Source organism: Myodes glareolus, chromosome 8, assembly GCF_982192425.1.
Source record: "Myodes glareolus chromosome 8, mMyoGla1.1, whole genome shotgun sequence".
In the NCBI taxonomy this organism is placed as follows: domain Eukaryota; kingdom Metazoa; phylum Chordata; class Mammalia; order Rodentia; family Cricetidae; genus Myodes; species Myodes glareolus.
This window is the reverse complement of record NC_142033.1, coordinates 107382611-107503065: the sequence shown is the minus strand read 5'-3', so window position 1 is coordinate 107503065 and position 120455 is coordinate 107382611. Positions and strand designations below refer to the sequence as shown.

General features: G+C 55.3%; 6 protein-coding genes and 1 long non-coding RNA gene across 21 annotated transcripts; 3 read left to right on the top strand and 4 right to left on the bottom strand.

Moving 5' to 3' along the window:
- Positions 1 to 328: 328 nt before the first annotated feature.
- Gna15 (G protein subunit alpha 15) lies at positions 329 to 19911 on the bottom strand. Of its 3 annotated transcripts, none has more exons than XM_048428602.3 (7): positions 19767 to 19911; positions 11258 to 11442; positions 8925 to 9079; positions 8345 to 8473; positions 6132 to 6261; positions 4887 to 5040; positions 329 to 1294 (listed from the first exon to the last, which is right to left on the bottom strand). In XM_048428602.3, exons 1-7 carry the CDS (start codon positions 19909 to 19911, stop codon positions 1068 to 1070), a joined length of 1125 nt encoding a protein of 374 aa, XP_048284559.1. In that variant the 3' UTR covers positions 329 to 1067. The 3 variants fall into 3 exon arrangements, with proteins under 3 accessions (XP_048284559.1, XP_048284560.1, XP_048284561.1); XM_048428603.3 differs by having other exon boundaries at positions 8925 to 9076; XM_048428604.3 differs by lacking the exon at positions 19767 to 19911 and adding an exon at positions 16877 to 17019.
- Positions 19796 to 21812, top strand: LOC148121250 (uncharacterized). Its single transcript, XR_015738624.1, has 2 exons — positions 19796 to 19935; positions 21624 to 21812. It is a non-coding gene; the product is annotated as an uncharacterized LOC148121250 (long non-coding RNA).
- Positions 21813 to 24834: 3022 nt separating this feature from the next.
- Positions 24835 to 40907, bottom strand: Gna11 (G protein subunit alpha 11). Its single transcript, XM_085692431.2, has 7 exons — positions 40628 to 40907; positions 30605 to 30789; positions 28943 to 29097; positions 28128 to 28256; positions 27218 to 27347; positions 26987 to 27140; positions 24835 to 26911 (listed from the first exon to the last, which is right to left on the bottom strand). The coding sequence occupies exons 1-7, from the start codon at positions 40761 to 40763 to the stop codon at positions 26721 to 26723; spliced, it is 1080 nt and encodes a 359-aa protein (XP_085548557.1). The 5' UTR covers positions 40764 to 40907; the 3' UTR covers positions 24835 to 26720.
- Positions 40908 to 51283: 10376 nt separating this feature from the next.
- On the top strand, positions 51284 to 58112 carry Tle5 (TLE family member 5, transcriptional modulator). The gene is made up of 7 exons (XM_087909319.1): positions 51284 to 51446; positions 52977 to 53074; positions 55627 to 55690; positions 56179 to 56223; positions 56415 to 56477; positions 56775 to 56849; positions 57170 to 58112. Exons 1-7 carry the CDS (start codon positions 51420 to 51422, stop codon positions 57389 to 57391), a joined length of 594 nt encoding a protein of 197 aa, XP_087765445.1. The 5' UTR covers positions 51284 to 51419; the 3' UTR covers positions 57392 to 58112.
- A 7780-nt stretch (positions 58113 to 65892) lies between these two features.
- Tle2 (TLE family member 2, transcriptional corepressor) lies at positions 65893 to 81347 on the top strand. 9 transcript variants are annotated; one of them, XM_087909311.1, is made up of 21 exons: positions 65893 to 65926; positions 66718 to 66831; positions 66951 to 67048; positions 67447 to 67510; positions 67811 to 67855; positions 69769 to 69831; positions 72278 to 72352; positions 72456 to 72639; positions 72835 to 72854; positions 73432 to 73542; positions 74254 to 74298; positions 74601 to 74750; positions 76507 to 76645; positions 77166 to 77326; positions 78120 to 78190; positions 78326 to 78575; positions 78702 to 78949; positions 79026 to 79173; positions 79704 to 79854; positions 80229 to 80305; positions 81122 to 81347. In XM_087909311.1, exons 2-21 carry the CDS (start codon positions 66808 to 66810, stop codon positions 81227 to 81229), a joined length of 2232 nt encoding a protein of 743 aa, XP_087765437.1. In that variant the 5' UTR covers positions 65893 to 65926; positions 66718 to 66807; the 3' UTR covers positions 81230 to 81347. The 9 variants fall into 9 exon arrangements, with proteins under 9 accessions (XP_087765437.1, XP_087765439.1, XP_087765441.1 ...); XM_087909313.1 differs by lacking the exon at positions 65893 to 65926 and adding an exon at positions 66344 to 66456 and having other exon boundaries at positions 72278 to 72319; XM_087909315.1 differs by lacking the exon at positions 65893 to 65926 and adding an exon at positions 66344 to 66456 and having other exon boundaries at positions 72459 to 72639; positions 77166 to 77290.
- Positions 81348 to 81882: 535 nt separating this feature from the next.
- On the bottom strand, positions 81883 to 91684 carry Tle6 (TLE family member 6, subcortical maternal complex member). 2 transcript variants are annotated; one of them, XM_087909307.1, is made up of 19 exons: positions 91564 to 91684; positions 91251 to 91279; positions 90950 to 91028; positions 89715 to 89776; positions 89328 to 89373; positions 88897 to 88938; positions 88718 to 88735; positions 87097 to 87159; positions 86761 to 87010; positions 86637 to 86653; positions 86398 to 86479; positions 86245 to 86324; positions 86130 to 86167; positions 85273 to 85531; positions 84938 to 85185; positions 83719 to 83860; positions 82793 to 82946; positions 82180 to 82256; positions 81883 to 82099 (listed from the first exon to the last, which is right to left on the bottom strand). In XM_087909307.1, the coding sequence occupies exons 3-19, from the start codon at positions 90992 to 90994 to the stop codon at positions 81995 to 81997; spliced, it is 1728 nt and encodes a 575-aa protein (XP_087765433.1). In that variant the 5' UTR covers positions 90995 to 91028; positions 91251 to 91279; positions 91564 to 91684; the 3' UTR covers positions 81883 to 81994. The 2 variants fall into 2 exon arrangements, with proteins under 2 accessions (XP_087765433.1, XP_087765434.1); XM_087909308.1 differs by lacking the exon at positions 88718 to 88735.
- A 21239-nt stretch (positions 91685 to 112923) lies between these two features.
- On the bottom strand, positions 112924 to 117921 carry Sirt6 (sirtuin 6). Of its 4 annotated transcripts, none has more exons than XM_085692418.2 (8): positions 117770 to 117921; positions 116961 to 117088; positions 116281 to 116463; positions 115469 to 115528; positions 114451 to 114546; positions 114298 to 114378; positions 113755 to 113878; positions 112924 to 113672 (listed from the first exon to the last, which is right to left on the bottom strand). In XM_085692418.2, the coding sequence occupies exons 1-8, from the start codon at positions 117800 to 117802 to the stop codon at positions 113406 to 113408; spliced, it is 972 nt and encodes a 323-aa protein (XP_085548544.1). In that variant the 5' UTR covers positions 117803 to 117921; the 3' UTR covers positions 112924 to 113405. The 4 variants fall into 4 exon arrangements, with proteins under 4 accessions (XP_085548544.1, XP_048284565.1, XP_085548545.1 ...); XM_048428608.3 differs by having other exon boundaries at positions 117750 to 117910; XM_085692419.2 differs by lacking the exon at positions 117770 to 117921 and adding an exon at positions 117346 to 117488.
- Between the last annotated feature and the right edge of the window lie 2534 nt (positions 117922 to 120455).

The following is a 120455-nucleotide window of genomic DNA, read 5'->3' as shown; positions in this document are numbered from 1 at the left end:
GTCTCTCGTTGAATCCGGGGCTGCCAGCTCCCACTGTCCCCAGCTCCCTGGTGCATGACAGGATTGCACCACGGTGCTGGCTCCTAGGAGGATTCTGGGGATTCGAATTCTGGTCTCCTCACTTCAGCACTTTACCCACTGAGCCATCCACCTGCCCCCACCCCCCCAGCCTCTGACCCAGATTTGAAGTTATCTGGGTTCGATGTCCCCTGACTTGCTCACGGAGGGGACGCTGGGGATGCCAAGGACAAGAAAGCTCCAATCCTCCTGCCTCGGCATTCCGGCCGCCGCTGCTGGGGACAGTATTTCTTTACTCCTCATTTCTCGCTTTTTGGTTGTTAATTACATTTATTTCTTTGTGTGGGTGGATGTGTCCCCACCATGCACGCCTGCAGGGCTGGGGGACAGCTCTGCGCCTCGGTCCCTATGTCCACCGAGCGGGTTTGGGGACCTGACTCCGGTTGTCAGACTTGGCCACAAGCGTCTTCTCCAGCTGAGGCATCTCGGACTCCAGTTTCCTCTTTCGTCAGAGGTCCTGGAGTGCGTTGAGTAGTGTCGTGGGCTGGGGTTTGGGGACGGAGGGCTCCTCACAGCTGCGGATAACGGTCTTTGGCTGGCGCCTACCTCAGTACACGAGTTGGTAGACAGCAAGCAGAACTTCCGCTCTTCCCCCACCCATCCCCGTACCCTAGGGTGAGGATCTTACGGGAGGATGTGGACAGGGACCCTGGGGAGTCACAGGCCCACAGACTGGCTCTCTCTAGTCTTGTCTGGTTTTTGACGCAGAGTCTTTTACTAGGTAGCCCTGGTGGTCCCGGAATTCGCAGACATCCTCCTGCCTCTGCTTCCCGAGTGCTAGGGTTAACGACCCGACTCCTGTCCTTTCCTTAATAACTAGAAGGAGGGCGAGGGAAGGAACTGCAGACGTTTGGGGCCTGGACTTGCGTGGGGAGCAGCGACACCGGGAGCCCTCGCCCCGCAGTTTCCCAAGCGTCCACCAGGGGGCGCCCTGTCCCCGCCACGACCGCGCCCCGCGGGACATCCCGTAAACTGAGGCTAGGAGCTGGTCACAGTAGGTTGATCTCGTCCAGGTACCGGGCCAGCACCGAATCCCGCACGTCCTTGAACACGCTGCGGACGCTGTGCGTATCCGTGGCGCAGGTGAAGTGTGCAAAGAGACGGCGCGCACGGGACCCCTTCCTGCCGCCATCGTGGGGCTCAGCGCAGCCTGCGTACACGCGCGCGTACATGTCCATGATGAAGCGCTTGGCGGCCTCTGCGTCACGCGGGGGACCTGCGGAGAGGAGTGGGGTCTGTTCGGCTCCTGTGTGTGGCCCAGACTGGCCCCAAACCCCCATGTGGCCCAGGCTGGTCCCGAACCTCCTATGTGACTCAGACTAGCCTAGAACCCCCTATGTGGCCCAGACTGATCCCGAACCTCCTATGTGACTCAGACTAGCCTAGAAACTCCTACGTGGCCCAGGCTGGCCTGAACTCCCTATGTGACCCAGGCTGACCCCGAATCCCCTATGTGGCCCAGGCTGGCCCCAACCCTCAGTGAGGCCCAGGCTGGCCTTCAGGTCACTCTGTAGCCTTGGCTGGCTTTGAACTCCTAACAGTCTTGCCTCCACCTTCCCAGTGCTGGGATGATGGGCAAGCAGCCTCAGGCCCGGTTTGTGCGCTGCTGGGGGCTGAACCTGTGACCCCTATGGGGCATCGGGGAGAGTCGGACCAGCTCTGCCAAAGATGGACAGGAGCCATCTTTGCCATCCCAGCCAATGAGAATGAGGAGTAACCTGTGAGAGACTTGAGGCAGGGCAAAGGTGGGGCAGGGCCTTCGGCACTCATGCTGGGAAAGTGTCCAGAGACCTGAGTCTGGGAAATGCAGAGGTCACATGGTGCAGGTGGGGGACGACTCCGGGTGCAAACAGCGTGGGTTCGAATCTGGCTTCCAGGGCAAAGGAGAGGGCTCTGGGGAGAAGACTGCTTGCTGCCAAGCATGAGGACCAGAGATCGAAGCCCAGCAATCAGGTAAGATGCAGAGTGTGACTGTGTGTCGCGCCGTGTATGTGGCCATGGGTACGGAGGCAGAAGGCGGCCTCCGCGGTAGCTCTTTTCTGAGACAAGGTTTCCCCGAACTTGGCGCTCACCTATTGACCTTGGCCTTCTGTCCCGAGAGACCCAGGGTCCTCCCATCTCTGTGCAGCACCTAGCTATTTATGTTGCTGGGAATTTGAACTCGCCCATAACCTACTGAGCCAGGGAACTGTCTCCAGGATCAGTTTTCAATGTTTTGTTTCCCCTGACAAACAGGGTTTCTCTGTGTACCCCTGGTTATCCTGGAGCTCGCTTTGCAGATAAAGCTGGCCTTGAACTCAGAGGTCCGCCTGCCTCTGCCTCCTGAGTGCTGGGTTTAATGGCGTGCGCCACCACTGCCCTGCTGGGGTCTTCCACTTGCTGGACAAGCACCCTGCCATCGAGCTACGTCCTAGGGCTATTTCAGTCTAAGCAAATAACTGAGAAAATTGTCACAGAAAGCAAAACCCAGAGAAATGCCAGCGGTGGATAGGTTTCAAGAATCTGTCTGTGGTATACGAACGAGACCGGTCCCAGCTGGGGAACCCTGCTGTGAGGATGAGGCTGTCCTTTGTTGGAGGAGGCGTGTCCTCGTTGAAGGGGGTGGGTCTTCCTTGGAGGAGGCGTGGCCGTTTTGTAGGAGGCTGGCCAAGTTGGAGAAGGTGTGTCACCGGTTTTGAGAGTTCAGAAGCCCCGCCCCTAGTCTCATTCACTCTGGACCTGCTGCCTGCAGATCGGGGTGTAAAGGTCTCAGTTTCCGCTCCAGCATCATGCCTGTCTGTTTCCTGGCATGATCGTGGACAAATGCTCCAAAAGTGTCAACAAGCCAGGGATACAATGCTTCCTTTATAAGAGTTGTCATGGTCATTGTGTCTCTTCACAGTGACTAAGACGTCTATGCTGAAAAGTCTTTCCGAAGCACCCGCGTTCTTCCGGACTCTCTCGGCCTGGGCAGATGAGGCTGGAGGGGCTGGTGAGGGGTCGGAACACTCAGCCTTGAGGACTATGACAGCCGGGCGGGGGGTGACAGAGCCAGTGGTCAAATCCTGGCCTCAGAGCTCACCGAAGTTGGAGTTGAGTGACCTTTGACCTGGGGTCAAGCATGGACGCAGCCTGGACCACGACTGAGAACCTTATCTGCTCCGCCCGATTCGGAGTGGGCGTTTCATGCTTGCCAATTTCAGCAGGCAGGGAACTCACTTCTGCTGGTATAGGGCCCTGGGTACAGGAAGCCACAGAACCTGACTCCCAGACAGCAGGAACCGCCTCCTCCTGCCCTCCACGGTTAGGGTTAGGTAGAGCAGCTTCCTCTCTTCTTGAACCTAGGTTTGCCCAATCCACTGTGACTTGACATAGATATCCCTGAGCCTTGATCAAGGTAGGCAGCCTCCCCTGGGCAAACATCTGGCCACCCAGAATCAGCCGAACACTGAAGGCGATAAGGGAGGATGGGGGGAAAGCTGACTCCCCAGTGTACACAGCCCAGGACTCCTTGGGGGCTCTCTGATCCCAGCCATGAGGCAGTGAACACAAATCTATAACATTAGTCTGGGAGGGGTGGTGCACACTCAGGAGGCAGAGGTGGGAATCAGAGGTACAGACCAGCCTGGTCTATAGAGGTGAAGGCCAGTCAGAGCTACACAGTGAAACCCTGTCTCAAAAAAGAAAGAGAGAAAGAAAACCAAATTCCTGACCTGAAGATCTTGAGTAAGGCGGATGCTTGGGTGGTTTCTCCCAACAAAGCAGGTCCTTCCAGCTCTCTCTAACTTCCCCACTCTCCAAACCCCCACCCCTTCCAGGAAGGGTCAGAGGGAGGGCAATCAGCCCTACTTCCCACCAGCTGCTGCTTTGGGCATGCCTTGCTAGGTAGAAGATGAGTTTCCGATATTGTTTACGTGTGTCATACATATCTGATTAATATGCATCCTAACGAAGACCTTGGTGACACATGCCTGTAGGCCCAGCACTCCAGAGGCAGAGGCAAGGGGAATCTCTGAATTCCAGGAGAGCCAGGGTTACAGAGAGAAACCTTGTCTCAGGAAACAAAAGAAAAGAAAAAAGAAAAATTACACAAATAAGAAACATATTGGATATTACTGAAAGAGGGTTGATGGACCCCATGAAAACTACAGCACAGGACAGAGGTGGGGATCAGCAGTCCAGCCATTGCCTAGAATCCCCAGTAAGGGGCTGGGGTGTGGTCAGGGTGGAGCCCCGCCTAGAATCCCCAGTGAGGGGCTGGGGGCGTGGTCAGGGTGGAGCCCCGCCTAGAATCCCCAGTGAGGGGCTGGGGGCGTGGTCAGGGTGGAGCCCCGCCTAGAATCCCCAGTGGGGCTGGGGAGTGGTGAGGGTGGAGCCCCGCCTAGAATCCCCAGTGAGGGGGCTGGGGGCGTGGTCATGGGTAGAGTCACTGACTACCATGTCCCCATCAGCATGAAAACAAATAGTTCTTTTTTTTTTTCTTGTTTTCCGAGACGAGACGCGGTTTCTCTGCGTAACTCTGGCTGTCCTGGAACTCATTCTATAGACCAGGCTGGCTGACACACAAGGATCCGCCTGCCTCTGCCTCCTGAGTGCTGGGATTAAGGGTGTGCGGCCCCCGTCATTCGTCTGCTAAGGGGTCACCTGACTCTCCATTCCACAGAGAGAGAAACTGAGGCTCATAAACTACCAGAAGCAGCTTAGCTGGTAACCCATGTCCCTTTTCTCTTTGAAACTTCTGATGACTCTGGATAAGGGCCCAGCCTTGAGTCTCCCCGCAGAGCTGCTTTGGGGAGGTGGAGGGTGTAGCATGTTCTAGGACAACTCACCCTGGAAGCTGGGGAAATATGTGGCCAGGTGTGAGGTGTGGATCTTCTCCTCCAGGATGTCTGTCTTGTTGAGGAAGAGGATGACTGAGGTGCTCTTGAACCAGGGCAGTTCTAGAATTGTGCTGAACAGTGCCAGGCTCTCCTTCATGCGGTTCTGTGGGGACAGAGGCAGGCGGTGGCCCCAGAAGGATGCCCTCGCCCACCAGGCAACGAAGACTTGGTGTCTCTGAGTGTAAAGGGCTGAACCTAAGTACCCTGTTACCTAACATTCTGAGTTGAGGGCACCCTTCCCAACATGACATCTGATTGGACCGCTAGCGTGAAAATACCTGAGAAGGACTTCTCGGGTGTGATTGGCCAAGGGGAAGAAGCCACAAGTCACCAGAGAGCCATTGAATTCAATGACAGGTGTCCTCACATAGGGGACTCTGTCTGAAAACGGAGGCACACAGGAGGCTGAGCTCCTGAGCCAAGGACACCAGACACTGAGAGGAACCTGGGTCTGGGAGCGTGGCAGCCCTTTCCACACCATGGTCTCATGCTCCCATCTCCCAGAACTAGATAAGAACTGGATGTCTGCATTTTAGGTCACCTGAGCTGTTCTGTTTGATCACAGTGGCCTCAAGACCTTAGTATATCCTGTGTGGCTGCTGAAGAAGCCAAGGCCCATTAATTCAGCATTAAGGAGGATGAGCTGGGAGGACTGGGAGTGAGAGCCAAGCCTGTGTGTGAAGGTGTGTGTGTGTGTGTGTGTGTGTGTGCGCGTGCGCGCACGTGTGTGTGTGTGTGTGTGTGTGTGTGTGAGAGAGAGAGAGAGAGAGAGAGAGAGAGAGAGAGAGAGAGAGAGACATGGGGGAAGCAGAGGGAGGGGTACATTGAGCCATCCTTGCAATGGAGACACTGAACCATTCTCCCAGAAGATGGTTTCCATGTCGAGCCACACAGGGCCCATCCATCAGCAGGACTGGGGTCCACGGTGACCCACAGAGGTTTTATCCCCTTGTGTGACTTAGGGTATAATGCCACCTGGCCACAGCTGCCCATCCTTGCATAGGTGTGGCAGTCGGTAAATCTGGCAGGGTCAGCAGAGGTTGGGAGACCTGTGTGTGCTGAGGTAGCTTTAGGGACCAGGTCCCACATGGACCAGAGCAAAAGGTGAAGGGTTAAGGGGCTCTTGCCCAGGCTTCCTGTAGGGCTTCCCGCCCAGATGGGGGGGGGCTGACCCCCAAAGGCACCATGCCTCACCTCCTGATCGTTCTCCTCCAAGCACTGGTCGTACTCGCTCAAGGAAGCCAGGTAGATGAGGGCTATGACGTTCTCAAAACAGTGGATCCATTTCTTACGCTCCGACTTCTGGCCACCAACATCCACGATGCTACAGAGAAACAAAGAAACCCCACTATTGAGAGGTCGTGTGACCTAGTCCCTGCTCACCAGCATCGTAGACTCAGCCTCACCAGAGTCACGAGAACGGTGTGGCCTGCTGTATGCCTGTCACACTGTGCTCATGAAGCTGAGGCAGGAGGATTGCTGTAAGTGTGAGGGTGGCCTACAGAGTGAGTCTAAGGCCAGCCTGAACTACAGAATGAGGTCCACCGCATATATATATGGAGAGAGAGAGAGAGAGAGAGAGTAGAAAGCTCAGGCTAGGGAGTCAGCCCCATGGCGAAACCGCTTGTTAGGCGAGCAATGGGTGTGATTTTGGATTTCCAGCGTGCATCTGTAATCACCAATGGGAAGAGAGGCTGAGAGAAGAGGATGCTGGGACTGGCTGGGTAGCTGAGCTTTAGGCTCCTCGGGAGACCCTGTCTGCCAAGGTAAGGTGAGAACGAGTGAGAAACCTGATCCCAACCTCTGGCCTCACACACACACGCATGTGCACACACACACACACACACACACAAATTGCAGAAAGTTCTTCCTTGGAATAGGCCTGCGTGTTCTCTATGACACAGGTACTTGGGGGCAGGAGGGACAGCTCAGCGGTTAGCACACTGGCTGTCCCTGCAGAGGACCCAGGTTTCCCAGCACCCACAGGGCAGTGGCAGCTCACAATTGGAGTCTGTGGTGCCCCCTTTCGGCCTCTGTGGGCACTGCACTCACGTGCAGAATTCCTGCTGGCCTCCACATGCACACATAATTAAAAATGTGATTATTCGGTACTAGGAATGTGTGAGACAGAAGAATCTTGAGTTGTGGGTCCAAGGGATGACACTGTCTGGACTCTGCCTTTAGCACAGGTGCCGGCCGAAGGCTGTGGCTCTGGTCACGCCTCCTCAGACTTGGTTTTCGCAGCAGAAGAATGGGCCACTGTATCCTCTGCTGATTCCCAGAATGGATGTGACTCCTCTGTAACTCAGGAGGGCACACCCTCTCTTATAAAACCACAACAGAAGCGGGGACCATCACCCCTTCCTGTGGCTTCTCAGAAACTGGGTCACTGATGTAGATCTGACTGTCGATGGCAGACATACTATGACACTAACAGAGTCCTCAGAGAAAGGAGGACACAGAGGGGGAAACTGAGGCAGGCTCAGCACTTGGAGTTGAGAGGGTTCCTTCATCTACAAATCTGAAATTTTAGTCACAGGTCTCAAAGACCCACAATCACCTTTCCAGAATAAGTAGTGTCCCTCAAAGGTGGCACACCTCAGCACTGAGGAGGCAGAGTAGAAGGAGCTCTGAGCTTGAGACTAGCCTAAAAATACAGAGAGGACCTGCCTCTAAACACACACACACACACACACACACACACACACACGAGAGAGAGAGAGAGACAGAGAGAGAGAGAGAGAGAGAAATACATACACATGTTCTCACAGACACACACACTCATACACATGCACATATGAATTCTCACACACAGAGACACGGACAAACACACAGACACACAACTGGGAACATGCAGACAGATAGCAACAGACTTCTGACATCACTTCTGTAAACTGCACCCAGGTCACTGGGAGCCACCAGATCATTTGTGAGTTTCTATGCCAGACTAAGAATGCTGGATCATCCCTCAAAGAAAGATCACAAGTTAGCTCTGGTTCCCATGTGTTGCCAAGTTGGGCATCAGCTCTCAGCAATCACAGAACTCCCACCCATGCACCCATCCACCCATCCATCCACCCACCCATCCACCCATGCACCCATTCATCCACCCACCCATCCATCCATCCACCCATCCATCCATCCACCCACCCATCCACCCATCCACCCACCCACCCACCCACCCACCCACCCATCCATTCACCCACCCATCCGTCCATCCGTCTGTCCGTCCATCCACCCATCTATCCATCCACCCACCCACCCATCCGTCCATCCATCCTCCCATCCATCTGTCCACCCACCCATCCATCCATCTATCCATCCATTCATCCCTCAAGGCGCCAGCTTCTTTGTTCCTCCCACACGAGGATCCCACCCCCAAAGCCAGGCCTCTGCTGGGTGCTAACCGCAACTTGGTTTTCTGCACAGAGAAGCAATACTCGTTGATGCCTGTGGTGGGCATGCGACTGCGCAACACGTCCTGCGCCGTAGGGATGTAGCTGTCCTCGGAGATGCGCTCCAGACGTGACAGGTAGCTGTGGAAATAGACCCATGAGACTGAGCCTTGCCACGGGCAGCTGACGCCAAGACGCAGCTGGGGCAGGAGACCCCTGAAAGCCCCAGCCGGTGTTTCCTCCATCAACACCTTGGATGTCACATGCTGCCTAAGGCTCCGGGAGGACACTGAGCCGACGGGGTCAGGCATCTGCGCTGGCCATTTCTTGGAAAGTTCAGAGTGCTGGGCGGAGTCAGACAGCTGCCACTCACCCTCTCTCTAATCTCTCCCCTCCGTGAACCCACCCACCCTGGTCCCTTCCCATTCTGGTTACACATCCTGAGAATCTACCCCAAGCCCGGGCACCCCCTCGCAGACCCCTTCCCTCCCTGGCCTGTCCCTTCCGCGACCACACCCCATGCCACGCTCCCGTGACCCCTCCCCCGCAGCTACACCTTCCACGGTCCCCCGCCCACAGGCCCCAGACTCACTACATCGCGGAGTCCAGCAGGTGGAATTCACGCCTGCGCTCGTAGCAGGCGCGGATGCCCGCATCGCGCCACAGATACTGCATGGCCACTGCGTATGGCTTCCCAAAAGTGGTCACTTTGTAGGGGTCCTGGGTCATCACCAGGTTGGCGTGCTGCTGTGGAGGGACAGGTGAGAGGTTCGGGCAGCCTGTGACAGCTGCAGGCCCCCAAACCCATAAAACATATTCCCTCTCCCCTTTTTCCACCTTCGTGCTGGTCTGACCCAGCCTCACGCCCAGCATCCCTTCGTCCACTGGCCCACACAAGGAGAGGCAGTAGTAATGAAGACCTTTCCGTTCTTCAGGGTCCCTATACCAGTGTCCCTCCCCAGAGCTCTGTTGCCTCACGCAGGGCTACTCCAAGGACTAGTCTGACCCAAGATGGGCCAGGGGAGTCAAAGGATAATAGGGTTCCTGTGAAATGAGACACTGTAATTGTCGCCATTTTAAACAGAGAAAAAAAAAAGCATGGGTCCCCCAGGATAGGCAGGCATCACCAGCCCCTTCCGCTGGGCCCTGCTGCCCCTTCTCAAGCCCCAGAAGCCTCCGTTCGCTGTCCCAGACACTGGCCTCGTTCACACTCCCACAATACACTCTACGCACTTGAGCCTGTGTTCACACTCACGGATTCACACGCAGGGGCTTGCATTTGCCTGCATGGTGCATGAGGACACCATGTCATGTCTATGACGTGTGAACAAGGCCCGAGGCCCTTTTTCTCCAGACTTCGCGGATCCTGCTGGGCAGAGGGACCCTGAAGGAAAGTCCCATGTGCCTCTGCAGGGCCCAAGCCCCCACCTTCCAGGGCGGGAGCGTGGAGGGTGAGGGGGTAAGGGGATCATCCTGGCTGGGCCTCTGAACTGTTTCTACCTGCCCTGGAGGGAAAGGGGTCACAAGCCCTCGCCTGAGTCCCCAGCCACTCCCTGGTACCTGGTGTATGCAACTCGGCCTTAGATGTGGCCAAGTTTAGAAGAGACTGGAGTCTAGGGGCTGAGGACTAAGGAGAGGGGCCCTATCCCTGCTGGATGAGGCTTTCTTGGGCCTGCTGGAGGGGGTACCCACACCCCTTTAACGCTTCCTGCTCTGTAAGGTGACCCAGGAAACTGTTCCCAAGTGAACTCTCACGCTGGGTGCCCCAGCCTTGGCACCTTAGGACCTTAGGATGGCGAGGGAGTTGTTCATGTTGCCACCTGGCGGTGTGTGGGGGATTTAACAGTCATAGTCGCGAGGCTGTCCCTGGACTGGGGAGCTTGTGGGTGACCCTGAGTGATGGTGAGAGATGCTCCCTTCCCCGAGGGCCTGTCAGAAAGGTTGTAGCTGCCTGTGAGCTGTACCCTGTATCCCCAGAATTCACATGGTGGAGCTGGGACCCCAGGACCCCAGCATGCCACGGAGAGGGAGCCCTGAAAGTGATGTCATCACAGCCAAAGAGTCCAGAGAGTTGACTCAGCACAAACATGACCTGAAATCCATTCCAGAGTCTGTGGAAGAAGCCAGGCCTGGCAGCCTGTGCTGGTGACCCCAGTGCCTCCAACTTCCAACAGGGTCTGTACATATACCCATTAAAAACAACGGAATCAAGCCGGGCAGTGGCGCACACCTTTAATCACAGCACTTGGGAGGCAGAGACGGGGGAGCTCTGTGAGTTCAAGGCCAACCTGGACTACAGAGCTGCCAAGGGTACAAAGAGAAACCATCTCAACACCCTCCTCCCATACACCCCCAAATTAAGGAAGTGGAGAGGAACCGAAGGACTCACTGAGGTCACCCTCTGGCTCGCACAAATGTCTGCACACACATATGACCACCCCACACACGGGTGCACAAATGTCTGCACACACATATGACCACCCCACACACGGGTGCACACTTTTTTTAAAAAAAAAATCAATAAAATTGGGGGTGTCGTTGACACATTGTGAAGCCACAATGTGCCCAGCCATTCTACACCAGCCAATAAATAGATCAGATTCAGGGCTGGGACTACAGCTTGGTGGTTGGTGGTTCATAACTAACTCCAGTCCAGGAAGTCAGTGCCCTCTTCTGGCCTCTGCAGGAACCACACTCACATGCACAGACCCATAATTAAAAATAGATTTTTAAAAATCAAAAAAAAAAAAAAAAAACAAACCAAAAAACCCCCAAACCAAAGAAATCAACTGCCTTAGTAAACTCATTTCGGCATCAAAGTGGACGTGACCAAACTGTTCTTTGGATGTTCCTGGGATACCAGACCAGGAAATGCTTTTCATCCGCCTCTAAAAATGCCCCACAGCCCTGGGTCTTTGTGCTCACCTTGCTGTCAGGCCTGCTGTAGGGGATCTGTAGCCGGTCCATGGCGTCGATCATGGCCTGCATGGAGACGAAGATGTTCTGGTAGACGAGTGGCCGGAAGGCCCTGCGGTCGTCCTCCGAGTAGCCAGCGCCATGGATGATGCGCATCTGCTTGATGAAGGTGCTTTTCCCGCTCTCCCCAGGTCCTGGGGACAATGAGCATGCTCAGAGGTAGGGGCCCACGGAGTCCGAGGCGCCCACACGCGCCCCTGTGGAGCCCACACAAGAGCCCACACGGAGTCCACTGTGCCCACACGGAGCCTGCAGCGTCCATACGGAGTCTCCAGCGCCCACACGGTGCTCATGCCACGGGAAGCTACTCAGTGTGGACCAGGGTCTTAGTTATTCCTAGTTACTCTTCAGACACAGGGCAAAGCCTCTGTGGTGGCAGGAGTGGAGGTGCCTGCCCACATCCCACCCAGTGATGCCCTCTATCTGTGGGGTCTTCACCCTCAGTTTACCCTCATCTACGCAACACACCCGCCCCCCAGGCACGGTCCGAGGCTAAACTAATCTGGATTGGTCCTTACACTTGGGGGTTGGCTTGTCTCCTAGGTGACTCCACACCAGTCAAACTGACCATCAGCATGAAGCAGAGTGTGTTCCTCTCCTAGCTGGGTTTCTACTGTGATAGACGCCATGACCAAAAAGCAAGCTGGGGTCCAGCAGAGGTGGCGCACACCTTCAATCCCAGCACTCGGGAGGCAGAGACAGGCGGACCTCTGTGAGTTCGAGGCCAGCCTGGTCTACGTATCATGTCATACCTCCCTATTCACAGCGTTGTTTGGGCTGAGTTCGGCACTGGATGGAACACAGTGACTCACTCAATCAGCTCAGGCGGGTCAGAACCCACAGCTGAGCATACTCCTGGCTACCAATAAAGTTTTATCAGAACCTGGCCTATGGATTCGCGTTTGTGCTGAAAGGGCAGAGATAAGAACCAGACTTCATAAACCGTCCTGCCAAGAGGGAGGAGTGGGGCAAGGGGGAGGCTTCCACCCTACCCAACCTCAGCCAGGTCCAGCTGCGGTGGAATCACTTAACTGTGTTTATAAGAGTCTGCTTTTGCTACATCCATTTCAGAAAGAGCAACATTTTAGAACAATTCTTTTCTGTTCAGTTAGTTTTGGTTTTTTATGGCAGGGTTTCTTTGTGTAGCTCTGACTGTCCTAAAATTTGCTCCATAGATCAGACTGGCCTTGAACTCATAGAAATCCACCTGCCTCTACCTCCGGAGTGCTGGGTCAAAGGCGTGTGCCTCCACTGTCTGGCTTAGGACAGTCCTTTCAGATTTATTTCTTTTATCTTTTGTGTATGGGTGTGCTCCCTGCATGTGTGTCTGTGTACCAAGAGTGCAAAGCCTGCACTATTCCAGAAGGGCATTAGGACCCCGGGAATTGGAGTTGCAGACAGTTGTGAGCCACCAAGTGAGAAGTGGATGCTGGGACTTGAACCTGGGTCTTCTGCAAGAGCAGTCAGTGCTGGTAACTGCTGAGTCATCTCTCCAGCACCGTGTGTGCGTGTGTGCGTGCGTGAGTGAGCACGTGCGTGTGAGCGACCAAGTGAGAGAGAAGGAGAGAGAGAGAGAGAGCAAGAGCGAGAGAATGGGCATGTGCACTCTGTGTAGCCAGGTCTAGTGATCACAATCCTCCTGCCTCACTCAGCTTTGCAAGTGCCGGGGTGATAGGCATGCAACACCAGGTCCAGAAGGAAGATAAACTTCAGTGAGTGAATAGAAAACACGTGGCCGAGCAAGCGGGGGTCAGGGCAGTCACAGATGAAGCCACGGCTCTCCTGATTGGTCCATAATGATTATATTAAAGTCTTCCCTTTGGGGTCTAGACACAGACCTCACCTCCCTGTTGTGAGCCTACGAGCATCCCCTGCCCTGAGGCGGTGCCCATCTTATCTACAAAAGGGTCCAAACCACTGGGGGAGTCGGAGCCAAGGGGTTGGCCCCAGGTTGTCACCGGTCCATCCCCTGGGGACATTGTCCACAGCATTTCCAAGGAAGGGAAGTGGGACCAACTGCAAGAGACTCCCCAGAATGAGGGTCCGGGGCTCACGCAGGAGGAAGTGGGAAAAGTTACAAGAACAGAAACAGGAACAGGCTGGCACCGCAAGCCCAGGGCTCACCTGCCCTGCATGTGGCCCTGGGTTCCATTCCCAACACCGCATAAACCTGGCACGGAGGTCACGCCAGTACTCATAGATGGGGGCAGGCGAGGAGAGCTCAGGACCACTTTCTGCTACGCAGTGAGTTTAAGCCCACCCTGAGTTACATGAGATACTGACTAAGAAAAAAGAAAGTGGGGTGGGGGGAGGCCAATGTGACTGAGTCTGTGTAGACCTGCTAAGGATAGGAGGCTCAGTGGAGGAGGAGGTAGCTAGTGCCTCTGTCTACAGATCTGAGGGTCATGTGGACGACTCGGGCTCCTCTCTGAGATTCAAGTTTCCCAAGGTGTTCAGTCTATTAGACAGATAAGTCAAGAAAATCTGTTATTAATGGTATTTTCAGGAAGACAGGCAATGCTGTGAGGGATGGAGAAAGTTGTGTTAGCTGCCTGAGATACAGTCTGGACACTGGAGGTGGGGTATCCCCCAGAACCTCCTGTGCCCTCGGCAAAGGTCCCACCCCTGACCACGCCCCCAGTCCCTCATTGGGGGATTCTGGGCGGGGCTCCACCCTGACCACACCCTCAGCCTCTCATTGGTGATTCTAGGTGAAAGTTACTCCTCCTAACCACGCCCCCAGCCCCATTTACTTTTCAGAGGGTCTCGTTAAATTCCTACACTAGCCTAGAACTCACAAACGTCGTTCAGCATTCCAAGAAGCCTGGCCCCCAAGCGTGTGCCAGGGGTTGCGCTGACCCCTGTGCTCTAAGGCGCCCATATCCCTGTGCTCGGCTAGAGCAGTGATGATAACATGCTCTCTGCTCCCTCTGTCAGTCTCTTGAGATCCCAGCCGAGAGACTTGTGTGTCTGCGCAGTCGTCACAGGTGACCAGCATTTACACCATTTCCAAGAAGATACAAAGAATCAGAGAGGTGACAGCATCCGTCTAGGCCTTGGACCAGGATCCCCAGGGCCCCGCTAGCACAACAGTCCGTGTGGTGTCAGCGTTCACCACTGATGCCTATGAGGTTTCCAGGGATGCCGGGGGCAGCGGGAGAGCAGAGGACAGGAGACATGACCTGTGACCTCCTAGTCACTCCTACATTCTCACATCCTGCATCTGTCTGAAGGGCAGAGAATAGTTAAAGGTCATACCCGCACACTTTATCGTAGTTCAGCGACCTGAGTTTTTTGGTTTTTGATTTGTGTGTGTGTGTTTTAAACAGGGTTTCCCTGTAGCTTTGGAGGCTGTCCTGGAACTTGCTCTGTAGACCAGGCTGGCCTCGAACTCACAGAGATCTGCCTGCCTGCGCCTCCCGAGCGCTGGAATTAAAGGTGTGCGCCACCATGGCCCATCTGACCTGATCTGAGTCTCTCTCTCTCTCTCTCTCTCTCTCTCTCGCTCTCGCTCTCGCTCTCGCTCTCGCTCTCTCTCCTGCATGTTAGCTGATGTGCTAACCGCTGAACCCCAGGGATATGACCACTCTTCCACAGGGACATATGGTGGCCGCCACTCCAGATATGGGCACAGGAGGAATGGTACTTTGAAGTCACCCTGGGCAATATGACAAATAAAAAAAAAAAAAAGAGCAGTTGGGGCAGGGAGCTGGGGAGACGGCTCAGAGGTTAGAGCACTGGCTGCCCCTGCAGAGGACCCAGGTTTGATCCCACCACCCACATGGCTACAACCCCGTAACTCCAGCTCCAGAATTTCTGACTCCGATTCCTGGCTCCTTCAGGTATTGACCACACATTGTGCAGACAGACATGCAGATAAACACCCAGACATTAGAAACAAAACAACAACAACAACAACAACAACACCACAAAAGTCCTCTTTTGGGAACCTATTTCCAACACTGTGTTGCCTTGCCCAACCTAAATACAAAGAGAGTAGCTTAGTCCTACCTCAACTGGATAAGCCATGCTTTGTTGACACCCATGGGAGGCCTGCCTCTTTCTGAAGAGAAACCGAGAAGTGGATTGGTGGGGGAGGGGAGAGACAGTGGGGAGGGAACCAGAGAAGAGGGAGAGAACAAGGAGGGGAAACTGTGATCAGGATGTAAAATAAATTAAAAAAAATAATTTAAAAAAAAGAAAGCAAAGTTGTGGTGCACGCTTTTAATCCCAGCACAAGGGAGGCAGAGGCAGGTGGATCTCTGTGAGTTCAAGTTCAGTCTGGTGTACAAAGTGAATTCCAGGACAGCCAGGGCTGTTACAGACAAGCCCCGTCTAGAAAAGAAAGAAAGGAAGAAAGAAAGAAAGAAAGAAAGAAAGAAAGAAAGAAAGAAAGAGAGAAAGAAAGAAAGAGAGAAAGAAAGAAAGAGAGAGAAAGAGAGAGAGAGAGAGAGAAAGAAGGAAAGAAAGAAAGAAAGAAAGAAAGAAAGAGAAAGAAAAAAAAACAGAAAAAGACTGAGGTGCTTTTCTCAGGACACCATGAACAAGACACATGCTACTGGCGTATTCTTTGTACAGTGACAAACTCTATGTTATGTGACTGAATTTTACCTCGATGAAAATAAATTTTGTTGGCCAGGCAGTGTTGGCTCAGACCTTTAACCCCAGCAGAGGCAGACGAACCTCTGTGAGTTCGAGGCCAGCCTGGGCTACAGAGTGAGTTCCAGGACAGGCTCCAAAGCTGCAGAGAAAGCCTGCCTCGAAGAACCAAAAACAAACAAAAACAAACAAACAAACAAAACCAAATCAATTAAAACAATAGAGCAGGGCCAGCTATGTGGGACACGCCCGTACGCCTAGCAGTCTGGGAGTTAGGTTCAAATATAGGGGGGTCTGTTTTAGTTGCTGGTCAGCCAGAGCTACCCAGTGGCCACAATAATCGCAATAGTAGGACCGGGTGCTTTTCTCGGTGAATCGTTTGTTGCTCAGTCTTGAGGATCTAAAACTGAAGTCCCAATGCTGGGGAGGCAGAGATGGGGTGGGGTGGGGTGGGGGCGGGATCCTGAGACTGTTGACTGGCACCTAGGGAACCCATGAGCCTCCGGGTCAGTGAAGACCGAAGTAGACTGTGGCCTCCACGCACAGGACAGAAACACCCATGAGTCCCCCACACCAGGACTCAGGAGCGGCCTGTGACATTGTCACTGTTGAAGCACTGAGTACACGGAGGCAGGTGCAGTTCTGGGGTACGAATGTGGTCGCTCATCTCTTTCCAGAGACCTCCATAGTGGGTTGTGGCTGTGGCAAAGCTCTCTCCTCCTGGCCAGACTACTCAACCCAGATAGGAAGTATCTGCGCCCTTCTGGAGTTGGCAGGAGGAAGTGGAACTAGGCTGGGGACAACAATGTGCGGGTAGTCGGGCCAAATGTAGGTGGCCGGAGGACCCAGCATCAACTCACACCCTAGGAAACGGGGCTCCTGGGGACACAGCTACCACATCTGGGTATGGCTCAGGTAAGCTGCAGACCCCAGATAAACATGGACACCTCCCCATGCCTGTCTCCTTACTCGTCATTTGTGATCGAGGTTCTTCAGTCCTTGACAGAAGCTCACGAGGTCCCCAAGACTGAGACCGTAGGCTGTGTGGTTTCAGGTAAGTTGCTTCACTTCTCTGAACTTGCTCGGCGAAGGTGACTTTCTTGCCTTAATTCTGACTTTTTGTTTTTGGTCACATGCTAGCTGCCTCATTCTTGGCACAGACATACCCCTCTCCACCCCTAGCCAGCTTCCTCAAAACCCCTGGCCGCTCCAGGAAAGCAATCATATGTTTTTGGCTTCAATTCCTGTTTTCAAACAGGACTGAGAAGCAACCACCAAGTAGATGGGATGAAGAAGGTCTGCAGCACAGATCTATGGAACTATGTCACAGATCACCAGGCTGACCCGCCACCGGGAGCAGGAAGCCAGGGGATGCAAAGAGCTGAACAAAGGTTGCAGTGTGTCCTTAACAGACTGTCAGGGCAGTCTGCTGCACGCCTTTAATCGCAGCACTTGGGAGGCAGAGGGAGGCGGATCTCTGTGAGTTCGAGGCCAGCCTGGTCTACAAGAGCTAGTTCCAGGACAGGCTCCAAAGCCACAGAGAAACCCTGTCTCAGAAAGTAAAAAATAAAATAAAATAAACCAAACAACAACAAATAAACAAACAAAAAAATCAGACTGTCAGGGAAAGGATGGGGAGGACTAGGGGGATTCTATCTTGAAGATGGACTCACCTACCCACCCACCCATCCACCCACCCATCCATCCACCCACCCACCCACCCACTCACCCATCCATCCTTCACTGTGTTTACTGAACTCTCCTGTATGTGGTCTCATTGTGCTGTGCACTGGGAATGCAGGAGTGAAGAAGACAGACTCAGTCCCCACCCTGTTGTCTACTATGTGGTTAGAGACACAATCAGGTAAGCAAGTAGAGGACTTTGAATACATATCTGGATGATAAGAACAAAGGAGAGTGGCTGGGCTGTCTAAGAAGCCTGTTGTCCCAAGAGTCAAGCCTTTGGTTCAGACTCTCGTGGAGCAGAGAACCTGGCCACACAATGTCCAGGGTCCAGAGGCTGAGAGCTCACATGAAGCTCATGCAAAGGCCCCATGGTGGAGCCAGTGATGCTGAGACAGCCCAGAAATACTGCTGAAGTGACAAGCCACGGGCTTGATGGATCAAGGGAGAACAAGAAAGAGAAGCGACCAATACGAAGCAGATTCAGTCAACAATGCAAACTCAGGAAGAACGAATCAGGCAATGTGGTGTTCTTAAATGTTCTCCATTTCCCTTTCCAGTACTGGAGGAAAGGATCCAAGTGCTCCCCCAAAAAACGCACCCCAGTCCTCACTGGGAATTCTAGGCGGGGCTCCACCCTGACCAGGCCCCCAGCCCCTCACTGAGGATTCTGGGCGGGGCTCCACCCTGACCACGCCCCCAGCCCCTCACTGAGGATTCTGGGCGGGGCTCCACCCTGACCACGCCCCCAGCCCCTCAACGGAGATTCTAGGTGGGCCTCCACCCCTGAGCAGTGCAATACAGAATACATTCCTACGATGTTTCAGGCACATAATGGGAAGAGTTGTCTCATGGAATGTGGAAATCAGGGGTCTATTTGGGGGAGTCTCTTTTCTCCTTCTGTCTGTGTAATCCAGACTTTGAACACGGATTTCACCAAGCCCCTCTCCCTTCTGAGCCCTCTCACCTTCCTCGAGAAACCACATCTTTTATTCAGAGCCTTCTGGGCTCAGATGGATTCTTAGCAAAGTGACCGAACATTTAAAGATGTGACAGGGTGTCAGGATGACCAAGTGGTGTAAGCCAAGAGCCAAAGGTCATTCTCCGTGTGGAGCCAGGAAGCAAAGCCTGGGTGGAACCTGACGAGGGAGAGCCACAGGGGCTCCTGTTTGAGGGTGAAGCTGGCTGTAGTGTGGCTTTATGACGTACCAGAATTAAAGAAGGAGAATTCCCTTTTAGAAACAGGAACTCAATGGCACTTATTGAGAACAGACCGTTTCATCTGCTATGGACATTGTCTTGTTCCTCACTGAAGATGTCATTCTTTGCTGATATTATTATTATTATTATTACTATTATTACTATTATTACTATTATTATTATTATTATTAAGACTGTGTCTCATTATTTAGCTCCGGGTGGCTTTGAACTCATGGCTGTCTTGGTGTTTCAGTCAACCAAGTGCCAGGATCACAGTTGTGTACCGCCATGTCTGGCTTTTTATTTTTCAAAACAGGGTGTCATGTAACCCAGGCTAGCCTCAAACTCCTCTATCGCTCTCCCGGTCCTCTTGCCCCCACCTCGAGAGCTGGGCAGCAGATGGTGCATGTCCCAACAGCTGGCTCATGTGGCCCTGGGATGGAAACCAGGGTCTCCCCAAGGCTCCGGGACTGTGCTGTGGGCTGAGCCCCAGGCCCTGCTCCGCCCCTCCCTGTTTTTTGAGACTCTGTCTCACTAGGCCCAGGCTGACCCCCTAATTCACAATCCTCCTGCCTTAGCATCCCGAGTACTAGGGTGATAGGCCCAAAGCCCATTGGACAGTTCAGAAGCTGGGGTTGGTGAATGAATGAATGATCCACCCCGTCAGTCCACCGATACTCATCAGCCCAGAATCAAGCCCTCGGTGGCCATAACCTGTTGATGGGTGCCTTGGAGCCCTGGCTCAGGCAGCCCGAGAAAGAGCTGGCCCCTCCCTAGGCCAGGCTGGCCTGCCGCTCACCTTCATTCCCTTCCTTTGATACACGCGGGAGCAGTGCCTGCCTGGGCCACCTCCCCACAACCCAGTGCCGCTCAGCTTTGACGCCTTGCTCTTCCCATCCAGAAAACGGGTCTGCTAGAGGGCTAGCGAGCGAGTGAGCCTCCCCTTACAGGCATCCCCTGTGCCTCCCACACTCACCCAGCAGCAGGAGTTTCAGTTCCCCGCGTTCCTGTTTTTTCTGTTCCAACAAAATCTTGTTGATCTCTTGGTCGATTCTGGCAGCCGTCTTCTCCTCGTCAGTCAGACACCAGGGACAGCAGCCCCAGGTCAGGGACCGGGCCATGGCGAACGACTCACCAGCCACCAGGTGACATTGCCCCTCGGGGCCCACACAGCCGCAGAGGGTGGAGTGGATGTGGGAGTCACTTCAGGGACCCCCGATGTCTTTGCCTAGGGCTCGTGGGAGCCCAGGCAAGGCCTGCGAGAGGCCTGGGTGCAGGGAGCAGGGCGGGGACCTGAGTGCCGGCTCCCGCCCCCTCCAACCTGCCCAGACCTGGCCCTGCCCGCCCGACAGGTCGGTGGCAGAAGCTCTGGCGGATGCGGAGGGAGGGGTGGCCGCCGCCCGCAGAGCCCAGGCCTCCTTCCTCCTTCCCAAGGAGGGTGGCCTCGCTCCCCCCACATCCCCTCCTCCGCCCCGGGCCTCTGACGCTGCTGGCCCCAGCCGGCCCCCTTCTCTGGGCCCAAGTAGGAAGCGACCAGAGGGCACAGCTATTGCTCAGGGCTGATTTCAGAACCTGAGGCTGAGGGAAGTTTTGTGCTTCTGTGTCTGCCTGGGCTGCAGCTCCCTTCCCTCAGCACATACACACCATTTTTATAGTTAAAGAAACTGAGGCACAGAGTGAAGGCAAGGCTTGTCCCGGAAGAGAAGGAGAGACAGAATAGCTCATGCCTGGCCCCTTGGGTCCTGGGGAGATGACTGAGTGAGAGAGGGGCTGACGTTCGCATCTATGGAGCACCTACTGTATACCAGAAAGACTTTCATTTTGCTCCATATGGGACAAAACAGAACATTTTTGTAAACTTGGGGGTGACGGCAAGATGTTTCAGGGGGTGAGGGAGCCTGCACTGGGGCTCAGACCATGGGAGGGGAGAACAGATTCTGCAGGTTGCTCTTTGACCTCCTCCTAAAACCAAAACCAAACAAAATAATAAAACTCTCGGGGTGACACAGACATGACAAATTCTAAGACCAAAGTAAAGTGGAGAGAGAGGTTGAAAGGCCGGGGGTGGGGGGTGGCTTTAAGCACGGTTTCAGGAGAGGATCACGGTGACAGAGTTGAGTCCCTGGACCCCAGACTTCTGGGACTAAAATTTCTAGACCATTCTGCTTCGGATGTCCTGATACACACCCCATCAGAGCAGCCATGGCGCTCCTTGAGTTGCCTCTATTGAAACATTGGTGATGTTCAGAGAGGTCTGTGACACCCCCAGAACACACAGGAACACCCCAGGTCTGCGGCAGGCGGTTGACAAGCCCACGCCTGCCCCACGCTGGCTGACTTTCGGTTGACTGTTGAGTCAAACTGTGGCAGCTGGGGAGCTTGATAGGGGCTGGGCTGGGTCACCAAGGCCAGTGAGAGCTGTCCTGCCCACTGATGGCTGGGACTTGCTCTGGGGGTGGGGGTGGGGTGGGGTGGGGTAACGTGGCGGGGGGGGGGTGTCAGAAAGAGCCTGGTCTTGCAGAAACCGGAGAGACAGTGCCCTGCCTGGCTCTTTGGGGATTAGACACCAGGTCCTCGGGACACTCCAGTACCCTCTGTGGAGGTTCCTGCAGGTGGATCCCGGGCCAGCCTGTGCTACACAGCAAGAGCCTGTCTCAGACTTTTGTGGGATCAACTCCCTGACAAACTCAAGTTAGTCACTTCCCTTACCTCTGCAGAAACGCTGTAGCTATCAACAGGGGCGTTTCCTTCATTTCTTTGTGAAGTAATAGGCTTTTTTCTCAAATTTTAAAATTACATTTGTTTATTTGCTGTGTGTGTTTTTATATGCCAGGATACAGGTGTGGAGGTCCCAGGACACCTTGTGAGGGTCACTTCTGTCCTTCCAGCACCCGGTTCCAAGGATCAGACTCAGGTGGTCAGACTTGGCCACAAGCTCCATTACCCTACCTCTGAGCTACCTCGCAGTCTGACATTTTTCCTTAAAAATATAAATAAGTAAATAAAAAATAATAATAAAGGGCCTGGTAGGTGCACGTCTTTAATCCCAGCACTCGGGAGGCAGAGGCAGGTGGATCTCTGTGAGTTCGAGGCCAGCCTGGTCTACAGAGCGAGTTCCAGGACAGCCAGAGTACACAGAGAAACCCTGTCTGGAGAAAGAAAGTTGCTCACAAGTCTCTTTGGTGTGCGTGGACACTTCGCCGGCATGCGCACCTGTAACTTCAGAGATCAGAAGAGGGCATTGGGTCCTCTGGAATTCGGAAGTCACAGGTGTGGGTACTGGGATTGAAACCCAGTTCTCTGGGAGAGCAGTCTGTGCTCAGGGCCGCTCCCTCCACCCTCGACCGACCGCATGACTGGTGCTGAGCAGACGTCCTATCCTGACGTTCCTCCCTGTGTCCCTGAATGGCATCCGGCAGGCCGTACAGCTGCACTCGAACTCGGGAAGGTCCTCCTTGCCTGCCGCCTGGTTGCGGACATCGTCTGGCGACATCTGCTGGACGCTTGAGGAATTCCAGGCACCTGTACGGCCGACATGGACAAGCAAGCATGCTTTCACCTCCGCGGCCACCTCGTCCAATCTCACCTCCATCCGGTCCCCACCTGGCCCCGACAGCCATGCCCATGCCCCCCGCAGCAGTCACCCGAGTCCCACAGGCCTGCCCGCCCAGGCCTCTCTCCTCCCTCTGCTCCAGCCACACAGGCCTCCATACTCCAGTATGCTAAACTCCACACTGTCCTCGGGCCTTTGCACGGCCATATCCCCCGCCCCGGGGTCTTTGCACGCTGTGTCCCCAGCCCCGGGACCTTTGCATGGGCCCCATCTTCACTGGGACCACTTTTCTCTAATAACAACATGGTTCTTTTGCCTCCTGGGACCCACTCATGTACCACAACGTCCTGACTTCTCCGTGGCTGTGATAAACAGTGTGACCAAAAGCAATTTATGGGTGAACGTTTATTTCATTTGACTTATGGTTCCAGAGGGTTCCAGTCCATCATGGTGGTGGGGGATGACAGGACAGCAGGTGGCTAGGGCCAGAAGCTGGCTGGTCACATTCATCACACACTAGGAGAACACAGAGGGCAAGCCCCCTCACTTCCCAGGCCGCACCTTCTAAAGGCCATACTCTCTCTGAATAGCCCTGGGCAGGTACCTGAGCTCATAGGGGCCTTTCTCAGTCAAACCACTACAGCTACCTTCCCAGAAAAATCTTTCCTGGGGCCAGCAAGAGTTTAGTCGAACAGGGCAGTGGTGGCGCACACCTTTAATCCCAGCACTCGGGAGGCAGAGGCAAGCGGATCTCTGTGAGTTTGAGGCCAGTCTGGTCTGCAGAGTGAGTTCCAGGACAGGCTCCAAAGCTAATGGGAAACCCTGTTTCAAAAAACAAACAAACAAATAAATGAAAAGTTCAGCCAACAAAGGAGATTGCCACTAAACCTGAAGATGTTGTTTCGGTTCCCAGAACCTCTTGCAAACTGTCCTTTGCCCTCCACCAGTCCCGTGGTAGTCCTGGGTAGTTTCACGTCAACTTCACCCAAGCTAGAGTCGTCAGAGGAAAGAGTCTCCGTGAAGAAACGGCCTCCGTGAGATCCAGCTGTAGGCAGAGGCCCAGCCCACTGTGAATGTTTCCTTTCACTGGGCTGGGGTCCTGGGTTCTATAGAAAGACCGAGGAAGCCATGTGGAGCAAGCCAGTAAGCAGCACCCTCCTTGGCCTCTGCATCAGTTCCTGCCTCCAGGTTCCTGCCCTGCTTGAGTACCTGTCCTGGTTTCCTTTGATGAACAGCAATGTGGAAGTTTAAGCCAAATAAACCCTTTCCTCCCCAGCTAGCTTTTTGGTCATGGTGTTTTATTGCAGCAATTGTGACCCTAAGACACTCTGTAACTGAAAAGGAATTTTTTTTCTGAATGACTGGTGTAACAGGAACCCATCTCACACTCTGCCTGGACACCACACCCCCCCCCCCAGTGAAAACAGTGTGTGTCATCATTGGAACGGCGCTGCTGGGCACACAGGACCCTGAGGTCGCCTGAGTGGGAGAGGAGCCTGGGACCTTCTGGCACAGTTGGTGGGGCCGTGACAGGGCAGACACCACAGTGGGGAAACAGCCGAAGGGGCCTGTTAGCCGACTCCCAGCGGCCGAGAGCCAGAAGTCGTCCTACACAGGTGGTGAGACACACGACATGACCCACCCTGCAGATGGAAGGGATACTACTCAGGTGTGAAGGAAAAAGGCCTTCAGAACCGTGCTCCAGCGTGGGTGGCCCACACCCACACAGGGACAGGAGTGGGGAGGGTGGGTGCCAGAGGCTGGGAGTGCTGATGGAGGACGGAACAGAACTTCAGACAGCGATTGGGAAGTTCTGGAAGACGCTGGGGACAGCTGTAAGGATGAACTTCACGCCACTCAACACTTTAACTTCTGTTCCCGCGTCTGTGGAGGCCACCAGTGTCATGGTTTCTGAGACAGACGTTCTGAGCCGCAGCTCATGGACTGGCTGCCAGAAAGCTCCTGGGATCTGTCTGCCCCACAGATGCGCCCCACTATGCCCAGCCCAGCATGACAGGATTGAACTCAGGTCCTCCTATTTGGGTGGCAAGCACCCTCCTCACTCAGCCGTCTCCCAAAGGCATTTTCTTTTCTTTTTAAGAAATGGCGACAGCACACACCTTTAATCCCAGCATTTGGGAGGCAAAGGCATCTCAGTGAGTTCAAGGCCAGTCTGGTCTACCCAGAAAGTTCCAGGACAGCCAGGGCTGTCACACAGAGAAACCCTGTCTCAATCGCTTGTCCAGCATCCCACAGCAGAGGCTGGGCGGACTTTCCTCCCTGGCAAGGTCCTGGCAGTGGCTCTTCATCAGGTCCCTTCTTCATTCCTGCTCAGCGTCTCCATGTGAGCAGTGCAGGAGGCATGAGCAGTGGTGTGAATGACACCCCTCATGGCGGAGGGTGACACTGGGTGACACCCACAGGTGCCTTCTGGAGAGGTTTGCTCTGCCCCCAGCCCCTACCTTTAACAATAACCCCAAAGGAGCCAGAGTTTAGGAACAAAATTTATTCCGCTTTAAAACAGAATCCAAGAGAAAGATATGAAAAGGCGGCTTCTGCGAGACCTTCTGGGTTACGGGGTCACGGCCCCGATCCGCTGTGGCACCCTGGCGTCCAGCCCTGGTGGCCAAGGGCCTGCAGGAGCCTGGTGCCGAGCTGGGTGCCTGAGTCTCCCCCAACTCACGAGGAACATGCTTCGCAAAGGACGAGGGTAAACAGTGTTCTGAGTGCTCTCCTAAACCAGGGCTGTGCAATAATATACAAGGGCGCAGCAGCCACAACGACGTCAGCATGTCCCCTGCAGTCGGGCTGCCCCTTGGCGAGGGCTAGGTTGGCTGTGGGGAGGCTGGGTCCCCAAAGGCCCTGGCGTACTTGGCACACTGCCTGAGAAGGGCTAACACTTTGCTGGCTTGGGGAGGCCCAGCCCTCACACCTGTACAGTCCCAAGTCCTCTTCCTGCTGTGCAGCAGGTGCCCTACTCTTTGGGGACCGGGACCTCCCAAGAGCTGTGTGGCCAGGATGACCCTGCCATCCACGCAGCCCTGTTGTGGTTGGGATGGCACAAGACTGGACCCTCAGCTGGAGACAGGAGAGGAGCCCAGCATGAGAAGGTGGGGAATCCACGGGCTGGAGGCCAGGAATGTGGGTGCTTGTCACAGCCACCTGTCCATATCCTGGGACTCTGTCGTGTCCACTGGTCCCTTGTTCCCTTCTGCCTGGAACAGCAATTGTGGACACCTGCCCAGATTGGCGTGTGTCTGCGTGGACACTCTGGGGCCTGGAGTCCAGCATGTCAGGCAGGACAAAGGCATGGCCAGATAACCAAGCCCAGAATGCACGTGCAAAAGTAAAGAAATCTGACAGACAGACAGACATTGTAGTGTATATGAGCAACAGGGGGCCGCCTGTGTCCTCTCTGGTCATGGCCAGCACCTCCTGGATGCTGGCCCTTGGGCTTGGGAAGCACCAGGCATGGTGCAGTGACTGGGGCCGGGGACCAAGGCGTGGGGCGAGGCTACTGCCCATATCTGGGGACGGACCTGAGAATATTCGGAAGAGGCCCCTGTGCATCCTGCTGTCACGGAGCCACACAGGTGGCGCCTCCAGCTGCCCAGCGCCCCCACCGTCCGCTACACACAGCCCCTTGGGGTCCCCAGGATCTTGCTGGCCAGGCCATTGGGGAGTGGATCTCAGGGACTCAATGTCCCTGAAGGCTCTGCCGCAGGACTGGCCCTGTCTGAGGCAGGGGGACACACAGAAGTGACAGCCACTCAGAGCAGGGGACCTGCAGTGTGTCACCTGCCCTGCCAAGACAGAGTGCAGGAGAGTATTTCTCTTTTCTTCAAAAATAAAAACAAAACAAAAAACGGTTAGGCACTTCCCAGGGTGGGCACAGGTGCCGCCCACCCCCACTTCTTGGAGTCTGGGGAGCAGATGGTGCAGGTTGTGAGTACACACGGGATATCAATAACTTAGAAAAGGGAAACTCTGTGGTCCCCAAGCCTCCAGTCCAGCCTTCCTGGAGGAGGACTCGAACTCGGGACCATGGGCTTGGGCTGCAGTGTCCCTGACCTTGATCACCTTGTGGCCGTAGGGGACTCTTTGGGAGGGCCCACTGCTGCTCATCATCATCATCATCATCTCTCTCTCTCTCTCTCTCTCTCTCTCTCTCTCTCTCTCTCTCCCTAGGAAAAAAAAAAAAAAAAAAAACTCCAGCCACAAGGAGTCAAGGCCAGAAAGAGGCTGCCCTGCCCTTGAGGATGGGTGACGGGGACAGGAAGTGAGAGGGAAAAGAGGCCCCGGCCCCGGTGCACCCAGGCCCGTGGTTTGGGTCACGGGATGCGGAGGGAGCTGGCCCTGGTGGTGGCCACGCCCTGGTCACACCAGGTTGTACTCCTTCAGGTTCAGCTGCAGGATGGTGTCCTTCACGGCGGCAAACACGAAGCGGATGTTCTCAGTGTCGGTGGCACAGGTGAAGTGTGAGTAGATGATCTTGTCGCTGTCGGGGTTCAGGTCCACAAACATCTTCAGGATGAACTCACGTGCGGCTTGTGCGTCCCGCTGCGGCCCTGCAGGGAAAGGGGCGAGGGCGAGGTCAGCGGCAGTCAGGCCTTGGGGACAGTGGGGACAAGGGCAGTGCTCACCGTCGAACTCGGGGAAGTAGTCCACCAGGTGCGAGTGCAGGATCTTGTCTTCTAGAAGGTCCTTCTTGTTGAGGAAGAGGATGACAGACGAGTTCTGGAACCAGGGGTAAGTGATGATGGTACGGAACAGCGCCTTGCTCTCCTCCATGCGGTTCTGTGGGCCGCACACACGGTGAGCAAGCTACCCATGCCTGGCCCCCTCCTGGCCCCCATGAGCGTCCCCAGTGTCACCTCGTTGTCTGACTCCACTAGGACCTGGTCATACTCGCTCAGGGCCACCAAGAACATGATGGACGTCACATTCTCGAAGCAATGGATCCACTTCCTGCGTTCTGACCTCTGCCCGCCCACGTCCACCATCCTAAAGGGAGACCACATGACAACTCAGCTCCTGGGTGCTGCCTGCAGCCCATGCCCATTCCTAAAGGATGGCCAGGCAGGCGTCCGTGTAGATGTTCAAGTCCCTCACCCAGAGCCTGGGTGACTTTTGGACCTCTGTACGGCTCAGAACCACACAGCTCTGCACAAGCTGGGACAGACATCATTTCCCCAGCGTTTGTGTTGGTGGCTCTGGCCGAGCTCAAGGAGGGTGACAGCCTCTACCCATGGACTTTACCTGCTGGTGGTATGGGAACCACAGGGCTGCCCATCTGGCCACACCTGGCCAGGACTCAAGGTTGCTGGCCATGCAGTCCCCAAGGGTGCACCATTGGCCTCTGCCCTCACTGGAGTGTCCGTGGCAGTCTAAGATGGACACCTGGCTGTGGGGGCATGTGCCTAGGAGGGGGCACCACAGGGAAGGAAGGACATGGTGCACTCTCGCCCTGGGCAGGGCCTTAGGCGGGAACACATCTCTGCCCCGATGTCATGGCACCATCAGGGGTTGTACAAAAAGGCAGGGAAAGTGAGCTGCACACACAGCAGAGGCAGAGACAAACACAACATGCCCGCAGGTCAAGGGAGATGACTAGGGCAACTGTGGCCTAAGCCATCCTGACCCCGTCTGACCCCTGAGTCTGTGGTGCACAGGCTCGCTGGGGTCCCAGGGCAGGGTCCTGCCAGGCTCTCCCAGCAGGGGCTGCCTCAGGGCCTTCTCCATACACCCGCCAGCCCATACGCCTCACAGCACCCCGGCCGTCACCTGAAGATGATGTTCTCCAGGTCAAACGGGTACTCGATGATGCCCGTGGTGGGCACGCGCACCCGCAGCACATCCTGTTGGGTGGGCAGGTAGCCCACGGTGGCGATACGGTCCACGTCCGTCAAGTAGCTGCAGTGGAGGGGTATGTGCTCAGGAGCTGCTGGGGACAGTGGCTCAGATCCCACACCCACAAGAGACAGGAACTTGGTATTGTGTTGCAGACACAAACTGGGGACTGGAGGGGCCAGCGGCCTGATACACTGCCGGGCCCTACTGGCCCTAACAAAAGCACACTGCCTCCATGGGCCCAGGGATACGAGTGTCCCAAACAGAAAATGATCTCAGGAAGGGACTTGGTGTCACTGCCCAGGACAGCTGGAATGGGGTCCACAGCACAGGGGACACCTCATAAAGCTCAACTCAGGGTCAGAGTGGCTGTGGGTTTAGAACAGGCAAGCCAGTCAGGGACAGCCGCTGGTGACACTCACTGCTGACCTGGGAGCCTATGTGACAACCATCAGACTAGACCCTCCTGAGCTGTGACTGCCCCTGAACATGCTCAGCCAGTGAAGCTATGGGGACATGGTAAGAGGCTGCAAGGAGGGTGGCCTACGGGACCCGCTGAGAGGCCTGAGCGCAAGGAGAATCAGTAGAGGTTGGGTCAGCCTTAAACTGTGTGCTCCCACACATCTGGACGGTGGAGCAGAGAGCTGGCCAACCCTGTGCGCGATGAGGCTATGGACAGGCCACATGAGCCACCCCCATCCTATGGCTCCTGGGGCCTAGGGTTAGCCATGCATGTCAGCCCCACTCACTACTTAGCCGAGTCAGACAGCTGGAACTCCCGCCTGCGATCGTAACACTCCTGGACCCCAGGGTCACTCCACAGCGTCTTGATGGCATTCACGTACTGGTGGTCGAAGGTGGTGACTTTCTCTACATCCACCTCCCGGATCAGGAGTGCATTGGCCTGACGGAGGGAGGGCAGGCCATGAACTCTGGGGGGCCCTGGCCAAGCAGGGAGCCTGCAGAGTTGGCAGAGCAGTTAGGGGAGCTGCAGCTGGGGTTCACAAGGCTTAGGCCTCCTGGAGGCAACAGACCCAGCAAACCCAGCAGCAACCGGGGAGAGCGCCTCACAACCCGTGTTTCCTGGTCATGCCAACTAAGCTGTGATCCACTGTGTGGGTGGAGGGAAGGACTGGGGAGACGATGAATCTGCATTTCCCTTTCTGCATGCCTTTGTTTTCTGAAACAAGGTCACGTGGTCCAGGCTGACCTTGAGCTCATCCCACACACTCTAGAATGGCAGATGAGTACACCTGGGTTATTGGTATGTATGTGAGTGCGTGTGTGCGTATACACATGTAACCCAGGGCTTCATGTCCTCCAGACGAGCCTCTAACCACAAGAACCCAGCCAAAACCCTGAACCTGCTCCTGGGAAGCCCAGAAAGGGGACTTCAGATTGGGGCTGCACCCTTCTTTGTGAGGTACTAAGAGGTGCAGCTGCAGAGTGAGCAGTGGCTCCCTGCCCCGCGGCTCTGAAGCTGTTCTCTCTAGGCCGCATATGCTGGGCCCAAATGTTAGGAACTTGTGCTGCAGCTGTTCCAGCCCCTTCCACAGCCCCAGGCCATAGGAGCCAGTGAAACACACCACCAGCCCCCAAGGGCTGACTGTGGGGTGGAGCATACTCTTCCCAAGGTGGCTCTACACTGCTCACACAGCACCTACCAGGCTAGGCTGCCTGGGCCTCACTGAATCCTGGGGGGAAACATCTGCCCATCTGCCTGTCCTTAAGTGGGAAGAACCCCAACCATGACAGTGACTGCCCTGACCCTCGTGTAGGGTAGGAAGCTTTCAGAGCCCTGTTTGTGGGAAGAGCCAGAAGGGAGTGCTCACCACAGCCCTGGGCTACGGTTCCCTCCCTGCACTAGAGAACCTCCTGGACAACCATAGTCAAGAGGCTGTAGAGACACCGGTGTCGGGCAAGGTGCCCACACATATCCAGAGCCACAGGACCCTAACTAAACACCACGGGCTCTGCAGGTCCCCATGATCTGACTGGAGGCTCTTCTGGCAATACCTGGCCCTTGGGAGACAGAGGCAGAGGGATGGCAAATTGCAGACCGACTTGAACTACTAAGGAAGATCTTGTTTCTAAAGCACCAGGGTTGGGGGCCTGGCTCAGTGTGACTTCAGACCCAACAGGCTCCAACCGATTTCAAGATAAAATAAGCCAGGCATGGTGGCTCACACTTTCCAGCACTCAGGAGACACAGGCAGGCAGATCTCTAAGTTTGAGGCCAGTCTGGTCTACAGAATAAGTTCCAGGACAGTCGGGGCTACAGAGAAACCCTGCCTCAGGGGGGAGAAAAGGTACAGAGGGCATGGGTCTCCAGGTAGCAGGTAAATGATGGATGACAGCCTAACCAGCCCCCATTTTCTAGGCCTCGCCCCCACTCCGGCCCCACCCCTCACCTTGTTCTGCTCATACTTGTAGAGGATCTTGAGCGTCTCCATGGCGCGCACCATGGCCTGCATGGCGGTGAAGATGTTCTGGTACACCAGCTTGGTGAAGCCACGCTTGTCCTCTTCCGAGTAGCCGGCACCATGGATGATGCGCATCTGCTTGATGAAGGTGCTCTTCCCGCTCTCCCCAGTGCCTGCAGAAGGCATTTCTCACCACACGCTCCCCGCCTTCCAAAGCCACGCCCACTTCCCCTCCAGATGTTCTCCCAATCCTGAGGGATCATGCTCCCACCTGAGAACACCAGGCACTCCCCACTTCCTCAGGAGCATGGGGTGCCTGCTCACCAGCTGCTGCCGACAGGGACGCCATGAACTCGTCCCCGGGCCCTTCCATGGCCTAAGGCCCAGCAGCACCTGGGGCCTCGCCACCAGTTCCCCCCCCCCATGACAGAAGGTCCCCCAGGTCAGTGTTAATCCCCACTGACCCCCTGCAGCCAAGGAGCAAGGCTCATATGGTCAGCACCAGGGGTGCTCACTTGGTCACCCCAACCATGCTCTCAGCACGGACCCCACCCGCACCTCCTAGACCTGAAGGTATGCTGGACGCTTAGCCCCTGCAGGAAACGCCCAGAGCTGGCCCCAGAAAGGCTGCTGGCCTCAGGCAGAGGCCCTGGGGACAGCTGCTGTGCAGCTGCAGAGTGGGCAGTGGCTCCCTGCCCTGCGGCTCTGAAGTTGTTCTCTCTAGGCCGCATATGCTGGGCCCAAATGTTAGGAACTTGTGCTGCAGCTGTCCCAGCCTCTGGGTGGGGGTGCCTGCAGCCTTGCTTGCTCCTCAGATGCTTCACCTAGAGCTCAACTCCCCAAACTCAGCAATACCCTCCCCAGGCCAGCCAGGGCTACACTGTGTGAAGCTGTGGTGTACGTGCATGTTTACACACACTCGCACCTGTATGCACAGCTGTGTGAGCACACACATGAGCGTGCACGCAAAGGTCAAGGCAGACACATGCATGAGGTCCTGGATGGGAAGGAAGCGAAAGGAAAAGATAAAAGGAGGCAGAGAGCTGTGCCGGTACAATGAAGCTGTGTCAGCACGAGGACCCTCATGGGCGCCCAAACCCATGAGACACCTGGAGGTGAGGGTGTCTCATCCGCCTGTAACCCCAGTGCTTGGGGCGCACAGGCGTCCCTGGTAAACTAGCTTCGGCTCAAGTGGGACTGGTCGGTGAAGTACAGGAGAGATGGAGGAAGACACTCGGCACTACCCTCTGGGCTCCACATTCATATGCACATGTGCACCTGTGGGGACACACATGCCAAGTAAATTACAGGTGTAAAATAAGGACAGAGCTGTAACTCACAGACAGAGCTCCCATAGAATCCCCCAGTGAGGGGCTGGGGGCGTGGTCAGGGTGGAGCCCTGCCTAGAATCCTCAGTGAGGGGCTGGGGGCGTGGTCAGAGTGGAGCCCTGCCTAGAATCCCCCAGTGAGGGGCTGGGGGCATGGTCAGGGTGGAGCCCCGCCTAGAATCCTCAGTGAGGGGCTGGGGGCGAGGTCAGGGTGGAGCCCCGCCTAGAATCCTCAGTGAGGGGCTGGGGGCGAGGTCAGGGTGGAGCCCCGCCTAGAATCCCACAGTGAGGTGCTAGTGTTGGAGTGGGCCTGTGTGAGGTCCTGAGCTTCACCCCTAACACTGAATACATACAAAAAACTACTGCAAACCCATCGCCCAATGGTTCTCAGGGTCGTGACCCCTTTAAGGGTCAAATGGCCCTTTTACAGGGGTCACCTAAGTCCAACAGAAAATACAGATATTTACATTATGATCAATAACAGTAGCAAAATAACAATTATGAAATGGCAGCAAAGTAATTTTATGGTCGGGGTCCTCAGACCTATGTTAAAAGGTCACGGCACCAGGAAGGCTGGTACATTAGCAGCTGTGTGAGAGTTCTCACCCATGCAGGAACAGCCCAGGGCAAATGCCTCAACAGAAAGGCCCTGCTCCCCCACAGCAATGATGGGGCACAGATGCTATCAAGTACCCTGGTTTAATTAAAGGATCACAAAAGCTTATCAGGGACTTGGGAGGTGGTGGAGCACACCTTTAAGCCAGAGGTCAGGAGGCAGAGACAGAAGGTCTCTGAGTTCCAGGCCAGTCTGGACAGCATCATGGCCTCAGCTGGCACCAGTTCCAGCAGAGCTCTCCAGGAACACAGTGAACGCCCACTTGTTCATGCATTCACTGCAGACTCCCAGGCTCTCACACGCACACAGATATGTGAACTCCTGCTCTTGGGCAGGGAAAACAGCAGTGCAACCCAGGCTGGCTGCATGAAGTCCTTACCACAAACTGAGCCAGTGACAGGGTCTTCAACAGAGGGAAAGCAAGGGGGCAAGCTGCAAGGGACCATGTGGAAGACCGAGTATTCCCACTACATGGAACGCCTTAGAGCCTCTGTCCCTTCTGGAGTTGCAGATTCTAAACATTAAGACCCAAGGCTTGGCTGGGTAGTGGTGACACATGCCTTTAATCCCAGCACTCGGGAGGCAGAGGCAGGAGGATCTCTGTGAGGCCAGCCTGGTCTACAGTGTGAGTTCCGGGATAGCCAGGGCTACACAGAGAAACCCTGTCTTGAAATTCACCCCCCAACAAAACAAAACAAAAACCAAAAAACAACTACAACAACAAAAACAAAACAAAAAAAATCCAAGGGTCAACAGACAACTTCTTGTTCTTGTGGAGGACCTTGGTTGGTTTTCCAACACCCATGTTGCTCAGCTGTAACCCCAGATCTTGGGATCTGTCTCCCTCTTGTGTCCACCACAGGTACTGCACACATGTGAAAAAACAACTTTTTATGCTCTTAGGACTCAGACCCACAGAAACACAAGGGTGTCCATCGCTTTCGTCACTGTGCCCTCGCCAGCAACCAGTAGATCCCAGTGTCCTGCCCTGGGCCCACTGAGCTTGGCCTAACACATTACCCAAGGAGGCCACACGCAAGCAGGCAGCTGCCAAAAGATGACATGCCACTATACCAGGTGGAAAAAGGCCACTGTAATGATGGGCCCAGACAAAAGAGGGCCACCACAGAATCCAAGTCCAGCAGGAACTCAGGCTGCTGGACAGCAAGCTAGGCCTGGCTGGGTCCAAGCTTCAGCCCACCCTGTGGTACCTGGTTACAAACTAACAGCATGTGCCAGGGTCAAGGGCACAGCTGGGACCAGTACCCGGGAAGAGCCACTCCACTGTGTGGCTTCACTAATGGCCATGTCTCTGGGAGCCAACTTCACCGTCATGTCCTGTCACCCACCCCCACATCCAAGAGTGGGGTACATCCCCCATTCAGCATCCCCCATTCAGCAGACCCAAGTCATACTTGGGACCACACACAACAGCCAGTGTCCATGGTCATGGACGGGGTGGCATTGAGGAGTCCTGGGGGCTGGTATCCCTCCTCCTAGCTGAGAGTCAGCTAGCTCTCCCCACAAGCACCCCATGCCTTCCTGCCCAGGGCAGAGTCAGGTTCACCTGTTGACTAGCAGCAGGTGTGAGATCACAAGCAAGGGCAGAGGAATGCCCGGTCGGCACCTTTCCCTGGGGAAGCTGCATGTGGTGTCAGTGAGAGTTCTGACACCTCGGAGCCCACAGACAGCAGCACTTTTTACATACATCCCGAAAAGACCAGGATGAAGCCATTGAATTCACATAGCCTGTGGTCCTCAGCAGGCTCGTGCTGGGGTGGTTTGATACTGGGGGTCCCCAGTCATCCTCCTGTACCTGCTGACACCAGGCCTGCTGTATCCATCTGAAGACTAAGGTGACCACACAGCATGCACCCAGCAGAGCCCAGAAAGGCTGGTCACAGCCAGACCTGTTCAAACAGGCCACTTAGACCTCCCCAGTGGGAAGAGAAGAGATGGAGGGACTGAGCCTCCACCCTTGGAGAAAGGCAGGAGAAGGGAGAAGATGCTGTAAGGGAGGGATAGACAGACAGATGAAGGAGTGAGGGATGGATGGGTGAAGGGTGGGAGAAGGGGGTTGGAGCATGCAGACACTGGCTGTGGTACCCATTCCCTGGCACAGTGTTCACATATGCTCACAGTCCCAGCATCAGAGTCACCTCACAGAGGCTGCCAGCTGGTGTTGGCACCAAAGACTGAGAGGTGGGAAGAGCAGGCGGGAATGCCCCTCACATCCTGGGTGACGCTGGAACATGCGGAGCCACATGTTTGTCATCTCCCCATGGAGGCCCTCAGTAACCCAGTGAGTCAACCTGGAGTCAGGTGAGGAAGTGCAGCCCCATGCAAGCTACAGCAGCACCCACAGGCTCAGGCCCCGCCCACAGGCTCAGCCAGGACCTATCGCTGAGACCTACTTGAGGGAACTGAGTCACAGAACAGTTAAGTGGCCTGATGTCACAGTCACTGCATGACAGGCCCGAACACTGCTGCATGTTGTGGCTTTAAGGCTTGGTTCCTGTCCTGTCTCATGACAGTGCCCTGGGTAGTGAAAATCACAGCTGTAAGGGTGACGCCTGCCACCAACAGTCGCGGGCCACATGCACCAGTCTCTGAACTCATTGCTGCGATCTTATCTCTGGGCTGGTGGCAAAGTCTCCCAGGGGCCCCAGTGTGTGGGCACCGATGGCCACACCAGTGGCTGATAGTGAAGGTTCATGTTCTCTACTGCACAGCTGCCCAGCATGAGCACCCCACAACCAGCAGGAACCACTCTTGGACATGCCCCTGCCCTAGGCCTCCACATGTCCCCAGGCACTAGTACCAGGTCCATTAACCATAGTGAACACTTGCTGACAGCAGCTGTCTTGACTACACGTTGGAAGGCTTTCTTTACTTGGCTTTCTTTTTTCAGACAGGGTCTCACTATGTAGCCCAGGCTGGCCTAGAACTCACAGATCTGCCAGCCTCTGCCTCTTCAGTGGTGGGATCAAAGACGTGCCTGGCACCCAGGGAGTCTAAAGGTATGGCCTCCCAGCTTTACGCCTCTGGAGGGAATGCATGGAACAGCAAACCTGCACTGTGGGTTGGAAGCGTGAAACCAGCCTGGGCTACAGAATGGGCCCCAGGTCTCAGGAAAAATCAGGGCTGTGGCTGCAGCTGAGTGGTGGAGTGCCTACCGGGCACATGTGAGGCCCCAGGCCCCATCCCCACAAGGGTTTCCCTGCAAATACCTCCTGATGCCCATCAGCCTCCTGTCTCCAAACAGGGCCAAGTCAGCCACCCTGTGCCCACCACATGGCCCTTCAGGACACCCTGTGGGCTCAAACTTCAGTGCTCTGGCAAAGGGGCAGAGCTGGACTGTCCAGTGTGCCAGCTGTCACATCCTCAAGTCCAGACCCTGCCCCTGCCCCTGCCCCTGCCCGAGGGCGCTGTGCTGTCCTCAGCAGCTGCAGCGAAGTCAACTGTGGACAGGCTCAAGGCAGGGGCCCACCGCTGACCGTGTGGAGCCTCTCAGGATGGCCATGACGCAACAGCACCGTGTTCCCCAGAGTGACCACATCCTGTCACACAGCCACCCTCGGACCTTGTGGTGACCCAGAAGCCAGTGTGCTCAGTCCCCTGCAAAGGTGGGTATGGGGGCCAGCGGCACCCCAGCCTGGGTGGACACAATGCAGAGAAAACCTGCACCAGGCAGCCTGGCACTCTGAGCAGCACAGACCCTGGGGACACTGTTGTGGGTGTACCTGGCTCCCCGCAGTAAGTGCCACGCTGCCTCATACTGAATCCCACAGCACTTCTATCAGGCAGGGACAATGCTCCCACTTGATAGATGAGGAAACTGAGGCCAGGATACCCAAAGAAAACTCGTGATCTCAACCAAGGCACACCCCCACATGAGGCAGCTTGAAGGACCCTGTGCACCTTGAGTAGCGGATTCCAATGACCAAGCGGTCCACTCCATAGGAACAGCAAAGCCCACGGGTGTCGGGGCCATGTATGAAGCAGACAGCAAACACATCATGGGAACAGTGGTAGCCTGGACAGCGCGCTGGTCCCGGACGCCATCCCAGAAGCATGTTGAGGACACTGGGGGAGCTCCTGGCACAGTGGGTGGAAGCAGGAATGGCTATCCAGTGTCCTGCAGGGATTGGGGTGCCCCACAGGGAACAGGGAGAGCATCTCTAAGAGAGGCCTATGTGTGGTGATGCAGGCACCAAGGAAACGGGAAAAAAAGTCCCAACAATGACAAACGGCTATGGTCAGCAGTGGCTGGATGCGGTGTCCCCCAGCTCTCAACCCGCCTACCCCAGGGAAACTGAGGCACAGACCTGCACACACAGCTACACAGTGCTGCGGGGATGGTGAACAGTGAGGCCCACCCACTGCCTGGGGTCCAGGGAGATTGCAGTCCAGCTCCTGTAGACACCTCAACTCTGCTCTGAGCCTTGGTGATTGTGGGGGGCCAGCTACACCTGAACCCAGAAGTCTCCAGCAGAGCAGCACACATCTCCAGCCTGCTATCCCTACAATGACACCCTGGTTGGCTTCCTCCTGGGGACATAAAGAGTCTCTGAAGAAACCCAGTCAGTGGGTGACAGAGTGGACAGCTGGTCCAGGGCTGAGCTACCTCTCTCTCTGCGTTCACCATGCTCCCAGGGCCACAGCCTGTCCCCAGCAGAGCCATCAGTGCTGTGGTCCTAGCTGGAGCAGGTGGCCCCTGAGTAGAGAGGCAAGCTGTGCTTCTCACAGGCAGTGGGCCGCAGCACAGGCCACTGCAGACATCTTAAGGAACTGTTGGTACAGGGTTGAGCGGGCCACCACTGCCCCGGTCACCTTTGACTCGGGCTAGGTCTCATCACAAAGTGGGGACACCTTAGAGATACAACGTGTACCCTCTTCTGGAGACAGGGTCTCATGTAGCCCAGGCTTGTCTCAAACTCCCTATGTAACCTAAGAGTTCCTGATGTGTCTTTACCTCTCAGGCCTGTGCCCCACCATCTGCTCTGTGTGGTGCAGGGGATGGAGTGTGTCTTGTGAGTCTTGCTGGGAATAAGTTCAAGGACCCCAGGGGGAGGGGCGGCACATCCTGGCCTCCTGAGGAGTGGCCTGAAGCCACCAGGATCTTGGGACAGGAGCAACAAGTAGGGAGCCAGCTGAGGCCTCCTTCCCAGGGCGGGAGGCCAGCCCAGCCCTTGGGCCACCCCCGCCGGATCCCCGGCCTTTGGCCGCCCAGCCCGCGGCTCAGGACAGGAAGCTGGGAGCCAACCGCCTGCTTTATTTAGAAAGCTGGGCCCAGCCCTGCCCAGCCTCAGGGACAGGGATTTCCAAGCGAGACCTCTGGGTGGCTGGCTCCCCAGTGGCAGGACTGCTCTGTCCCAGCCTGGAGTCACACAGGGAAGCAGAGGCCCCAAGGCTCAGCAGAGTCTGAGGACCATGGGGACCTCAGAACAGTGGCGACATGAGTGGAAATGGACGCCTTGCTTGCTAGAAGGGCCTCTCCGGTCAGTCCCGTGCACATCAGTGGTCACCACTAGAACCACCTGGAGTGTCACAGGAAAAGCCGGGAGTGTAGCACCACGCAATGGGAGGTGTGCAGTCAGCCCTGTGTGGCTTCACTCCTGAGAACTTGCTCTGGTCACCAGTCAGTATTGCAAGTTGTTATTTTACACCAGACACCACCATGCATGACTGAGCGGGGGTTCTAAGCCTGGGGACACTAAGCGATGTACAGAGATGCAGCTCACTACCCTGCAGCGCCCAGGACGCCCACCGCAAGAACAAGACAGGACACTGGGCAGTCACCTCTCTGCCTGGCTGAACAATCTCCCCAGGCCACATGTGGACTGGCAGGGTGTGACGGGACACACCAGTGAACAAAACCCATTCCCAGACAGTTCCCCACAGGTGCACAGTCAGAGTGAGGGCGGCAGCTTCAAGCCTGGGGGAGAAGGCCAGAATCCAGTCCAGAGGTGGGGATCCTGCCTGCTCTGGAGGTCAGACAGACCCTGGCAGCAGGGCCACAGGTCCCCCGCAGACAGCTGCTATGGGATGAGGGACAGTGTCATGAGCACGATGCCTGTAGGATGGCAGAGCAGGTCCCACAGGCAGACTCCCTGCCCTGCTCACAGAAACCCTCCAATGGCTGGGACCAAAGGCTGCTCGGATGGCCACTTTTCTGAGCTCCCAGAGCCAAGGTCATGGCCACCTCCTCTGGGAAGCCCTCCCAGCAAGGTACTGATCAACACCAAATGTTCACGCCTGTCCTACCCAGGAACACTGTCCTCTTCTACTCCGTCTCTGTGCAGCAGCCTCTAGACACTTCTGTGAAAAGGGTGTGCACAGGGGGGCACCAAGAACAAGTCTGTAGGGTAAAGGGATTGTACCACGTGCAGGTCAACGCGAAGACCCTCACTCAGCTGCCGGCCTGTTCAGCCAGGTCAGAGCACAGGACCAGGGAGCACCCCTGAATTCGAGGGGACTTCAAGGCCAGCGCTGGGGAAGGGGGAGAGCTGGGGTGACACACCACTGGGCTCGGTCACTTTATGTCACCACTGTCCCCAAGAGAAAACAGCTGACTCTCTGCAGAGGTTAGCTAGAGCCACACTCTACCCCCCCAAATGGCTACCCTGAGGCCACTGTTGTTCGCCATGGGCCTGTCCTCTCCTTACCCCTCCCTTCCTGGAAGGCAGCTTTGAGGGAATTCCAACATGCTGGGGGAAGTAACTGAGGCTCCTCTACCCTAGAGCACACAGGCCACAGCAACAGGAGACAGTGTGCCCCCTACCTGTACCCTCCCAAGTAAGAATGCCAGTACCACTGCTCCCACCTCCTACTCAAAGGCTCCAGACAGCCCCTTCCTCAGGTTCTCCAAGGCCACCTCTTGCCCTGGGCCTCAGGGCCTCAGTTCCTGGACTGCGGCTTGGCTTGGAGGAGCTGGGAGGGGTGGTGGGGCTCCCCAGTCTGTCTGTTTTGTAAACCTCCGCAGGGCCCAGGCCACCTTGCCCTCATTTGGGGCTCTTATTTGGGGTAACAACAAGGGGACAGCTGGGCCTGGGCTCCCTGGCTCCCAGCAACAGGTGGGCCTTGAGGAGTCAGAACCCCAGTGAGCAGGAGACGCTCAATGAGCTTCTCTGGGGTAGGCGGCAGTGAGGAGAGGACAAGACTGGACCCTAGAGGGACGGGCAGGGAGGCTGCAAGGCTGACTGTTAGGACAACCCACCGGGTTCGGGTGAACAGAAGCCCAAAGAAGGAGAGCCACCCACTCTCCTGCACCCAGCTCCAATGTGGAGGAATTCAGAGATCTACAGAATAGGGAGGGAGGCAGGGGAGTAGTCATGAAAGGAACCAGACTAGAGCACAGCAGGACTTTTTGGGGGTCTAGTCCTTGGAGGCAGAGAAGAGGGTGCAACCAAGTGGGAACTATCCTGGGGAGTCTGGAAGCCCAAGGGGTGTCATGAGGGCAGGGCAGCCTACAGGGTTCACCCTGAGGATATGTGGGGAGAGGGGAGAGCAGACCGGTGGGTGCAGCAGGGCCAGAGGCCAGCGCCTTGCAAGAATTCTCAGGAGAGAGAGAAAGCAAGTCCCCAAGTGTGCTGAGGACCGACGTGGCCAGGAGATGCAGAAACCTGCCTCCTCGGATATCAGAGGCAGGAGGATGACCCCGAAGGAATTGAAATCTGAGCAACAGGCAGGCTGGCCACAAAGGGTCGCACAGGCTGAGCCCCGGGGACGGCACGCCGGAGACTGGCCACCGCAGGCCCAGGCCACCTGCACAGCGCAGGGTGCAGCAATCCCGGAAGGGCTGATTGCTGCGGGGCAGCGCTGACCAGTTGCTCGGGGGACACCCGGGGTGGCCCGGCCGGCCTTGGGCAGCGGGCCGGGGTCGGGAGGTGGTGGTCGCGTGGGGCTGTCACTTAGCGCTGCTGGCGCTGCAGGGTCGTCCGAGACCGGAGACCTCGGCGGGTGCGGGCGCACTGCGCGCGCGGGGACCCCCGGCAGGGCCCGGATGCCCCGGTCGCCCACCCGGCCCCCGTGACAGAGGTCCCACGGCACGGGGACGCGGCTCACCGAGCAGCAGCAGCTTGAGCTCGCGCCGGGCATCGCGCTTGTCCCGCCGCAGTTGCTTCTCGATCTCAGCGTTGATGCGCTTCGACTCCTTCACCTCGTCGCTCAGGCAACACGCCATCATGGACTCCAGAGTCATCGTCGCGGTCCCCCGGCCGCCGCCGGCCCGGCCCTGCCTCGTCCCGGTCCCTCAAGGCCCGGCCCGGCCCCAGAGGTGAGTCCGCCGTCCGCGCCGCGCAGCGCAGCCGCCACCGCCGCCACCAGCAGCCGCCGCCACCGAGCGCCGGCGCCCGACGACCTGAAGGGCTGCCACGGGCCCCGCGACGGGCAGGCGGCGCGGCCAATGGGAGGGGCCGCACGGCTGCGCGCGCGCCGCAGGGACAGGGCTGGAGCACCGGCTAGGGGCGGGGCCTCGCCTCTCGGGGGCGGGGTCTGGACGGTGCGGCGCAGGCGCGCGTGCGGTTGCGCCGACGTGGGAAGGAGCGGAGCGCTCGGCCGCTGGGCGCGAGCGCCGAGGATTGTGGGAATGGGGAAGACTCGCCAGCCCGAGCTCGGTTACTCTCGGGAAGGGGCTTTACGAGGTTCCTCTAGAAAGGCCCTGCTCGGCTGCACTCGGCTGCACTCGGCTGCTCTCGGCTCCTGTCGGCTCGGGGTAGGGGGGTGCGGCTCGGCCGTGGTCGGCTCCTGTCCCGAGCGCGGGGCCGGGAACAGAGATCGAAGTTCGAAACCGGCTTGAGCGCCCGCAGCGGCCTTCGCTGCGTGAGAATGTGCGGAAATGCGCTGACCTGGTTCTCCCGCCCGTTCTTAAGCAGGCCTACTGAGTGCCGGTCAGAAATGCATGCCCGGCTGGGCGGTGGTGGTGCACAATTTTAATCCCAGCACTTGGGAGGCAGAGGCAAGCAGATCTCTGTGAGTTCGAGGCCAGCCTGGTCTACAAGAGCTAGTTCTGGAACAGGCTCCAAAGCTACAGAGAAACTCTGTTTCAAAAAAAAAAAAAAAAAGTACATGAGCGGAGTGTTTTTCAATATTCAACGTATGCCAAGCGTGGATGCTGTACCTGCTGTATACCAGACATTGGCACAGCACCTACTTCTACTAGGTGTATATGCATTGCCTGTATATAACAGACATTATAGAGCACTTCCTGTCGACCAGGCATTAGCATCACCCTGCTAACTGCCAGGTGAGGTATAAGCATTAGGTCTGCCTACTGTATACCAAGCACTGTATATGCTGCCTGGGGCTGGAGCGGAGCCAGTTCCCTAAGCATGGACGGACTAACTCACAGACCTGGGAAGTGTTTTTTCTCCTTCCAGAAAGACTCGAGTACACAGTCAGGGCTCTACGTTTGGGATGTTAGTAAAAGAGACCAAGAACTCAAAAGCCAGGTGCTCCCTGGGGTGTGGGGTTGTCCCTGGCCAGGGACACTGATCTCGGCCTTGAGATAAGGGGCCAGAGGGTCAAAGTCCCCTTTTACTAGCTGACTGCAGGTGTGGGGAGATCACTCCCCGAAACTCTCTGTCGGGCCCAACCCCACCTCAGGTGTTCACAGTCCAGACAATGGGCTCCTGGTGGCCCAGGGAGGTCAAAGTAAGTCTTGCAGTTCACAGTGCAGCGGCTCAACCTGGGCATCCTGAACGCTGGGTGACAGACATGCGCCATCAGACCCGGTCAATTTTACTTATTATTTTCTTTATATGCAGTAGTGTGAGGGTGTCAGGTGCCCTGGAACTGGATTATAGTTGTGAGCTGCGATGTGGTTGCTGGAAAATGAACCCAGGTCCTCTGGGAGAGCAACCAGGGCTCTTAACCGCTGACCCATCTCTCCAGTCCCTCACTTTTATTTTTGTGTGCATATATGGCTCCCCTTTCTTTCCGTTCCTCCCCCGCTCCCCCACAGGGTTTCTCTGTGTGGCCCTGACTGCCCTGGAACTCACTCCATAGACCAGGATAACATCGAATTCAGAGGTCTGCCTGCCTCTGCCTCTTGAGTGCTGGGATTAAAGGTGTGCACTACCATCACCTGGCACCTTTTCTTACATTAATTTGCTTTTATTTTATGTGCATTGATGCTTTACCTGCATTCATGTCTACGTGAGGGTGTCGGGTCCCCAGAGCTGGAGTCACAGGTGGTTGTGAGCCCATGTGGGTGCTGGGAACCGAACCTGGGTCCTCTGCAGGGGCAGCAGGTGTGCTAACCACTGTACCCCTGTAATGTCACCCCTCTCCCACAGGGACATATGTGTCACCAAACCAGATACGGGCACAGGAGGTCACCCTGTGCAAATTAAGCAGAAATTAAGAAGAAGAAAAATTTAGCGCCCAGGGCAGGGGTGTAGAGCACCGGCTGCTCCTGCAGAGGACCTGGCTTCAATCCCAGCACACACATGGTTACAACCCTGTAGCTTCAGCTCCTGGACTTCTGAGTTGGATTTCTGGTCCCTTTCTCCCCACCCCTACCCCAACTCTGCTCTGTTTGGGGTTCATGAGTCAGGGATCATCACTTGGGAAATTGTCTTCAAGAAAGGGTCCCAGGGGCTGGAGGGGGGTGCTCAGCCAGTGAGAACGCTCGCTATACAAACATGAGGACCTGAGTTCAAATCCAGAACCCTCAAATGGCACTGAGTGACAGCCTAGCAGACGTGGGTCACCACGTGGCCTCTGCAGCTCCAGTCTCCACGTAGCTGCGCTTGGGCGAGCCCATCTGCAACCATGAGAGTGCCAAACAGCGGGAGCAGATGGACACAGGGACAGACAGACTGAGGTTCTGTAACCCAGGCTGACCTGGAACTCACAGCAATCCTCCTGCCTAAGCCTCTAGCAGGCTGGGCTGAGGAATGGGCTTCCATCGTTGTGCTCAGTGCTGTGGGACCTTTTAGGAACGGGAACCAGGCTAACTCCATGATGGTGACACCCTGAGCCCCCACATGTGTGTGTAGGGGGGCACCCAGCACCAGTAAAGAATCCAAAAAGTACCAAGCATGGTAGCTCCAGTCTTTAATCCTAGCACTCGGGAGGCAGACACAGACAGATCTCCGTGAGTTCAAACCCACCTGGTGGCTCATGCCTTTAATCCCAACACTCGGGAGGCAGAGACAGGTGGATCTCTGTGAGTTCGCGACCAACCTGGTCTACAAGAGCTAGTTCCAGAACAGGATCCAAAGCTACAGAGAAACCCTGCATCAAAAACACAACAAAACAAAAACAAGCAAACAAAAAAATCCACGAAAAACAAAATGAAACCCAGCCTGGTCTACAAAGCCAGTTCCAGGACAGCCTGGCTGCACAGAGAAACCCTGTCTCAAAAAACCAAATGAATAAATAAATTAAATTGAAGAATTCAAAAAGTGGGGCCCTATGGTGCATGCCTGTCAGTCTAGGCCCTGGAAGGCAGGAGTATGACGGGGCTAGCCTGCCGAGCAGGAGAAGACTAGAAGTCACCCTATGGCCTTAAAGAGCCTGGGTTTCAAATTCAAGAGCACTGGGGGCAATCGAGGGAAATGAAGACCTGAGGCCCTGGAGCCAAAGTCCAGGCCACCACACCGGGTCCCCGCTCCCTCCTCCTGGCCCTGCCCTTGGACCCAGGATGGAGGGTTTATGGAACCCACGTGGGCCGGGGACAAGGCTAGGGACAAGGCCGCTCCCTGCCTTCGAGCTCAGACAAAGGCGAGGAGGCCTGGGGGAGCTCACAGGACACTGGGTGGAGACCAGGGCTCTTGCACAGTCTGGAGATTGTTGCCCGGCGCTGAGTGACACATCCCTGCAGAGCCACCTCTGCCTCTTGTGACACACAGAGCTGTCCGCTGCCTGAATTAAAACATCTTTATTTCTCTCTCTCTCTCTCTTTTTTTTTATTTCCCCAAGCCAGGGTTTCTCTGTGTAGCTTTGGAGCCTGTCCTGGAATTTGCTTTGTAGACCAGGCTGGCCTCGAGCTCACAGAGATCCACTTGCCTCTGTCCTCTGAGTGCTGGCCTATTTTGAACTTTTATTTATTTTAATTTTATGTGCATTGGTGTTTTGCGTTGGGTCCCCTAGAACTAGAGTTACAGACAGGTGTGAGCTGCTGTGTGGGAGCTGGGGATTGAACCCAGGTCCTCTGCTTTTACCTGCTGAGCTATGTCACCAGCCCCTTTAAAAAAATACCTTAAGACGAGATCTTACTATGCAGCAGAGGCTGGCCTGGAACTCACAACAATCTCTGCCTCCTGTATGTCGTGGTGACAGTCCTGTGGAGGGCTTTCCAGTCGGGAGTGACAACCCGGGGCTGCCCGTCTCTGAGCTGTGTGCAAGTGTGTACCCCACCCCAGCAGAAAGAGTGACTACAGTGCCAGTCACCAGCGACATCTGCAGGAGACAGGGCCTGACCACACGAGGTCTCAGATTCCATCCCCAGCGCCCATGAGCACATGGACCAGGCATAGCACACATTTGTCACTTGGAGGCAGACAAGTGAGGAGTAATTGGAGGTCATCTTCAGTACACAGTGAGTTGGGGGTCAGCCAGAGCCACATGAGACCCAATCTCAGGAGATGAATAGAGTGGGAACAAAACTCCTCTGTGATAGGTTATGGGGTCTTTCATAAAACCTTCACCTAGGATCCCTCAGTGAGGGGCTGGGGGCGTGGTCAGGGTGGTGCCCCGCCTAGAATCCCCCAGTGAGGGACTGAGAGCGTGGTCAGGAAAGGGGTCGGGTCAACCCCTCAGTGCAGACCCCAGAATGTAGCTGTCACTGGAGGAGCTGCCGACATGAACTGGGTGTGGAGGCGGAGACTCAGCTCAGCACCCTGCAGAGTCCAAGTTACTCCACTGGGGAGAAACTAGTGCAGTGTCTGCATCACCCAGGGGAACCCCTGCCCTAGCCTTCTGGTCCATGCTGCATTAGTCTTGAAGTACCCTGGTGGAGGCTGAGCTCGCCAAACCCGGAAATGACGTCACCACCCTCCGGCCTGGGATGAGCTGCAGTCAATTCTGGGGCGCCACCGCCCTCATGTGGACGGTTCTGGAACTGCCACCTTCTGAATCTGGCATTTTATCAACTTTGATGTTAAATAAAAATTGGGTGTGGTCCTGACCACGGGCTCCGGGTCCCTGGGTGCTGGGATATCACCCGTGTCCGCATACCATCTCAGTCACGGGGGAAAAGGGTCTTATGATGCTAAGCAGGGCATTCTCTGGGAATTATGGCCTCTGGGCCCAGTGTTAAGAGTTAATGCACCTGAGGAGCTGGCTAGCTCAGGACTGAGAAGTGGGTCGGCCTCACACCCACACCCACATCATAGATAAAGAGGCCAGAGAAGACAGTGATACGGTGGGACCAGGGCAAGAGGTGACCGTCCCTACACAGGTGGACTTCTGGCCATCACACGTTCTCGGTAGCTCAGTGCCAGCACTTGGAGACAGTTCTCAGAGGCCGGCTTCAGTTTGAATCTTGTTCTTCCCAGGAAACTGCATCCATAGAGCGCTGTATTGACCTCTTTCTGAGCCCCTCCGAGGGCCGCAGCTTCCTACTCGGAGAATGCTCACCTCCAGATTACAGAACTCACCCATGCTCGGCCCCTGGTCATTCGGGACACTGGGTATCCCAGGGGCGGGCGGGGCTGCACTCTCTCTGTACTCACCCGGCAGAATCAGGGAAGCAAAGATGCGCTCTGGCCCCTTTTTATTTATTTATTTTAGCGTTTTGAATTCTTTTATTTTTCCCCACTTCTTAGAGACAGGACTTCTCGTGTGTGGCCTAGGATGCCTAGGATGGCTTCCAGCTCAGGGACCCAGCTGTCTCTGCCTCCCGAGTGCTGGGATTAAATGTGTGCACCAACACTGACCAGGTGAAAGATTTATTTGTTTATTATGGGTACAGTGTTCTGCCTGCATGTCTGCCTGCACACCAGAAGAGGGCACCAGATCTCATTACAGATGGCTGTGAACCACCATGTGGGTGCTGGGAATTGAACTCAAGACCTCTGGAAGAGCAGTCAGTGCTCCTAGCCATCTCTCCAGTCCCAGATTTATTTTTATTTCATGTGTGTGTTGCCTGCAAATGTCTGTGCACGTGTGTGTAGTACCCATGGAGGCTAGAAGGGGCCATTAGGTCCCCGGGATTGTAACCTGTGCGTGCAGTAACCTCAGAGACCAAAATGGGCGGTTAGGTCCTCAGAACTGGAGCCACAGGCGGTTTGGGCCCCATGGTGGTTCTGGGAACCAAACTTGGGTCCTCTGTAGGGGCAGCCAGCGAGCTAACCACTGAGCTTCTCTGCACCCAGAGTGCAGCAAGGGCTGGCCTGGGATCCTCCTGTGTTCTCACACCTCCGCACCTTGGAACAGCACTTGTGCCACCGCACCAAGTCACGTGTGGCCTCGAACCCGGGTCCTCCTGCAACATGTAAGCCCTCTCCCACATGATCTCCCAGCTGCAACACTTCTGTTTCTTGAGACAGGGTCTCATGGAGTCCAGACTTCAAACTCAAATCAGTAGCCCAGATTGGACTCCCGAGCCCTCTTCCTCGGTCTCCTGTGGGCCACCCCACAAACAGAAGCCCGGAGAGGGACATCTTGGGGACCAGGAAAGGCCAAGGGGAGTAGCCCAAGCCTCTCTATTCCCCCAACCTAAGTGTCCCTGCAGACACACTCAGCTTCAGAATTACACCAATGGTCCCCAGGGAGTCTGGGCAAGGCCTCAAACACCCCAGGTGACTCCCTGATCTGAGGTGTCCTCCTCGCGGGTGTGTCTGGTGCCTGATCCTGAGCAGAGAGAAATCACCGATGCAACGCCACTGCCCCTGAGGAGACTGGGGGAGGGGCTTCCAGTCCACTGTCCCCCCCCCCCACACTCATGGCTAGGCCACAAGCTCCTTAATAAACCAGGTATGATGGCTCGCACCTGTCCTCCCAGCACTCTGGAGATAGAGGCAGGGCAATGGATGTTCAAGGTCAGCCTCAGCTACAGAAGGAGTTGGGGTTCAGCTTGGGCTACCTGTGACCCTGTGTCAAAAAGAAATTAAAAACAAAATAAAACCAAGTCGTTTGGGAGTTGGGCCCTGTCCTAGGTTTTGGAGCAGGAATAGGACAAAAGGAACAAATACCTAGATGTACAGAGCACCAATAGGTGGTGGGGCAGAGGTCACAGCCGCCATTGGGTGCTGGGGGAACAGGACCCCGAGGGAGGCCTGCGAGGGTGCAGTCTGGCTTGTGTGTGTGTGGTCGGTTCTTTTGTTGTTTGCAGCGTGGGAGACGGCAGGGCCTGTGCTCACCCAGAGGCCAGCACCACACCTCAGCCTGTAGGTGTTTGACGTCGGGACTCATGTCAATGTGAAGCACAGTCTGGCTTCACATTCCCTAAGTAGCTGAGAATGTCCAGGGACTTCTGGTGCCTCTGTCTTCCATGACATGACGGGCGTCTATCACCGCTTTACCCGGCTCTAAAAGGGAGGAAACGTAACATTAAGTCCTAAGACTACAGCCTGTCCACATACCCAGATCTGACTCGCCTGGAGGACAGAGGAATTGCCCAGGGCTTCTGCACAGGCCCTGGGGAGCACTGGCGGGGGTGGGGCGGGAGGACTCAGGTCTCAAGCCTGTGGGTGCCTTCTCAGCTTTAAGGTCATTGGCAGTCAGGGCTCAGTAAACACTCAAGAGGAAACAAATGAACAGAGGAGCCCCTCTCCCATTCCCTCCCATCCCTACTCCCACCTGGGGCAAGGAGGCCTTGCTTAGGTTAGTGCGCCGGCCTCACTAACTGGACACTTGTTCCTCACACAGCCCCGTGCTCCTTTGTGTCCAGCGGGGAGGACCCCGAGGGTGCAGTGCTGCAGACTAAGTATGGGGTGGGGGATGGGCATCAAGGAGCCCAGACTCCCCCAGTCTGGCCTGAGCTGCTGTGTTTTGGGTTGGTAGCTCGAAGCCCTTGTTCTGAGATGTTTTTAGACAAGGCTCTTTTGGGAGGGTCTCATGTAGCCCAGGCTGGCCTCAGACTAACTGCTCATCCCCCTGCCTCTGCTGCTTGCTTCCCATAGTGTGTGGTGAGCACTCACTTAAGAACCCAGGCCTTAGCTGGGGTGCCGGTGACATGGTGACATCCGGGACTGAGGTGGAAGGCAGGTGCAGCAGTCAGTGTGGCAGGACCCAGGACATACAGACGATTCCCTTGGCATCCCAGTGCCTCTCGGGCTCAGCTCCAGCCAGTGTCTCAGAGTCACCTGCCACCCTCCAAAAGGACCAACACAATGGAACCTGAGTCTACATGCCCCCGCCACCTGCCCTTTCTGTGCCTCCAGCCCTTCACTCCCTTGGCGACACCGGTGGCTCCTTCCAGCTCAAGAGTTTACACCAGAGCCTGGTGCAGACAGAGGACCTGGACAGACAGCTCAGCGGTTAGCACACTGGTGGCCCCTGCAGAGGACCTGGGTTTGATTCCCAGTACTACCAAGCTGCTCAAACTGCCTGTGACTCTGGTTCTGGGAACCCAACGCCCTCTTCCAGCCTCTGCCAGCACAGTCCCCTCCCGACCGCTGTGGGTACTGAATACACACATGGGGTGTGCAGACATATACTCTGGGATGTACAAAATCAATAAAAACCAGAGAAACCCTGTCTCAGAAAAATAAAAATCAAGAACCTGTTGAGGTACCAATAAAAACCAGAAATAGGAGCGCCCTGACCCAGGCCTTCCATCCCAGGTTTTGTGGGACCGAGGCAGAAGAACCCCAAGTCCCAAGACAGACAGCCTGAGTTACTTAGACCCAGTAATCCAGTCTCAAAATGGAGAGTAAAAAAGGTAGATTGGGGCCTGGCTCAGGGCAGAAATCCCCAATGTGTCACACAGATCCAGACTGGCAGGAGAACACCCTCGGACTCCCCGGTCAATCAATTAATGTCAGTGGATATGTCAACTCGTGCATTCAACACAGTCTAACTGCAACGTTGTCCTTCCCGGCATGCTTTAGAACGTTGTTCATCTAGTTATTAATTAATTAATTACTTTGCTTATTGTATTTTTGAGGCAGGGTCTCCCTATGTACCTTTCTGAGCTGAGATTAAAGGTCCTGAGTTTGTCACCTTTCCCTGGCTAATGGAAGGAAGGAGGGAGGGAGGGCGGGAGGGAGCAGAAAGAAAGGAAGGAGGAAAGGAGGAAGGAGGAAGGAAGGAAGGAGGGAGGGAGGAAGGGAGGGAGGGAGGAAAGAGGAAGGGAGGAAGCAAAAACAACTTGCAAGCATGCAAGAAGAAGCCTCGGGGTGCTGGTGGGTCCTCAGCAGCCTGCCGTGATCTGTGTCAGGCTGTGTTGGTCTCCTCGGCCCCCACAGTGCGTGGCTTTGCGGTTTGTATCATCCTTGTGGTTGGGAAGGGCAGGGTGGGGATGTGACCACACAGAGCCAGCCACTGCCATGAAACTTGACTTTCTAGGACTTGAAGATGCTGGCCTGGTTGGAATCAGAAGGTGCCACCAGGAAACAGGGTCTGTCTGTCCCAGTGTGGGACAGGAGGACGGCCACAGGGAAAGCGGGCCTGGTACAGGAGGATCAGGAATTCAGGGTTACCCTCTGCTGCGGATTTCCAGGCCAGCCTGGCTACGTGAGACCATAGTCTCATAAAATGAGACAATGTCACACTCAACAGTGGAACCTTCACAGAAGCCCTGTCGTGAGCAGGGTCTGGGCCGTGGCCCCCAGGGCCTTGTCCTTGTCCTCTATGGTTCAGCTGCTTCCCCACCTCCCAACTCCCCACTGGGGTTCAGCATCACAGTGCACCAGGCCTTGCTGGCCACTTGTTTCTCCTCCAGCTTTTTGGCCACCTGAACAGAACAGTTGATGACATTTGTCCGTCTGTCTCAGGTATGTGACAGGATCTTGCTTTACACCTCAGGCTGGCTTGAAATTGTGGGAACCCCCCTGCCCCAGCTTGCTATGGAATGCTGGGATAACGGATCTTAGCTCAGGGAACTAGTTTCTTTTTATATATTTATTTATGTTTCATTTTTTTATTATTTTTGAGAAAGGACTCATGTAGCCCTGGCTGTCCTGGAACTCACAAAGATTCCCCTGCCTCTGCCACCCCAGTGCTGGGATTAAAGGCCTGACCACCAGCAGCTCCTGTGGAACTCTTTAACTTTTTGTTGTTTTGAGATAGGGGCTCGTGCAGCCCAGACTGTGCAGGAACTCGACGTGGAGATGGGGCTGGTGTCCACCTTCCTCTGCATTGGGGTAATGCCTTGCACCACCACTCAAAGCCTGTTTTACTTTTTGTTGTTTTGAGATCCAATCTCAGGTAGCCCAGGTTGGCCAGGAACTCTTGATCCTTCGGCCTCCACCCCCCAGTCAGTGCATGACAAGCTGGGCACCCATTTGTGGGACTGGTGTCAGTCACCATGCTGCCCAGTGTGCCCCCCAACCGTGCCAACCTTTACCACTCCAGAGAGATCAAGACACACCGTAGGCGCTCCATAAATGCACCTTGGCGCCTGGGCGCCCAGGCTGTGGGTCTGGGGGCTGGGGGCTGGGGCGGGACAGGAACGGGACACTGAGGCAGGCCTCGGGCCGGGGCCGCGGCGGGGGCGGGGCGCGCGGGGCCAAGGTCACGGGTGGGGCGTCCGGGCCTGCGCAGTGCCGGGCGCGGCAGGTGGAGCGGGAGCCCGGGCGGCACCGCGTCGCCATTACACAATAGCGCGGGCGGCGCGGGCGGGCGGCGGGCGGCGCAGGAGGCGGGACGCGGGGCCCCGGAGCTGCCGATCGGGGACAAAGCGCGGCCGCCCGGCGCCCCCCGAGCCGCCCGAGCCGGGGCGCAGCCCGCGCCCCCCGCGACTGACATGATGTTTCCGCAAAGCCGGCACTCGGTAAGGGGGACCCCGCGCGCTGCACCCCGGAGCTCGCCCTGCACCCCCAGCTCGGCTCACTGCACCCCCGTAGCTCGGATCCCGCCTGTCTCCCCGCCCAGGGCCTGTCCCAGGGGCTCCTTACGCGCCTCCAGCTCCCAGAGGCCTGTCCCTCAGTCCTGGGGGGTCTGTCCCCAGGGTCCTTGCACCCCCATAATCCAGGCCGTGCGCACCCCACCGGCCCAGCACTGCATCCTTCAGCCCGGATCCCTGAACTTGAATCCCGGCCCCGAGACCCCCTACCCTCTGTCCATCCCGACTCCAGGGTCCCGTTCCCCCCCACCGTCAGGCTCCGGACCAGTCTGTCTCCCAGCCCAGGGCCCCGCACCCCACTCCAGCCGCATCAGGCCTGTCTCCCAGCCCTGGGGCACAGGCCCTGCAGCACCCCAAGCCCAGGCGGCGCATGTCCTCCAGCCTGAGACCTTGCACGCCCAACTCTGGGCTCTGCACCCCCCAGGCCCAGCTCGCTAATGACTCCAGACCGGCCTGCCCCCAAGTCCAAGGCCCTGCACTTCCTTCCACCTCAGATCTGTCCTGTCCCTAAGTCTGCTGCCCAGCACCCCCGAATTCAGGCCCCGCATCCCCCGCCTCTCCCTTCAGCCCGGTCGGGCCTGGCGTCACCATCCGGGCCCAGCGCCACCCCCCAGCCTGGCCGGCCCTGCGTTCTTCAGCAGCAGGCCCCGCATCCCAGAGGCCTGCCTCCTCCCAGCCCCCATCGTGCCAACACCAGGGTGCGTGGGACCCTGCACCCCTATAACGCCCAGTGTGTGCCTGCCCCTGTCCGGAGCCCGAGCCCCCCCTCCACGTCTGCTCCCTCCAGCTGCAGGCGCCCCCCCCATCCAAGCCCGGCCCGTCTTGCCTCCCACCCTAGCTCCCAGTGGCTCTGCACCCCGTTCCCTGCTTCCAGTCTTGCTCTCCCAGACGCTTACTTTGCTTCCCAAATCCGAGAATCTTACACCCTAACTCTTGGCCCAGTGTCCTCAGATGCCGGCCCAGTACATCCCCTCACCCCAGGGACACCCCTCTGTCCGTGTCCCCCCCCCCCCCCCAGCTACAGACTCCCTCTCTGACTCCCAGCCCTGTCTTCTTCCCATGGCTTTGGCTGGGGCCTGGAGGGACCCCTGGGGTGGGGCAGATTTTGGGGTCTCCTCCTGGAATAGCACACCCGAGGAAACAGGTGTGATGGGTACCCCCAGGAAATGGTGGGGCAGTAGCAAGGTTCATCTTCCAAGCTGGCTTTGAGGGCAGGCCTGTGCCCTGCTTAACATAGAGGGGCTTCCCGGGGACTCCTTGGGGCAGCCGGAGGACAGAGGTGTACCCCTCCCCATGGGTGCCTGTGGCCCCAAATGACCCGCGCTAAAAGCACCCCATTGCCTGCGGGCCTCCCTGCCCCCTCCTGGCTCCCTCAGAGAGGACCTGCAGAGCGCAGCCCAGGAAGTGGGGCGTGGGCGGGGCACTCACCCTCCCACACTCCCACCCCGCATCCTGCAGGGCTCCTCCCACCTCCCCCAGCAGCTCAAGTTCACCACCTCGGACTCCTGCGACCGCATCAAAGATGAGTTCCAGTTACTGCAAGCACAGTACCACAGGTGAGCCGGGCTGGGGCCGCACCCTTGGAAGAGGGGGCTCGTCCAGAACCTGGAGGAAGGCTGGTGGGGGTTGAGGCCAGCCTGGGCTACATACCAAACCAGCAGCCCCATAGTGTGGAGGAGGAAACTGAGGCACACACGGTTCATGGCTTCAGAGACCCTGTCAGCAGTGATCTCACTGTAACACGGGCCCTGTGGAGCCCACACAGCCCACCTCACCCCTTTCTCCAGTTGTGGGGCGGGGAGCTTGTTGGTGTCCCCCACACCCTCCAGCTGGCTGGCTCCCACAAATCCTCTTCCTGCTTCTCATATGTGAAACTGATCACCCTGAAACCCAGAGAGGTCCGCATTTTCCAAGGGTTTGCACAGCACAGAAGCAGCCTGAGGCTGGGGAGTGGCTCAGGGTCCCCATTTTACTCCATAACCCAACGGTGATTGGGCATGGGGGTTCCAGACCTGACATTCCAGCCCTCAGACACATGGGCAGCAGGATGGAGGTGTTCTGGGCTAGGCTGAGGTATAGAGCAAACCTCTGTCTCAGAAAACAAATAATAGTAACAACCACATAATAATAATAGTAGTAATAATAATAATATTAATAAACTTTGAAAGACCTTTAGATTTTTTTCATGAAAAAGAGGAAATCTCAGATTTTGTGAAATTTTTTTAATTTATATTTTTACTTTTTGGTATTTATTTTGAGACAGGGTCTCATGTAACCCAGGCTTTCCCCAGCTGCCTTTGTAGCCAAAGATGACCTTGAGCTAATAGTAGACAGGCAAGTAGGGCTTCCTGTGCTGGGCCAGCGGGCTACCCATTGAGCCTCCCCCATAGCACCCACCCCCGTGGTTCTGGTCCCCACTTGTGTCTGTGGCCCCATCCCCCTTGGGGAACCTGGCTGACCTCGTCAAGATCCACAGGCTGCTATGTGCTGTCCCCCCCACCCCCAGGGGGATGGATGGGGGGGATGGATGTTCTCTCTGAGCTGCCTTGTGCTCTGTAATGGGCCAGGGTTCCCAGCTGTGTGGGGTGGTGGGTGAAGGGGCTCCCACTTGGGAGCGACATCCACACTTTGAGAATAAGTTCCCTGGGAATAGTTTCTGTGTCGGTCCCCCCACTATCCCCCCTTTCCCCTTGGTGCTCATGGCTGAGCCACGCCCAGCTTGAACTTACTATTATTTATTCGTGTGTGTGTGCGCGTGCGTGCGTGTGTGTGTGTGTCCACCACATGACAGCAGTGTCCCTATTGGTCTCTCGAGCTCCTGTATCTCCCCCAGTCCTCACCTCGTGGGAGGACATGACACAAGCCTGGGTTTTCCCAGCCTGACTCTGGGATTCGAACTGGGATCCTTGTGTTTGAGCTGCAGTCGCTTGACCCGCTAAGCCCTGCTGGGACCCAGTCACCTCAATACTCAGTCATTTTGTGAGAACGGTTGGCTGTGAGACCAGGCTAGACTAGTTGGGGACCCAGCCAGGGTGGGATCCTGGCTCCAAGACAGCCTGAGACGTCCTCCTGCGGCTGCTTTTATTTTATATATTTTTTGCCTTTTCTTTTTCTTTTTTTTTGTTTTGTTTTGTTTTGTTTTTTGAGACGGGGTCTCTCTACACAGCCCTGGAACTTGCTCTGTAGACCAGTCTGACCGCGAGCTAGGAGATTCTCCTGCTTCTGCTTCGCAAGTGCAGGATATTTTAATTTTCAGATAGGGTAGAATTCGTGGCTACCCTCCTGGTCACTCTCTCACGTTCCAAAGTGTTGTTTTGTTTTGCTTTTTTTGCTTGTTTCTTTTCTGGATTTAAAAAGAAATATTTCTTATTACATTTATGGGGGGGTGTCACGGTACAGTGTGAAGGTCAGAGGACAGTTTAGGGGATGTCACTTCCCTCCTTCCTCAGCGAGCCCCAGACCCTTTGACCCCACTGGCCCCTCACCATCCTGGCTGTAACTGGGGCCCAGAGAAGTAGAGCAGGTGACCCAGAATGGAGCCAGGGAGATGGCAGGGCTGGTGCGAAGGCTCCTGAAGCCAGGATCCCTTGGGGGCCTCTTCCGCTGTCCCCCTCAATCCTAGGCCCCCTCAGTCTCTTCATTTGTCTGTGTGTGAAGAAAGTTCTTAGTTAGGTTACTGCTCAGCTGTGTGACCTTGAACTGCTCACTCACCCTCTCTGGGCACCCACTGAGTCACCTGTGAAGATGGAAGCCAAGTTATGCAGACCTCATCCGTTGGCCACAGAGGCACCTCTGCCTTGGTGGTTGTTATTTTGTGGAGATTGCTCTCATAGTTTCACAGTAGGGTAAACTGAGGCAACCCTGCCTGCCCAGGATTGCAGAAAACCTAGGGGTGACCTTAAATGTAGCCAGATGTGGTGCAGGCCTGCTGCCCGGCATGCAGGGAGCTAAGGCAGGGGAATCAGGAGTTCAGGGTCATCCTCAGCTCCACAGTGAGCAAGCCTGGGCTACATGAGACCCTGTCTCAAAAACACAAACCAAAAAGTTTTCAGTTTGACCCTCCAGAAGGCGGGCTGAGGGGACCTGAGCTACTCTTGTGTGTCCTCAGCCTCAAGCTGGAGTGTGACAAGCTGGCCAGCGAAAAATCAGAGATGCAGCGGCATTATGTCATGGTAAAGTCCCCTGAGGGACCCGGGGGTCCGGGCGGGTGACCCCAGACTCCCCACACAGCGCAGGTGCCTGCTACCGAGTCCCCGTGGCCGAGGGTGGCCTGGCCGCCAGCCCGGGTAGTGGCTGAGGTGCCAAACTACTGACTTGCATCCTGGGCCTGCCAGGACCCTGCTGTCCTTGGCTGCAGCTGGAGGAGGCGGCGTGGAAGTCAGCCACAGCCAGCCAGCCTGCCGGAAGCAACTGGGGAGCCATCACCAGTCCCCTCCCTTCAGGCTATCCGGATAGGCATCCCTTAACCCTTCCATGGCCAGAGCCCTCCTAACCCCGTGGGACCTGTAGATCCTTGCAGGGAAGGTTGGGGGGTCTTAGGGCTTTGTGACAGGGGTCGTGAAGAACAACTAGAAACTCAGTGGATGGGAGGGCACAAGGAATGCTGGGATGTGTGGAGTGAGCCCTTGGTCCGTGACATGCCTCCTTCCCCACCCTGCAGTACTATGAGATGTCCTATGGCTTGAACATCGAGATGCATAAACAGGTAAGCCTCAGTTTCCCTCATCACCTCAGCGCCCAGTGACTTCCAGACTGAGAACCCCCAGAGGCGGACCCAGCACCCCCACATCTTAGCCCTTCTGGGTGGGCCTGGCTGGCCCCCAGGCATGGCCTCAGCCCCGTCCCCACCCCCTCCAAGTGTCCCCCAGGTACTGAGGGAAATTATGTGTGTTCCAGGCTGAAATCGTGAAGAGGCTGAATGGGATTTGCGCCCAGGTTCTGCCCTATTTGTCACAGGAGGTAAGCAAGCCGCCATGGGGGGGGGCATAAAGGGGGACCCGGGTGGAGGGAGGGCAGATGATGGGGGACCCAGGAGGGCAGCTTTCAGAGAAAATTCCCCGAGCTGGACTCCTCGCCATGGCCACCCCACATCCTCCCATGGTCCCCGAGTACCTAGGGCATGGCTTCCCTGTGCATTCCAGCGGCTGTCCGCTGCACAGAAGCCCCACCCCCATTTCTTTACGCCAGTCTCTTTCTCAATTGATTGTCCCTTTGCGTGAGGGAACAGTCACTGCCCCCTCCCCCTGTCTGTTCCAGCATCAGCAACAGGTCCTGGGAGCCATCGAGAGAGCCAAGCAGGTCACGGCTCCTGAGCTGAACTCCATCATCCGAGTAAGTCAGAGCACCTGGGTGAGCAGGGGACAGTGACTCAGGTGGGCAGATGGCCCAGACAGCCAGGTGACAGGTGACCCGTGTGACAGGATGACAGGAGGTGGGGGGTTCGGGCGGGCAGGTGACTGGCAGATGACCTGGATAGGCAGGAGACCGGCGACAGGGACACAGATGGACACCTGACTCAGATGGGCAGGTAGCTGACAGTGATGAGGACCTATGTAGGGTCCCTCAGTAATTCAGGTGACTGACCGGTGTCCTGGGTGGGCAGATGACCCGGATGAACCTGGGATGACCCCGTCCCCCCCTCACCCCTGCAGCAGCAGCTCCAGGCTCACCAGCTGTCCCAGCTGCAGGCGCTGGCCCTGCCCCTGACACCGCTGCCCGTGGGGCTCCAACCGCCATCACTCCCTGCAGTCAGCGCGGGCACCGGCCTGCTGTCCCTCTCGGCTCTGGGCTCTCAGGCACACCTCTCTAAGGAGGACAAGAATGGACATGATGGGGACACCCACCAGGAGGATGACGGCGAGAAGTCGGATTAGCTCCCGGGGAGGGGGGAGGGGGGAGGGGACACAGGGGAGACAGGCACAGAGAGGGAGCGGTGTTCCGAGGGCCACACAGCACAGAGCTCGGTCGCTACCCAAGCTTCCACCCCCAGTCCTGGTTCCAGCCTGCTTGCCCTGCACCCTGGGCCTAGGGGACCTCAGAGGGACACCCCAGGTTACAGAGGGCAGCAAGAAATCCCCCACCTGCGACATTTATCTGGGTCACCGCCACCAGTCTTGGCCCAGAATGTACACAATGCAACTCTAGCTGCCCCTTTCCGCCCTGAGTCCTCCCCGTCCCCCATCTCTGCTTCCCCACACTGTACACTTGCTAGGTCCAGACACCCCCCCCCCAACTCACCCAGTCCAGTTCCCTCGCCCACGAAGGAGGGGAACAGAGGAAGTGACATGAAGGCTTGGGACTGCAGCGGGGGCGGGCACCCACAAACTTCCCTTCTCCCCTTCCCCAAATAAACATGAGGGTTCTGAATTTGGTTTGTTTATTATTCCTTTTTTTGCCCCAGTATTCTATAGCTTGTCTTCTAAGAAAGGGGATTTAAAGAAAGAAAAAGAGGAAAGAGTTAAAAGACCGAAGCGCCACGCGTGTATGTGTATATAGTTAGCTTTGGTGTGTCGTCCTGGTCTCCCCACGAAGGGAGATTGCTGTACTGAGGGTGGGGTCTAGCTGTGCCTTTAAAATAAAAACATGAAAAGGTTGGCCGCTGTGTCCCTGCCTCTGTCTTGTGGGGTGGGGACCCCCTTTCCTCTGGACAGGTGAGCAGAGTTGGCTGTGGCAATCCCGGCGGTGGGGACTTCGCTGAGCCCTGCTAGGCTGTCTGTGGGAAGGCCCTGGCATGAATCTCTACTTGTTTTTATTTTTTTAATAGTTACTGGTTTCTTAGGCGTTTTGTCTGCTCAGACATTGTGCAGAAGTCTGTTCTCCACCATGTGGGCCTGGGAATCGAACTCGGAATGTCAGGCTTCGCTGCAGTCGCCTTTACTCATGGAGCCGTCTCAGCGACCCTGTTTTTGTTGGACTAGCTTGTTTGTTGTGTTTTGAGGCACGGTCTCTGTAACCCGTGCCCTAGAACTCCTCGCAGAGACCCTTCTGCCTCTGTGCCACCGGGCCCTGACCACCTTTGTGTTTTGAGGTGGGCTCTTGCTAGAGCCCAGGCCTAAGGACCATAAGGCCTGGGGTTCACCCTGGATTCTGGGATGCTGTGCCCACTTGGGTTCTTCAGCCAGAGTCTGCTCCTGGGAAGATCAGTCTGAGGGGCCCAGGTGATAGCTGTCACTTTCCCCCCAGGGTTCCTGTGGGGGGGCTCCTGCCAGCAGCTGGGCTGTGGGTGGAGGGACCCCAGGGAGAGCTAGTCTGACCTTGGGTAATTCCTCTGCTGATGGTCTGGTCACCCAATGAAGGGGGTCAAGGGAGGAGGATGGGATGGGGAGAGGGTAAGACTTCCAGCTCCTCATGCCCAGTGAGGACCAGTGACCTCTCCAGGTGCCTCACTGGGGATTTGGCTGGGTCTGTAAAGTCCCACAGGAGACCTTCTCCCACTCTGTCCCCATCCACTCTGTTCTGGGGTCAGCCTCTGGCTAGGGGACTCTTGGGGTTGTAGGTCCCCACCCCAGGTCCTAGTCCCTGAGGCTCTGTGGAGGCTGAGGCCCAGGTCCAATGGGACCCGACCCTGTCGCCAGCAAGGAGTAGACTCCAGGCAGTGACTGTCCCCTCCACCCAATCTGAGATTCATCCTGGCAGGGGGGAGGGGTGGGGGCTGGAGAGATGGCTCAGAGGTTAAGAGCATTGCCTGGTCTTCCAAAGGTCCTGAGTTCAAATCCCGGCAACCACATGGTGGCTCACAACTATCTGTAATGAGGTCTGGTGCCCTCTTCTGGCCTGCAGACATACATGCAGACAGAATATTGTATACATAATAATAAATAAAAAAAGATTCATTCTGGTGTGAAGATGGTGAAATTCCTGTTGTGCCGACGGGGAAACTGAGGCCCACTGAAGTGCAGGAAATCATACAAGGCTACAGAAAGATACTAGGTTCCCTCTGCGTTGGGAGACCATGGCAGCACCAGGGGAGGCCAGGGTAGTACCCCCAAAACAGCAGGACATTAAAGCACCAAGGCTTGCTGGGTATCACAGAGAAAGGCCCAGAGACGGCAGACTGCAAGCAACTGGATCAGGTCAGTTAAGTGTGTGCATGGAAATCTATCTTTTTTCCTTCCTTCCTTCCTTCCTTCCTTCCTTCCTTCCTTCCTTCCTTCCTTCCTTCCTCCCTCCCTCCCTCCCTCCCTCCCTCCCTCCCTCCCTCCCTCCCTCCCTTCCTTCTTCCTTCCTTTCTTTTGTTTTGAGACAGGGTTTCTCTGTGTAGCCCTGGTTGTTCTGAAACTCACTCTGTAGACCAGGCTGACCTCAAACTCACAGAGATCCGCCTGCCTCTGCCTTCCGAGTGCTGGGATTGAAGGTGTACGCCACCACCTCCTGGCAGAAACCCATCTTTTAAAGAGCTGTTTAGCGTATGAGGAGAAAATGGGGTTGACAGTAGTGACATGGAAAAGGGGAAACTGAGAAGTGGGGACAGCCAGACTAAGTGGTGGATAGGGAGCGGCCACCTCCTCCTCTCACTGTCTTCCTCCTGCTGTGTCTGACCCTCAGCAGGACTCACTGGGTGGCAGCATTTGGTCACCTAGGCACCATGGTGTCTCCAGGGTCCAGAGCGTCTCCTGCTGATGCTCAGGGCTTGAGAATAGGGCTCAGAATCTCAGAGAATCGGGTCCTCATGTGGTGTCGATGGGGGAAGTACAAGATCCTGGGGCGAAGATGGACGGACCAGGATAAGGAGGGAAACTGAGGCTGGACTCTATAGAGAGAGCCTCATGTTGTTGCTGACTCTTGGGGTCCTCCTGCAGCTCTGGCTCTGATTTGCACCCCCCTTCTCGGTTCCCACAGGCTGTGAAGCTCTTTATCCTTTGCTGTTCCTGCTGGGTTCCGCCTCTTCCCACGCGTCCCCTCCCTTCCCTTCCCCTCCCTTCCCCTCCCCTCCCCTCCCCTCCCCTGCTGTCGGTTGCTCTACCGCCTGGCCCCCTGGGCCCAGCAGCTGGCTGCCAGCCAAGCCCCAGACAACCTTGACCGCCTCCCGCAGCAGCCACCCCACCTCCCCTCCCCTCCTCCTCTCCTCCCCTTCTCCCCTCTCCTCCTCCCACCTCCTGTTCACCCTCCCCTCCCCTCCTCCTACCCTTCCATTTCTCTTCCTCCTCCTCACCTCCTCTTTCCAGCTCTCCTTCCATGGCTGCAGGGCCTGCTGGGTGGCACTCTCTCCTCTGCTCTGCCTAATGTTAGGGAAGAGACGGGGCAAGTGGCCTGTATTTGACACCGCGGTGGCCCCCAACTTTGGATCATGCAAAGAGTGGACCTCACTTTGCTGTTTGGCCCCAGACAGGGTCTCTAGTCTTCTCTGGGCCCAGCGACCCTCAAGTCTGACCGTCCTGCAACCCAGGAGGATGAAGGAAGGCCAAGGCCCAGTAGGTGCAATAGGGGTGACTTCCTGCCCAGCATGGGCCAGGCCCAGGGTTCATCCCCAGAACCAGAAAGAAGACCCCTCAGAAAATCCGAAAACACTCAAAACCGACTAAACCAATCCCTACCCCGTAGCCATGTTCTTTATTAGACACCTACAACTGCCGCGGGAACCCACAAAATGGGGGTGCGGGCAGGAAGGTAAGAAAGCATGGTGGATTTCACAGTGGCAGGAGAAGCCCTGACCAAGAGGTGACCACCTAGGGCCTGATCTCCACCCCGACCACGCCCCCAGACCATCCCTGGCAAAGTCCTGTCCTGTAGCAGGTGCAAGGGCCCTGAGGTTCCCCTATGGGTAATTATCAGCCTCCTGCCACACAGAGTTGAGCAGTTTGGGAGAATTTCTGGAGATGATAGGAAGCTATGGAAGGTTCTGGACCTGAGGGGGAACGTTTAGATGGGATTCACATGTAAGCGGGTGATCACAAGTGTTGGGGAAATGAAGTCACAGTCTCTCTGTGAGTATAGGTGGCTACAAATGGCCCTTTATTGTGGCAGGTGGAGCATGGTCACATTGGTTAAGCATTTGTTTTGTTTTGTTTTGTTTGTTGCTTGGTTTTTAAAGCCAGGGTTTCTCTGTGTAGCCCTGGCTGTCCCGGGACTCACTCTGTAGCCCAGGCTGGCCTCAAACTCAGAGATCCTTCTGCCTCTGCCTCCTGAGTGCTGGGGTTAAAGGCGTGCGCAAGAGGCACACGCCATCACTGCCCTGCCCTGCAGTTAAGCATTTTCTAATCTCACTGTAAGTCGTTTTTTGGGATCTCCAGGTTAGGGAGGAGGCCTGGAGTGGGGTCCACTTGGTGCAGTGTTCAGGTTCACAAACCACCTTTGTCCACTAGCGGCTCAGTTATTGCCTAACAAGATGGGGCTTCTTCCAACCTCTGTCGACCCGGTGCCTCCTGGGACACCCAGCTGCACCCCACCCTCCCTTAACTCCCCCAGGTGCGACAGCCAGGGGACCCACAAGAAAGGTCAGAGGTCAGAACTCCCCATTTTAATTTGACCAACGTTTAATTAGGGAGTTTTCTAATGAGGCAACTCCTATGCTCTCTGAAGAACCCCAGCATAAAACACCCATATCTAGGAAGCCTTGGGAATTTTCTAAGCAGCTTTGTCACCCCAGACTCAGTTTTCCCGGGGCTTCTGCCCTCTGCAGAGTCCTGTCATTAGCCCAGTCCAGGCTGCCTCGGGGGCATCTCTCTGGCAAAATCATGTACTACGTTTGGGGAAGGGGGTGACTTCCCCCCGCCCCCGTGTTCTTAGGGAGAAAATGATTGTGTGTGTGTGTGTGTGTGTGTGTGTTCGCGCGCGCGCGTGGTTTTTCTTTTTAGCCTGTCAAGCCTGGCCGGGAACTGGGGCTCAGAGGTCACCGGCGAGCCCTGGGCCAGCAGGAGGGGGTCGGCCTGGCTGGTGGCCCAGTGGCTCAGCTGGGGGCGCGGGGAGGGGGAGGTTGGCGCTGTCGGGAGCCAAAGGCTTTGGCCTCCCTGAGGGAGCCGCTTTCCCGGCCCGGGTCGGATCAATGGGCTGTAATTATACCGCGCCGGGCCGGGAGCCGGCGGGGAGGGAGCGGGAGCTGGCAGGCGGGAGCGGCAGGCGGGGGCGCGGGCTGCAGGGACCCACGTTACTTTGATTGACAGTCCGAGCGCGATGAAGCGCGCGGGCGCTGCTGGGATACGTAGTTTTTCCCAACACAGAACGCTTCCTCACCTTGCTCCTCAAATCTCGGCTCTGATAAACTGAGGCATGCCCAGCGCGTCCAACCTCCCATCTCCCTGTAAGCCCATTCCACCACCACCCGTGATTTGGTAGGTTAGACGAAAGAACCCCGGGACGCGAGCCGAGATTAAAAAACAACGAACTAACGTCAGCCATTCCCTAGACGTCCAAGGTGCTCTCGGTATTCTTTGCCTCAGTTTACCTATGTCTAAAGCAGGCCCGAGGGCGCGTTGTCTTCCAAGCCTGGCAAGGTAACCAATGAGTCGCGGGACTTATTTTTTTAATATAGAATGTTTTGAGACAGTAACCCACGTAGGTGTTCACCTCGCAACCATCCTCCTGCCTCAGCTTCTCGAGTGCTGGGACAGCAGGAATCCGCCACCAAGGCTGGCTAAAGGGGCTTTTTTTATTTTTAAAGGGGGATTCACGATTCTCAGGGACCACCACGCGAGTCCTGCTCTCTCTCCGGGCGGGTTGGGGGGGGGGAGCTTGGTGGGAGCCACGCGCCCCAGTCCAACGGGAGCTTTCCTATTGGCCCAGCCCAGCCCATCGCCTCCTGCTATTGGCTGCCGGGAACGTGACACTCATTGGCCAGTGCTCCAAATGACGCCAGAGACCCATGTGGGCGCTGCGGGAGCCCAATGGCTGGCGTGTCCGGCCAACCGCGGCAGAGATAGGCCGGTCCCCCGGCTGCGGGGCGGCCAGTCTGATTTAAGGTGGACCGAGCAGTCCCAGTCCGGGCTCCCAGTCTCGGCTTTCCCCTCTTTACTTTTGGAGAGACGACAAGGCAGGGGGTCACTGCGAGCCTTTGAGCCCCACTTTGCAAAGGGGGGGTACTCGGGGACCAGGCAGACTTGATACTCTGCGGTGCTCCCCACTTCCCGGTGTGATGGGATTCAATCCTGAGGGATCGCAACTCCCACGGAGGCGCGGAGTCTGTGGCTTCCCAGAACGTACAGTCGCGGGACAGTGGTTCCCTCCTCCTGGAAGTCCCCTCGGGTCCCAAGGTGGCCTTGGGCTCACCTTTAGCTGACATTAGGGGGAGGGGATTCCTGGAAGCCCCAGAGAAAGTCCGGGAGCCAGAACTCAAATTAAGTCACAAGGGATTGGGAGTCTAGAGCAGGGAGGCTGCAAGGGTGTGACCTACAGGCGCTCGGCTAGGAGCTCGGAGGGACCGAGTCCTTGGTAGTAGGGAGCCGCGGCACCTTGTACCGGATTAGTATACCGAGGCTGAGGGTCATTAGAAGGAAGGGTGTTGTGTGGGGGTGGGGGCTTAAAGGACTCCCGTGTAAACGTGGTGACACGCACCTGCGATCTCGACTCTTCAGGGTAGGCTGAGACCAGCCTGGGCTACCAATAACAAACAGGCTTGATCTGGGGAGATGGTGAGGTTTGGCAAAGACGCAGGGAAAGGAGGTACTGGGGTCCCAGGCCATCTGGCGACTGGACACGGGGTGGGGAACGCGATGTTTTCTCAAACTTCCTAGCAGTGTGCCCGGGATTTCTGGTGTGTTCCTTGGTCTCACGCCGTCGCCCGCTTTAGTTTTGAGCCCGGCCCTGAGGGGTAGGGGGGGTGGCTTGGTCCCGCCAGTTTAGGGAGGCACACGCCACGGGGACAGAACAACCTGCAAGGAAAAATGATTAGTAAGGAGCAAACCAGTCCGGCAGAAACCAGGACTGAGGATCAGGATGATGTGTTCCAAAGCAGCAGGTACTAGGTTCTCAATCTGTGGGTCTACTACCAGAAAGCAGAGATGGCTGGCTACATTACAATTCACAAGAGTAGCAATATTACAGTCATGAAGTAGCAATGAGATAGTTTTATGGTTGGGGGGTCACCACAGCATGAGGAACTGTATTAAAGTGTCTCAGCATCAGGAAGGTTGAGAGCCACTGAGCTAGGAGATGCTTCAGGGGACCCCGGAACAGAATCGCAGTGGAGAATCTGAGTGGTTGGAACGGTGCGGGGGAGGGGGGGGGCGGATTGGGGGGAATGTTCCACCGTCGAAGAAACTGTGCACTGTACAGAATCTTCCCTGGGGGCGGGGTGCTGGACTAGGCCTGGGACTTTGGAGAGCATGGTGGTCCCAGATATTGAGGGTGCTCCACCCCTGACTACACCCCCCAGCCCCTTACTGGGGGGATTCTAGACGGGGCTCTACCCTGACCACACCCCTAGCCCCTCACTGGGGAATTCTAGGCGGGGCTTCATCCTGACCACGCCCCTCATAAGGGATTCTAGGCTGGGCTCCTCCCTGACCACGCCCCCAGCCCCTACCTGGGGGATTCTAGGCAGGGCTCCAGGGAGTTACTGAACACTCAAACTCTGAGTGCTATCCCCCTGGGTCTTTTTTCCAGTCACTTCCTGCCCCCCCCCCACGGAATTTTTAAGGTTCCATCTACAGTGTCAACCTCACTGAGCCCACACATGTGGCACCAGTGGTTCCTGTTTGGTCATCTCCAACATTGCTTGTCTAAATTCTTGCTTTGCACATGCTGCTCCTGACCTGAGCTGTGACATTGGCTGGTTGTAGCTCATCTCCAAGTCTGATCAGAGAGGGTGGCAATCTGTCCTTCTATCCTGGAAACCCTGGATCTCAGCTGATATCCTTCCTCTGCAGAGTCTCATAAACACCTTTGTCCCCTGTAGTTGGCTTGCTGCCCACAGAGGTCCAACCTTTGCTATGATGATCGTGGCTGCCTGTTGTTTCCCAGTGTATAGTTGTCCACAGTAGCATCAGGCATATGTTTATTGACTGACTTAATGATGGACAGAAATCAGAGGTTTCTTCTCTGTGAAATGGGGTAAGAGCTCTCTTGTTCTGCCAGAGTTGGAAACCAGAAATGGTCCCTGGGAGGGTTTCCCAGGTGGCTTTCTCAGCTCTGGGAACACAACACACTTAAGCTTGATGTCAGAGCTGAGCCTGTTGTCCCAGCTACAGTAGGGACCAAGGCATGAGGATTCCAAGTCCACGTTTTTTTTGCAGGAGCAGCAGAGCAAGATCTCATCTCCAAAAGTAAAAGGAGGTCTGTGGGCAAGGTTTGGAGCCTAGAATCCCCCAGTGAGGGGCTGTGGGCGTGGTCGGGGGTGGAGCCCCCCCCAAGATGTTTTAGTGTTCAGGTTTGGTTCCCACAGCTGAGGTTCTATGTACTAATTTGAGTTGTCTGGTCCCTTAGGCGTCCGGTCTGATAGAGGAAGCCACCCAGTGGGCTGGTGGTGGCCCCAACATGTAAGTCAGGCTGTCTGGTCTTTCACCCCTGATGCTCAGAGAGGCCCCTCCTGAGGTCCCCACAGCGGGGTAGCATTGGCTGGCGAGCATAGCCAGAATCTGCACTTTCTGGGATCCCTGTGTGACTCTGCTTCGCTTTTGGGGGTGTTGATCCATTATGGGGCACTGTGTCACTGACTCAGAGAAGCCACTTGCAGCCCCCAGGGCTCCTGGAACGCGCAAGGAAAATTTTTTTTTCTAACTTGTTTTTCTCCTTCATTCTTTTTTTTTTCTTTCGCGTGGGGGTGGGGTGGGAACACTAGGTTATAACTCAAGCCTCAGTTTCCCCAGCGGGTCTGGGAACCAAGAAAGCAGACCGGTGCTACCTTAAGGCGGGTCCCGCCCGCGGCTCCCAGCCTAGTCCCGCGGAGGGAGGCGGCTCCGCAGCCACAGCGGCCACTGGCCACCAGCGCCGACCCCGGGCGGCCACCGACCTGCGGCGTGGGCTGCAGCTGTCCTCGGGCTGGACGACCGGGGCGCGCTGGCGGGAGGTGGGGCGCAGCGCGGGGTCCGGGTCCCCTGCCCCCGGCATGCTCTCCCTGGCTGCTCTTTCTTTGCGTGAAAATCCCTCCCCCAGCTCCGGCTTCTCTCCCAGCTTCTCCAGCCTCAGTCCCGCCGCATTTCAGCTCTAGCTTAGCACCCCAAATTCTGCCCCCTGCTCCGCCCCGCACCCAACATTCTACCCTCGCTCCACCTCGCATCCCACATTCTACTCCCAACCTCAGCTTTGAACCCTAAATTTCTCTTCCCAGCTCCACCTCTACACCCCAGCTTTCCTCTTGCCACATCCCCAAGCCTCCACGAAGCTGGGGGGCCCTTTCTCCCACCCGTTCATCAGCAGGATGTACCCCCAGGGAAGGCACCCGGTGAGTACCAAGACCCTCCTTTCTGGCTGCAGGAGGGGAGGACGAGGAAGGGATCCCTGCCTCCTGATTCCCCGGAACTCACCCCCCACCCCCGTGTCCTTACTCTCTGTCCCCCTCAGACTCCATTGCAGTCCGGCCAGCCTTTTAAGTTCTCAGTCCTAGAAATCTGTGACCGAATCAAAGAGGAATTCCAGTTTCTCCAAGCTCAATACCACAGGTGAGGAGGGACAGCTCTGGGCACTGGGATCCGCCTCCCCCCCTTCCCCTCCCCCCGCAGCGGGGGTGGGTGGGTGGTGGGTGGAGAGGACGACGGCTCATGAAGGGGGCGTGGTCTCTAGGGCAAGGGGCGGGGCTCACTGGGTCTACAGGAGGGCTTCCTGGTGGAGGTGGTGTTCCCAAGGTGCGGTGTATGGGTTCTGGGAAAGCCTTCCTTGAGGAAGGGTTTGATCTCATCCAGGAGGGTAGGCCTGGACCTGGGCAGTTTCTAAAGACGTGGCAGGAGAGAGGCGGGGGGGGGGGGGGGGGGGCAGGCAGCCCCTACCTGTCACTGTGAAAACTGACCCACGTGGGGTGTGGCGAGACAATCCCCCTTTTTTTGTCCAATCTTCCTGCCAGCCTCAAGCTGGAGTGTGAAAAGCTGGCCAGCGAGAAGACAGAGATGCAAAGGCATTACGTGATGGTAGGGGTCCTCGCCCTTGCTGTCCCCACCCTCGTGTTTTCCCTAAAGAAGGTAGTCTGGGGTCTGGGGTATCAGGCGCTATTTCTATGGGTGCCTCCGGTCCCCTGTCTTGGGGACTGCCTGCTTGTCACTGCTGTCTGAGCCCAATTGTGACCCGCCTTCTGGGCTCCCTGTCTGGGTCCCAATGAGGTTCAGGGTTTCCATATTTTGCCCTGATACTCCTACCCCTGAGGCCGGGTTAAGACTGTGTCCCCGGGGTGGGACTGACTGTCCACACTGGCCTTGCTGTCTTCTTTGCAGTACTACGAGATGTCTTATGGCCTGAACATTGAGATGCATAAACAGGTGACTGTTCCGGGGACAGGGGTCTGTGGGAAGGGACAGAGCACTTCCTTGGGGGCAGAGGTCATCTTTGAACATCTCTGGAGGCCTCAGAGGGCCGTCCCAAGGCCAGGGGAAGAGATCTTAATCTTGTAACAAAAAGTATTCTCAGCATCTAGAGACAGTGGCCTGAGCAGGAACAGCAGAGGAATGGAGTGTCCCCAAGGAGGAGGGCCTGGGCTGTAGGCCAAGGAAGTCCTGGAGACGACTTCCCTTCCAGCAGGGACTCCATTGCAGAGCCAAATTTCTGCAATTGCATGATAGACCCCCAGGAGCATGTGATGGATCCTGGGAACCTGTGATGGATTTTGGGAGCCTGTGACGGACCCTGGGAATCTGTGATGGATCCCAGGAGACTTTGGTGGACCCTGGGAATCTGTGATGGATCCTGGGAACCTGTGATGGATTTTGGGAGCCTGTGACGGACCCTGGGAATCTGTGGTGGATTCTTGGAGCCTGTAATGGACCCTGGGAGCCTGTGGTGGATCCCGGGAGTCTGTGATGGACCCTGGTAATCTGTGGTGGACCCCTGGAGCCCGTGAGCTTGTGATGATGGACCCCTGGAGTCTGTTGGTGTTCTCTGTGTGACCCTAATGAGAGTGTCCTGGAGGGCTGGAATGGCTGTGTCTCTAGGTGCTTGACCTGCTGCCGGGGCTCAGCCTGGTCCTGTGCTTCAGAGACAGACCATAGGGTTTTGTGTCTGTCTCTGAAGAGATGGATTCCTAGGCTGTGAGGTCCTGAGACTCTTCCTATCTAGAATTGTAAATGTGGGTCTAGGTTCTGAGACGGCCCTTGGGGTTCTGAGGTAGAGTTCAAAGTTCTGAGCTAGCCCCGAAGGTTCTGAGGTAGCCTTGAAGGTTCTGAGCTAGCCCTGAAGGTTCTAGCTAGCCCTGAAGGTTCTAGCTAGTCCTGAAGGTTCTGAGCTAGCCCTGAAGGTTCTGAGCTAGTCCTGAAGGTTCTGAGCTAGCCCTGAAGGTTCTGAGCTAGCCCTGAAGCTTCTAGCTAGCCCTGAAGGTTCTGAGATAGCCCTGAAGGTTCTGAGCTAGCCCTGAAGCTTCTAGCTAGCCCTAAAGGTTTTGAGCTAGCCCTGAAGGTTCTAGCTAGCCCTGAAGGTTCTGAGCTAGCCCTGAAGGTTCTAGCTAGCCTTGAAGGTTTTGAGCTAGCCCTGAAGGTTCTAGCTAGCCCTGAAGGTTCTGAGCTAGCCCTGAAGGTTCTAGCTAGCCTTGAAGGTTCTCAGGGCTCAGAGTGCTGAGACAGGGCTCTAGGTTGTAAGGTTTGACCCCATGAGTTCCTCAGGCTCCAGCGAGTGGTGTTGGGGTTTTAGGATGGGCTTTACATTGTGGAAATTAATCCCAGAGGTGAATAGCCTATGCTGGTTTCCTAGAGTGGCCAGTGGTCTTGTGGGTTCTGAGGGCTCAGAGACCTCTAGATGAATGGAGTCATAGCCTCTTGACCTAAGATTCCACGGCGGAGCCCTACACTGGGCTCTTAGACGTGGAAGCCTAGGAGTGGGAGGGTTTGGAGGGCCGATCTGCGAATGTTACTGGTTTCTGTTGGTCTAGTGCTGATCACCTGGTCCCTGATGTGGGATCAGAGGCAACCATAGAACACCCCCAAAGACTCAAGGAGAGCTGGAACATGCCAGCTGGGCACTCCCACCCTTCACGCAGCTTCTCTGAGTGTCTTGGGGTACCCGAGCTCAGACAGTCTCCACAGTGCCTGGGGACTTGTCCTTCTAAGTGCCGTATCTCTGAGGGCTTCACGAGGGCAGAGGAAGGGGGAGCAGGAGGTCAGACAGCTTACCAAATGCTCAGGACCGTGGGTGTTGGGGTGGTGGGGATGGTCGTCCCCTCCAATCCTATCCATCTTGTCACTAGGCTGAGATCGTGAAGCGGCTCAGTGCAATCTGTGCCCAGATGGTCCCGTTCCTCACACAGGAGGTGAGTGAGCCTGTGCAGAGGGTGGGGAAGGGACAGGGTGGGTGTCCCTGGCCCTGGAGAAATGAAGGCCACACGACTGGCGGTGTGGACCAGGGAATTCTGCTCTTCATGTTTCTGCATGCGTGTGCATGGGGAGGCTGGAGGTCGACCTTGGTGTCCTTCCCAAGGCGCCATTCATCTTCACGTGCTTTTATTACAATTTTATATATTTATTTAATTTTATATGTCTGGGCATCATGTGTATGCAGTACCCGCAGAGTCCCCTGGAGATGAAGTCATAGAAGGTTGTGAACGGTCAGTGGGTGCTGGGCACCGAACCCTGCTCCTCTGCAGGAGCAGCTTGTGTTGTTAGCTACTGGGCCAACCCGATATTTATTTTGGGGAGGGGATTCATGGGCCATGGCACACATGTGGAAGTCAGAGGCCAGCTTGCAGGAGTGGGTCCTCTCTTTACACCTTGGGGTTTTCAAGATTGAACTAAGGTCGTAGGGCTTGACCCCAGTCATCTTCATGTGATGAACCATCCCCCCACCCAACAGACACAGACTCTGACTGGCCTGGAAATCTGCTGAGTAGAGGTTGCTGTTGACTCAGTGAGCCGCAGGGTCTTCTTGTCCCCTCACTGTGCTGGAATTACAGGCACGCACTACATGCCTGGATTTTCACGGGGGTTCTTGGAGAATTGAACTCAGGCCCTCATGGTTGCTTGACAAGCGCTTTACTGACCGAGCCATTTTCCTAACCCTAGCTCTCTGCTCTGAATGGTTAGCTAGGGCGAGCCATTTTCCTAACCCTAGCTCTCTGCTCTGAATGGTTAGCTAGGGGTGCACCTGTACCTCCCTGCTCACAGACCTGCACTGTGTGACCTTTGGCAGGGTACGCGCCTCTCTGTGCCTACCTCCTGAGGAAGGATGCTAAAAAGAAATCCCACATTAGCTCAGAATTGAGTATAATAAAGGGTTATTTATTTAGGGGTGGACTCACAGATCACAGTCCTCTGCACGAACGGGAAACAGGAGCCAGAAGAGAGAGGTTGACATCGGCATTTATAGGATAAGAGGCCACACCCAAGTTACTCGGGGCGGGTAACTTAAAGGCTGCTGGCTGAAGGAGTTCCTACAGCAGCCTCCTGCTTAGGGTATCCTGAGGGTTAGGTGAGCAACTATGGGGCTAATCCTTACAGAACGATGCTTGGTGAGATGAACCACACACAGGATACACCGCAGGTTCCCACTCCCGAGTTAGTAGATCCAGGGCCAGGGAGTGGGGTGGTGGGTGAGTGGGGTCTGGGGAGAGACCTGGGACACCACTTCAAAGTGGGGAGTTGGCAAGTTCTGGAGACGAATGGCGGGAAGGCCGCACAGTAACAAGAATGAGCTTCGTGCCGCTGAGCCGTGCTTGGAGTGGTTCAGAGTAGTGAATTTTGTTAGGTGTTTTTAGTACAGTGATGCTGAAAACAGAGTCAGGGCTGACAGGGGACCTGTGTAAACAGCTCCTGGAGTTACCAGAAAGCTCTGTGGCCTGTGTGAGCGATTCCTCGGCCCCGCTGACCACAGGGCCTTGGTCTGGAGATGTTCCTTCAGAGACATGAGAATGGGGATCACTTCGGTGTAGGCACCCCGGGTGCCCCATGCAGCATCCCCGCTTTCCTCTGTGGGAGCTGCTGCCCCTTTCCTGAGGGCGAGCAAAGATCTCCTCACACAAGTACGGCCGGGGACCTGGGTTCCACCCCGTGTCCGTGTGGGCTCGCCAGCCATGAGTGCTCAAATTTAGTGAATTCCTCCATATTTAATGTTGCAGTGCTGGGGAGGAACATGCTGGGTGGGTCTGCTGCTGAAATTCAGGACCAGCCCAAGCTGCCAACTCTGGGGTGGGTGCTTGGCAACAGGTGTTGTGTGCATGGGTACTAGTTCTCTGTCATCAGGGTACTGGTCCAGTCGGCCCGGCCCAACTCTGATCAGCTAAGGTGCATTCCTGGTTTTGTTTTGTTTTGTTTTGTATCACAAAGGAAGGAAGCCAGGATGATTCCCGCCATCTCAGCACTTAGGAGGTCGAGGCTGGAGGATTGCTGGGAGTTTGAGACCTGACTAAATTGGTTATGAGACTGAAAATAGCCAGAGAAGGGGCCAGGAAGGTAGCTCAGCAAGTAGAGAGCTCGCCACACAAGCATGAAAACTGAGTTCAAATCCCCAACACCAGGCATGGCAGCCAGTGCCAGGTATGGAGGGGACCCTGGGCTGTGAGACCTGGGATCTAAACAAGATGGAAGACAGCCAATACCCACCTCTTCCCCTCATGTGCAGAGAGACAGAGACAAAGAGACACAGGCTGAGACATACACAGACAGACAGAGAGACAAAGATAGAGGCATAGAGAGACAGACAGAGACAGAGAAAGCCTGGGCCAAGGCCCAAGGCAGCCCGCTCAGCGTCCCCTCCACCCGCAGCATCAGCAGCAGGTTCTCCAGGCTGTGGACCGAGCCAAGCAGGTGACCGTGGGGGAACTGAACAGCCTCCTGGGGGTGAGTCACCCAAGCCCACCACCTCAGGGACACCCCCTCACTCCCCCTCCGCACACCCCAGTCCCCACTCCCTGCCCCCTCTGGCCATCCTCTCCCCCTTCAGCAGCAGAATCAGCTCCAGCCGCTGTCTCACGCCACCCCTGCACCTCTCACCCCACGCCCAGCTGGCTTGGTGGGCACTGGGGCTTCGGGGCTGCTGGCCCTGTCTGGGGCGCTGGCTGCGCAGGCCCAGCTGGCAGCTGCAGCCAAGGAAGAACGCGTGGGTGTGGACGCCGAGGGGTCCAGAGGTGAGTGGGGGTGGCCCTGGCTGATACTGGCAGGGACTGTGAGGGGGAGGGTAACGGATAGTAGGGGTTTCAGCCATGGGGTTCAAGTCTTGTCCTGGGCATCCCCTGGAAGGGTTCTGAGTTAGGAAGGAACTGTTCCATGCACCACCGGGTCCAGTACCTAATTCTGTGTGTTTTCTCTCGGCTTCCGTCCAGTGGACAGAGCTGCAAGCAGGGTGAGTTCACTTGGGCTGGCAGTGGTGGCTGTGGCGAGTATGGGGTGTTAGGGCAGCGGGAACCCAGGGTCTCACTGTATAGTTCCAGCTGACCTCGAGCTCACAGAGATACTCCTGCCTCTGACTCTTGGTTTCTGGAGATAGAATTGTACACCACCAAGCCTGCTCTGGTTTGTTTAATTTGAGGCATGGTTTTGCCCACACTGCTCTGAACTCATGACAATTCTGCCTCAGTCTCTCAAGTTCTGCTACAATGGGTGTGCCTCAGAAAAACGGGCTGGGGTCCTCATGCAGATGCACTCCTTGCTTGGCACAGGCTTTGTGGGAAGGTTCACATCCCCCATTCTCAAGGGGTTAGCTGTGAGTGGTGGGTTATAAGTCACACTGTAATGTGTTTTCATGGGACTCAGTTTCCCCATCTGTACAGAACCAAAGAATTTAGCACTGATGCTGAAGTAGGGTAGAGTCCACACCTAGAATCCCCCAGTGAGGGGCACTCTGTCAGTACTGGCTGGACAAGAATGTAGTCTGAGAACCACCTCAAGCCCGCCCTTTACCTCTTCCTGTTTCCCTGCAGAGTGCTTCCCCTTCGCCCCCTGAGAGTCTGGTGGAAGAGGAGAATTCTAGCAGCCGAGGTGGCAATGGGAAGCAGCAGAGAACAGAAGATAAGGATCTTTCGGGGCCTTATGTGAGTTCTAGAGAGAGATGCAGAAACTGGTGTGAAAAGAGATGGACCCAGACTTGCCCCTGAGCAGAGCCTTGGGAACTGTGTCCAGGATGCTCACTCTACAGCCTTCTGTAGCTTCCCATTGCTTGCGGAGCACCTGCCAATCAAAAGACACTGTTCTTTGTAGGCTTCACTGCTAAGTGTAGCCAATGAGACAAGCAGCCATTTTGATATAGTTCCACTGTGAGCTGAACTGCCAGTATTGCTCAGAGGTAGAGCACCTGCTGAGAATCCTCCAGTGGGGGAATGGGGGCGTGGTTTAGGAACAGAGGGCTTCTAGGAGACCCTAGGCATCACCCTCAGCAGCTCAGGGACTAGTGAGCTTGGGAGGGAAGCCAGAGACAGTGGTTCTGTAGAATTCGGTTCAGATTGCACCCTTGGCTCCTCCCTGTGTATCCAAATGTGATCTGTCCTGCTCTCTGGGTCAGGAAAGGCTTTTTTAGGATCTGGGAATGAAGTTGGAGCTTGGTGTCCCTCCAGAGGGAGCCGGAGAGGTTATAGCGCAGAGGTACCGAGGTCGAAGGGGTCTCCCTGGACGAGCATGCCGTGGTCAAGGCTCCCTGAAGGCAGTGAGACTATGTGTAGGGGAGGTGGTGGGTCAGAGGTGTGGTGTGGAGGCAGGGGCATGACGGGCTGTGTGTCCCTGTTGTGTCCCCCCCCCCCCGCCCCCAGGAAAGTGATGAAGACAAGAGTGACTATAACTTGGTGGTGGATGAGGTGAGATGTTGGGGCTGGGCAAGAAAGGGGGATGGGAAGGAGGGCGAGAGTTCCCTTCTGTCTCAGGCGAGGTCAGACAGGGGACACGTGGGCAGACGGTTTGCGGGACTCGGACGCCTGCTACAGCGCAGGTGGGGACCCTGAAGCCCACAGTGGAGGTGGGCCACTCATTTCCTTGATTTCAGCCTCCCCAGAAGTGAGGCCCAGCCCGTATCTCCCGTGGACGGTGGGGGTACATGGCCGCTGTGGGCGTCTTTTCCTGTTTACCCATTCCCCTCTCAATGTCACCGTCTCGAATTCAGGACCAACCCTCAGAGCCACCCAGCCCTGCAACCACCCCCTGTGGAAAGACGCCCGTCTGCATCCCTGCCCGCAGGGACCTCGCGGACAGCCCAGCCTCCTTGGCCTCCAGTTTGGGCTCACCAGTCCCCAGAAGCAAAGACCTAGCCCTGGTATGGAAGGGGGTGTGCGTGAAACTCCTTTTTGTCATCCCAGGGTGGCCTGGAAACAGACAGAGTGCACCGAGCAGATCAGACAGGCTAGGGCAGTCTAGACTTTCTCATTTGTTTTTTGTTTGCTTTCTTTATTTTTTTGTTTGGTTTTGATGGTTGGGTTTTTTTTTTTGTTGTTGTTGTTTGTTTTGTTTTGTTTTGTTTCTGAGACAATATTTCTTGGCTGCCAACTCTCCATATAGTCTAGGATGGCATTGAACTCATGATCCTCCTGCCTCTACCTCTTTAGTACTGGAGGGACAGATGACTCAACACATCTGACCTTTTTACTTGATTCTTTGGGTTCCTCATTTTTCTCCCCACAGAAGACTCTGCTGAGTCTCAGGAAACATTTTAAAAGCAACTTGGTGACGAGACTGGGCAAAAAAATAGGACCTAGTTGGGTCACTCACTTTCTGCAATGGTGGGACACCCCCCCCACCCCCAGGGCACTGGGTCCTGGCAGAGGCCTCCCCTCCCCCACCCCAGATGTCCCCGAAAGTCCGGTGTCCCTCCTGGGTTTTGCCCAGACCCTCTGCCCTCCACTTCACCTAGGGTAAGAGATGATCTGTTTCTAGGCCCCCTGAAGGTTGCCATGGCAACCAGCAGTCATCGTGGGCTCTAGGGTTATCTAATGCCCTCCCCACCTAGGGAGACCTTGGCAGTACAGGGCGGTTCTAGCTGGAGACACCCCCAAGGGTGTCCCACAGCCCGCCTGGTCACCAAGGTCACCAGAGAATCCAGAGTCCAAAGTCATTTTCCTCTATAGGATGTCAGCTCACGGCTAGGCTCCCCTACCCGAATCCTGTCTGGCAAAATATGCCTATAGAAAGCAGAGGCCTGGATGGTGGCCCCTTCCTCAGATCTCCCCCTCAGGACACCAGGGACAGAGGCGGGTGATGTGGGTCCTGGGGCTGAGGACCTCTGGAGCCAAAGGGACTGGCGCACTAGCAGCCTGTCAGTTTCTTTGTTTATTGAGACACGATCTCACTATGTACCCCAGGCTGGCCTGGGGTCCCCGCCTCTGCTCTGGAGCGCCGGGATTACAGGTGTGCGGCCTGGGGTCCCCCGCCTCTGCTCTGGAGCGCCGGGATTACAGGTGTGCGTCATCGCACACTGCTCAGCCTCTAAATTAGAACCTTCTTTTTTTTCTTTTTTGGTTTTTCAAGCCAGGGTTTCTCTGTGTAGCCCTGGCTGCCCTGGAACTCACTCTGTAGACCAGGCTGCCCTTGAACTCACAGAGATCTGCCTGCCTCTCTCTTCCAAGTGCTGGGGTTAATGGCATGCACCACCACTGCCCAGTGAACATTAAAAGAAAAAGCCATGTCTGTGTGTGTGCCATATTGCACACATGGAGGTCAGAGGTCAACTCTGGGGAGTCAGTTCTTTCCTATCATATGGGTGTTAGGGGTCGAACACAGATTGTCAGGCTTGGCCACAATCATCTTTACCTGCTGAGACATCTTGCCAGCTCAGTGACCCCCGACTTTGGCTCTGTCTCTGAATGGCACATTGCTGTCCCAAAGAGTTCCCACCTCCTTTGCATGCACTCTCTTCTGTGGACCCAGTTTATCCCCACACTTAGGTTTGCACCATGGACCTAAGTCTACCCAGCTTTCAGCTGTGTGCCCACCGAGTGCCTGAGAGACCCACATGCTCCCCTCCATCGGCCCCAGAGTGGCCCTTGCAGTGACTAGTGCCCCTTTGTTCTCCACAGAATGATCTCCCCACAGGCACTCCTGCCTGTAGATCATGTGGTCCCTCTCCACCCCAGGACGCGTCCACCCCAGGACCCAGTTCTGCCGGTCACCTCTGTCAGTTGGTGGCTCAACCAGCACCATCCACAGACAGCATTGGTAAGTCCCCTCCTGCCTGGCGTACTTTTGATCCAGAGGGACTCCCCAAAGTAGAAAGGATGAGAGAGTTGGCAGTGGTGGCGCACGCCTTTAATCTCAACACTCAGGAGGCAGAGGCATGTGGATCTCTGTGAGTTCGAGGTCAGCCTGATCTGCATAGTAAGACCCTGTCTGAAAAAGAAAAAGTGAAGGAAGGGTGAGAGAGATGGATTGGACCTCAGACCCCAGATTCATACCAGCCAGGTGCTGCCTCACCCTGGGCCTCGGTCTTCTTGTTTTGGCTACTTCTCAGTCTAGGAAACTGCCCAGGGAAACAAAGTGACCCCCAGCTTAATGATTGTGAGAGAAGCCTGGGCCTTCAGCAGCTGCGTGGCCTCGGGCTGGTTGCGTGACCTTTCTGAGCCTCGCGTCCTCCTGTTATCAAGTCTGGATGTTTGGAGGATGCAGGAGTTCGTCAGCTGAAAGACAGGAAAAATGGGATTTGGGTGTCTGAATGTGTATCCTGGCCCTTCTCACTCAGCCCTGAGGAGTCCCCTGACCCTGTCCAGCCCCTTCACCTCGTCCTTCAGCCTGGGCTCCCACAGCACCCTCAACGGGGACCTCTCCATGCCCAGCTCCTACGTCAGCCTCCACCTGTCCCCCCAGGTCAGCAGCTCTGTCGTGTACGGACGCTCACCCCTGGTGAGTCCTCGGGTTACAGACCGGTAGGATGGTCAGCAGATCTGGGGAGGTCTTTGGGGGGGCGCAGAGGGATAAACCTACTTCATCCAAAGAACCAGAAGTAGTAAAGAAGAGAGAGTAACACTGGGAGTCAGGAAGCTCTGGGCACCATTCCCAGGATGACTTAAATTGGACGGGAGGTGCCTGTCTGTCACCCTAGCCCTGGGGAGCAGGAAGATAAGGAGTTTGAGGCTACCACATGAGTCTCTGTCTCAAAAATGAACGGTGGTAGGGGGTGTGGTGGCACACGCCTTTAATTCCAGTACTGGGGAGGCACAGGCAGGTAGATCTCTGAGTTTGAGGCCAGCCTGGTCTACAAAGTGAGTTCCAGGCAGCCAGGACTACACAGAGAAACCCTGTCTTGAAAAAAGCAAAACTAAAAACAAAACAAAACAAACAAACAAAAAAACAACAAAGAAAAAAAGAAAAGAAAAACAGAAAAAGAGAAAAAAAATTAAAAAGAAAAGAATAAAAGAAATAAAGGAGAGACTGGATGGAGGCTTGGTCCAGTATGTGAGTGTGGAAAGATGATCAGAACCTTACCCATGTTAGCACGAGCCCTGTGGGCAAAACCAAAAGGAATGCGGCTGGGTTAAAAAGCCTGGCCCAGGAGGTTATTTTAAAAGTAGAGTAGCAAGCTTGCAAGTCTTTCTGCTTCCTTGGGGAGGGACTGAGGGACAGACAGGCATGGGATGGGACCCGGGTGAGGGGTGTTGGACACCCTGCCTTGGGTCACATCTCTGGCCTCTGGCAGATGGCATTTGAGTCACACCCACATCTCCGAGGCTCGTCCATCTCCTTGCCTGGCATCCCTGGGGCAAAGCCGTGAGTAGCATGTGGGCTGTGCTGTCACCAGGGTGTGTGTGAGGCATGGGTCCCCATCTTCCTGGGAACACCTGTGCTGGGGCGGGGTGGGGCGGGGCGGGGTGGGGCGCCCACCCGCATCTGCGGCCTCTGCAGGGCCTACTCCTTCCACGTGTCTGCGGATGGCCAGATGCAGCCGGTGCCCTTTCCATCGGATGCGCTGGTGGGCACGGGCATCCCTCGCCACGCGCGGCAGCTACACACACTGGCCCACGGTGAGGTGGTGTGTGCCGTCACGATCAGCGGCTCCACACAGCACGTGTACACGGGTGGCAAAGGTTGCGTGAAGGTGTGGGACGTGGGCCAGCCGGGCAGCAAGACACCAGTGGCTCAGCTGGATTGCCTGGTGAGGGCGGGGCTTGCGGAGCTGGGCGGGGCTTGCAGGACTAGGCGGGGCCTGTAGGGACGGGCGTGGCCTGTAGGGTAGGTCTGTGGCCCCAACCCGGCTCTGGCTTGCTTCTCACTGCGGCAGAACCGCGACAACTACATCCGCTCCTGCAAGCTGCTGCCAGACGGGCAGAGCCTGATAGTGGGCGGCGAAGCCAGCACCCTGTCCATCTGGGACCTGGCAGCACCCACACCACGAATTAAGGCGGAACTGACCTCTTCCGCCCCGGCCTGCTATGCACTGGCTGTCAGCCCCGACGCCAAAGTCTGCTTCTCCTGCTGCAGCGATGGCAACATCGTGGTCTGGGACCTGCAGAACCAGGCCATGGTCAGGTGTGTAGGGCGGCCTGGGGTAGGGTGGGGGAGTCACAGGTGGATGTGGATGTGGATGCCTGCCCTCCACCCACAGGCAATTCCAGGGCCATACGGACGGGGCCAGCTGCATAGACATATCGGACTATGGGACCCGGCTGTGGACTGGGGGCCTGGATAATACAGTGCGCTGTTGGGACCTGCGGGAGGGCCGCCAGCTTCAGCAGCATGACTTCAGTTCCCAGGTGCACCTGCCATCCTGGCCTCCCCCAGGGTGCCCTTCCCAGGCCCAGGACAGGATAGGGCTCTGTGGGTAAAGCCTAGTTAGTATGAGGACTTGAGTTCAAATCCCTATAATGCACATAAAAAGCCAGGTACCTGCCTGTAACCTGGGGCACGTGGAGACAGGGATCCCCGGGACTGGCTGGAGGGTTAGATTAATTGAATAGATGAGCTCCCAGTTCAGTGAGGGACCCTGCCTCAAATAAAAGGTGTGCTGGTACATGTCTTTAATCCCAGCACTAGGAGACAAAGCAGCAGGTGGATCTCTGAGTTCAGCCTGGTCTACAGAGTGAATTCCAGGACGGCCAAAGCTGCATAGTGAGACCATGTCTCAAAAACCCAAAATACCAAGGCAAAGACTGACCCAGAATCTCACAGTTCCAAGTGCTTGAGCCTCAGATTAGCGCTAAAATGTGACGCTCATCACCGGCTACTTTTTTGTCCTCATGGGAGACGTGGGGCACCTAGGTCTCAGTGCTGTCTCTTGCCCTAGATTTTCTCGCTGGGCCACTGTCCTAACCAGGACTGGCTGGCCGTGGGGATGGAGAGCAGCCACGTGGAGGTCCTACACGTGCGCAAACCTGAGAAGTACCAGTTACGCCTGCATGAGAGCTGCGTGTTGTCGCTCAAGTTCGCTTCCTGCGGTACAGCCTGGGAGACCCCACGGGGCCATAGAGGGAGCGTGAGCCACCCCAAAACGGCTCAAGTTAGAAAGACGATTTACCCAGGCCTGTCCACCCAGCCACTTATTGAGGTCAAATGCCCAGACACACACACATCACAAAAGGATGGACCAGATGAGGTGGCGCACGCCTTTAATCCCAGCACTCGGGAGGCAGAGGCAGGCGGATCTCTCTGTGAGCCTGGGCTACAGAGCGAGTTCCAGGAGAGTCTGGGTAGCCAGCGTTGGGGGTTTGATACTGTAGAGTGGCAGGGTGGGGCGGGCTGAGATTCAAAGCCTCCAGCACAGAGCGAGCCCCTTCACTGAGAGGTCCCTCTCTCTCTTTTCCTTCCCCAGGACGCTGGTTTGTTAGTACAGGCAAGGACAACTTGCTCAATGCCTGGAGGACACCCTATGGGGCCAGCATTTTCCAGGTACCCACCCTCCCCAGCCCGGGCTGCCTCTACACTCTTGTGCCGTGGATATTACCTTTAAAGGAGCCCCATGCTGAGCAGCATGTCCCCGGGCCCAGTCTGTGGCAAGTGTCAGAGTCGTGCTCGGCTTCATGACTGAGCGATATTTCTGGAGTGTGCTGGAGCTTTTCACCCCTGCCCCCCGCAGCAGTGCAGCCTACACGTCCCTCCCAAATGTTGCCATTTCATTACTTCATTAGATGAAGTGAGATTTGGAAAAGGGCCTCATGGCCTTGCTCGGTCACCCGAGGGTGGGATGGACCCAGGGCTCGTGTGTGCGGGTAAGCACTCTCCCCAGTCAGCCCCAGGCTCCAACTGCAACTTCTACTAAGTCTCTGGAAGCTCTTTTGGATGTGGCATAGCTGTCTTCCTCCCCAGCCACCTCCAATCTTTAGTATTGTTCCCCTGAGTTAGTGCTGTTGGGACCCCTTCTTATCAATCCTTCACATGTCAGGGATACCACTGTACCCCGTGTACCCAGCACGTGGGTGGGACAGGGGCATGGCTGGTTTGAGGCCAGCCAAGTGTGTAGAGTGAGACTAGGAGGAAGGGCAGGTGATGGGGTGGCTGCAAATGTGTGATTCCGTGTCCCTGAGCTATCTGAAGGCAAGCCTTGAGTCGGGTACCACATCTCTAAGTCACAGGCCAGGCTTGCCCCCAGCTAGAAGGCGCTGGCCACACCCACACCCATCAGCCTTACTGTCCCCCAAGCACCAGGCTTCCTGCTTGTGCACTTTCTGGTGGTCAGGCTGGCTTTCGCCTCTTTCTCTGTCCCAGTCCAAAGAGTCTTCCTCCGTGTTGAGCTGCGACATCTCCAGGAATAATAAATACATTGTGACAGGCTCAGGGGACAAGAAGGCCACTGTGTACGAGGTGGTGTACTGAGCCCCGTGTGTCTACACCTCCAGGTCACCTGCCCAAGGATGGCCACGCAGACAGCTCCCTCCCTCCTGGCTGGGTGGGGCTGGAGGCACTGGGGAAATATAACTATTTATCAACTCGCTTTCCTTTTGTGTGTGTTTCAAGCGTGCGAGGCCAGGGCCAGTTGGGTGTCAGCCCCTATTGTTTTTTTTGTACCCTGGATTTCAAACGATCTTGACCTCACTGACATGCAGGCAGGCCATCCGGCCCAGGATTCTCCTGTCTCCACATGTAAAACTGGGATCACAGGTGTGCCATCACACTTTTTCCTTTTAAAAAATACATGCGATCTAGGGTTTTGAACTCAGGTCTTCAGACTTGACTGGCAAGCACTTTACCCACTAAGTGATCTTCCCAGCAGGATCTGGCCTCTCTATAGCCCTGGTTTTCTTGGAACTCACTCTGTAGACCAGGCTGGCCTTGAACTCAGAGATACAGAGATCCTCCTGTCTCTCTAGAAGCAAAGGCAGGCAGATCTCTGTGAGTTCGAAGCCAGCCTGGTCTACAGAGTGAGTTCCAGGACAGGCTCCAAAGCTACAAAGAAACCGTCTCGAAAAACCAAAAAAAAAAAAAAAAAAAAAAAAAAGGATGTCTCTTCTGAGGACAATAGACCACTCTGCCTTCTCAATTGCTTTACTTTGTGTGATGAGGGAGGGTCGGGCACACCCTTGGGACTCTCACCCACCACTGGGCAGCTGGGAGAGAGTAAAGAGTCAGCAGTCGAAGCCTTCAGTACTTGATCTGGTACACGGAGGCCCAGTACCCAGAACCCGTGACAATCAGCTTGCCATTGGCTGCCACGTCGCAGCATGTGACAGCGGCAGCCTCAGGGGCCTGTGGGACAGCAGGGAATGAGCCCTGGGACGCAGCTGAGCCCAGCCCCCTCCCCAGGGCCCTACCCTGCACAGGGGTACCTGGAAGAGTTTCTTTCCTGAGGGCATGCTGTGGATGGTGACCAGGGCGTCCATCCCCACGCTCACCCACCACTGGCCTGGGAGGAGGTGGAGAGACAGCCAGGTTACCCACTCACCCTCTCATCTGGCAGCCAAGTGCCTGTTCCCCAGCATTCAGGAGACTGAGGCAGGAGGATTCAAGAGTCTGAGATGAGGATGAGCCTGGGCTACTTAAGACTCTGCCTCAAAAGAACAAAATGTCAGGAAAAAAAAAGTTTTCTTGTTCTGCCTTTTGTTGTGTTTGCTTTTGATGTTTTTAACAAGAGTCTTTCATAGCCAGGGCTAGCCTCAAACTCCCCAAGTAGCCAAAGATGACCCTGAACAGCATTCCTGAGGGTGGTTTATGTCAGTAGAAGGTGTTGGGGGCAGGAGGTGGTGGGTGAATGACTCTAATCCCAGTTCTTGGAAGGCAGAGGCTGGCAGAGCTCTGTGAGTTCTAGGCTAGCCTGGCCTGCTACACAGAGAGATCCTGTCAGTGTGATGGCTGTCAAAGCGCTGATCGGGGCATTGAGCAAACAGTGGAAGCTTTGGGAAAGTCAGTGCTGCAGTGTGTGCTTGTCCTCGGACCCCTTACCATTTGGGGAGTACTTGAGGCCTAAGATGGTCTTGTCCTTGGTGCCCACAGGGAGCACCTCGCTCCTCCTCTTGCTGTCATACAGGCAGTGCTGGCCGTTGGCCAGGCCCAGCAGCAGCCAGTCCTCCCGTGGGCTGTGTGACAGGCTCATGATCTGGGGTGAACAGGGCAAAGTCGCGAGGTCAGAATCCCCCCCCCAACACCCTCCCCCCCGGACTTGCCACCCTGGCTGCTTCCTGTCGTAGTTCCTGGGCCTCCCTTTGCTAATCTGAAGTGGGAAAGGGCCATGAACTTTACAGGGCTAAAATAGGAGAGCAAAGAATCTGTTTCTCTCCCTTGTTGGTTTTATTGAGACAAGGTCTCCCTCTGTAGCCTAGGCTAGCCTTCACACCCCTCCCCACACGTACCTGAGGATGACCTTGAACTTCTGATCTTCCTGCCTCCATCTCCCCAGTGCTGGGGTGTCGGGTATAGTGTGGCACAGTGCTGGAGATAGGACCCAGCACCCTAAGAAAGCACTGTACCCACTGAGCCTGACCTACCCCTTCCTGAGATAAGGTATGTAGCCCAGGATAGATTAATACTTTTCACCCTCTTGCCTGGAGCACGGGGATAAAAGTCTGGGCCACCATGCCCATTATGACAATTTTTTTTTTTTGAGACAGGGTTTCTCTGTGTAGCCCTGGCTGTCTTGGAATTCACTCTGTAGACCAGGCTGACCCTGAATGCAGAGATCCACCTGCCTCTGCCTCTGCCTCTGCCTCCTGAGTGCTGGGACTAAAGGCATGCGCCACCACTGCCTGGCTGACCCCTATGTCTTGCCAGAATCATGAGCTGATCTGGAATGTCCGCCTCCCCATGCTAAGTCCACCTTGTCCTCTACCTCCAGGGCCCATGCCCGTCCAGCCCCAGCGGGGTCTGTGCACCTGGGACTGGAATGTGTACTCCAGCGACACCTTGACCATCCGCAGGTCCCAGCATCGTAGACAGGCATCCAGACCTCCCATCCAGACATTGTCATCTTTGACCACCAGGCTCTTGGCCGCACTGACAGGGCATTCGAGGTCCCTAGCCAGAGAGACAGCAAAGGGAGTGAGCCTAGCCTTGGGGTCCATGTTCCTGAGATCCCACAGGTCAGGCAGGCAGCCTTCTACCGTTGGCAAGAAGGGGACAATGACGTCATCCCAAAGTCCCTGCACCTAATGGGTAACTATGTTCCAAACCAACAGGAGTGTGCTGGCCCTCATCTATAATTCCATCACTGAGGAGGCTGAGGCAGGAGAACTGTCATGAATTCTAGACCAGCCTGGGTATATAGTGAACTGGCCTCAGAAAGGAGTGGGGAGACCAAAGCCGGCCACAGTGACTCAAAACTGTCATCCCAGCTACTCAGGAGGCTAAGGTAGGAGGGTGAGCTCAGTATTAGCCTTGCAAGCTTCACATGGTCTAACCTCATGAACTGTACAGGGCTTGGCAAGGCACCTATCATCCGGGTCTACACAGAGACCTTGTACCAGATAAATGAGTAAAGGTAAAAGTGTTGCCAAATGGCTCCCAAGTGGTCAGTGGGAAAAGGTGACCTGAGGTCCATTTCCAGGAACGCACTCGATGGAAGGAGAAGGATCCTATGGGTTGTTATGAGCCCCTGCTAGGCCCCATCCACACGTAATACAATGAATAAGCTAGGTGCGCGCGCGCGCGCGCGCACACACACACACACACACACACACACACACACAGCACTTGGGAGGTGGAGGCAGAAAGATCAGGAGTTCAAGGCTATCCTCTGAGGCCAACCTGGGCTACCTGCAAGTTATCCTAAACAAAAGGTAAAATTCCCTAGTGAGAGGGCTGGAGGCGTGGTCAGGGTGTGAGTCCCGCCTAGAATTCCCCAGTGAGGGTCTGGGGTCGTGGTCAGGGTGGAGCCCCGCCTAGAATTCCCCAGTGAGGGTCTGGGGGCGTGGTCAGGGTGGAGCCCCGCCTAGAATTCCCCAGTGAGGGTCTGGGGGCGTGGTCAGGGTGGAGCCCCGCCTAGAATTCCCCAGTGAGGGTCTGGGGGCGTGGCTCCACGCTGGTGGAGGAGTGTTGGGCCAGGAAGAGGCTCAGGGTACATAGTCATTGCTGTTCCCGTCCCTGTGTCCGCACCTGACTACTCCCTGACTCCTTAGGTCCCACATCCTGACCCTGCCATCTGTGAAGCCAGCGAAGGTAATATTCTCCTCTGTGCTGGCTAGCACCTGACAGGACAGGCCTTTGCAGGGCAGCTGACACTTCTCGTACAGGAACGGGGCTGCCAGGTCCCACACGCTCACGCATGGCAGGTTGTGTCCGCCGGCGAACAGGGTCCTACTGTTAGAGGACAGCAGGCAGGTACGCAGGTACGCCCCATTGGTCTGCAGAGGACGGACCCCATGAGTGAGGGTCCATCCTCGCTGGTGGCTTCCAGACCCCGCCCCAGGCACCTTCCCTGCCTGGCACACCTGGATGCCACACTGCAAGTGGCTCTCGGGAAATCGGTCCTCTGCCACCTGGTTCGTTAGACTCCACACCTTGATGCCACTCCGGCTACAGGTGAAGACGTGCCTTGTGAAGCAGCTCACGGCCATCGCCAACAGGAGTTCACCGTGTCTCAACACCCGCACCTTCTGCAGGGCCTGGGGGACAGCGAACCTCTTCGGTTGCCAGAGTGATGCACCTGGTCTCTCCCAGCTGGGCGCTAAGTTCTCAGAGTCCCAGGACCTGGGGACAGGAGGAGGGGAGACGGGGAGGGGACGGGAATGGGTGGGAGTATACAGGGGATAAGATTTTCAAGACAGGTTCTTGCTAAGTCCAGGCTGGCCTTGAACTCCTGATCCTTCTGCCTGGCACTCAAGAGTGCAGGGAGACACAGAGTTTTCAATTCTTGACATAGCCACATCTGCTTCCCCATTCTATCTAAAATATTTTGCCTAATTAGACTAAACTTTCATGCACCCTCTTATGGCCCTAATTATTATTTTCCCTTTTCCAAGTAGTTTTCTCTGACTACAGGATTGAGAGAATCTGTGTTGAGATTTAAGTGAGAGATTCATTCGCCAACGCTTTAAAAATTATTGTTTTACTTATTAATTTGTGTGTGTGTGTGGTCAGGATAACTTGTGGGAGTCAGTTTTCACTTCTAGTCATGTGGGTCCAGGGATCAAACTCAGTTCCAGACTTGTCAGCAAGCCCCTTTACCTGATGAGCCCTCTCGCTGGACCCCCCCCCCACCAGTAAAGGACAGGGGTGCGGGAACAGAGGAGCAGGGATGGGGAATGGAGGGGCAGGGTGAAGGTAATCTTGCTCTCCCCCTACTCACAGGGGCTTCCGAAATGGATCAGCACTTCCGGAAGGTTCCTGTGGTGCAAAGAAAGAAGCTGACCCAGCTGGCTGGTGACTTACCCGCCATGTCTGCATCGGGGTCTCCTGCTCACCTGGGTCTCACATTGGAGCTGGCTGATGTCTTTTTGGGAAATACCAAGCAGATCCAAGGAAGTCTCACTCAGGATAGGGGCTGTGTGAGACAGCAGAATTTAGGGGGACCCAGCAACCTCTGCCCCTCCACGCCCCAGGCCCCGCCTTCCTACAGAAGTCACTCAGGCTGCCTCTGGGCTTGGGCTCAGACTCCGGTTCTTGTTCTGAGTCTCGCAGGCAGGAGTCTTTGTTTTCCTGGGAGACAGAATTGGGTCAGCTAGGGGACACGTGACCCAGGGGAACCCAGCAGATGCCTGGGGGTCCAGGGCTGCACCCAGCAGAGTGCAGGGATGAAGTGGGAGGGGCACTGTAGGGCAGATGTGTGTTGGGGGTCCCAGCCAAGGGTACTCACCAGTCCCAGCAGCTCCTCTGTCGGTCGCCATGACAACAGGTGAGGAGGAAGAGATGGAGAGCAATGAGGTTTGCCTGGACACCCAAGACACCCCCCCCCCAGCCCGCTAGTGAGGGGCCCTCACCCTCCTGTGCCTGTTGGTTCTCTGGGTTTTCCCTGAAAAGTTTCCAGAGTTCCTGGGTCAGGGTATCGCTCCAGAACTTGGGTTCCTTGTCCCACACAGGCTGTGGGTCCTGCTGCTCCTCAGTCTCTGAGAGGCACTGATGTCGGGTGAACAGCTGAGGTCCCGGGGTGGCCTTGAGTTCCTCAGGGTCCTGGGGGGCCGTGGTCTCTGGGCCCTGCTTGGCTTCTTTCTCAGTCGAAATCTGTACAGCCTGGAAGGACCCATGGGACCTCGTGAGTCACAAGACAACACCGCCAACCAGTATCTGTCCCCTCCAGCTCAAGGGCACACATTCACCTTGATCATCTCCAGGATGCGGGGGGACTTGAAGATCCCCACCAGCTCGAAGAAGTTTTCCACCTAGAGTAAGTTAGGGTTGAACCTTACTCCAGGCACTAATGTGGGGAAGGAGTGTGGCAGTGCTTGGCACTTGGCAACCTCTCTGTACACAGAGGCAAGCTCTGCACTTGGGGATAAACCACCTTACACAAACCCAAGCATAGTGTCCATCTGTCTACCTCCCAAGGTTGAGGCAGGAGGATCAGGAGTTCAGGATCATCCTCAGCTACATACTGAGTTTGAAATCCTGTCCCAAAACAAAAAACTTCAACTAAAAGAACAGTTACAACCACAAATAGGGCTTGGGATGCAGCAGTTGAGGTACAAAGCCTCCCCCGCCTCCCCAGCATGGATCAAAGGCCTTAGTGCTATTTTGCACATGGGGAAACTGAGGTCCAGCAGCCAGGGGCTATTTTTTCAGTAGTCTTGCTCCTTCCTCTGAGAGTTTTTGAGGAGCCCCCCTCCCCCCATGGAGGGGGAGCCCCCTGGATGGAGGCTGCAGACCCAGGGAGCTGCCTCCCTGGGAGGAGATGATGGATTCCAGGGCAGAGCCAGCCTGGGGGCTGCACAAAACCCAGGGGAGCCCTCCCGATCCAACACCCCCCCACCCCCGGCTCATTAACGTGCAATTTACTGGCACTTTAGTGTGCCTGGTGCTCAGAGTAAATGGAGGGAGAGCTGTCGCTCCCCGCTGCTGCTCCTGGGGGAGGGGGGCTTGTGTTCCCGGGTGTGAGGCTGGGGGGCAGGGCGGTTAAAAGCAAGGGAACTGGGAAATCCAGGAGCTGCAGGGAGCTGCCCGGGATATCACAAGATACAGGCAGTGCCTGGCCCTAGGTACCTGTCAATCATTCCCTCAATGACTACAGCCCAGCCCCCCACTAGCCCTTCATTCTTGCACCTGATGCTAGATCAGTCCCCTTGCTCTACCAACCACTGCCTTCCAGGGCTCCTACGGTTCAATGGGCGGGGTCAAGGCCCGGAACTCCCTGCAGCCCCCATAAGCCCTGCCCTGTCACTCTTGCCTCCCTCCTTCCAGCTTCCCCTTGCCCCCACGGCGGGGGCGGGGAGGGGGAGGACAACGGGACTCCTGCCTCTGGCCTTTGCAGAGGGCCATCCCTCCTCCTGCCTGGACAATGTCCCTCTCCCAGTGCACCTTCCTAAGCACCCTGAGCTGTAGACTCTGCCCAGAGCTTTTGGCACCCATCCACCAACCCCTTTCAGTCTCCGGTCCTTGCTCTCTCCCTGGCACCTCTGCTGGCTGGCAAATGGTGACTGCTGAGGCTGCTGAGCGCCTTGAATGAACAACCATGTTCTGGTGGCTTCCTGCCCACCCCCCACCCCCGCCACTGCCCTATCCCCACCCCCACTGAGCTGTAGTCCTGGCCCTGGCTGCCCACCAGTGACATCTGGCCCTGGGCAGTGCTTCCTTCCTGTCAGTGCCCTTGAGAAAGAGGCCAGGTGGCAGGAGGCGAGGCGGATGAGGACGCACGTGCCTTGACTGGGGGAGGCGGGGAGGAGCTGGGAGCCCCTCCGAAGGCCTGTCTCCAGCTCATGCATGGGACCCGTGTGCAGCCCTTACCCAGGAATTCCAGGGCACCTAGGACCCGGGCAGGAAGATGAGCCACTGTGAGGCATAAGCACTCTGAATCAACTCCCTCCTGTCTCCAACCCTGGGTGGCTCCACCTCCCTGGAGTCAAAGACCCTGGAATCCTATCTCCACCCCGCCACCCCTGCTCTGGTCCCCAGCTCCAGTTCACCTGCTTGTGATGCTCCTCGAAGGACTGATTGATTTTGGATATCTGAAATCACAGCAGATGAGGAGTAGGTCTGTGACCCCCCCGAGCAAACCCTTCACCTCTATGATCCCGTTCCTTTACTTTTGAGACAACAGAGGCCCATGGAGCCCCAGCCTGGCCTTGAACTCACTACAGCAGAGGCAAACAATCCTCCCGCCTGCCTCCACACTTCCCTGGGCTGGGATGACTGGTCTGTGCTGTTTAGCTCTGCTTTTAAATAAAATATTACTTACTACATCCTTTTCAATGGGAAATCAAGTTGAACTCTTTCTTGCAGCCTCCCAGGCCCTGCCTGCTCCTCTGCCAACCTCCCCTCTCTCTAGTGCACACACAGGCCTCCTCCCTGCTCCCCCCCACCCCCCGGCACAGCTACTGCCACTGGGGTGGCTTACCAAGATGGAGATGTTGTCTAGCTGAACCATCATCTCGGAGAGGACACTGATGGTGGGGAAAGCAGTTGAGCATCCTTCTAGAAATAGACCCTGAACCCGCCCTAGGGCAGAACCTCAGGAGGACCACAGGAAGGTGCCACCAAAACCCTTATATCTGATGCAGGAACTTTGCACATTAAAAGCACACATTCTGCCATTGCTTATTTGGGGACAGGATTTGGTGGTTGGGTGACCCAGGCAGGCCTGGAACTCACCATCCTCCTGCACTGCTACAAAATCAACACCCCAGCTTAAAAACAAACCCGAAGGAACACTTCACTAGAAATCAGCCTTCGCTTCTAGCAGCCCCCACCCCAAGGATGTGCCCCCACCCAGGGAAACCCTCACCTCTCCAGTTCCTCCGGCATCTGTTTGATGATGGAGGAGTACCTTTCGGACAAGCTGGAAGGCTGGAAAGGTCAAAGGCCAGAACCATAAAGTCTGCAGCACTCCCAGCTCCCAGACAGCCCCTGAGATGCCAGTCAGGTCCAGCTTCTTGAAGCCCTGAACTCTTGGGGTACAGGACCAGCCATAAAGGGGAAATGGTAGATAGAGCCTTCTAGATCTAGACCCTGGCTCTCAGGGACCCTTTAAGATGGCAGTTCCTCACTCTGCGGTAGCCCCCCAACCATAGAATTTTTCCCTTGCTACTTTATAACTAATTTTGCTACTGTTATGAATCATAACATAAACAGCTGATACGCAAGATATTCCATATGATCCCAATGGGGTCACGACCCACATGCTGAGAACCTCTACCCTGGCGTCAACTCAGGGCAGACCCGTGCCTAACTCTGCCTTGACCATTAGAGGAGGGGTGGAGAGAGGGAATAGGGAATATCAGACAGGGTCTCACTATATAGTCCTGACTGGGTTGGCCTCCAACCCAGAGATCCACCTGCCTCTGCCTCTGCCTCCTGACTGCTGGGATTAAAGACCTGCACCAACTTTAATCACAGAATAGTGTTAACTGAACACAGGACCAGCATGCTAGGCAGGATTGCACCCTGACCACGCTCCCAGCCCCTCACTAAGGGGATTCTAGGTGGGGCTCCACCCCGACCACGCCCCCAGCCCCTCACTGGAGGATTCTAGGCGGGGCTCCACTCCGACCACGCCCCCAGCCCCTCACTAGGGGATTCTAGGCAGGGCTCCACCCTGACCACGCCCCCAGCCTCTCACTGGGGGATTCTAGGCGGGGCTCCACCCTGACCACGCCTCCAGCCTCTCACTGGGGGATTCTAGGCGGGGCTCCACCCTGACCACGCCCCCAGCCCCTCACTGGGGATTCGAGGCGGGGCTCCACCCTGACCGGGGCTCCACCCTGACCAGGGCCCCAGTAGGCAGGCCCACACCCTGCTTTCTGGACCAGGTGAAGTCCAGGTGATTGACACTGGGAAAGCTGGCCCGGGCTTCATCGCTCATTTTCATCTGCGCAGCGGGGTCACAGGTGCAGACACTGTGCGGGGCTGTTTTCCTAGCTAGGTCTGCAAGAGTTGCTGCGGGTTCCAGGTCAGGCTGGCACCGTGAGACTCGGTCTCCAAAACCCCCAAGTAACCCCGTCGCCCCTTACCACCTCTCACCAAAATTCCACCAGCGGTGCCTTTGTTCTGGCTGTAGGAAGTCATCTAGAAGATTGTGAAGTCACAAGTCTGGTGAGTTCTGCAGGGGGCAGGTTCCGGTTTAGACGGAAGAGCTGACCCCCCATCCATCTCTGTAGCCTCCCCAGGGTCAGGACCCAGTTGCGGAGAAAGCCTCCTCTCTCATCCCCATGCTCTCTGCATCCCCAAAGCCCCGTCTTTACTGCAGGGGCTACGGTTCCAGAACCACCGCCCCCAGGTAAGCATGGGGGGCTCATCCCTTCAGATACCGAGGAAAGCGTACCGGGAGCAGTCACGGATGTGGTGAGTCGCCTAGGGTTTTGAGGGACGAGTAAGAGTTTGCCAGGCGTACTAATAAAGCATGCACGTGGGGTATACACACACATATATATACACAAACACTCAGGCACACACGGAAAACATTTTTTAAAAAGAACTTAGGAGACAAGAGAAACGACATTTGGTTCATTCTCCCATCACTCAACATGGGCAAACTCCCTGCTAAAGTCAGTTTTGTAAGGGTCAACGCCCCTCCAGCTCCCTCTCCTCCCCCACCCGCGCAAACTGCCTGCAGGAAGCGGGCTGACCCCACGCACCACCTCAGAGGACGGGGAGGCCCCAGGGACCTCAGAGGAAGCCACAGAGGTTAGCCAAGTTCAGGCCAGGAGGAAGCCCCTCCTGCTGGGCCCCGGGCCATTTGACCCCTCAGACCCCGCCCAGCTCGGCCCCGCCCCAAGCCACGCTCCCACCTGCACCCATTGAGAGAAGCATCAGGGCCCAGGCCACGGGTGCACGTGGGCTCGGGGCTGCACGAGCCGCCTCAGCAGGTGCTGACCAATCAGGAGGCCGGAAGCCCACGTGGCCCGCGATCCCAGCTGCTCATTGTTCAGCCTGTGGCCCGGCTGTCAATCACGGAGTTCCAAGCCTCGGCTTAACCCCCGCATTCCCGGTGCCGTTTGGGAGCTTGGGAGAGGATTTCAGAGTGGTTAATTCAGAATATTTGGGGCAAGCGAGGGGTCAGCAGTTGGCGATGACTGCAGCCAAGAACTTTGATCTGAGTTCGATCCGTTGGACCCACATGTTGAAAGACACACACATACACACATACACACACACACACACACACACACACACACGAGAATAAATTTTTTAATCTGGTGAGCTAGAGAGATAATTCACCAGTTCTTGCACAGGACCCGGATGCTCTTGCACAGGACCCTGGCTCGATCCGTGCACCCAGGCGGTGGCCTCACAGTGGTCTGTAACTCCAGCTCCAGAGGCTCTGACACAAGGTGCGCACACATACTTGCAGACAAGACATGTACATAAAATAAGATGCAGATGAATTAATTCAAAGCCTGGCGCTGGTGGTGCACGCCTCTCATCCTTGCACTGAAGGCAGAGGCAGACGGATCTCTTGTGAGTTTGAGGTCAACCTGGTCTACAGAGCAAATTCCAGAACAGCCAGAGTTACACAGAGAGACCCTGTCTCGAAAAACCAACCAATCAAACAAAAATCTCCAATAAAAAAAAAAAAGTTAAAAAAAAGAGGACCCACTTTTGGAATCCTGGGGTGTGCTGATGGAGTGGGAAATCGTAGCTTGAGAATTCCCAAATTTCCCGTGAGAAACGAGGCTTTGGGTGTCCTGTGAAGTGTTACTGACCTGCCTGTGTGACTCAGGCTAGCTCTTGCTCCTTTGCAAACTGAAGCCCGAGGATCAGCACTCAACTTAGTAGCAAAGGTTAAGAAATAAAAAAAGGGACACAGCCAGGCTGGCATGCATGCGCCCAAGACCCTATCCTCAGCATCTCCTGAACTGGAAGGTGGAGGCAGGAAGGTTAAGAGTTCAAGGCCATCCTGGGACGAAGCGAGTTCCAGGCTAACCTGGACTACAAGAAAAAGACAGAAAAGGCTGAGGGCACAAAGCTACATTCCTAGACTTCCAAATTCAAGGGTGGAAAGGGTGGGGGCAACCCCTGGACCTCAGAGCCAGATTCTGGCCCTCCACAGGGGACCCTGGAGTGAAGTGGATTCTGGAGCCCCTTCCCCCACCTCCATGTCTCTCCAGTCACAGGTGAAGGGTGTGAAATTAAACCATGACCTCTGTGTACATGGAGGCAGGGAGGTGACCATGAGTTTGGAGTCAGCCTGAGCTCCCTAGTAAGAGCAGGTCTTACTAGGGAGTGGGGTGTAAGAGGGCTCAGTGGGTGAAGGGACTGCTGCCAAGCCTCATGGCTTGGGTTCATTCCCTGTGCCCCACACAGCAGAAGGCGAGGATGCCCTCTACCCGCCACACACACACACACACACACACACACACACACACACACACACACACGAGTAACTGTAACTCAATTAGACCCGGGTCACAGTAACTTTCCCTTCATTAAAAAATTAACTTACAGAGAAACCCTGTCTCAAAAATACAAAAACAAGGGGCTGGAGAGATGGCTCAGAGGCTAAGAGTACTGACTGCTCTTCCAGAGGTCCTTAGTTCAATTCCCAGCAACCACTTGGTTGCTTTAATGCCCTCTTCTGGCCTGCAGGGTACATGCAGGCAGAACACTGTACACATAATAAATAATAAAGAAAACATTTTAATTAATGTGTATAAATGTTTGCTTGTATGCATGTGTGTTACATGTGTGACTGGTACTCTCAGAATCCAGAAGAGGGTGTCTGATCCCCTGTAACTGGAGCCACCATGTAGGTGCTAGGACTCAAAACCAGGTCCTCTGAAAAAGCAGCTAGTGCTAGTAACCGCTGAGCCCGCTCTCCTGCCCTTGACCAGGGCTTTTGCACATGCTCGGTCAGTCCTCAAGCCCTCAGTATCTGTTTTAGCCATGACTTCACTGCAAGGCCCTGGCAGGCCCATAGATCTCCTGCTCCTGAGCCCGGGGCTGGGCTGCTTGCTGAAGCCGGCCCGTGGGCTGTGGGGTGGAGGGGTGTGTCTCCCACCGTGTGGCGCTCTTGCGTCACCACTACAGCTGCAATTGCAGTCATGGTGCCAACATTTCCTTTGTTGGGGGAGGTGGCACTCTTGGGAGACCAAGCCCAGAGGATCTCTGTGAGTTTGAGGCCAGCCTGCCTACAGAGTACGATTGTGTCTCAAAACACCAATACTAGTACTACTAATAATAACAAATAATAAATAAATAATAACGATAAGAATAAATAGTAAACTCCGGCTCCCAGGGGGCAGCGACAGGCAGATCTCCGAGTTCGAAGTCTCCAGGACACCCTGGGTTACACACAGATGAACCCTGTCTCAGAAAACCAAATAAATAAACAGACAAGTAAACAAATAATTTCAGAATTTTCTCCTAAGACAGGGGTTCTCTGTGTGTAGCCCTGGCTGTCCTGGAACTTGCTTTGTAGACCAGGTTGACTTCAGACTCACAGAAATCTGCTTGCCTCTGTCTCCTGTGTGCTGGGATTAAAGACGTGCGGACCACTACCCAGCATTAATAACAAATTCATTTCATTTCGTTTTTTTTTTTTTTTTTCAGTCCTAGAGAGCCAGGGCATTGTATATGCTATTCATTGTGTTTAATTATTATTATTTTTTAAAATATTTTTTATAGTATTCATTGTGTTTAATTATTATTATTTTTTAAAATATTTTTAATAGTTTATTTAACTTTTATTTTTTATGTGCATTGGTGTGAAGGTGTCAGATCCCCCGGAACTGGATTTTCAGACAGTTGTGAACTGCCATGTGGGTGCTGGGAATTGAACCCGGTTCCACTGGAAGAGCAGTCAGTGCTCTTAACCTCTGAGCCATCTCTCCAGCCCCACATTTAATTCTTTTATTTACTTTATGTTATAACCTTACTTTTAAATATCGAAGTGAGGAGTTTTAATTGTGTGTATGTTTGGAGGACTGTGTGTATGGGAGTGCAGTTGTCTGCAGTTGCCAGAAAAGGGCATGCAGCTGGAGTCGTGGGCATGACAACGCTGATGCCTGTGTGCTGGGAAGGAAAGTAAGTGCACCTAAGTGCTGATTCATCTCTCCAGAACATTCTCCCCCCCCCACCCCAGGACCATTCTTAACTTACTGTTACACTTTTTTAAAAAAATATTTATTGTGTTGTCTGTCTCTTTTCATTTCATTTATTGAGTTACTTAATTTTTAAAGTCATTGTATCATTTTATTATTTTATTGTATTTATTTTCTTACAATTTTTATTTATTCCGGCTTTCAAGACAGGGTTTCTCTGTATAGCCCTGGCTATGCTAGAACTCACTGTGTAGATCAGGCTGGCCTTGAACTCAGAGATCCCTCTGCCTCCTAAGTGCTGGGGTTAAAGGCGTGCGCCACCACCGCCCCGCTAAAATTTATTCTTCTGAGAAGGTAGGAGGACTTTGTGATCCTCCTGCATCAGCTTCTGGGAATTACTGTAGCTGGGTTCTCAAAGGACAGAAAATTGAAAAGCAAGGCGCGGAGTCAGACAGGTGGGCAGGGCGGAGGTGAAGGAAAACAAGGCAAGGCGGGCTTGTCAACCGCGGTGATCCAGAGTCTGAGGCTCTGCTTCATTCACTCCTGCTCTCGGCTGTCGTCTGGGGAGTGAACGGTTGGCTGAATATTCCTTAGAGACACACAAGCACTTTAGGGTGTCTTGCGTTGAGTGACCCCGGTTGTCACCGTAGACCTCAGTCAGGGTACAGAGGTCGCGGTTGTTCCTTTGGGAAGCTTTGCAGGGATGCGTGCGGCGCGCGCAGGCGAGCTCGGTCGCCATCTGCTGTCAGTAGCCGGACACCGCAGGCTTCCAGAGCCGAGAGAGGGGCTGGGGTGGGTGAGGAGTGGGGCGGGCTGGAGCTGGGTAGGTGTAGGAGTGGGCTGGGGTGGGTAGGTGTGGGACTGGGCTGGGGGTGGGTGAGGAGTGGGGCGGGCTGGGGGTGGGTAGGTGTGAGAGTGGGCTGGGGTGGGTAGGTGTGGGAGTGGGCTGGGGGTGGGTGAGGAGTGGGGCGGGCTGGGGTGGGTAGGTGTGAGAGTGGGCTGGGGTGGGTAGGTGTGGGAGTGGGCTGGGGGTGGGTAGGTGTGCGAGTGGGCTAGGGTGGGTAGGTGTGGGCTGGGGTTGGTAGGTGTGGGAGTGGGCTGGGGGTGGGTAGGTGTGGGAGTGGGCTAGTGCGGGTAGGGAGTGGGGTGGGGCGGGCCTGAAAGTGCTGGGGCTGGGTATGTGGGGGAGTGGGCTGGGGCAGGGAATGGGGGAGGGGGCGGGGGAGGGCTGGGGGAGTGGATCGGGATGGGGCTCTGATTGTAGGGCTTGCAGAGACCTCACCAGTCTTTCAGGTACTAGAAGCCGAGAGGTAGGGGAATTTCCCTGTGAGTCTGAGGCCAACCTGGGCTACAGAGTGAGACTCTGTCTCAAACAAAGACTAAAATTAAAATGAAGAAACAAAGTGAAGCCGGGCGGTGGTGGCACACGCCTCTAATCCCAGCACTTGGGAAGCAAAGGCAGGGGAATCTCAGTGGGGGAAAAAAAACCAATCAAGGGGGGGGGGCAGAGAGAGAGAGAAAGAGAGAGAGAGAAAGAGAGAGAGAGAGAGAGAGAGAGAGAGAGAGAGAGAGAGAGAGAGAGAGAATGTTGAAAGCGATTGAAAGAAATGCCAGTTAGTCATACTGTGTGCTTTGCAGGGCCCGCAGCACTGCACCTGCGCATGTGCACAGAATGCAGTACCCGCTGAGGCCGGGAGGGGGCGTCGGCTGCCCAGGATTGGAGTCAGGCGGTCCTGAGCCCGCGCGGTCCTCTGCGGGGGCAGCGGGCCGCTAACTGCGGAGCATCTCTCGAGCCTTATCAGTCTATTTGAGTACATGTGTGGGTGGACAGCCGCAGAGAACACGCTGAACGTCAGAATCATCACCCGCGGGGCTCGGGACCCCACTTCCCCGATCTGGGAATCGAACTGGGGCTCTCAGGCTTGGCTGCGAGTGTCCCACCGCCGAGCCCTCTAGCCCAGCTAGTGGACCTGGTCATTGGTGACTAGAGCATCCGGGCATCCAGGAAAGACCCGCTGTGCGGAAGTCCGCTGACCCCCCCACGCTCTGGGGCGGTGCCAAAGCTAAGCCCCGCCCACCAGTGCATTTTGACAGCGACGCTATCCAATCGCATTTGAGTAGAGGCGGGCACTAGCTGCTCTGGGATCAGCCAGTGGAGGACTGAGCTGTTCAGCTCATCTATTGGTCACCAAATTCCATGGTCGACTTCCTGTTCTGGGGAGAAAATCGGAACAGGATCCTGGGATTGGCTGGAATTGGATGTTGGGGCGACTGAAAGATGTCCGGAAATGTAATATGGTGCTCTGTCGCCACGGTCTTAGTCGCTTTCACAACCGGGCTCTTGACCCAAAGGCACCCTCCTCTGACTGAGGTTCCCAGAACCTCGATTGCGCGGTGGCAGTCACCGACTGCGGATTTGGGTGTAAAGAGTGGTCGTTTGAGTGCTCGGGAGGTTGTGACTTTGGATTAGGATGCAAGACAAAAATGTATGGGTCCCCACAGAGCCACAAAAACATTGAAAAAAGCCTACAATAGGGCTGAGTGGACTAAGGTGTTTGCCGTCTAGCGTGACGAGCTGAGTTCAAGTCCTGGGACCCACACGGTGGAAGGAGAGAAGACTCCAGCAGTTTCTCTGGAGTCACCGTGTAGAGCAGGCTGGACTCGAACTCACAGAGAGCCACCTCCCGAAGGCTGCGATTAAAGGCGTGCGCCACCACGCCCGGCTTGGAGTAATATTTTCCATGTCTCAAATAGAGCCGCAATGAAGTTCGGGGAAGGATGTGTGCGGGTTCTGCATTAGTGGTTTGTCACTGGTGAGTCCCTGGATTTCGGGGAATCTACCGTGGTCCAGGCAAGTGACTTATGCATGCATGTAGACCAAGGTAACCCTGGCTATCCGTCCTCTGGAGCCCCTTTCCATCTGCGACAGGTGGCTGGTCACCGAGCCCCAGGGACACTCCCGTCTCAGGCTCCTCAGACAGGCATCGCCCGAGTGGCCCCGGCTTTCTTGTGCTGGGTGGACCTGGGGCCCATGCGCTTCCCTGACCGAACCCCACCGCTGTATCCTTGAGGCCGAGTGGCAATTGACTTCGTGGGTCCACGTTATTTGTTTCTGGGTTTGGGGATTGAACCCAAAGCGTCGCACTGCGGGACAGTGTCTTTCACACTGGCTCTCCCCTGCTCACTTGAGGTTTAAGTCACCCTAAAAGTCAGGTAGTCTGTGCTGTGGCCTGCGGGCGTTGGAAGTGTCCCACTGTGTGGTCTGGACTGTCCTCAAACCCTAATCCTCCTGCCTCCACCTCCTGCGTGTCGCGGTGAGAGGCCTATGGAAATGCGTGGTGCAGGTCACCAGGAACCCTGCCTTGTCCAATCCCTTCATGGCCATGTCTGAATGGGAAACAGCCGGGAAGGGGAAGCCGAGTGGCCACCAGATTGGCTCAGTTGCAATGATCAGGTGCCAGCAAAGGACTGTCAATCAAGCTGTAGGGCGTGGCAAGGGAGTACTGGTTTAGGAGCTGAGTCAGTCAGGTCCCGAAGGGCAGATTCGAAACGGGGCAAAATCGAACGTGTGCACAGCATCCCAGCAGTAGCAAATCTGAGGCAGTGAGATTGCCACAAGTTCAAAGTCAGTCTGGGCTACAAGAATAAATTACTAGACAGAACTGGGCTTCGGGAACAGGGGACTTTGACCATAGGGACAGGTTTCGGGCCACGGAGGCGAATCCAGAGTAACAAAGGCAGTGGTGTGGGGGAACCGACAAAAGTTGAGAATGTTTTAACTCGCACGTCTGGTTAAAAAGTCTTCTCTTCGAGGTGGGCGGTGGTGGCGCACGCCTTTAATACCAGCACTCGGGAGGCAGAGGTAGGGGGATCTCCGTGAGTTCAAGGCCAGCCTGATCTACAATAGCTAGTTCCAGGACAGACCCCAGAGCTACAGAGAAACCCTGTCTCGAAAAACCAAAAAAAAAAAAAAAAAAAAAAAAAAAAAAAAAAAAAAAAAAAGTTTCTTCTATGGGAAGGTCTACCTAGGGCTAGGAGAGGCTGTAGCTCACACTGTGACCTGCCACCAGCCTGTTTTCACGAGGAGCCTCGGGTGACCGAAGTCATCAGTTGAGTGACCACTGAACAACCTGGTCCAGGTGAACACTGGAGACAAGTGGTCCAGACACACGGGGGAATGAAAGTCAGGGACTGACCTTGTCCTGTGTCCGGTAGGACGGAAGGAATCGGGGCACAGTTCATCTGCTTGTGGGAGATCACTTCCAGGTCAAGAGGGTGCAGGACTTTTCTTTGACCCCTGTTGTACTAGCACAGTGGTGCATCCTATGCTTCATCACTAGCAGAAGGTGCTCTACCCGTGACCACGCCCCAGTCCCTCACTGGGTCTTCTAGGCAGGGCTCCACCCTGACCACGCCCCCACCCCTCCCCGAGGATTCTAGGCAGGGTTCCACCCTGTCTAGGCTTGGGGTTTCTCTGTGTAGCCCTGACTGTCCTGGAACTAGCTCTTGTAGACCAAGCCTCGAACTCACAGAGATCTGCCTGCCTTTGCCTCCCGAGTGCTAGATTTAAAGGTCCTCCCTTTCTTTAAAAGATTATTTATTTTACTTTATGTGCATTGGTGTTGTGCCTGCATGTATAAGGGAATCAGATCCATGGGAACTGGAGTTACAAACACGTATGAGTGGCCATGTGGGTGCTGGGGATTGAACCTGAGTCCTCTTGAAGAGCAGCCAGTGATCTTAGCCGCTGAGTCATCTCTCCAGCCCACAGCGCCCCCTTTCGTAATACTGCCTAACTTGTTGTCCGGGCCAGGGCCAGCGATCCCTCTCAGATCCTCCTCTGCCCCAGGGACTGAACTCAGGTCCTCGTGCCTGAGTGGCATGTCCCTTACAGGTAGATCCGACTCCCCAGGCCCAACACCTGATTTTCCTTCATCTGTAGCTATACGTTTTGTCTGTGGGCACTCTAGCAATGTGAGGGAGGTCCTTTATGGGCCCCTCCTCTCCCCGCCCCTCCTCCTCCCCTTTCCTTTCCTCTGTCCCCTCCCTCCTCTCTCCTCCTCACCCTCCTTACTGGAGATAGAGCTGAGGTCCCAGGACCTCACTCTCACCAGGGAAGGACTCTCCCGCGGAGCCCCGCCAGCCCCTCACTGCCCAGTGCACCTTCTCCTGTGGCAGAAGAGGGAGGTCTGGTTTCCCCCACTTTGTCATTTCTTGGTCAGGGTGGTCTTGGAGCTGTGTCAGATTCCCCGGATCCCCTGGTCTAGGTGGAGACAGTGGGTCAAGCCCTCGGCAGCATCACGTGGAGAACAAAAGAATTAATGGCAACACCATAAAATTCACAAGTGGCAAAGCCCACTCTGCAGAAGGGCAGCAGGGCCAGGACAGGCACCGGAGGTGAGGGTGCTCCGGGCAAGGCAGAGAGATCTTAGTGTTTGTGTATCTGTGTGAAAAGCCGGCATAGCGGTTGCTGTCCAGTCTGCCAAATCGGAGTGGAGCGTGACTGGGGAAGACTCGCTGATGTCTCTCCTCCACACGCTTCTGTGCTTCTGGACAGACGTGCAACCTTAGTAGATTTGAGTGAACGGCAGATGTGAGGGCAGGTGTCAGTATACATGTGAGGGTCCATGACGTCAAGGTGATCAGATTAAACCACAGCAAGACACCCTCAAATCCCTTCTGGATGTAGCTGTGAGGGTGTTTCCAGAGGCCCCGGATGATGAGGACACCAATTGTCTTAGGGCTTCTATTGCTGCATCGAAACAGAAAGCAAGCTGGGGAGGAAAGCATTTCTTTAGCTTCCACTTCCAGATCACTGTTCATCTCTGAAGGATGTGAGGACAGGAGCTCACACAGGGCAGGAACCCAGAGGAGGGAGCTGATGCTGAGGTCATGGAGGGAGCTGCTTACCAACTTGGTCCCCATGACTTGCTCAGCCTGCTTTCTTATAGAACCCAGGACCCAGGGATGGCACCTCCCAGCATGGACAGGGCCCTCCCCTGTTGATCACTAATTGAGAAAATGCCTCACAGCTGGATTTCCATCACAGCTGGATCTCATGGAGGCATTTCCTCTGCTGAGGCTCCTCTCTCTGATGACTTTGGCTTCTGTCAAGTTGATACAACACCAGCCAGTGAATGCCTTAATTAACACTTGATGGGTTCAGGAGGTAATGCCAGGAGGCCAGGGCAATGGGCGTGGTGGCATTTGCCTTTAATCCCAGCGCTTGGGAGGCAGAGGCAGGTAGATTTCTGCGAGTTCGGGCCAACCTGGTCTACAGAGTAGTGAGTTTTAGGCAAGGCAGGGCTATGTAGAGAGACCCTGTCTGAGAACACAAACAGGAGGCTGCAATAGCTCAGTTAGGAGCGAGTGGGTTAGACTGAACATCTAAGGGTCCCTGGTTCAGTCCTGGCTTTTAGCAATGAGGATCTGTCTTTTGTTTTGTTTTCTCTAATAAAATTACTTCTGCATGCACCACCTGGGCAGTGGTGGCGCACGCCTTTAATCCCAGCATTCGCGAGGCAGAGACAGGTGCATCTCTGTGAGTTCGAGGCCAGCCTAGTCTACAGAGAGAGTTCCAGGACAGGATCCAAAAGCTACAGAGAAACCCTGTCTCGAGAAACCAAGCCAACCCAACCAAACAAACAAACAAAAACCGCAAACAAACTGTATATGTGTCTGCAAGGACTGAATTCAGGTGAGCCTTTGCTCTAGGTGCCGCCAAGCTGTCTCCTTCAGCCAACATAAGTATTTTTTAAAAACAATGCAAATATGTATGCACAGAGAATTTTCTGGTTTTGTTTTTGTTTTTTGAAGACAGGGTTTCTTTGTGTAACCCTGGCTGTCTTGGAACTCATTCTGTAGACCAGGCTGGCCTCTAACTCACAAAGATCCACCTGCCTCTGCCTCCTGAGTGCAGAGATTAAAGGTACCGGACTTTGCCTCTCTGTTTTTAAAAACTAGACACCAAGGTAGCAAGAGTATCTAGTCTGTGACGGAGACTCACCAACAGGCGCAGATCAGTAGGCTGTGTGAAGAAGAAGAATACACCTCCTCTCCCGGAGCTCAGGAAGACGAGGCGGGGGAATTCGAGTCTGAGGTCACATAGCAAAGCAAGACACTGTTTTGTTTTGTTAAAATTTTTTGTTTTGTTTTTGAGACAGGGTTTCTCTGTGTAGCCCTGGTTGTCCTGGAACTCATTTTACAGACCAAGAGGGCCCTGGACAGAGATCTGTTTACCTGTGCCTCGCTAGTGCTGGGGTTAATGGCGTGCACGAGCACCGCCTGGCACAAGACACGATCTTAAACTAAACTTTGAACATTGGGGTTATTTGTAATCCCCAATGACTCGTTAGCTGTTCTTCTCACTTTGAATGGCCGTCCTTTGGTGGACAGACTCTGAGAAGATGACGGTGGCTCCAGGCTGAGAGTCCTGCTGTGTCCTGAAGTGTTCCAGCTGGAGGCAGAGCCAGTGAAGGCACGAGACCCAGGAAAGCCTCCAAGAGCCAGAAAGTGCCTTTCAGCAGACACTTGTAGCGCCCCCGTGTTGTAGCGCCCCCGTGAGGGCCGTGGGAGAGCCTTTCAGCAGACACTTGTAGCGCCCCCGTGAGGGCCGTGGGAGAGCCTGCTGTTGTCGCTGTTCCAGACAAGGAGAGCGAGCATCTACAAGTCTCAGGACTCCGGGGGGACTTCTGAGAAAACCGGGCAGACTCCTAGGAGGACAAAGATTCTGGAATGTACAAACTGTGCGACTGTTTTCTCCTGTTCCTCCTCCTTTAAGGGACGTATGAGAAGTCGCAGAGGAGAGAAAGTAATGCATGTGACACGTGTGGGAAGGCCTTCAGCTTCTACTCCTATCTTAACACGTGGATACACATCGGGCAACGACCCGATGCGTGTAAGGACTGTGGGAAAGCCTTCAGATCCCCCTCCCACTCCCTGGATCACAGGAGGCTGCGCACTGGAGAGCGGCTCTAGGAGTGTAAAGAGTGTGGGAAAGCCCTTAGCTGTTGCTCATCTTTCCGAGACCACATGGCACACAGTGGAGAGAAGCCACACGTTTGTCAGCACTGTGACAAAGCCTTCTCTTGCTACTCATCCGTTAGAGAACATACAAGGTCACACAGTAAGGAGAAGCCCTACGAATGCAAGAAGTGTGGCAGAGCCTTTCTGTATCCCGCATCCTTGAAGACGCACTCGAGGGCACGTGCCTGCTGGAGTCCCGCCTGTGTGAGCAGTGTGGGAAAACCTTCAGCTGCCAAGCCTACTTCCAGACGCACCTGAAGATGCACAGTGGGGCGAAACCACACACATGTGCACAGCGCGGGAGGGACTTGGGCTTTTCGGCACCCCTCCACATCCACGTGAGGACGCACCCTGGGGAGAGCCCTAGAATGCCAGCAGTGTGGGAAAGCCTCGGCTCCTCAGTCTTCCCTTCGTGAGCATGTCAGGACGCACAGCGGAGAGAAGACTTCCTTCCGTATGTGCACAGGACATCGCACAGGGAGCGTTGGCCCTATCTGTGCGGCAGGTGTGGGAGAGTGCATCGTTCTTCCCCATCCTTTCGTGCACACATGAGAACACACACTGGGGAAAGACCCTATGAATGCAAGCAGTGTGGGAAAGCCTTCGTGTCTATCCCTTCCTTCCGAGGACACGTGAAAATTCATGCTAGACAGGACCTTTGAGGGGCCACTGATGTGGCAGGGTGTTGGACAAGCATAGCCCAGAGTCTTGGGCTCAGCCCCCGCAAGAACACCACAGGTGTGAAAAATGTCTTCTGGTGAGTGGAGAAAAGCACACTGGGAAGAAACCTCCTTTACTTGGAGAATCCAGGAAGATGGCTGTGTCACTTCATCTGCTTCTTCCTCCTCCTTCTTTTTTTGGGGGGAGGGACAGGGTTTCCCTGTGTATCTTTGTTAAAAAAAATTACTTTATCCATTTATTTACTTATTTATTTACCATGTGTATACAATATTCTGTCTGTGTGTATGCCTGCAGGCCAGAAGAGGGCACCAGACCTCATTACAGATGGTTGTGAGCCACCATGTGGTTGCTGGGAATTGAACTCAGGACCTCTGGAAGAGTAGGCAGTGCTCTTAACCACTGAGCCAGCCCCGTCCCTGTGTATTTTTGGCTGTCCTGGAGTTCACTTTGTAACCCAGGTTGACCTCGAACTCACTGAGGTCCTCCTGCCTCTGCCTCCCAAGTGCTGGGATTGAAGGCGTGCGCCACCACTGCCTGACCCCTCAGAGGGGGCAGACATCCCTCACAAGCTCCCTGCGGAGGATCACACAATTTGCCTGAGAGAGAGAGACTCACTCAAGTTTTAAATGACCCCCTAACCTCTATCTCCCACATGTGTGCACAAAACACACCTGGCCTCTAGTTCTAAAAACAAAGCAAAACAAAACAAAACAAAAAGATATACTTTCCTTTTCATTATGTGTGTGTGTTTAGGTTTGTGCAGGTAGGTATTTTGTCTTTGGAGGCCAGAGGGTCAGATTCTATGAATGTGATGTGAGCAGTGTGGCTGCTGGGAATAGTCTAGGTACCTCTGGGCCATTTTTTCAGCCCCTCTTTTTGATTATTACTATGGCATTACCTTCATTTTCTTTTCTTCCTTCATTTAGGGGGTGCTGGGGATCAAATCCAGGCCCTCTCACATATGCTAGATGAGCACCCTGCAAGCAATCTCAGTCCAAACCCGGTCCTGGTCTGGTTTTGCAGGTGACTCAACCACACTAGAGAGCCTCAGGGCTTTAGTTTCTTGTTGCGTTTCTGATAAACAGAATTTCATAAGCATCCTGTTTTGTACCATGTCGGTATTTATTTTGGATTTTGTTCTGTAAGCAGATGTTTGTGTGGATTGCTGAAGACAAACTTTTTTTTAACTATTTATTTTTATTTTATGTGCATTGGTGTTTCCCCTGCATGTGTGTCTGTGTGAGGGCGCCAGATCTTAGAGTTACAGACAGTTGTCAGCTGCCGTGTGGATGCTGGGAACTGAACCTGGTCCTCTAGGAGAACAGTCAGTGCTCTTAATCAGTGTGCCATCTCTTCAGTCCCAAAGACAAACTTTTTACTTGTTTGCTTTGTTTTTTCAAGACAGGATTTCTCTATATCCCTGGCTGTCTTTGAGCTCACTCTGTAGACCAGTCTGGCCTCAAACTCACAGAGATCCTCCTGCCTCTGCCTCCCATGTTCTGAGATTAAGGGTGTGCGCCACCACCACTAGGCCATCTGTGTTTTATGCATCACATGCAACTGAGTTGCACAGCATCTGTTCAAGTATTTGCATAGCTGCAAACTATCAAATGTGCTGCCATGGACCCTCCCTGAGGTCACACTGCTCATGAGCACAGAGGAGCTTCATGAATACCTAGGGTGGTTCTGACCGGATGGCACCCTTGATGCTAATATCTGATTGGACAGATCTCTGGTCCTGTCTCCGGGGATGCTGATTGCATAATTCTCCAGCTGGAGCCTCTCACTGACACCAGGGTCCATCCGGTTCCCCTGATTAACAGCACACTTGTGTACATGTGTGTTCCTCTGAGGTCAGCATTAGGTTCTTTTGTTCTCCACTTTTTGTGTGTCTGCATGCTCACACGTGTGTGCATTGTGTAGGGTGCACTTGTGCATGCATGGAGGCCAGAAAAGGATGTTGGTGTCCGCTCACCCTCAGTCTTATTCCTTTGACGCTGGGCTTTCTCTGCACTTCAAGCTGAGTGGGCAGCCAGCAAGCCCCAGCAACCCTCTGGTCTCCATTCCCACAGCACTGGAGCCACGCCAGGTGCTGGGATCCAAAATCAGGTACCCGCATTTGTCCAGCACGTCCTCCTGCTGGCTGAGCCACCTCACCAGCCCTCTCCCTGAATCTGAATCTCATGGTTTCACCATGGTTGACTGTCCACTGAGCCCCAGGAGTTTCTCCCGTCTCCACTGTCCGCACTGGGGTTACAGATGTAGCTGGCCACACCTGCTCCTGCTTTTGTGTGGTTGCTGGACGTCAGAACTCGTGTGTTCACGTTTGCACGGTTTGTTGTCTTCTGGTTTAATAAGGAATTGTTTATTTTGAGAAAAAGATCTCCCCCCAAAAGATCATCTGCCTGTTCACAAAAATAACCCATGGTGTTAACTTTAGAAAACAAATATTAAGACTATTCCATTGTTTTCCTGTAAGATGCATTTGACATGCCAACTCTCATTCACAAAAACACATGGCTACATTCGTAGCGGGGTCCGGTTGTAGCCCGCACCATAAATTATTTCTCTTGTCCAGACCCCAACATAAACTATCTCTCTGGACTGGCGTGCAGTTGCGGGAATAAAGACACAGCTCACAGGGTTTTATCAGGAAGGAGATTTTCAGTGGTTCTTCATGAAGTCCTGAGTTCCCATTCTGAAGAATTTCTCTTGCTTTATTCTCCAAACAGCTTTTATACTAAAACATAAACTGAGGGGAAATACCCCAGCATTCTGTCTCCTAGGTAACCAGGTGAATGACTCTTAGTAATGTCCACATCTACCTGTCTGCTGTGGATGCTAGCTGTCACAGGTTTGAATTAACAACTCCATCAGGCATTCTCCAGATTACAAAGAAAGGAGCAAATCAACATTCTGACCTTTTGTTAGGGCAGAGACAGCCTGTCTGGAAGGCTACGTGACCACCTCAGGTGTGGCCTCTGGCTTTAGAGCCTGGCTGCCACGCCATATAGAAATGTGGGCCTACAGTGTTGAATAGCTCCACTCAAGTGAGGGAAAACACACACCTCTAATGCAAAGCTGCTCTCAGGATTACAAGGGAATGAGATGTCTCTGCAGTTAGGGAAGCAGCTACTGAAATCACAACAAGGGGAAGAACTGTCCTCCCTGTACAACAAGAGATGATTTTGGAGACAGTTGATAAAAACCATACATCTTTTTATTGTTAAGTCAAAGAGGTATCAAAATTAAAAGCAAAACTTACAGGTAAAACTAAATAAAAGTACTCAGGAGCATCAAAGGTAGCAAGAGGGTAGACGCAGGACAGTTATGAACACGGGATACAGAGGGCGGACAGAGAGTGTGCGGAAGATACTAGAGGAGCATCTGGGGTTGCTTTCATCTCTCATGAGCGCCTAGGTAAATGCATAATGGGATAAGATTTGTTTTTTTAATTGATTTTTATTGAGCTCTACATTTTTCTCTGCTCCCCTCCCTGCCTCTCCTCTCCCTCCTTCAACCCTCTCCCAAGGTCCCCATGCTCCCAATTTGTTCAGGAGATCTTGTCTTTTTCTACTTTCTACCTCCCATGTAGATTAGATCTATGTATGTCTCTCTTAGTGTCCGCATTGTTGTCTAGGTTCTCTGGGATTGTGATTTGTAGGCTGCCTTTCTTTGCTTTGTTTAAAAACCACCTATGAGTGAACTCATGTGATAACTGTCTTTCTGTGTCTGGGTTACTCAAAATAATGTTTTCTAGCTCCATTTTCCTGCAAAATTCAAGATATCATTTTTTTTCTGCTGTGTAGTACTCCATTGTGTAAATGTACCACATTTCCCTTATCCATTCTTTGGTTGAGAGGCACTTAGGTTGTTTCCAGGTTCTGGCTATGACAAACAATGCTGCTATGAACATAGTTGAGCACATGGCCTTGTGGCACGATTGAGCATCCTTTGGATATATACCCAAAAGTGGTTTTACTGGGTCTTGAGGGAGGTTGTTTTCTAATTTTCTGAGAAATCACCACACTGACATCCAAAGAAGCTGTACCAGTTTGCATTCCCACCAGCAATGCAGAAGTGTTCCCTTTTCCCCACAACCTCTCCATCATAAGTTGTCATCAGTGTTTTTGATCTTGGCAATTCTTCCAGGTGTAAGATGGAATCTCAGAGTTGTTTTGATTTGCATTTCTCTGATGACTAAGGATGTTGAACATTTCCTTAAGTGTCTTTCAGCCATTTTAGATTCCTCTGTTGAGAGTTCTCTGTTAGGTCTGTACTCCATTTTTTTTAAAAAATTGGATTATGTGTTCTTTTGGTGTCCAATTTCTTGAGTACTTTGTATATTTTGGAGATCAGACCTCTGTCTGATGTGGGGTTAGTGAAGATCTTTTCCCATTCTGTAGGCTGTCATTTTGTCTTGTTGATTGTGTCCTTTGCTTTACAGAAGCGTTTCAGTTCAGTTTCAGGAGGTCCTATTTATCAATTGTTTCTCTCAGTGTCTGTGCTGCTGGGGTTATATTTAGGAAGTGATTCCCTGTGCCAATGCGTTCAAGTGTACTTCCCACTTTCTCTTCTATAAGGTTCAGTGTGGCTGGCTTTATGTTGAGGTCTTTGATCCATTGGGACTTGAGTTTTGTGCATGGTGATAGATATGGGTCTATTTCCATTTTTCTACATGTTAATATCCAGTTATGCCAGCACCATTTGTTAAATATGCTTTCTTTTTTCCATTTGATATTTTTGCTTCTTTGTCAAAAATCAGGTGTTCAAAGATGTGTGGATTGATATCCGGGTCTTCTATTCAGTTCCATTGGTCCTCCTGTCTGTTCTTATGCCAGTACCAGGCTGTTTTCAGTACTGTAGCTCTGTAGTAGAGTTTGAAGTCAGGGATTGTGATGCCTCCAGAAGTTCTTTTATTGTACAGGATTGTCTTGTCTGTCCTGGGTTTTTTGCTTTTCCATATGAAGTTGAGTACTGTTCTTTCGAGGTCTGTGAAGAATTTTGCTGAGATTTCGATGGGCATTGCGTTGAATCTGTGGGATAAGATTTCTAAACTGTGCTGTGTGCTCAAGATTCATACTCCCATTGGTGCTGTCTGTCACCCTCTCCTGCACCACCCTTGATCAGCGCCAGCGTAGGTCGCCCTCCTCAGCAGGGTCACTGCGCCTGTCTCAGGCTCTGTCTTCAGAGTAGCCTCTTCTTTCACAGAGCGCTACTCCGCCCTTCCTCAGACTCTTCATTCTCCATCTCTACTGCTTGTTTGCTTTGTTCTTTTTCAATCTTTCCAGACTTTCCAGCAGAGAATCCACTTTTTGTTTTATCTGAGTCAGCTCCTTCTTAAAAAGAAAAGAAAAAAAAGAAAAGAAAAGAAAAGTGCGTTAGTTGCTTTTACAGAGAAGCTGGGTTAAGATTTCAGCATCACGTGGTGGCTCACAAACTCCAGTTCCAGGGGACTGATGCCCTCTTCTGTCCTCTATTGGTACTGCATTCACTGCATTCTCATGGTGTATAGACAGGCTTTTTTTTTTTTTTTTTTTTTTTTTTTTTTTTTTAAGACAGGGTTTCTCTGCAGCTTTGGAGCCTGTCTTTGAAGAACTTGCTCCATAGGCAAGGCTGGCCTCAGGCTTGCCTTGACCTCACAGAGATCCACCCATCTCTGCCTCCTGAGTGCTGGGATTTAAATGCCACCACCGGCCGGCTGCATACACATGCTTTTAAACACTGTCTTAGGGTTTCTTTTTCCTTTTCTTTTCTTATTTATTTACTATGTATACAGTATACAGTGTGCTGCCTGCATGGATGCTTGCACACCAGAAAAGGACATCAGGTCTTATTACAGATGGCTGTGAGCCACCATGTGGTTGCGCTGTGAGCCACCATGTGGTTGCACTGTGAGCCACCATGTGGTTGCGCTGTGAGCCACCATGTGGTTGCTGGGAATTGAACTCAGGACCTCTGGAAGAGCAGTCAGTGCTCTTAACCTCTGAGCCATCTCTCCAGCCCCCTATCTTAGGGTTTCTTTACTGTGAAGAGATACCATAACCATGGCGACTCTTATGAAGGAAACTATCTCACTGAGGTAGTGGCTCACAGTTTCAGAGGTTCTGTCTGTTATCATCATGGTGGGACATGGTAGTGTGCAGGCAGACAACAGGAAGTGGTCCTCAAAGTCCCTGCCCACTGTGACACACTTCCTGCCGCAAGACCACAACCTACTCCAACAAGGCCACACCTCCTGATAGTGCCTCTCCCTTTGGGGGCCATTTTCTTCCAAACCACCAAGACCACCTATACACATAAAAATAATAACAATCTTTTTAAAGTCCACAATTCACGTTTTAGACTCAAGGCAATTTCTTATCTGTGAGAACTATTACAAATCAAGCTACACATTTGCAACAGACATTGGCACAGAAAGAAATATTCCTGTTCCAGGAGGGAGGAATGGGGGTCACAGTCAGGAATAATCAGACCAAGAAAGACAGGAACCCAGAAGGATACCCCCGGCCCCCACTCCATAACTGCATGTGTACCATCTGGAACTCGGCCAGAATCGTCTGGGCTACAAAATGGTCAGGTGATCTATCGTGGATTGAATGAGAATAGCTTCCACAGGCTTTGTTCAAATGCTCAGGAAGTTAGTGCAACTGTTTGGGAAGGGTTGTGGGTGTGGCCTTTCTGGAGGGCCTTGCTGGTGGTGTGGCCGTGATGCCAGAGGGGTGTGGCTTTCCCGGGGGGGGGGTGTCCCTGGGCTGGACCCCCACAGCAGGCCCAGCGTCTCTCTGCCTGCTGTCTGTGTACCAGCGTGTGAAGGACTTGGCTGCTGCTCCAGTGTCTATTTCCTGCTGCAGTCATCACGGATCATCTGAAGCTGAACGCCAGCCCCAGTTCCCACCCAGGTTTGCTGCCTGCCTGCAGTGTCTGTGGACCAGAACTGTTTTGTGTCTGCTGATTTCCTGACATCTTGAGTGTGACTTAGATTTTGCCTTCAAAGCCTCACACAGTGGACTCTCAGGGCCTCCCTTCAGGAACGCAGACCAGCACCAGATGGACAATGCTGACAGGGCAGGGTGGAGCCTGCTCTGATGCAGTGATCCATGTGCCCCGAATCTGGAATCCTTGACAGTTGGTCTTGCAGGAAACCTTCTAGAAGTTTCAGTCAGTCAGGTCCTCTCCTCTCAGGAGAATGAGCCTTTGTCTTCCCCACCGGCCTGCTCCCAAATAACCACACAATTTCACAATTGTGAAAGCTCGGCCTATGGTTTAGGCTTATTCCTAACTAGCTGTAATAACTTAACCCATTAGTAACCTATGTTCTGTCAAGTGGCTTGCTACATCACTTCGTACTGCCCACACTGCTTCTGCTGTGTCTGGCTGGTGATTCTGCCTTCTTCTTCCCAGAGTTCCCTCTGCCCTGAAGCTCTCCTATCTCTCCTGCCTAGCTATGACTGTTCAGCTTTTTATTACACCAATCACAACAATATACCTTCACCCTGTACAAACATCCCTCAGGGTGCCTTTCCCAGTGTCCCAATCAAGAGGGTGCAAGGGACATTTCCCTTAAACTCCAGTGAGTGGATGAGGGTGCAGGGGCTGCCTGTCCAGCTCCACAGGAGCCAGGCAGGGTGGTGCACACTCCAGCCTGGAGAGGAGACAGAATCAGCAGTCCTAGGTCTACACAGTAAGTTTGGGGCCAGTCTGGGCTTCATGAGGTGGCTGAGGTTATTGTTGGATTCTTTCTCTTAGTTCTTTGAGTTGGGATCTCGCAATGAGACCAGGTCCCCTGCCAACCCTTTCAAGGCAGGAATTAAAGGCAGATGGCCCTACCACATGCAATTTATGTACATTCTGGATATGTGAAGGCTAGTCTTTTGCTCATGGGGTAAGGTCTTTAACTGCTGAGTGTCTCTGCAGCCCTTTGTTTGAATGTTTGCATGTTTTTGTTTAGTTAGATGGTAAGTCAGTTTTGTTTGCTTGGGTGGATGGTATGTTAGCGGGGGGTGCATGTGGCTGGCAAGCAATGAAGGGCAGGGAACAACTGTGGAACTGGCTCTCTCCTACTAGGGGTTGGGGAATAGTACTTTAAGCTGTGTAGCTTTTGTTTACGCTGCATTTGTTTAACTCTGCGAAGCTGTGATTCTTTGCCTGTCTAAAACACCTGATGGTCTAATAAAGACCTTGAAACAGTGCCAAGCTGGTTGACCAACCAGATGCCTAAGAACTGCTGGGACAAGGCTCAGTGTAAGCGTGAGGACCTGAATTCAAATCCCCAGAATCCATATAAAAAATGGCAGACTTTACCAGGGCATGGTGGGTCACACTTTTGATCTCTGTGAGTTACAGGCCAGCCAGGGATGCATAGTGAGACCCTGTCTCAGAATATGTATGGGGGCTGGAGAGAAGGCTCAGTGGTTAAGAGCACTGGCTGCTCTTCCAGAGGTACTGAGTTCAATTCTGAGCAACCACATGGTGGCTCACAACCATCTGTAATGAGATCTGGCACCCTCTTCTGGCGTGCAGGCATATATGGAGGCAGATTGTTGTATACATAATAAATAAATCTTAAAAAAAAAGAATCTGTATGAGGGGCAGGGTGCTGGAGAGACAGCCCAGTGGTCAGAATGTCAGCTGCTCTCACAGAGGACCTGCCTTTGAGTCCCAGAACCCACATGGTAGCTCACAATCATCCAGTTTCCAGGAATCTGATGTCCTCTGCAGTCACCAGGCAGCCACGTAGGATTAGACAAAACCCACACACTAAATAACATAGCCAGGCATGTCCTGGTAACCGCAGTGCCAGGAAGGTGGAGACAGGGATGCCTGGGGCTTGAGGGCCAGCCTAGCCTAGAGGGTGCGCCAGGCTCAGTGAGAACCTCTCTCAAAGACCAAGTGAAGGGTGGTGTGTGTAGCGAGGGAGGACACAGGGCAGTCTAATCCACACATCTGGTCATGTGGGGGCAGAATGACTAAAATAACCAAATCGAACGTTTTGGGACAGGTTTCACAGTCTGGCTGGGGATTTTAACACGTTCAGGCAAATAAAGAACGGGCACTCGGGGGAAGGCTCAGCTGGGCAGTCCATTCCTGAGAGCCATATGGTAAGGAGGAGAGAACCAACTCCCTTCAAGCTGTCCTGACCTCCACACATGAACCTACACACTATACAGACACATGTGTGTATGCACGAGTACACATAAACACATGTGCACACATGAAAGAAGTAAATGTAATAAAATTGAAAAGAAATGAAAGGAATTCTGTGTTTATTGCATCGGGGGCTTTTGGAAGCCTGGGGCCCTTAGCCTAGATGAGCCCCTTATCCCTCCTATGCATAGATGGGTCAAGGTGGGTGGGGTGGAGTGTGTGGGTGCCGGGGCACATCCTGAGTCGCAAGGGGGTGTGGCCGGTGGAGAGGCGTGTGAATCCCAGCCCTGGGACATAGCCTCCTCCATCCATGTGGGACTCCCTGTATCCTGAGATTCCCCGGAGGGACCCGGAAGGAGGCTGCAGGGCGAAGGGCACCAGCTCCAGGCCAGCCTGGGCTACAGCGATGAGTTCAAGAGCAGCCTGAGTGACTCAGGGAGCCCAGGTCTCAAAGAAAAATCCAAAAAGGCGGGGTACAGTATGTGCAAGCCTGGGTGTGGTCCCCAGTACATAAAAAAAAACAAACAGAAAAACCCCAACATGTGTGGTTCCTATAAGCACCTCTCTTGTCCCACGCACTCGGGTCAGCTGGGGACAGCCTCAGTCTTCACCCTTTTGGGGGGCCTCTGGGGTACAGGGCTGTCAGGCTCTGGCTTAAACATAGTGTGCACTGAGCCGTTGAGATGCACAGGGGGCTCAGCCTTGGGTGCAGCAGGGCGCGGCAGGGGCGGTAGGGCCTTGTCCAGCACGCAGGGTCCCTCCCAGGTGGGGATCTCCAGGCCCAGATGCTTCATGAGTTTGCTCATCACCTCGTCCACGTAGCCATGGATGCGCAGGTCGGCCTGGCGGTCCTGTCGGAGTGAGGGATAGTCAGGCGGGTGCAGAGGACACTGTAGGGGATATGGGGCCACAGGGCAGGGCACTGGCACATACGTGTTTTGTGGGCTGCAGATTGACAATGACCAGACGACCTCCCCGGCGCTTAGTGGCAAGGGGCAGGTTCCCACTGGGGCGGATCTGCAGCGAGGTGCCCAGGGTGACTGACAGGTCTGCGGTCCTGGGAGCAGGAAGCAGTGAGGGACTGGGGACGTGGCCAGGGTGGAGCCCAGCCTAGAATCCCCCCATAAGGGGATGGGGGCGTGGTCAGGGTAGAGTCCCTGCCTAGAATCCCCAGTGAGGGGGTGGGGTGGGGGGGTGGTGGTGGTCAGGGTGGAGCCCCGCCTAGAGTCCCCAGTGAGAAGCGGGCTCCGTGCCACGGGCTTGTTGAGTATACACAAATACCCCCTTCCCCAATACAGAGACTGAAAATAAGAACCAAACAAACCTAACCTTCCTGTGTCCCAGGTTCTCCTCTGCATCTATCCTGCCCAGGGCTGTGGGTGATGCAGGCGCCACCTCTGCTGTCCCACCGGAAGTTTATCCCAGGCCTGGGCAGCTGTCCCCACCCATTCCCACCCAGGGAGCTCCGGGTCACACCTGCTGGCCTCGTCAGCGAGCATCAGGTCCCGGTCAGGCAGCGAGTCCTCCCAGTCCAGAATGGTGTCCCTCAGCTCCCCCCTGTGACAGGTCAGGGAAGGGAGTCAGGGCCTTCACCTCCTGACAGGAGCAGGCTTAAGGAAAGTCACTCACCTACAAGCCCGAAGTCCCCGCGCCTTGGCCACCGTGCAGAGCCGGCCTGTGGCCTTCAGGCCCATGGTGCCCACGACTGTGTCTCTCACGTATTGCCTGGATGGGGAGGAAGGAGGGGATGAGCCCTTTTTGGTGCTCTTTCAAGAACCTGGGGGTGGTGTAACTAGTGTATTGGGGTACAGGCTCAACCCCTGAGCCACACAGCAAGAAAACAGCTGAGGGACAGGCAGAAAGATGGCTCGGTCTGGAAAGGGCTTGCCATACAGACAGGAAGCCCTGAATCTATGTGAGAAAGAGGGCTCGTGGAGTGGACTTAACTCTCCAGTGCTAGGGAGGCAGAGACGGGGACCCCAGGAGTTCGTTGGCCACTCAGCCAAACCAGTGATCGACAGTTCTGGAAGACTCTGCCTCAGAACACAAGGAGAGGCACTGAGTTAAGACACCTGACGCCGGCTTCTGGCACCCATACACTGGGAGCGAGCGGGAGGGAGGCAGCTAGGCCCAACATGATGGCTCACACCTGGGATTTCGGCGCCCAGGAGGCTGAGGCAGGAGGAAGGCAGGTTCCAGGCTAACCTGGACAACTTAAGGAGGTCCCCTTTGAAAAAGAGCCGCTGAAGAAGGTCCAGGGGCCGAGGCTCAGGGGCATGGCTCACGCCCACACCCTGGGGCTCTTGGGTAAGGCCATGCCATTGCACAGCCGGGAGCCACAGCAGAGTGGAGAAGGGAGAACCCCTCATTTCCAAGGGCATGGCTTGTGTCACCCTGTTCTGTAGTTTCTTGCTTGGGGGACTGTGAAGGTAGGCTTGCCTCCTTCTGGTTCGTCTGTTTTTATCTGACTGTCCCTGGGAACAAGGACATCTCCCTGCCTTCTGTAGGGGCATTTTAGGTTTTAGGATCCCTTAGCTGGCTGAGGGGGTGAAGGTGGAGGGAACGACCTGGTGGTGCCCCATCCTGGGAGAGCCTGGCAAAGCTTCACACACACACACCCCTCCCCGCCTACAGAGGCGACACTCACGTCTTACACTTGGGACATTCCTCTACGAACATGTTTCCGTGGAGCTCAGCCAGCTTGTCTCTGCGGAAGAGAAAGTGAGTTTGGAGCCTTCCTAAATCCTGAGGCTTGGTCAACTGCTCAGCCTGCCCCCTCCTCCAGGAAGCCTTCCTGAGCTGCTCATCCACAAGACCACGGACTTCTCATATCTAGGGAGGATGCCCTAGCCTGTGCCAGGCAGAGCGGACCTTGTCTCTTCAAACACACCAACACCTGCTCCCCACTACAAAAATCTGTTGGCCAGGGGGCTGGAGAGATGGCTCAGAGGTTAAGAGCACTGATGGTTCTTCCAGAAGTCCTGAGTTCAATTTCCAGCAACCACATGGTGGCTCACAACCATCTGTAATGAAATCTGGTGCCCTCTTCTGGCTTGCAGGCACATATGCAGACAGAACACTGTAAACAAAACAAATAAAAAAAAATCTGTTGGCCAATTTTATGTGGTGGCCTGTGTCTTTAACGCCAGCACTTGGAAGGCAGAGAGAGGCGGATCTCTGATTTCAAGGCCAGCCTGGTCTACAGAGCGAGTTCCAGGACAGCCAGCCCTACACAGAAAAATCCTGTCTCGAAAAATGGTTTTAAAAAAATCTGTTGGCTTTAGAGTGCCTGCCTAGAGTCCCCCAGTGATCAAGTGCTGGCCGCTTTGGGCTCTGAGCTCTTCCACTCTTTGCCTTTTCCCATCGCCAGTAAAATGCCCGTGAGCTCGGGCACCCGGGCTCCCTGGGGAGGAAGAGGTGCAGCTGAGCCCCGCACCCCCTGGTCTGCTTCCATCTGACCTGGGGAAGCCGGAGCGCACGTGCAGCCCGTCCACATTCTGGCTGACCAGGAAGCTGAGGAAGCCCCTGCGTTCCAGTTGTACCAGGGCCATGTGGGTCTTCGAGGGTCGGGCGCTCTCGAAGGTGGTGTCAAATTTGGGGGCCAGGCCACGCTCCTCCATGGTCCACACGCCATGGGGGCCTCTGAGGACAGCAAACAGAGGGAGGAGGACAAAACTCATTTTCCAGCTCACAGACGTCTCCTGTTAACACTGAAGTCAGTCCGTGCTGGGGATGCCGGGGTCCCAATGGTCCCCAGCCCTGCTCTTGGGTTCCTTCAGACCCTCTCGGGGAGAGGCAGGCAACCTGGTGGACAGCGGCTCTGTGGAGTGGGAAAGGCCTACGGGTAAGCAAACGCATGGGAGTTCACTGGGGCTGAGGTCCGGTTTCCCAGAATGCTTTGCTGTGGTCACGGTGATCCTATAAACCCCAACGGGTGGGTGGCCACGCAAAGGGTACATTTTCCAGCATCCCTTGCGGCTACTACATCATCTGGGTATGTTCTGTGTAATGGGCAGGTGACGCGTTCGCTGGGCCTTCCAGAGACCTAGGGGAACAGAAAGGTCGCTCTCCCACCTCACCTAGGTCCCAGAAGTATCAGCAAGAGCCCCTGCCTCAGTTTCCCCTCCTTGTTCACGGACCTGAAGTCGGGGATGCCAGAGGCGGTGCTGATGCCGGCGCCCGTGTGGAAGACCACGCTGGAGGACTGCCACATCAGCCTTGCCAGCTCCCATACCTTCCGCTCCAGCTCCTCCGGGGGGTCGAAGATCTGTGGGGTCAGAGGGCATGCAAAACGTGACTCCCGTGGGCGGGCTTCCTGCGGTCGGTGCTGTGACTCTTCCCCGCCCGTGGCCGGCAGGCGCCCACTTCCTTTCACTGCCTTCGGCTGGCGGCTCCCTGACACCCCGGTGACGTCACCTCTGACCCCTGACCTCAGATCACCCCTGTCTCTCCTACGTCAAGATGCAGTGGGATTTGTCCACAGGCTCCACGACCACGAGACGGGCCGGGCGTGAGGGCGCACACCTGCAACCCCAGCACTCAGGAGGCAGAGGCCGGGGATCTCTGTGAGTTCGGGGCCAGCCTGGGCTGCGAAGAGAGGCTCCTCTCCCACCTCCGCCCCCCGCATCTCAGAAACAGCAAAGACTGACGGCTCCACTCGGGGTCGCGAGGCCACGGGTGCCCGGGACGGGGTGCCGGCTTCCGGTCCTGCGGACCCGGTAGCTTCCCCGCCACCCTCGCCCCTTCTCGGAACCGGGGACCTCGGTGTCCCCCAGGACGCGCAGGGGGCGTCACTTCCCGCCCCCTCCTTGCAGGGAAGCCCTCCCCATTGTCTACATCCCGTGCTTCTCGCTGCTCGCGCCATGCCCCACTCCGCCGGGCCGCCCCCATCTGGGGTCATTCGGCGAGACGGACACCGCGGCCCTCACCTCGGGCAGCCCACACTTGCCCTTATCCGCGTACGGCGACAGCCCGGCTGCATAATTCACCGACATCGTCGTCGGCACCGCAGCACGGGAACAATAAAGTTTCCCTTGTTGAGGTGGCTTCCGCCGGAAGTGGGGAAGAGACGGCCCGGGAAGAGGAGCCGCCTCCTCGAGAGACCCGGGTGTGGAGGGGCCGGTGGCGGGAGGCGTTCTTTCCAAGGCGCGTGCGCGGCGCTGATGCCGTGGCCGCCATCTTTAGTGCTGGCAGAGACTACCTGGCCGACTGGAGAGCGTTCGCCCGGTCTGGCTGGGCCAATCCTGGACCAGAAAGTTGATGCGGCCGCTCGCAGGAACCGAGGCAGGAGGATTGCGAGTCCCAGGCCAGTCCGGCTGTGTAGAGAGACCCTGTTTCTAAAAAGAGACGCAATCATCAACAAAATCCATATAAATAATATAAAATATATAAAATATATAAAATCCATATAAATAGGCCTTTGCCAGTGGGCAGAGCCCAGCCCCTGGTGTCTACAACCGGTGCGGGCTTCGTGGCACCACAGGACAGCTCTTGGGTCTCTGCAGTGTGACTGTCAGCCCGTGTCTGCCTCTCTGTGGGCCACAGGATAGGATGAATGGGAACTTGGGTTCTCAGGCCTAGTAAAGACCCCCAGGACTACCTGCCAACATTTTCTCGGCTTTGTTTCTGGCGTGCATCCTCCGGGATAGCGCAGAGTTTCAGGGTCAGGTCGCTAGACCGGAGTGAGCCACATACTACACAGAGGTGCCGAGAGATGCCGAGAGATGGAGAAGGGGATACTGGGGGCACAAGGACCCCTATAATCCCCCGTCCCGTGGCCATTTATACAGTAGGAGCCACCATCCTGACCCTTGAGTCTGTTGGTGGTCACAGACAGACAGGACCAAACCATGGTGATGATGACTGGGGACCCGGGTGAGGGGCAGCACGTAACTACAGGAACCTCCTGATCCCCGTGGGGACCCAATGCGGGAGCGGACAGGCTGGAGGGAGAGGCGGTCCTCCGGGCTGCCCACCTGAGCAGGCTGGCCAACAACAGCTCATCTCGGCTCATCCGGTCCTCCAGGGCGGGTGCTCCCCCCCAACCTGATCGGGTATCACCCTGACTCCGCTGCTGGCAGCTCGCACCTGGAGCGGGTAACCAGAGAGGCTGCGGTGGACGAGGTGCTCTGGCCTGGAGTCGCCTGAGGTAGGGGGATGAGGCTGGGGGAGGCCACGGCAGACGCTGCCCTGGGTCCCGAGGAAGGGCAGGCCTGGGTCCTGGTGCTGCACCGTGGGGGACTGCCTGCGGCACCCTGAACACATGCACCTACGCACTCGAGACAGGTGCATGCGTCCCACCCGACAGCTGCGGCCCTGGATCAGTGCGCAGCCTCTACCCTGAACCATTGTGGGGACCCACAGGCCACTGGACCTGTGCTGCCGTCACCTCTTCTAGAGGGGAGACCCCTAAATCTACAGGCCTTCCCTGCCCCCATGTCGCGATTCCCTCCTGACTGGCAACCTGTGGACAATTCTCCTGGGTGTCCTGTTACTCACCCTTGGGTGTGATTGAACTTCATAGTTGGGGGGTGAGAGAGAACCGTCACACTGAGTAGCAGAGGGGGTAGGAAGGATGGACAGGTGGGTGTGTGGGTGGATGGATGGATGGACAGACGGATGGGTAGATGGATAGATGGATGGATGGATGGATGGGCACATGGATGGGTGGGTGGATGGATGGGTGGATGGATGGGTAGGTGGGTGGATGAGCGGATGGATGGACAGACGGATGGGTGGGTGGGTGGATGGATGGGTGGGTGGATGGATAGATGGATGGATAGACAGACAGATGGGTGGGTGGATGAATGGGCAGATGGATGGACAGACAAATGGGTGGGTGGATGGATAGATGGATGGGTGGGTGGATGGGCAGATGGATGGATGGATGGATGGATGGATGGATGGATGGATGGATGGATAGATGGATGGGTGGGTGAATGGGCAGATGGATAAGTGTATGGGTGTGTGTGTGGGTGAATGATGAGTGGATCGATGGATGGTTGGGTCTGCCCTGAATAGATTGCTCTTGTTTACCAAGAGTAGTGACAAGTGTGACTGGCTTTCCTACAAGGGGCTGACAGTCCAGTGTCTCTTTACCCCTAGTAAGAAGCCTGTCACTGGGCAAACCTGGAAGCAGCCTGGTGGCTGCTCCTTGCTTAGAAGCCACGTTAGAGGCAGAGGAAGTGACCTAGTTGGGGAAAATGCAGGACATTCCACTTGGGGAGGCAGAGTTCATTCTGTCTGGGAGACAGAACTCTGATGAGCACATGGGGTTTATGACTAGGTCTGCAGAGAAGTGGTAAGGGTTCTTAGCATCAGTGCCTGATGCAGAAGCGCAGGACGGTTTTGTGAGCTGATGCAGAAGCGCAGGACGGTGGTGTGAGCTGATGCAGAAGCACAGGATGGTGGTGTGAGCTGATGCAGCAGCGCAGGACGGTGGTGTGAGCTGATCCAGAAGCACAGGATGGTGGTGCGAGCTGATGCAGAAGGCAAAAGCACAGGACGGTGCAGGATGGTGGTGTGAGCTGATGCAGAAGCACAGGATGGTGGTGTGAGCTGATGCAGAAGCACAGGATGGTGGTGTGAGCTGATGCAGAAACACAGGATGGTAGTGTGAGCTGATGCAGAAGCAC

Excerpts from the sequence above, each read along its gene's own strand:
- Gna15 (XM_048428602.3), bottom strand. The coding sequence starts at position 19,911 with ATGGCCCGGTCCCTGACCTGGGGCTGCTGTCCCTGGTGTCTGACTGAC. Across the intron at positions 8,474-8,924 it reads CTGCTGGACTCCGCGATGTA|CTACCTGTCACGTCTGGAGC; the intron begins GTGAGTCTGGGG and ends CTATTTCCACAG. Across the intron at positions 5,041-6,131 it reads TGGAGGAGAACGATCAGGAG|AACCGCATGAAGGAGAGCCT; the intron begins GTGAGGCATGGT and ends CTGTCCCCACAG.
- Gna11 (XM_085692431.2), bottom strand. The coding sequence starts at position 40,763 with ATGACTCTGGAGTCCATGATGGCGTGTTGCCTGAGCGACGAGGTGAAG. Across the intron at positions 29,098-30,604 it reads ACAAGTATGAGCAGAACAAG|GCCAATGCACTCCTGATCCG; the intron begins GTGAGGGGTGGG and ends TCCCTCCGTCAG. Across the intron at positions 28,257-28,942 it reads CTGTCTGACTCGGCTAAGTA|CTACTTGACGGACGTGGACC; the intron begins GTGAGTGGGGCT and ends CCTCCACTGCAG.
- Tle5 (XM_087909319.1), top strand. The coding sequence starts at position 51,420 with ATGATGTTTCCGCAAAGCCGGCACTCG. Across the intron at positions 55,691-56,178 it reads TGCAGCGGCATTATGTCATG|TACTATGAGATGTCCTATGG; the intron begins GTAAAGTCCCCT and ends CCCACCCTGCAG. Across the intron at positions 56,224-56,414 it reads ACATCGAGATGCATAAACAG|GCTGAAATCGTGAAGAGGCT; the intron begins GTAAGCCTCAGT and ends TGTGTGTTCCAG.
- Tle2 (XM_087909311.1), top strand. The coding sequence starts at position 66,808 with ATGTACCCCCAGGGAAGGCACCCG. Across the intron at positions 78,191-78,325 it reads GGCATCCCTGGGGCAAAGCC|GGCCTACTCCTTCCACGTGT; the intron begins GTGAGTAGCATG and ends CGGCCTCTGCAG. Across the intron at positions 78,576-78,701 it reads TGGCTCAGCTGGATTGCCTG|AACCGCGACAACTACATCCG; the intron begins GTGAGGGCGGGG and ends TCACTGCGGCAG.
- Tle6 (XM_087909307.1), bottom strand. The coding sequence starts at position 90,994 with ATGACTTCCTACAGCCAGAACAAAGGCACCGCTGGTGGAATTTTG. Across the intron at positions 85,186-85,272 it reads ACTTGCAGTGTGGCATCCAG|ACCAATGGGGCGTACCTGCG; the intron begins GTGTGCCAGGCA and ends CGTCCTCTGCAG. Across the intron at positions 83,861-84,937 it reads AGGAGTCAGGGAGTAGTCAG|GGACCTCGAATGCCCTGTCA; the intron begins GTGCGGACACAG and ends CTCTCTGGCTAG.
- Sirt6 (XM_048428608.3), bottom strand. The coding sequence starts at position 117,815 with ATGTCGGTGAATTATGCAGCCGGGCTGTCGCCGTACGCGGATAAGGGC. Across the intron at positions 115,529-116,280 it reads GTGCGCTCCGGCTTCCCCAG|AGACAAGCTGGCTGAGCTCC; the intron begins GTCAGATGGAAG and ends TCTCTTCCGCAG. Across the intron at positions 113,673-113,754 it reads ATCTGCAGCCCACAAAACAC|GACCGCCAGGCCGACCTGCG; the intron begins GTATGTGCCAGT and ends TCACTCCGACAG.